The 144,179-nt window shown below is 38.8% G+C and overlaps 2 protein-coding genes across 2 annotated transcripts; both read left to right on the plus strand.

Annotated features, from left to right (window-relative positions):
• Window positions 1-26,880: 26,880 nt before the first annotated feature.
• On the plus strand, window positions 26,881-83,500 carry PAH (phenylalanine hydroxylase). The gene is made up of 13 exons (XM_058191427.1): window positions 26,881-27,045; window positions 29,813-29,920; window positions 46,028-46,211; window positions 53,146-53,234; window positions 61,547-61,614; window positions 68,231-68,427; window positions 68,620-68,755; window positions 69,425-69,494; window positions 75,567-75,623; window positions 76,142-76,237; window positions 77,826-77,959; window positions 79,329-79,444; window positions 80,902-83,500. The coding sequence occupies exons 1-13, from the start codon at window positions 27,025-27,027 to the stop codon at window positions 80,943-80,945; spliced, it is 1,320 nt and encodes a 439-aa protein (XP_058047410.1). The 5' UTR covers window positions 26,881-27,024; the 3' UTR covers window positions 80,946-83,500.
• Window positions 83,501-85,906: 2,406 nt separating this feature from the next.
• LOC131202575 (tyrosine 3-monooxygenase-like) lies at window positions 85,907-119,735 on the plus strand. The gene is made up of 12 exons (XM_058191680.1): window positions 85,907-86,038; window positions 88,123-88,297; window positions 88,860-88,948; window positions 90,205-90,272; window positions 93,705-93,755; window positions 101,931-102,076; window positions 104,148-104,283; window positions 107,460-107,529; window positions 111,637-111,693; window positions 112,652-112,747; window positions 117,380-117,513; window positions 119,383-119,735. Exons 1-12 carry the CDS (start codon window positions 85,907-85,909, stop codon window positions 119,540-119,542), a joined length of 1,314 nt encoding a protein of 437 aa, XP_058047663.1. The 3' UTR covers window positions 119,543-119,735.
• The last annotated feature ends 24,444 nt before the right edge of the window (window positions 119,736-144,179 follow it).

Here is a 144,179-nt window from a genome sequence, read left to right on the forward strand (position 1 = left end):
GGTGAAATGGATATCAATATAATTCCACTGAAATAAATAAAATGGGAAGAAACATTTTGGTGAATTTCTTCTCAAATAAGGAAAAAATCTCTGCTTCTTGGGAGCACAGTCACTATACATACTAGAAGTAATATAGTGTTTTTCTTTTCTTCCCCAAAGAGGCTTTTTTCCCTAAGATTTAAGCCATATCTGTCTCTTGGATAGGTAATAAATCCAAAACCCATTTCACCTTGACCTTTGCAGGGAACTTTGTAGCTCCACAAATTTCAGCACACCAATACCTGTTCAAGACTCAGGAGAGATTTATAAAATGGCTCACTGAGGACAGATATCCAGCCACCATTGTAAATAGGCCGAAAGAATTATTGTATGGATTTAGCTTCATATTTATGAGTGATAGAGGGAAATTACATTTCTCAAATAGCTTGACATGAAATACCTTCTAAAGAAAATCTCCCATTCAGTGCTTCAGGGAGAGCAGTCTTGGGTTCATGAGCACCAGTTAGGCCTCCCTTGGCACATTCTTGGCTCCAGTCTTCTAACGTTGTGTTTTTATAAAAACCACTCATTAAATAAATGACATGAATTTTACATACACGTGAGATGGTATCATACAGCTTCATATTTGTTTTCAAGTTATCTCTCGGCATACTTAGAAAACAAAAAATAGTGCCTGGCAACTGCCCTATACTTTTTTTTAAAAGTAGTTTCTCCTGCATAGAAAAGATGGTATAATTGACCTGGATGGGTGGAAAGTATTTCAAGGAATTGAGGTAAAGGGAGCGATCTCACCCATAAAGCTTTTTGTTCATGGAAGCTTTGTGGGGAGTGGGAATCAGGCTTGCCAAAGAGCAAGTGAACTGCTGGCCCAAATGGACATTATAACAAGATGGTTGCATTTGTCTGATTATATGCCTGAGATCAGTGGTGGATTTCAAATTTTTTTACTACCGGTTCTGTGGGTGTAGCTTGGCATGGCATTGCTTGGTGGACGTGGCTTAGTGGGCGTGGCAGGGGAAGGAAAATCTCCATTCCCTCCCCAATCTAGGGGAAGGTTACTGAAAAAAATCCCCATTTCCTCCCAATCAGCTGGGACTTGGGAGGCAGAGAATAGATGGGAGCGGGGTCAGTCAGAATTTTTACTACTGGTTCTCCAAAGTACTCAAAATTTCCACTACCGGTTCTCCAGAACTGGTCAGAACCTGCTGAAACCCACCTCTGCCTGAGATGCTGATGATTTAACTATCCTTGTCATTATCGTTGCTGTCGTTGTCTTTATCATCCTACTTATGCCAGATATGAAATATGAGATAGACATAAAGTGCAAGACTGTTAGGTAATGGTGACTGAAAATGATATGATCTAAATTCCAACATACAAGAAAAACGTAAACTTGGGGAAAGAATGGGATGTTAAGCTACTTAATGAATGGGATGTTAAGCTACTTAAGCTACTGAAGTTCGCAGATGACACAACAGTGATTGGTCTCATTCGAGACAATGACGAATCCGCATATAGACGAGAGGTCGAACGACTAGCCTTGTGGTGCAACCAAAACAATCTGGAACTGAACACACTCAAAACCGTAGAAATGGTGGTAGATTTTAGGAAAAACCCTTCCATACTTCCACCTCTCACAATACTTGACAACACAGTATCAACAGTAGAAACCTTCAAATTTCTGGGTTCTATCATATCGCAAGATCTCAAATGGACAGCTAACATCAAAAACATCATTAAAAAAGGACAACAAAGAATGTTCTTTCTGCGCCAACTCAGTAAGCTCAAACTGCCCAAGGAGCTGCTGATCCAGTTCTACAGAGGAATTATTGAGTCTGTCATTTGCACCTCTATAACTGTCTGGTTCGGTTCTGCAACCCAACAAGAAAAACACAGACTTCAGAGGATAATTAGAACTGCAGAAAAAATAATTGCTACCAACTTGCCTTCCATTGAGGACCTGTATACTGCACGAATCAAGAAGAGAGCCGTGAAAATATTTGCAGATCCCTCGCATCCTGGACATAAACTGTTTCAACTCCTACCCTCAAAACGACGCTATAGAGCACTGCACACCAGAACAACTAGACACAAGAACAGTTTTTTCCCGAAGGCCATCACTCTGCTAAACAAATAATTCCCTCAACACTGTCAGACTATTTACTGAATCTGCACTACTATTAATCGTTTCATAGTTCCCATCACCAATCTCTTTCCACTTATGACTGTATGACTATAACTTGTTGCTGGCAATCCTTATGATTTATATTGATATATTGATCATCAATTGTGTTGTAAATGTTGTACCTTGATGAACGTATCTTTTCTTTTATGTACACTGAGAGCATATGCACCAAGACAAATTCCTTGTGTGTCCAATCACACTTGGCCAATAAAATTCTATTCTATTCTATTCTATTCTATTCTATTCTATGTGAAAAGGCCATGTATAATTTTCAAGAGAGTTGAATAAGACTTGATCTCATAAGAAGAACAGGCCAACAAATGCAGTAGAATGGCATTAATTAAGTTCTGAAATGGTACAGTGGCTCAGACTGAAAATAGGAGATCATAAAGATGTAATATTGTAGTACAGGGTGTACTACAAGGCCCATGGGCCAGATTTGGCCTGCAATGTAGTTGAATCTGGCCCGTGGGGCCATCCTGGAAAATGTAAGCGGCCGGCCCATGTTGTTTCAGCCCAGTCTATCCAATGCAAAGAGGAAACAACGGGCCAGCCTGGCTTCAGCCTGATCTACCCAATGTGAAGAGGAAACATTGGGCCAGCATGGCTTCAGCCCAGTTTACCCAGTGCGAAGAGGAAACATGCCCACAGTTTGGGGAGTAGTGTCAAGCTGGCCACGCCCACCCAGTTGGTCACACCCGCCCCTGATGTCAACTATAGCCCTGATGCAGCCCTCAGTGAAATTGAGTTTGACACCCCTGCTCTACCATATGAAAAAAACTACCTGCTAGTGAAAATATGTATATGTTTATATAATATATCCCACCTCTTTGCCAAAAAAGGTACTTAAGGCAGCGAATAAATAGATTAAAACAGGATTAAGTTGCATTAAAGCATACCTTTTAAAAAAAGTCAACAAAAATAACCATCTACTTTGTCAGCTGAAAATCCCAGAGTCCTGACAAAATACAGGTAGTCCTCGACTTACGACCATAAGTGAGTCTAAAATTTATGTTGCTAAGTTTGATAGTTGTTAAGTGAATGTTGGCCCCATTTTACAAACTTTCTTGCCACAGTTGGTAAATGAATCACTGCAGCTGTTAATTTAGTAACACAGTTATTAAGTGAATCTGGTTTGACTTTGCTTGTCAGAAGATTACAAAAGGTGATCACATGATCTCTGGACACTATCATAAATATGAACCAGTTGCCAAGCATCCGAATTTTGATGACACAACTATGGGAATGCTGCAACAGTTGTAAGTATGAAAAATGGTCTTAAGTCACTTTTTCCAATGACATTATAACTTAGATTGGTCACTAAATCAACTGCTGTAAATCAAGGACTACCTGTAAAACATTTTCAACTATTGGCAGAACAACAAAGAAGGAATTATTAGCTGACTGTCCTTTGGTATGTATTTCCAAAACTAGATCATTTTTCTGCTCCTTCGTAAACATTTGTGTAGGACCAAGGGAAAAATTCTTCCAAAACTACTTAATGTCAGAAAAACTGATCCTAAGTCATGATGAGTAGCTCACAAACAACATTTTGAATTGTACTTGGAAGCTGGAAATTAGCCAGCTTCCAAGTATAATTTTTACAAGAAAACCACAGTACAAATGCAAAAGATCTTGGAATTATGGTAGATCAGAACCAGAATGGTCCTTACTCAACAACTGCTTATCTAGGTGACTAAAAGATCTTGCAGCTATATTTATATAACATACTAAGATAGGTTAGCTTAATCTTGGTTTATTTGTGACTTAGCACTTAGTTGTCTGAGCCAGCACATTTGATTAATTTGGGACTCACTGGCCTGTGTAGATGCAGAAAATGGCTTAATTCAGTAGCCAAGCTAAGCATGTTATATGAACCCAATCTTCAGGTTCTTAAAGGGATATCGCATAGAAGGAAGAGAAGGAGGTGACAGTAGCTATAGTCCTCTTTCTATTATCTCAGAGTTGAGAAAGAATAATGGGTATATTGGAATAAACCGTACATTCAAAATATATTCTGGCTGAGGTTAATAAGTATTTTCTAAGGATAAAAACATTTGGGCAATTGAATGAGTTGTCTAGAGTGACTATGGATTCCCTTTTGCTGAATGTGGTCAAATAAAGATTGATGAGACATTTGTCCAGGGTGTTTTTAACCTGAATTCCAGCACTGAACCTGAACCGGTCTCCTCCCACTCAAGCCTTCCCATTCTAGGCTTCAAGGAGCAGCTAACTGCAGAGGTGTTCAAGTACGAAGATATTACAACTATATGTAAATTAAAAATAAAATAAAATAGATCATTAAAAAAGAAAGAATGCATTTTGTGCTTAAACTGTAGGTTTCCATCATGTTTTTCATCTATACTTGTGTATCAGCTTCCCCTAATCTCTTAAATGCGTTCATCATGAGTCATAGAAATCTACATGCATCAGTACTAAAAGAAAAGCTAATTTTAATTTACATAGCCAAAGTGATTATACTTTAGGACATCAGACTAATTTTTGCAGAGCATTTGATACACTCTGAAGTCTTCAAAATATGCCCCATTTATGATTCATCACAAAATCATTTCAATCACTTTAGGCTTCTGGTGGAGCCACTTCCCGTATGAAGTGAATTGAGTGGCAACTTGGCAAATGACTGACAATCTGTGAAGTCCAATAAAGGGTTTATGTCGCCCTTCTGGGCCCTATGGGTGAATGGTTAATTATGTACACATAGGGGGAACCTATATATTTACTAGGTTCCTCTGTCCAATATTGAACATTATTTTGCGGGAACAGCTTCTATTGTATTGTGATGATGCCTTAATTCAGAGGTCTTCAGACTTGGCAGCTTTAAGACTTGTGGACTTCAACTCCCAGAATTCTCCAGCCAGCATAGCATAGCTGGCTGGAGAATTCTGGGTGTTGAAGTCCACAAGTCTTAAAGCTGCCAAGTTTGAAGACCTCTGCCTTAATTGGGAGGGGGGGGGGAAATTGAATGGTGTCACCACTTTGCACACTACAGTGGTCTATCTTAGCCCATAATGTAATTTCTCCATGATGCAGAATAAATTCTCTTGGCTTCCTCCATTGCTACATCCTGATAGCCGTGGGACAGTTAAGTACCATTACCAGAGGTGGGTTTCAGCAAGTTCTGACCAGTTCTCGAGAACCGGTAGTAGAAATTTTGAGTAGTTCGGAGAATCAGTAGTAAAAATTCTGACTGGCCCCACCCCATCTATTCTCTGCCTCCCAATTCCCAGCTGATCAGGAGGAAATGGGGATTTTTGCAGTAACTTCCCCTGGAGTGGGGAGGGAATGGAGATTTTACAGTATCTTTCTCTTGCCATGCCCACCAAGCCATGCCACACCCACCAAGCCACACCTACAGAACCGGTAGTAAAAAAAATTGAAACCCACCGCTGACCATTACATATATTCATAAAGAAGCTACCTTAGGGATCAAATTTTGGGCTCTGCATGAGATATCAACACATGAAGATGCAAAAAAACCCAAACCACCACCTATTTATTTAAATATTTATTCATAGATTTGAAGCATGTTAAATCCACATTTTGGCCAGAAATGGACTGGTTTCTGTTTTTAAACTTATTATCAAATAGGGCAAACAGCTTGGCAGAGACTAGGAAAAAAGGCAAATCTGATGACCAACTGGGGTGAAAACAGCTTAGGGTTAAATGGCCAAGGTTGAATGGTTACCAGTGGTATGACAAGGGGGTCTGGGGAGATAAATCCTTCTTTATTTCTACTCTGATGCAGTAGATATGATTAGGCAGCTGGGAAAAATCCAATCCTTCTGGATGATCCCACTTTTGTGGTCTTATTTTGATTTTGCTGTTGTTTAAGCCACTCAGAATTGTTGGAATTTGGTAGCCAAATTTTTGAAATATAAATACATAATAAAATGGTGTGTCATTGTATGGAATGGGCCACTGTGCTTGTACTGTTACATTTTTAATTTTAAATACTCAATTATCATATGTATAGAAATGTGTCTAACAACCATTCAACAAAACAAATCAAAATAGCCATGCAACTCTACACATTGAATTTACTTTCACTGAATTCAGTGAGCCTAGTTAGCAAGTGGGTTTATTAGCCAAGCACCGTAATGGTGACAAGTGATTGAAAAACTTGAACCCCTGTTGAAAAACTTCTCTGGTCTTGTAGTGTTGATCAAGTGGAGGTCATTATTAAGTCCTCCAATGTCCCATTTATAATGATATCAGGGCCAAATTATTGTTGATAGGTGAATTCAAGGGCTCAGCTTTTAAAACAACGGAACGGTCCTCTTGCAGATATGTTTCTAGATGTTACATTTGCTCTGTTATTTAAACTTTGAATGAAATATTTAAGCTTTTTAAAATAGCATAGTTATTTTATGTTATGCTATATTGTTACGGATGCGGTAGCTCAGTGGCTAAGACGCTGAGCTTGTCGATCAAAAGGTCGGCAGTTCAGCGGTTCGAATCCTGAGTGCTGCGGAATAGGGTGAGGTCCCGTTACTTATTCCAGCTTCTGCCAACCTGTTGTGCCTCGCTCGTCCCCCTTTCCGCAGCCGGGCCCCTCTTGTCTCCTGCCGGACGCTGATTTGAGAAGAATGTCCTGGCATGCCTCCAGTCCCCAGTCCTGGTACCATGCCCAGACAGACCGAGCAAGACGAATGGCCTGACATGCCTCCAGCCCCCAGTCCTGGCACCATGCCCGGACAAACAGAGCATCTGGGCCCCTCCCCCACAGCACGTAAGCCTGGGGAGTGTGAAGCCAGTCACAAGCTGGAATTACCGGCAGCTGGAGGCTGGAGGGACCCACGCTTCCGGAGAGTGAAGAGGCGACGTCAGCAAAAGGAAGGGAGGGGCAGGCCTGGATAAGTGCTGAGTCATGGAGCCACACCCCATGGCCTATATAAAGGATCTGCTTTCTAGCATTCTTTGAGTCAGGCAAAGTCTAAATTGGATTGCTGAAGTCACATCCTGGTCTCCTGCCTGCCCTGAGAACTCTGACAGAACTTTGGCAAAGCTGCAGAGGCTTTGCAGCCACGCTTGATACAGACTTCCCCGACCCGGCCGTCAGAGGAGGAGTGGGACATGACACAACCTAGCAGTTCGAAAGCACGTAAAAAATGCAAATAGAAAAATAGGGACCACCTTTGGTGGGAAGGTAACAGTGTTCTGTGCGCCTTTGGCATTTAGTCATGCCGGCCACATGACCACAGAGACATCTTTGGACAATGCTGGCTCTTCGGCTTTGAAACGGAGATGAGCACCGTCCCCTAGAGTCAGGAATGACTAGCACATATGTGTGAGGGGAACCTTTACATTACCTTATATTGTTAGAACCTGTGATTGTAACAATAAATTTACCTGGAATGGGACAGCTCAGTTCAGCCAGATCGGCACAGCCAGTTCATCGCTGCCAGCTTGCCACCACCCGGTTGCCTGCTTGACTCTCTCCTTGGCCACCCATAGTGAGTTGTCCCTGTGAAAATTGATGTGTGGAGTTGTCTTCCAGCAACTTGGTAGTGATGAGTTGGCAGAGGTAACTTGCAGAGGCAAGCTGGCCGCACCGAGTTGTCCTAGACCCAATTTACTTACTTACTTATGTTACTTGCACTTTCTTGGATCATGAGGCACTGCACTCAGTCATCAGCCCCAGTCATCTTGTATTTGGACTACTGCAATGTGCTATACATGGAGTTTCCCTTGAAGAGAATTCAGAAGCTACAGCTGATTCAGAACGCAACTGCACTGACAGTCCTAGGGCCCCCCTAGGGATCATCACGTAACACTGCTGTTGCATGACCTGCAATGTTTGGTGGTTTGCTTCTAGGATCAACTCAAGGTATTGGTTAACTCCTATAAAGCATGGCATGAAACCAGGCTATTTGAGGAATCATTTCACCCCAGTGGGATTGGCCCACCCCACTTCCTTCAGCACAAGAAGGATGCTGCAAATCCCATCAAGGAACTTCAGTTGGTAGGGAACAGGAGAAGAGCCTTTTTTGCTATGGCTCCCACCCTCTGAAACATCATGCTGCTTGAGGTAAGATCTGCCCTCACCCTTTTGGCCTTCTGAAGGGGCCTTAAAACTTGGCTCTGCCAATTGGCTTGGGGCCCCAATGAGGGTGCTACGTGCTGAAGGTGGCTAGTGGATTAGGAAGATCTCACCTCTATTCCATTTGTGGTTTCTAGTTTATCCAAACTTGTGTTAATTATTAATATTTTAACTTTTTAATGTTTTTACATTCTTGTTTTTATAACAGTGTAAGCTGCCTAGAAGTGGCTCAGGGGCTAGGACGTTGAGCTTGTCGATCGGAAGGTCGGCAGCTCGGCAGTTCAAATCCCTAGTGCTGCCATGTAATGGGGTGAGCTCCTGTTATTTGTCCCAGCTTCTGCCAACCTAGCAGTTTTGAAAGCACATAAAAATGCAAGTAGAAAAAATAGGGACCACCTTTGGTGGGAAGGTAACAGTATTTCGTGCGCCTTTGGCGTTGAGTCATGCCGGCCACATGACTACGGAGACGTCTTCGGAAAGCGCTGGCTCTTCGGCTTTGAAATGGAGATGAGCACCGCCCCCTAGAGTTGGCGAGGGGAACCTTTACTTTTACCTTTAAGCTGCCTAGAATTGCTTGACAGTGGGATGGGTAGCATATAACTTTAATAAATAAGGAAATAAATGCTCAACTTCACAAATGCCATAAAAAAAACTCAGAAAGAAAGAAAAGAAAGAGAGAGAGAGAGAAAAAAGAAAAAGAAAGAAAGAAAGAAAAAAAGAGAAAAAAAAGAGGGGGGAATGGTTACCTATCTATTTATAACCTAATTTAACCAAGACAAGTTACCAATTCTACCAAAAGAAATTTCTTAAGTAGTCAGAATCCCTTTAAAAACCTCCTAAATAAGCAAGTTTTCTGGCTTCCTATTCCTATTCCTGGCTCAGAGAAATGTAACTGCTTAATTTTCTAAAAGAGTTCTATAAAGAGAAATGTGATCTCTCTCTACGGACCATCCAGGACCCTTCCTAATTCAGCACCTGCAGTTCAGAATCCTTAATTTCTCCAGACAATATTCTTTATCCTGATCACCTTAAATTAAGAAATCCCCATATTATTGCAGTGTGTAGTTCTTGAGGGGGGAGGGGAGATGTCGCAGCCCTTGCCTTATTTTCTTTAAACGCCTGCTCTCTATTCTCTCCCCGTTTTTCTGCTTTTTTACTTTGCTTTAAAGCTCCCCCCCCCACCTTCATCCCTGTGCGCGTTAGTTAGGATGAGAAACGCCTGCCTTTGGAAAGCCGTTAATCTAAATACAGGTCTTCAAAAGAATCCATACATTCGGAACTTTTATGAGAGGAGAAAAGAACCCTATGATTCTTATGCCCGTATTTTGTTACAGTGGCTTGGAACTCAGGCACATCTCCTCCCCGCTTTCTTTTCCACGTCTAAGATATATATAAAAAAACACAACACGAAGCAAAAGGTCTTTCATCTGTTGTTTTTTTTTTAATTAAAAAAGCCCAGCTTATTCACCCCATAGAAGACATAACTCGCCTGGTTGGGAGGATGGGGAAGAACAAGCGAGGGGGGGGGGGAAAGGAGACCTTTACAATACGCAGGGCATTCGCTCTCTCGCTCTCTCTGCTGGCCTGGCATTCAAGGATCGGCCTATTTTGGGGGGCTCAGCAAGAGAGTTTAGAAAAGAAGCGTGGGGTCTATTGAGAGCGCTCTGCCCCCCTTCACAACTGTGGGGCTTTATGAAACTTATCTTCCATGCCTTGTCAGGGTATTTTCTGGAGCCCAATTAGTGCTTTTGTTGCAAAAGTTCTTTTGAAAAAAAAAAAGAGAGTGAGTGAGTTTGAGCAGGCCAAAGAGGAGGAGGAGGAGGAGGAGGTGGACAAAAAAAGTAGCCGGGGGTGGGGAGGATAGCGCGGGGCGGGGTGGGGGGATGTTTGAGATCTCTCGCGTCTCCCTCTTATTTTGACGATTTCAGTCATTACGCCGTGTAATAGTTAATATGACAACTGGACGCTGAAGTTTGTATAGAAACAGCTCAGCAACAGGAGAGAGAGAGAGAGAGAGAGAGAGAGAGAGAGATCGTGCAGTGGGTGGCAACTGGCGCGGGAGCGGAGCGTCCGGCGTTGCGCGCGCAACTGCCAGATCCAGACCGGCTGAATACCCGGGGTAAAGGAGAGAGGCGATCAAGGAAAGAATAGGCACAATTCGGGGGAAAATAAAAATAAAGTGGGCTGCCAAGGGGAGGCGAGGGAGAGAAAAGTTAACTCGTTTTTGAATGTTTTCCAACGAAAGGCCCGCGCCCTAAAAATCCTTGTGGCTGGAGTTAAATGGAACGGATTTTATACGGATTTGTGACAGGTCTTTTTTCTTTTTCTTTTGCCCCACATCCTAGGTTTTGCTTGGGCTTTTTCTTCTTCTTTTGTTATTCTCGCTTTCAAAAGCGGCGTCCGGTTGATTTTTTTTCTTTTTCTTTTCGGCAAGAAGCGGCTAAAGTGTGTCTTTTGTTGTCTTCGCGCGTAATTAAACCAACCAACAAAACTACAAGTGTTGTAAACGGGAAATTTCCACCCGCGCTGAGTTTATTTCAGAAAGATTCCTCCACCGGTTTCCCTCTGCAGCTTGCGATGGAGAAAAGAAAGACATGAAGCCAACAGGGGCAAGTGGGATTTCGGGGGAGAAAGAAGAGATCCCGACCCTTCCATTGGGTCGGGATCTCTCTTTCTCTTCCCCCCCCCCTTTCCTCTCCCCGTTTCTCGCTGTTTAAATTTGCTCTTTCACAATGAGGCGACCGTGGCATTGACCTCAGCACAACGCTACTGGACGGTTTCTGCCTTGTTTTTCAAACCTGCATTGTTTCTGCCCCTTCTTTGGGAAACTTTTTCATTAGGATTCCGTTAAAAAAAAAATCTATGGGGGTGGGGGGAGGGGAGGAGGAGGACGGAAGGATGCATCTTTTGCTCTGCCCCATTAGGACGCATTAAATAATGAGGGGTTTTTAAGCATCTTCGCTCCAGTTCATGCTAATGAGTGGTGGGAGGGGGAGATTCCCATTTGAGAGAAGCGAAATCTGGAGAAAGAGGGAGCCTTTTTTTAAAGTCTCCTTTCCCAAAAAGGAAAATAATGGGGTCGTGGAACCGTCGTGTGTAGCGCACAACCATAAGAAAACACACACACACACCCCCCCATTCTATGTATCGGCTAAGAGAGCGCCTTTGGCTGCTTTTATGCGCAAAGAAACTAGATTTTACTCTCCCGCAGGCGCAGCTGGGCTCTGCAAGCGAAGCCATTTCTCGCCCCCCAACCGCCCCACACACGCTTTGCCTGGCGCCCCTGGAAAGACACCCCGCTCCTCCTTTCCTCCCCTAGATCCGCCTTCCCGCGCAAAGAGTCGCGGGAGATAGTTAGAGGAAGGCGGCTGAGGCAGGTCGTGTGTCGGCATTGTAGCGCCACGTGTCCCGCGTCCATCAGCGGCCAAGGCGGGATAGAGCTGAGCTTGGTTCCTTCGGCCTGAAAAGATCAAGGCGGGGTCATATGGCCTATCTGGGCTTCGGGCTTTTTCGGTTTTACGGTACACGTTTCGATCCTCTTGAAGCTGAAACACCGTCACTATAAGTCTCTGGCAGCCTAGACCTCTTAGGTCAGGGGTCTCCAACCTTGGTCCCTTTAAGACTTGTGGACTTCAACTCCCAGAGTTCCTCAGCCAGCAAAGCTTGTGGACTTCAACTCCCAGAGTTCCTCAGCCAGCAAAGCTGGCTGAGGGACTCTGGGAGTTGAAGTCCACAAGTCTTAAAGGGACCAAGGTTGGAGACCCCTGTCTTAGCTCGGATAACATCCTAAGCAAGATGCAACTCTCTTGCACGATAAGGACGCATGGAGGAATTCTCTGGCAGAGATGGAGCAAGTCAGGTTCATACTGGGATCCCCCAGAAGAACTGAAGGTTTTCAGGGGAAGAAAGAAAGTTGGTGGAGCAGCCTTTGCCAACCTGGGTCTCTTCAGTTGCGGCATTAAGGCTCCAAATCCCTATCAGCCTAGTCAAGAATTTGTGGGGTTTCAGCACAGTTTTGGAGCGTTGCAAGTTAAAGGGGGATGCTATTGTTAAAGGATATGCGCCATATTGGTCATCAATTTAGATCAGGGTCTCCAACCGTGGCAACTTTAAGCCTGGCGGACTTCAACTCCCAGAATTCCCCCGCCAGCTTTGCAAAGACTTAGATGACTTTTCAGGGGTGAAATCCAGCAGGTTCTGACAGGTTCTGGAGAACCGGTAATGGAAATTTTGAGTAGTTCGGAGAACTGGCAAATACCACCTCTGGCTGGCCCCAGAGTGGGGTGGGAATGGAGATTTTGCATTATCCTTCCCCTGCCACGCCCACTAAGCCACACCACGCCCACCAAGCCACGCCCACAGAACCTGTAGTAAAAAAATTGGATTTCACCACTGTGACTTTTCATAATATTAGACAAATGTATGGCGAAGCTGGGACCAGAGATGATCACCACAAAGGTGATTTTCTCTGAAGAATTACTGTGCAAAACATCTAAGTTGTTTTGTAAAGTGACTTACACACACGCACACCCTATTTCTAAAATGCTTCACTAGGCTGCCTCCTGGGGTTGACCTTTCCAGAAGCTTCCTGCACTATGTCCAGTCAACTTCTGGAAATGCTGGTAGTTTTTTCTGCCTTCACACAATTGTTGGATGAAACGTCAAGATCATGCAAGGAGTTGAGGCCGATCAACTGTAACACGATGAAGTAAATTGGTTGCCAAAGTGCAAAGCGCATCATTAAGATTTATTTATTTATTTATTTTGTCACACAGTATATATAAGCATAAGCATGAAATAACTATACAATATATAAGCATATATATAAGTATGAGTATGTAATAACTATATTAATTGGATATAACGAAAAGAAACAATAGGACAGGAACGGTAGGCATGCTTGTGCTCTTATGCACGCCCCTTACAGACCTCTTAGGAATGGGGTGAGGTCAATAGTAGACAGTTTTTGGTTGAAGCTTTTGGGATTTTGGGAAGAGACCACACAGTCAGGTGGTGCATTCCAAGCATTAACAACTCTGTTACTGAAGTCATATTTTCTGCAATCAAGATTGGAGCGGTTAACATTAAGCTTAAATCTATTGTGTGCTCGTGTGTTGTTGCAATTGAAGCTGAAGTAGTCTTTGACAGGAAGGACATTGTAATATATGATTCTATGAGTTAAACTCAGGTCAGGTCGAAGACGGCGTAGTTCTAAATTTTCTAATCCCAGGATTTCAAGTCTGGTGGCATAAGATATTTTGCTGTATTAGGAGAAGTGGAGAACTCTTCTTGTAAAATATTTCTGGACATGTTCAATTGTACTGATGTCAGAAATGTGGTATGGGTTCCAAACAGTCGAGCTGTATTCAAGAATTGGTCTAGCAAATGTTTCATATGCTCTGGTTAGTAATGTAGTGTTTTTGGAGAAGAAGCTACGCAAGATTAGGTTTACAACTCTTAAGGCCTTTTTTGCGATGTAGTTACAGTGGGCTTTGGCACTTAGATCATTTGATATGAAAACTCCAAGGTCTTTGACTGGGTGGGGGTCATCTGTGAGGTAATGTCCATCAAGCTTGTACTTAGTGTTTAGGTTCTTTTTTCCAATATGTAAGACTGAGCATTTGCTGGTTGAGATTTGGAGCTGCCAATTTTTAGACCATTCAGATACAAAGTCAAGGTCTTTTTGAAGGGTAGTTGTATTGTTGGTGGTGTTAAATAGTTTGACATCGTCAGCAAAGAGAACACAATTACTTGTAATATGGTCACAGAGATAATTAATGTATAATATGAAGATAACTCACAACTTCTCACGCTTAACAACAGTATCAATTAGCTTCTTTCCAGATGTTGGAAAGAGTTGTCTTTGGTCCTCAGGAAATGCTTTATGTGCCTTCTGTACTCATCTAGTTGGCCATAATGAAAAGAATAATCTTAAGGTAGATAGAGCTTCGGAATGATTCAGTGCGGTTGGAAATTGCTTTGCAAGAGATCTCATGAAAATCAGTGTCTGTATATATCTGTTTCTGTATATATCCACGACAGACTATTTAAGATTAATGGTCTTCTATCATATTTAGCCACACATTCTTGGATGACCAGCTGTATGTATTTCCCTTACAATAATTCATGGTTAAAGAGGGAATTTTAACTAAGGAAGTTTATCAAAGTTCCAAATTACTTCTGCTCAACTTCTACTAAATTCCTATTATAGTTTTATTATAAGACTGGTGACTTATCTGGGGTATTTTTTATTTATGGTTTCTAAAATTCACAATGGTGATGTGAGGGATGCCACCTTTCTAAAGTTCTGGTTCATTCATTGAAAGCAAAGGATTTAAATGAGAAGGTAATATATGATCCTAAAAATATTGTAGAAATCTCATCATCTTGATTTTTGGCCATGCTAATTGGGGCACATGGGACTTAGGGATGTGTGGCTGAAGCTAATTATTTCATATGTCTTGCATAATAAGGGTTCTTCTGATTTTTTAATGTATTTTTATGTATCAAATACATAGATATTTGATACATAAATACTGTGGAAGTAAGCTAGTCATGTGGGTTATATGCTACGATTAAGATCAATTGCTAGAGGGGGGGTAGTGGCTCTCATTTCTGCTGGTGGGCTTTCTGTTGGGGTGTGATTGTGATATACCTTTGGTTTTGTCTAGGATGGTCCTTTTGTATTTTTCAGAGGAATGATGGAGTAACTGGTCATATTAGAAAATAGTTATTGTAGCCTTGGATCATTTTCTCAATAAAGTATGTTTTGTGTCATGTTTTTAATTAGGTTCTCTTTATATAGTTCTAGGGCTTTTGTTATAGATCATATTTAAGCAGAAATATTGAAAATTCAAAATGTTTCATAAACTTTTAAGTACCACTAAGCCTATTTGTGACTGTGTCGACTTAACTCTTGCCAAGTAGGACAACAATAGGAGTAAAAAAATACTTGCATTCCTGTAACAAATTGCCAAACAGTAGCAAATCAATGACTACAATATGTGCAGACTTGAAAATTCTATTTAATAGGCAAAGTGAGACAAGAAGTAGTTTCTGTCTGGAGAGCTCAGAGCATAAATTTTCTAACTTTGTGATGTTTCAGGATCTGTCAGAATTAGGACAATGAACTATTGCTTAAGCATCTTGTGTGAAAGCAGCCTACAAAAACCCACAGAAGCCTCCCTAGTAGCCAAAAGCTGGTACTGTAATAAATTTGTGGAGACTGATGCTGACACAGTTGATCAGTTTCTGCTCCTGTTTGTCTGCCTGCCTGTCTGTCTATTTATCTCCCTCAATGCCTTTGTAGATCAAGCACTGCTGGTACTAGGATCACAGTCTTAACATAACACAATCTTCCCAATCTTGTGCCCTCAAAGCCTATTGGACTAGATAATTATCATCCCCAGATATGAATAGTAGTTGAACTTTGTTTTGTTGAAATTCAGCTCATCTGGAAGACACCAAATTGAAGAAAACTTTTTTAGGGGAGGGATTTTCTGGTCACTAATTGCAATCTGTTGAAGGTAATCTCTTGGGGGGACAACAAGTAACCATGGAGTGAGCTGGGAGTAGGAAGTGTGGAGCAGGAGCAACAGCCCAAAACAGATGCCATTCTGTCCAGCACAGGCACTATACTCTTACAATATATTTAAACTGATTAATTTTAGAAGATATCCTTCTTTTATGGCAAAGACATTAGTATCTTGAAGATTAATTGCAACTCTGCCAGTCTTATTTACTTTCTCTCATTTTAAGAAAGTTTTTTTTTTCTTTTTAGTGATGCTTCTCAATCTTGTGAGCTGTTTTAGTAATTGTCAGGAAATGTTGAATAGTGCTGCACGTGGTGCACCAGGAAATTACAGCCACTCTGAAAGGACCATACAATTTGGCTGGGCTCTACCACTTCTGGCTGATCATTGACTCCATTTGGACAGGAAAAAAACTATAAACAAACCCCCTTTTGAAGTATAACATGCTGGCTTGTTTGTTCTGAAACTTGTCCACTAGTTTGCTCTATGATGCTGATCGTTCGTCTGTTAATTTGTGACTCAGAAGTTAACCTATAGCTCAGTCCTTACAAGTATGATATGCAGGAAGGGTTGATCAGACTTTTGAAAGAAATGGGAGAAAGAGCTGTGCTTTGATTTGGGACTAGGAGAGTTCTCTCAATAAGGCAGGCTAGGCTACAGTGGGGGAACTGTGGTTCAAACTGTTTTGGAATTCACTGTAGTATATTAGTACATTGTATGACCCATGTGGAGATACGCCAGTCAGGTGTTAGTGGAGGCTGAATTACCAGGCCAGGGGATGCCTAGATAACTTTGAAGGCCTGGAGCATTTACAAGACCATGAGCAAGTGCAGAACTGAAAGCAGAGGAAGCATCACCCAATGTTGGGGAATTCTAAAATGAGAGAAAGGGAAGTTGAGTTACTGGTTTTTGCCAGCCCTGGTGTGAATAGAATTGGAGGAGTGATTCTCTTGAAAGATAAAAAGAGCAAGTGAATAATAAGTGGGTGGTTGTAAGAGTGGGGGATAGTTGATCTAAGTATCTTGTTACCAAATGACCAACTGTTCCAGGAACTTAGATAAGTTGGGTGAATGAGAAGCTGGACAATTGGAAGGAGTTAGGAGATTGTACCTTGAGATAGATTGGTTTGTTATGGGAATAAAGTAGTAGGCAATCATTGGCAAATAGAGCAGAAAAATGAAGGAGGATGGTCAGATTGCAGTGGCAATGAGTGGAGGTATATATTTTGGGGGAAGAGTGACCTGTAATTTGTTGCTAGTTCCCATTTGATGCTTGTTTTGAGGCTGGGTGACTGAACTGTTGGACTCAAAATTGTTTCAGATAAACAACTGGTCCTTATGTAACAAGACCATGACCTACATTTGTGACCAAGATTGGTATGTATTACCAACTTGCTTCAGCAAACTTAGTTGGACAAGGGTGGTTTTGCTACCTCAGGTTTCAAATCCTGCACCAATCTTAATGCCAAGACAGTGTGGATGAAGGGACAGTGATCCTCAAAGAAACTAGTCTTGTTCAGAGCTGTGACTCATTTTATTTATTTGCAATATGTATAAGGTTGTCCATCTTATGCAAATTAACCATGGATGGCATACCATGATAAAAACCAATTTTAGAGGTTTTCTGGATCTCAGGAGGAGGCGTGCGCAGTGGTTGTCTTATGAGTGGCTTTATGTAACGTTGGGACAAGCTAGGGATTCTGCTAGGCATTGTTCATCTTACTGTTCGGTACATTCCTTGGCTTTCTGAAACTCATCACCGTTCTCATGTTTGCTTCTAATCTTTGGGAATTTCTTCTGTCCTTTTGTGGGGTTCTGGGAGACTACAAAAATTCATGACCCCACTCTCAGGCAACCTCTCCTTATCTACAGATTACAATAGGTTCCTTGGCCTCTTCTCCTCGTGTATCACTCTCCTCATTGCATTCTATCTGCATTGTAGCTCTCCATGTATAGTTGAAGATTGCTTGCTTGCTTGGTAATGTGCCAGCCACATGTATGTCTGTATATAGAAGTCTTGTATATAAACCACTGTTTGTAATGACAAAACCTCTGTATCCTGTATTTTGCTCCTGGGTTGTCTCAAAACAATAGTCACGCTGTAAATACTCTGACACACTGAAGGAGATAAAATGAATAAAAATAAGAGGAAACAATATGTGGCAAAACACTGAAAATGAACTCATCTGAACACAGATTTGAGCCTACATAAAAGTGATAACAGAAGCAAAGTGCTCTTACCTCTCTACCCTTATTGTATGTTACTGAGTATACTCCAGCAGCAGCTCTCTTTAAGGTGAGGTCCCAAAAGTGCTGTTCAAAAGTCAATTGGACTTTCTTGGTTTTTTTCTTTGAAAACTTTTCGCTTCTCATCTATTCTCCAGTTCTTGTATGAGAAGTGAAGCGTTTTCAAGGGGGGGAAAATCCAGCTGCCTTTTGAACAGCACTTTTGGGACAACCATGACTTGGATGACTTGAGAATCTCCATAGATGTGACTTGTTCAGTTTTATGAGAATTTTAGGGTTGTCCCAGGTTCCTGTGAGAAGAAGACATGGTAAAAGCTCTAATCCAGTGACTGGAAGCTATAAAGATTTGGATAAAAAGAAACAGGTTTAAATCTGGTCCCAGCAAAGGTAGGTTATTTTTTGTCCAGAAACTATGTAGCTCCAACTGCTCCAGGGGTTAATCTGGATGGAATGGCATTCTTCCTGAAGTAGCAGATCTATGGTTTGAAAGTTCTCCTAGACTCACCTTCATCTATTGTTTGACAGATATAGAGGTTGTGACTAGAGAAGCAGATGACCAGCTTTGGCTGAGTCCTAGCGTGGCATTTCTGGGGAAGTATTTTGTGATCTTCATTTCCTAGTTAAATTACTACAATGTCTCTACATAGGGTGCCTCAAAAGTTTATTTGAATTTGCATTAGCACAAGATCCTACAGCTGCATGCTAGCAGATAAGAGTTGCTATTTACATATAACACCTGTGCTGTGGGTGCTGCATTGGCTGCCAGTAGGTTTTCTGGTATAGACCTACAAAGTTCTATTTATCTTGGAATTTGACTACTTATATATCATATATAAGGGACGCGGTGGCTCAGAGGCTAGGACGCTGAGCTTGTCGATCAAAAGGTTGGCAGCTCAGCGGTTCGAATCCCTAGTGCTGCCGTGTAATGGGGTGAGCTCCCGTTACTTGTCCCAGCTTCTGCCAACCTAGCAGTTTGAAAGCACCTAAAAAATTCAAGTAGAAAAATAGGGACCACCTTTGGAGGGAAGGTAACAGTTTTCCGTGCGTCTTTGGCGTTTAGTCATCCTGGCCACATGACCACGGAGACGTCTTCGGACAGCGCTGACTCCTCAGCTTTGAAACAGAGATGAGCACCACCCCCTAGAGTCGGGACCGACTAGCACATATGTGCGAGGGGAACCTTTACCTTTATGTCAGCCTTATAAGGTAATCCAGACAGCACATTAAAACCATGAATATTAACACTACCTCTATTGTAAAGTTACAGTAACAGAATCTTGCAAGTCTGAAAATGATTTTATTTTTGCTTTCCAGAAACTATGCAGGGTCCCTTCTGAGACATTTTCTGCAATCCCATTCCAGCTTTGGACTCAGAACTCTCTTATCAGATCATTGATTAGACTGTGGATCTTCCTCCTGTCTCCCAAGATTATTCTCTCATTTCATTACATCACAGGAGCCTGTTCCTTTAGGTGGAAACTACCTAGCTGGTGTGTTTGTCTTAGATGGGCAGAACTGCAGCTTCCTCCCTCATGGGAAAGGAGTGAATGCTTTTATATGGTAGCACCCAGCAGGGGTGGGTTTCACTTACATTTGCCACTGATTTGCCCCATGCTCTTTCTGCATATTCACCTGGCGTCGAAAACGTGGCTAAATGGCACGACTTGGAGCTTGGATGGGCCCGGGCCCACCCGTGATCACCGCTACCAATTCGCCTGAACTGGCCTGAATTCGCCTGAATGGGCCATGGTAGCTCAGGCTGGTAAGAAGCCTGTTATTAGAACACAGCAGCCTGCAATTACTGCAGGTTCAAGCCCGGCCCAAGGTTGACTCAGCCTTCCATCCTTTATAAGGTAGGTAAAATGTGGACCCAGATTGTTGGGGGGGCAATAAGTTGACTTTGTAAATATACAAATAGAATGAGACTATTGCCTTATACACTGTAAGCCGCCCTGAGTCTTCGGAGAAGGGCGGGATATAAATGTAAATAAATAAATAAAAAAAACTGGCTGAATACCACCTCTGGCACCCACCCCTTTGAACAATCTCCTGTTAGAGATATAGATGGTTCCTTTGTGTCTGAGATTCAGGAAAACTTTAAAGAAGTTGTGCATAAAGGCTTACATATTGGAAAAAAGAACCTAAACACTAAGTTCAAGCTTGATGGACATTACCTTACTGATGAACCCCACCCTGTTAAAGATCTTGGAGTTTTCATATCAAATGATCTAAGTGCCAAAGCCCACTGTAACTAAATCGCAAAAAAGGCCTTAAAAGTTGTAAACCTAATCTTGCGTAGCTTCTTCTCCAAAAACACTACATTACTAACCAGAGCATATGAAACATTTGCTAGACCAATTCTTGAATACAGCTTGACTGTATTCCCATACCACATTTCTGAGATCAATACAATTGAACGTGTCCAGAAATATTTTACAAGAAGAGTTCTCCACTCCTCTGAATACAACAAAATACCTTATGCCACCAGACTTGAAATCCTGGGTTTAGAAAATTTAGAACTACGCTGCCTTTGACATTACCTGAGTTTAACTCATAGAATAATCTATTACAATGTCCTTCCTGTCAAAGACTACTTCAGCTTCAATTGCAACAACACACGAGCACACAATAGATTTAAGCTTAATGTTAACCGCTCCAATCTTGATTGCAGAAAATATGACTTCAGTAACAGAGTTGTTAATGCTTGGAATACACTACCTGACTCCGTTGTCTCTTCCCAAAATCCCCAAAGCTTTAACCAAAGACTATCTACTATTGACCTCACCCCATTCCTAAGAGGTCTGTAAGGGGCGTGCATAAGAGCACAAACGTGCCTACCGTTCTTGTCGTATTGTTTTCCTTCGTTATATCCAATTAATATAGTTATTACATACTCATATATATGCTTATGTGTTTTATAGGTGTTTCATGCTTATGCTTGTATATACTGTGTGATAAAAATAAATAAATAAATAAAATTAAATAAATTAAGGCATCATTTCTCTTTTGTTTTTCATGTTTTTTGAGCCACCCATCTCATGTGGAGGTTGGCATGTGGTCACTGGATACCTTTTTAGTTTAATTTCAATGTTATCATTGAAATGGGATTTGATTAATTTTAGGTATATTATATTGTATTTTTGTTTTGTATCTTAATTGTGCAGTACCATAAGACTGAAGAATCAAGTGGTATACAATATGGTGCACAGCTTATTTAATATCTTAGTCTACCATATTAAGCCATAATACTTGTTTAGGTGCTTGGGTATTTCATAAACAAGCACTATATTTGTTAATCTGGTATGTGAACCATGGGTGAAATGCTGCCGGTTCAGACTGGATCGCCCAATCCAGTAGCAATGGCGGCAGGTGGTTCAGAGAACCGGTAGCAAAAATCCCTGCCCCCCTCCCGCCCCAGCTGAGCCGCATGATCATCAGAAGATTTTTTGATACTTTTAAAAGCATTTTTTCTTCAGCTGAAAAATGCTTTTAAAAGTTAAAAAAAAAGCCTCTGATGATCGTGCGGCTCAGGTGGGATCGTCAGAACTCTTTAAAAGTATTTTTTCTACAACCTCTTCGGCCGAAGAGGTTGTAAAAAAAAAAGCTTTTAAAAGGCTCCTCTGGCGATCCCAGCTGAGTTGCTTGATTGCCAGAACCTTTTAAAAGCATTTTTTTACAACTTCTTCGGCCAAGGAGGTTGTAAAAAATGCTTTTAAAATGTTTTGGCCATCAGGCAACTCAGCTGGGATCGTCAGAACCCTTTAAAAGCTTTTTTTCCTCTGGCGATCCCAGCTCAGTTTCCTGATCATCACAGGCTTTTAAAAGCATTTTTTTACAACCTCTTCAGCCAAAGAGGTTGTGGAAAAAATGCTTTTAAAAGTAAAAAAAAAAAGTTAGCCATGCCCACCCAGTCACATTAGTAACGATAGTAACGAATTTTACATTTCACCCCGATGTGAACCCACTTTCAGTATTGATAGTAGTTTGTTAAAGTTTGTGAACTCCTTTGACTGTTTAATATTTGTGCATCAGTATGAACTAAAATGCGATCTGTTCTCCACACAAGACCTAAACTTAGATAAATAGAATCCAGTTAAATAAATGTACTAAAAACTTTATACCTGTTCTTTTGTTTATTGAGAATTATCCAAAGCTGCATATTTGTGTCTGTCAAATGTACGTGAACCTTTGTATTCAGTACAGTGATTGCTGTGCCCTCTTCATATTTTTCACACAACAGGTCTGAAGAACAGTCCTTGCACCTTCAAGGTGCTTTGGCAAATATGGCTGAAACTCTAGAAAGGGACCACTGCTAGCCAGTGTAGATAAAACTGAGCACCACGGACAAATTATTCAGTATTAACTAACCTCTTGTGTTTATAACTTGGACCAAAAGCCCTGCTAAGTGTTGCTTGTTTGCGTACTGATCAAAAAGCCTGAAAAATAGTGGCACTTGTATGTTGCTGTGAGTCAATCCATATTGACTCAATTAACTAGAGTGAAGAGAGAGGCAGGTGCTTATCCAGGTGCAGAGGGATTGCAGTTCCTTGTATTAATGCCCTGCCTGATGCTGTTTATTTGCATCGGTTCCCGCTCTATGATGTATTTTAAAGCAAAGAAAATGCCAGAGTGGGATTCCCGTAAACTCATGTAGACAGAGTGCCATCTGCTGACAAACAATCATTTCAAGGAAAAAGATCAAATGTATGAATTATTGCAATCTGCAATCAAACTGTGCCCCCACTTGCAAAAGGCAGTCACCTAGATGCATAACTTGAAGACTTTGTCTGATGTTATTTCTCTTTTCAATTTGGACAGCTCAAATACTTTTTCAAACGGGATGCCTTCAAAAAGATTGTTTTATGTTACTTACTTATTTAATTAATTAATAGATTTTCCATTGCTACCTTTACATGAAATAGTTAAAAATAAAATACTATAGAAATACTATAGAAAGCATATAAAAGAATTATCCATGAAATGAGTACCAGCACCATCAAAACAGAGAAGTTCAACTACTCTAATCCTAGGCCTGTGAGAAGAACCAGGTTTTAGGGGGCCATTTAAATAGGGTCAAAGTGGGGGCTATGCAAATCTTGGAGGCCTTTTTACAGAGGTAGAGTTGCAAAAGAGATTTCCTTGGCCCCATCAGCTGACATTGTCTATTTGATGGTATCCAAAGCTTGCTGACTGCATCATCATTCAGGAAGGACAGAAGCTATGGAAGACAGATAGCCATTCAAATAACCAGGCTATGCCATGAAGGGCTTTATAGCCAGTAACCATCACCTTGAATTGCACTGGGAAACCTATTGGTAACCAGTACAGTTCACAAACTAGAGGTGATGTGCACGTGCCATAGCACGCTCATAACGGTTGGTGTCACTGAGTTGTGGAAGAGTCATAGCTTCTGAGTGATTTTCAAGGGGAGCTCCATATAAAGCACATTGCAATAATTCAAATACATGATGAACAACTGTTCTAAGCCACCTGTTCCTCTGTGAGAGACATGGGTGGCTTTCAAATTTGATAAATACACAATAAATCACAGATGAATTTGTGTGAAGGCCTTCCTGGTCAGAGTTGCCACCCATTTCCTGAACAGGAACTATAAATCTATAAACACCCCAAATTGTACTAACAGAACATACTGTCACTCTAGCATCATAGGATATAGCAATCCAGTATCTACATGCAGAGTGAAACCATCAGTAAATACAATTTGGAATTGCTGTCTCTTTTCACAGTTCGTTTTAAGGCTTGGGGGCTTCTCCTTACTTACTTACCACATGTAATTGGAAATATGCCCCAGCAAATACTTTTTTTGTGCCATGTCCCCATTAATTGATTCTGTCTCTCCTAATAAGACATTTTGTCATGTTTGGTGGATGTGTAAAAAAAACCCAGAAAATGCTGGCTTCAGTACATGCACTAATTCAGAAGATTTTCAAGACTAATGTACAATTGAAACCAGAGACCTATATTTTGGGATTAATGGATAAGCAGCTAGAAAAAAAAGTAATGGAACTTTGTTTTTATATATAATAACTGCAACAAGATTATTATATGCTTGAAAGAGGAAAGGTTTGGGACTAGTTACAATGGAATAATAGTTGGTGGGAATGATGGAAGAAGCTAAATTGACTTCTTCGATTACAGAGAAGACAATATCTACAATATATTTTTGCTGACTGTAAACTTCTTACGGACTTTTTGCATGAAATGGAAAAAATGAACTTTCGATTTATGGTTTTGATAATTAGAAAATGTTAGATAATAGAAAAAAAGACAGCCTTTTTGTAACCATAGAGTAAAAGATAAATTTGTAATCACTTGTATTTGTTACACAGGAAATTGAACTTGCTTTCTATTTTTTTTTATACCTTCCCTTTGTTTCTCTTGGCCTTTTTTATTATGTATCAGTTTTTGTTAGTTTTTAATTTTCTTTTAAAAACTTTTAATAAAAATTATAGAAAAAATATTGGCTTTATCTCTTCTCATTCCCTGAATATAATATCCACACGTTACCTTTTGTACTAAAATCATCCTGTTTTTAAGCTTCATAGAGAAGCTGGCATTAAAAATAATTAAAATTGCGAGCCACACATATCCAAATGAATGGAGAATTAAATAAAAGGTAGATTTTTTTAATAAAAAAAGACTGAGATCATGCTTGATCCCAGTCAAAAATACTCACTGGGAAACCTAGGTGGCTGCCAGTGTCCCCAGGTATGTAGGAAGAATTCCACAAATGCCAGGCCCATTATAAGTTTCACTGAACTCATTTGGGTTTCTTGCAGAACTGCATGATTCAGACAGCAATTTGTACAAACAGATGGAAAACATGGGGGAGAATAGAAAATACCTTCATTTCACTGTCAGTTGGCTACAGTTTTATAAATCAGAGATCATATTTTAACAATAAAAGAGTTGAAAGGGACCTTGGAGGTCATCTAGTCCAACCCCCTGCTCACACAGGAGACCTGTATTAGGGATTCGAACCACCGAACTGCCGACCTTTCTGATTGACAAGCTCAGTGTCTTAGCCACTGACTTCCAACAGGAGCACGGGGCAACAATGAAGATGAGATTATTTCCTTCCTTCCTTCCTTCCTTCCTCCCTCCCTCCCTTGGCAACTGGCTCACATTTATGGCCATTTGCAACATCCCATACAGTGGTTTTTTTTTTTTTTGGCAATTTCCATTGGTTTGATTATGTTTGATTACCTAAGAATAAGTGACAGGAATTTTGTGAAATTTAGAAATCTGATGGTCTTCTGTGCAGACAGATAGGACAGGATGAGGACGAATATAATTTATGTTCTTGCTTATTTTGTGGTTTTATTCACAGGAAATTTGCCCCCATTTAAAATTGAATGCATTCCTCAGGATTGGGCAATAAAAGATTCTCTCCCTCTAATATAAACTTAATGAAATAAATATGAATAAACTATTATTTGGAACTCCTGTTTGGTTGGATCATCCATTTAGGATAGAATAACAGAGTTAGAAGGGACCTTAGAGGTCTTGTAGTCCAACCCCCCCAACAACTTCCAGTGTTGGAGCATTTACAACTTCTGGAGGCAAGTTGTTCCACTGATTAATTGTTCTAACTGTCAGGAACTTCTCTTTAATTCTAAGTTGCTTCTCCTTGATTAGTTTCCACCTATTGCTTCTTGCCTGCCCTCAGGTGTTTTGGAAAATAGCTTGACTCCCTCCTCTTTGTAGCTCCCCTGAGATATTGGAACACTCCTATCATGTCAACTCTGGTCCTTCTTTTATCAAACTAGACATACCCAGTTTCAGCAAGTATTCTTTATATGTTTTAGTCTCCAGTCCCCTAATCATCTTTGTTGCTCTTCTCTGCACTCTTTCTAGAGTCTCCATATCTTTTTTACATTGTGGCAACCAAAACTGTATGCAGTATTCCAAGTGTGGCCTTACCAAGCCATTTTAAAGTGGTAATAACACTTCACATGATCTTGATTCTATCCCTCTGTTTATGCAGCCTAGAACTCTGTTAGCTTTTTTGGCAGCTGGAGCACACAGCTGGCTCATATTTAAATGATTGCCCACTAGGACTCCAAGATCCCTTTCACAGTTACTACTACGGAGCAGCTCTCAATTGAGATTGGCAGGGGAGGTTTTCTGAGAGAGGTATTGATAACTCTTAGACTTATATACCACTTCATGGTGCTTTACAGCCCTCTGCAAGCAGTTTACAAAGTCAGCATCTTGCCCCCAACAATCTGGGTCCTCATTTTACCCACCTTGGAAGGATGGAAGGCCGAGTCAACCTTGAGACGGTCAGGATTGAATTCCTGACTGTGGGCAGAGTTTGCCTGCAATATTGTATTCGAAGCTCTGCATACCACAAGTAATAGGAGGAAATTCCAGGACAGGGATTTCATATGGCCTTCAAGTCCAGCTGGCCCCAGTTGGGATGTAGCCACTCATGGGAACCTAGCAACTGTCTGTAGAAGGACTATAGAGATCTCTCTTAGTTAACCTACTATGGTTAGAACCAGAACTAGGATCTAAAGTGTATCTTCAGAAATCTCTCTGGTAATGCTACAAGCAAGCAGCATTGTTATGGTTGGTTCATATGGGTAGGGAAGGAATATATCCAGAACTGAAATTACAGAATTGCACAATGCAAACCATAAGAAGACAAGAAATAATTCATGTGGTCATCCAAACAGAAAGCACATGTAGAAGGATAAAGGAGCCCAATTTTGACTTTCGTAACATATGGCCAAACCATGGTGCCTTTTGAGTTGAAGTGGGTGGAGCAGAGGGGTGTGTGAAGAAAACCCCACCTTTGTCCAAACTCTGCCAAAGAATTGAGATCAAAAGAGGGGCCGAGCCTTCAGTTGTAAACTCAGCTTTAAATATGTGTGTTCATAGTTTGCAGAAGATCCTGCAAACATTGTAAAATCGTTCTAGGAAAAATACTGTTCATTAGTGCTTGTGGAAAAAAACAAATAAAAAGTCAGCAACATGAATGGAGATCTTTTCCAAGTAAGTCCACTATATTAAGAGGTTTTATGAAGGTATTTAAATGTTATAAATAAACACTAACATGTATTTTTAAATAATTCATAATGTTGCAGTTACTAGTTATGCAACTGACACTAACTTTCAATTTTATGCCTCCAACAGCAAGGTAATTATAGGCAGATACAAGTCATTATCTTTCTATTCTTGCATAATAACTGGCTCCTAAATGCATAAATGCTGAATCTGACAATCTTATGTCTACTTTTATTATTTTATTTTATTTTTTATTTTATTTTATATATTTCTATTGTTATGGAACAGGGAAAGGGGGAATAAACTTGCAGGCATAGCATTTTTTCCGCATAGATTTTCCTATGAATAATTTGTATTACGATAAATGTATGGTTACTTGAGCTACTGTGGAGAAAGTTATGTATTTATGAGAATGTTTCCAGAAACAAATAAATAAGATGTTGGTTTTGCACACAGTTATATAAGTGTATGTTAAGTCTGACCTACATAGTTTCTATCTATAAATTGAGATTTAAAATACATGTTCATGTTAAGTAACTGCAGTTAAACACCATTCTAATATCTCATGCAGCTTTCTTAGAATCTGGAGATAAATCCTGGTGAATGATATTTTTGATAACTTATGTGATAGATAGAAATATGCTGATCACAGACACCAAAAGTTATCTACAATTAGAAACCTCAGATCCTTGAATTTGTGAACAAAGGAATTTGGGAAAGGAAAATAAGTCATCCAATTTTTTATGACAATGTTTCATTTCTTTCCCCAGTATAAGCAAGTATCCTCAAATGTATTTGCTTATCACCAATGGTTGATCATATCTGAAATCTGGTGAATGCCTGCCTCAGTGTAATAGGAAAGTTAGACCAGTGATTATAACAAGTTGTTTTTAACTCTTAATGAACACATAGATTTTTTTCCATGACAAATTATCTTTAACTTGGACTTTCAGGTTTTCCAAAGGTTCACTGATCATTATGGTAACTGAGCCCATGCAGCTTGTTACTGGATATCTTCTTTTCTTTCTTTCTGTCTTCCCTAGCATTTCAACATTTCCCAAAAATTTAGGTCTTCACATACTGATTATCTGTGTCTCAAGTGAGAACTCTGGATTGAATTGTTTGATGATCATTTGTTTTCTTGGCTGTCCACAATATTCTCAAGAGTCTTCTCCAACAGCAAGTTCGAAGGCTTCAATAGTCTTCCCACTGTCCTCCTTCAAATTCAACTTTTGTTTTCATAATGTATCACAGGGAATATTGTACTTCGCATAAGTCTGGTCTTTGGAGTTATAAGCTAGATAGACCAATATTTATTTAACAGTTGGATGCATTTGAAAGCAGAGAATCCACTGAAGGTGCTTCAGCCTTTTCCTATGTATGTAGACTATGGAAACAAATGGCAGATTTGTCTTTCAATTGCATAAAGCTGTCCCTATTTCAGAGGATTCCTTCAGCTCGGATCATCTCTGAACTGAAATGTTTAATATTAATGGACTTTTAGCTGTTGCTGTTTCTTATTCTTCAAACAGTTTAGGAGTTCCATGGCTTTTTCGGATGGGTCTCTAGCAAATTGCTATGGCTTCTTTTTAAAAAGCTGCTTTTCCATATTAAGCAAAGTGTATTTTTTCCCTCCTTTTGTAACAAACATTTACTGGAAACAGACATTTCTGTTTACCAAGAGCCACTGACTGGTTCTAGCTGAACCTTTGTCTGACATTTAATAAATACTTCTCACGAGCTTCACAGGCTTGTTCTGGGCCAGTGGATTAATGTCACAAATGATATGCACTGGAACAAGTATAGGCTATTTAACAAGAAGTTCTCTTGTCTCAGACTCAACACGTAGAGCTTAAGACACTGAAGAAATAGCAGCAAGAAAGACTGGCAATGCTAATAAAACTGAGAAGAAGGTAGACATCAGATTTGTTTTTTATGAAAGCTTCTAATCATTGCTGTAAAAACTTAATTAGCCAAATTTAAGAACAGAGGAACATTTTGCAAATACAGAAATTCAATCCATTGCTTCACAACACTCTTCTTCCATTTCAACCAACATATAGTCTGGGCCAATATATAGACAGAAACATATGAAGAACGGTTGCAGGTACTGGGTATAGCTAGTCTAGAGAAAAGAAGGACTAGGGAGGAGGACGTGACATCAGTGTTCCAATATTTGGGGGGCTGTCATAAAGAAGAGGGGATCAACTTATTTTCCAGAGCATCTGAAGGCAAGACAAGAAACAATGGATGGAAACCAATCAAAGAGAAAAAACCTGGAATTAAGAAGAAATTTCCTAACAGTGAGGACAATTTACCAGTGGAACAGCTTGCCTTCAGAAGTTGTGGGTGCTTCATCACTCGAGTTTTTAAAGAAAAGACTGGACAACCATCTGTTTGAAATGGTATAGGGTCTCCTGCTTGAGTAGGGGGTTGGACTAGAAGACCTCCAGTTCCTTCCAGCTCTATTCTGATTGACTACGCAATTCACATTTTATGAAGCTCGCTGCTGTAGAGGCTACCCCCCTCATCCTAAAGGAAACAAGCCAATGGCAAGAACTGTCATTTTAAACAAGTTTAACCTTTACAACCTTTTCCCCACTGTCTGTTTATATGTGAACTAAGGTGGATGTGAGTTGTAAAACAACTTGGAAAAATAGGGTGTAAAACAGCTAGCCAGATTCAATTTTAGAAGTTAGAGTTGATAGTTTCCAGACACCAAAGCCTTGTAAATAATTTCATATTTATTATATAGGAATCCAGGTACATTGAGGAGAACACTTCCCAGAAAGACGCAATCTCTCTGATTTTTTCCCTTAAAGAAGAAGTTGGAGCCTTGGCTAAAGTCCTTCGCATATTTGAGGTACGTATTTTACAACAGCAGTTGTAGGAAGCAAAATCCCACCAAGGCTGCAAAATGACAATCCAAACATCATAGATGCAGTTCCCAGATATTATCGCCTTTGTGGTTAAGCTCAGATGACATCCCAAAGTTGTCACCTCCCAAACCTGCCTGTGTTAAGAAGTCTGGCTGTTACTCTTTTGTTCTTTTGCTCCTACAGTATTCTATGATATTGGCCATTTGGCAAGAGAAAATGGTGAGAAATTGCAGAAAGCATCAACTCAAAATAAACTGGATTAATAAACTGGATTAATGGTTTACCAAAATCTGTTATCCAATTTCCCTCAGCCATTCTTCACCTGCAAAAAATACTTGTATCTTTTTTGTCTATCACACTAATTTCTTTAGGGCAGCATAATTCAGTTATGACTCTGCACTTGTTGGCTGAAAAGCTGACAGTTTAGGTTCAAGATCCGAGTGCAACGCAATGGGGTGAGGTCCCGTCCTCACCCCAGCTCCTGCCAACCTAGCAATTTGAAAGCATGCAAATGAGAGTATATAAATAGTTACCACTTTGAAGGGAAGGTAACAGTGCTCAGTGATGACATGACCAAATATTTTTGGACAGTACTGGCTCAATGGCCTTGAAACAGAAATGAGCACAGCTGCCTATTTGGCCATGACTCCTTTACCTCTCTTTCTCTCTTTTTACTAATTTCTTTAGATTATTTTTACAGTGTTTCTTCTAAACATATCTCACTGTTATAAGATGGAAGTGCTGTTAGTTCTTCTTCAGTAATTATCACTCTATGGCTTCACTGCCTGTTTTGCTAATTTGAAAATGGCATCTCCTGCATTTTCTTTTGTTCTCTAATATAACCTAAGGAGAGATAACATCGCTGGAACACTGGGCTGGGGGAATGAGCTCAAAGCTACAGGAGAATCAGTTATGTATTTCTGTTTATCACCACAATATTTGACATAGTGATATATTTACAAGATGGATTCATTAAAATTTCATCCTGGAGAAAAATCTATATGGATAAGAGTTGACATTGACTTGATGACACATCATCATCATCATCATCATCACCATCACCATCACCATCAATCTTCATCTTCACCATCTAGTTGATCTGATCTTACATGGTGCAAACAAGCATCCTGATGATGTTTTTATTTATTTATTTATTTTATTTATTTGATTTATTTGATTTTTATACCGCCCTTCTCCCCAAGGACTCAGGGCGGTGTACAGGCAAGATAAAACATACAATGTACAAGTTAAAATGCATTTAAAAAACTTATTTTAAAATTAGCCTGAAAAAATTAAAATATGCCGTGAACTAAAAACCCCATTTAAAATTAATCAAATTTACAAAATTTAAGATTAAAATTCAATTCAAGCCAGCCCCGCGCGAATAAAAAGGTGTGTCTTCAGTTCGCGACGAAATGTCCGAAGGTCAGGTATTTGGCGTAAGCTTGGGGGAAGTTCGTTCCAGAGTGTGGGAGCCCCCACAGAGAAGGCCCTTCCCCTGGGGGCCGCCAGCCGACATTGTTTGGCGGACGGCACCCTGAGAAGTCCCTCTCTGTGAGAGCGTACGGGACGGTGGGAGGCATGTGGTAACAGCAGGCGGTCCCGTAAGTACCCAGGCCCTAAGCCATGGAGCGCTTTAAAGGTTGTAACCAACACCTTAAAGTGCACTCGAAAGGCCACAGGTAGCCAGTGCAGTCTGCGCAAGAGCGGTATTACATGGGAGCTACGCGTAGCTCCTTCTATCACCCGCGCAGCTGCATTCTGGACTAACTGAAGCCTCTGAGTGCACTTCAAGGGGAGCCCCATGTAGAGAGCATTACAATATTACAATTTTGTTTAAACATATTTTAACATTCCTTCCTATTGTACTTAATAGAACTAGAAAGTCTCATTAAACAACTCATACATGAAAGACAAACAAGACATTTCAAGAGCAACTTACACTAACATTCTCTTTACTATAGAATATGAATTATATGAATATGAATTATACTTAATTCATATAATTCAACTTGAAATGGTTTGTTTAAAGAATTTCAGACTTAATATATAATTAATATAATTGCATTGATCATATTTGGACCCCTCTTAAATCTCTCTCTTGATATGGTCATAAGAAACTACCTTAAAGTGATTTTTAGAAGTTTTCTTCCCCTACAAAAGAAGCACTTTTCCCCTCTTTTCCACCAAGTGTTTCATAATTTAAAATTTCTCTTGGTGTTAATTTTTACCTCATTTATTCTAAGAAATGATAAAATCTGTCACAACTGCTTGTTTCTAGTTGCATATCTTTCCATCATTCTGAAAACTGCCTGGTTATCCACATTTAATTTTAAAAAAATGGAAACAATCCTACAACCCTAACAAAAGGAATTTCCATGTGATATCCTCCTTTGGGATTTAAGTTTGAGAAGCCAGAAATAGCTGTACAATGAAATGAATGTACAATGAAAGATGGAATATTCATGTACACTTTTTAAGCTCTTTGTAAGTATTCCCGACTTCAGTCTTGAAAATTTCATTAAATGTTCTGGGTGGGGAGAACCAAATGCAGCTGTTTCTAATCAAACTGAATGAGGATGGTGGTGATGGGAACAGAAAAAGAAATTATGACAGCAACACTAGTTGTTTTCATTGTCAGATATATTCCCACATGTTCTGAATTATGCAGAAACATTCTATAAAGAGCACAGCTGCTCTTTCTCTACCAACCCCCTACCCACCTACCCCAGGTGGTATTCAGCAGGTTCTGACCAGTTCTGGAGAACCGTTAGTGGAAATTTTGAGTAGTTTGGAGAACCGGTCCTCTGACTGGCCCCACCCCCATCTATTCTCTGCCTCCCGAGTCCAAGCTGATCGGAAGGAAATGGGGATTTTGTAGTACCCTTCCTCTGGAGTGGGGAGGAAATGGAGATTTTACAGTATCCTTCCCCTGCACGCCGACCAAGCCACACCCACAGAATTGGTAGTAAAAAAATTGAATCCCACCACTGCCTCCTACCCCATGTAAGGGCCATAAAGATAATGATAGTCTGATAATACCTCTTCTTGCTTTCTAGTAGCTAGCTTCCCTTTTGAAATTTTTGTGGTTTTGTGGTTTATGGTTTTATTTATTTATTTCTCTAAAGAAGATATAGTATGGGCTTTAAATGCACCTTATGTCTAGGAAAAAGTTATATAGAAACACAAATTGTGTAATGAACAGAGTCCCATCAATTTTTTATTTAGGAAAATAACAATTGAGCTGCAAATGGAGAGAAAATACAGGGTGGTGAAAAACAGATACATTTTTTTCTTCCTCCTGAAGCTTCTGTTTCATAACTGAAGGGGGGGAAAAATCAGTGATTACCCAGGATGAGACGTGTAAAACTTCTCTTTCTGTGTTCAATGACTTCTGAATGGATTTTCAATCAATGCATCTAACTCAAACTTCGCTCAAAAAGATGTACAGAAAGTTTGAGTTAGATGCATTGATTGAAAATCCCTCAGCCTCCCTCATACATACACATATGTGGGGTGGAAACAAGGCATTTTACATAACAAAATGGCTCTGTTCAAGCCTTGAGATGTCATTTGGATCATGGGCAGGCAAATGTTTGTAGCTGAAGGCTGCATTAAAAAGAAGAAAGCCAAAAACCTGCTTCTGAATTACACAGAGGGCACTGAGGTGATACGATGATTGTCACCAGAGAGTTTCTGTCAAAATTTTCATCCTTTTGATGAAGCCCATCTCTTGAGGGTTGCTTTAAAATCAAAAAGATGTATTAATCCTAGCAGTGTCAGCTAACTATATTGCTTAGTATTTTAGCAAATAAATAAAAAGAAAGCAAAATCATGTTGTACAATGTGAATTTCTGTGATCAGATCTAGAGAGATACCTCAGGGTCCAAACAAACAAAAACCTGCATGTAGATCAGGTTCCTTACTGATTACTGATTTAAAAAATTCACTTACTGATAGCAACAAAAACATTACACATATTCTGTAGCAACTCAAAGACTAATATACTTTGTCGATGTGCTACTTGGCTTATGGAATAGTATCCAGAGAAGCATTATATGTTCTTGGTTTTTGCTTTGTGTTTTTTTCTCCTCATGATGTTAATCAGATGGATTCTCTTGACATTAACTTGAAAAGAGGTTGAAATTCTGTTCTTCAATCTAATGGAGAGCTTGGCTGCACTTCTTAGTCGTGTCTAAGAGTGGAGAAACAATATTCCTTTAACCTCTTTCTCCTGAGGTGGTTCAGCCTCCATAGACACATTGGCCTTCCCCTGCAGAGTTCTTGCGAAGCTGTGATGAGTGTGCAGCTCTTGTTCTTCATTCATCTCATAGAATCAGCTTGACACATGAAAATTCAGAGTTAAGAGTACCTCATAGATGACAAGCTAGTCTTGTCTGAAGATGTCTAGTGGTGGAGACAGGCATTGTCTGGGCTCAGCAGCAAAGCAGCTTGTTAGCATCTATATGTGAGGTCTTCAAGGAATTCTAGGGTTATAGGCTAAACTGGGATTTTAAAAAAATAAAATAAAAAACCTTCCTGGAAGAAGGAAATGGCAAATTATTTCCCAATTGTTGCCAAGGTAACTAAACGTATGTCTCCATAAAATCAGCAGGAATCTAGCTCAACTTAAAGGAGACTTTAGTATTTTAGAAAAGAATGTTTGATTCTTCTTCTTCCAGAAAATTGTTTCATTTTTAAATATCTCTTTACATCAGGCACAAAATCAGCAATGTTCTTCCTTTAACATGTAGATCATTACAGTTAATCCTAACCTTTGGCTCAGCAAATATTTGTCCTCTTCTAGCTGACAGCCTGAATTTTGTAGGATACAATTCCTTTTCAGTACAGTATTATATTACAATATAGTACTATATTGTATTATATTGTTCTCCATTCTGTAATAGCTTCCTGCTTGTCATATTGAATGCCCATTTAATTAATTTGGGCCAAATGAGAGATTGTCAAGAAATTATTATGGACATTGGGGGGAAAAATACAGTCCTATGTCTGAGTGGTATATTGTGGAACTGCATGTAAAACAGCCTTGACTTAATACTAGAAAGTTGAAAAATCAAATCTGGGCTAAATAGACCCAAATATGTGCATTTATGTAACTTTCTTTGCACTAATTATAAAGAGTTCATCATTTGTTTTTTGTTTTGTTTTGTTTTGTTTTGTTTGCATTTATATCCCGCCCTTCTCCGAAGACTCAGGGCGGCTTACACTATGTTAGCAATAGTCTTCATCCTATTTGTATATTTATATACAAAGTCAACTTATTGCCCCCAACAATCTGGGTCCTCATTTTACCTACCTTATAAAGGATGGAAGGCTGAGTCAACCTTGGGCCTGGTGGGACTAGAACCTGCAGTAATTGCAGGCAGCTGTGTTAATAACAGACTGTCTTGGAGACGACTTCCGGTATCCGGTGGCAACGGACATCTGGAGGTGCCTCTCCTGCCTCCAGTGTCCGAATCCGGCCGCCTCCGAGGCCCTTAGGGGCCAGGTGTTCCGAAAAGGACACCTGCCGCACGGACGGCTCGCCAGGGGTCTCCCAGCCCATATACAGGACTGGGGGACCGATGCTGGCGCGTCCTAGGCTCGGAGGGGTTCGAGGCCTCAGGCGCGGCCATTATTTTGGTCGTCGCCTGGGCGCTGTGCCCGGTGACACCGGGCTTTGGATTTATAATTGCAGCAGCCTGGTGGCGAACAGGAACGGAGAAGAATTGAGGAAGGGAGAAGGAAGGAGATATCGGCAAATGTGGTGGAGTGCTCCGGAGTGCGGGGGTTTCTCTCCTGCGACTGGAAGGAGCTCGAATCACTTTGGAGAGAGGAGAACTTAAAATAACAAGATTACCGGTTTTGTGGAGCTCTGGAGAGAAGAGGTGATGGAGAAATTTAGGAGGGAGGTTTGAGGCCCCCTCCTCTGAGGAACAATGGTGGCGTCCAGCTTCCGCCTTCACTATGAGAATCTTGATGACATCACTTCCCTTGACTTCCTGGTTGACTAACTGTACTCTGGACTCGTTGCTCCTGTGAGTGCCCCTGGTGGATCCGGAGGAAATTACAAGGATACTGTGCTTGCCTGAGGATTTTAAAAATTTTTAAATGGCAAAGGTCAGAGACCAACTGCTGGAGAAATGGAGAATTTTGGAAAAGTTATCTAATATGGACAAGAAACTGGATGAAATAAGAGCAGAAAATTGTGACTATCCAAAAGGATTTAAAGGACACTCAACAAGTCTCAGCAGAAAACAAGCAGAAAGTGGAAGGTCTGGAGGGAGAGATGCGGGCAGTGCAGAAAAGAGAGGAGGCGACAGGCAATGCTGTGCTTGGACTACAGATGGATAAAATGTCTTATTTCCTTAGGTTTCAAAATCTGGAAGAAGTGGACCAAGAAGACTTGAGAGATGTTGTGACTAACTGTTGGGAGAATTTCTTGGGAGAGGTGTTGACTTTATGAATTGGGATGTGGATCGAGCTTATAGAGTTAATTCAAAATATGCACGCACGCATGCAGTTCCTAGAGAGGTTCATGTCAAATTTGTGAGAAGAGGCGAGATGAAATTCTTAGAAAACATAGGAGTGGGGCACTGACTTATAGGGGCAGGAGATAGCCATTCTGAGGCAGATTCCCAGACAGGTACGTGAAATGAGAAAGAAATATTACTTTTGTCAAGCAAATTGTACCAGAAGGGAGTAGGCTTCAGATGGCTGATGCCAGAGGGATTGATGATTTTCCGGGAGGGCATTACGAAAAAATTAGTACAATTGCGCAGGCTGCGGCCTACGTGGAGGAACACAAAGCCCTCCTGGAATTAGATGACCCAGGAATTGAAGAAGGGAGGTTATAGACCATGGGAGGCGGCTGCCGCTGTTGCGGCCCTGGAGTTGGGTCAGGCTGAACCCAGAGTTCTGAGATCCAAAACTAGGAAGTGACAGTTAATCCTAACCTTTGGCTCAGCAAATATTTGTCCTCTTCTAGCTGACAGCCTGAATTTTGTAGGATACAATTCCTTTTCAGTACAGTATTATATTACAATATAGTACTATATTGTATTATATTGTTCTCCATTCTGTAATAGCTTCCTGCTTGTCATATTGAATGCCCATTTAATTAATTTGGGCCAAATGAGAGATTGTCAAGAAATTATTATGGACATTGGGGGGAAAAATACAGTCCTATGTCTGAGTGGTATATTGTGGAACTGCATGTAAAACAGCCTTGACTTAATACTAGAAAGTTGAAAAATCAAATCTGGGCTAAATAGACCCAAATATGTGCATTTATGTAACTTTCTTTGCACTAATTATAAAGAGTTCATCATTTGTTTTTTGTTTTGTTTTGTTTTGTTTTGTTTGCATTTATATCCCGCCCTTCTCCGAAGACTCAGGGCGGCTTACACTATGTTAGCAATAGTCTTCATCCTATTTGTATATTTATATACAAAGTCAACTTATTGCCCCCAACAATCTGGGTCCTCATTTTACCTACCTTATAAAGGATGGAAGGCTGAGTCAACCTTGGGCCTGGTGGGACTAGAACCTGCAGTAATTGCAGGCAGCTGTGTTAATAACAGACTGTCTTGGAGACGACTTCCGGTATCCGGTGGCAACGGACATCTGGAGGTGCCTCTCCTGCCTCCAGTGTCCGAATCCGGCCGCCTCCGAGGCCCTTAGGGGCCAGGTGTTCCGAAAAGGACACCTGCCGCACGGACGGCTCGCCAGGGGTCTCCCAGCCGACATACAGGACTGGGGGGACCGATGCTGGCGCGTCCTAGGCTCGGAGGGGTTCGGAGGCCTCAGGCCGCGGCCATTATTTTGGTCGTCGCCTGGGCCGCTGTGCCCGTGACACCGGGCTTTGGATTTATAATTGCAGCAGCCTGGTGGCGAACAGGAACGGAGAAGAATTGAGGAAGGGAGAAGGAAGGAGATATCGGCAAATGTGGTGGAGTGCTCCGGAGTGCGGGGGTTTCTCTCCTGCGACTGGAAGGAGCTCGAATCACTTTGGAGAGAGGAGAACTTAAAATAACAAGATTACGGTTTTGTGGAGCTCTGGAGAAGAGGTGATGGAGAAATTTAGGAGGGAGGGTTTGAGGCCCCCTCCTCTGAGGAACAATGGTGGCGTCCAGCTTCCGCCTTCACTATGAGAATCTTGATGACATCACTTCCCTTGACTTCCTGGTTGACTAACTGTACTCTGGACTCGTTGCTCCTGTGAGTGCCCCTGGTGGATCCGGAGGAAATTACAAGGATACTGTGCTTGCCTGAGGATTTTAAAAATTTTTAAATGGCAAAGGTCAGAGACCAACTGCTGGAGAAATGGAGAATTTTGGAAAAGTTATCTAATATGGACAAGAAACTGGATGAAATAAGAGCAGAAATTGTGACTATCCAAAAGGATTTAAAGGACACTCAACAAGTCTCAGCAGAAAACAAGCAGAAAGTGGAAGGTCTGGAGGGAGAGATGCGGGCAGTGCAGAAAAGAGAGGAGACGACAGGCAATGCTGTGCTTGGACTACAGATGGATAAAATGTCTTATTTCCTTAGGTTTCAAAATCTGGAAGAAGTGGACCAAGAAGACTTGAGAGATGGTGTGACTAACTGTTGGGAGAATTTCTTGGGAGAGGTGTTGACTTTATGAATTGGGATGTGGATCGAGCTTATAGAGTTAATTCAAAATATGCACGCACGCATGCAGTTCCTAGAGAGGTTCATGTCAAATTTGTGAGAAGAGGCGAGATGAAATTCTTAGAAAACATAGGAGTGGGGCACTGACTTATAGGGGCAGGAGATAGCCATTCTGAGGCAGATTCCCAGACAGGTACGTGAAATGAGAAAGAAATATTACTTTTTGTCAAGCAAATTGTACCAGAAGGGAGTAGGCTTCAGATGGCTGATGCCAGAGGGATTGATGATTTTCCGGGAGGGCATTACGAAAAAAATTAGTACAATTGCGGAGGCTGCGGCCTACGTGGAGGAACACAAAGCCCTCCTGGAATTAGATGACCCAGGAGTTGAAGAAGGGGAGGTTATAGACCATGGGGAGGCGGCTGCCGCTGTTGCGGCCCTGGAGTTGGGTCAGGCTGAACCCAGAGTTCTGAGATCCAAAACTAGGAAGTGACAATGATATTTGGTATTGTGTTGGTTTTCCTTATTCTCCTTTGTATGATATTCTGATTATTCTTGACCCTTCTTTATTGCGTATGTAAGATTGATAAACTTAGCTACTTCGTATCACCTGCTTGCCATATGGCTGTTGTATGTGTTTAAAATTTTGAGTAAAATTCTTATCTTGTATAAGAAAAATGAAAATTTACCATACCTGATATGTATTTGTATAAACCTTTTTTGACCAATAAAAACTTTTTGGATAAAAAAAAAAAAAAAAAAAAAAATAACAGACTGTCTTACCAGTCTGAGCCACAGAGGCCACAGACTTTTGAATGTTATATATTTCAGCAATATGTTATATATTTCAACTGGTATCCTTTCAATGTTTTGCTCTTTCATTGTTTGTGCTGGCTAGAGATTATGGGAAATTGTAATCCAGCATGTTTAAAGGCACCAGTTTGGGCTAACTGACCAAGAGCATTCTATAGGCTTGAAAGTATGGCCTTTGATTTTTAAAGTAAAGTTTTACAGATTAAACAGAATTTATTTATCCCTCATGTGACTCAACCCTATTTCATTTCACAGCAGTCAATAAAGCAAGCCCACTTGTTTTAGCTTCCAGCCACAGGTGCTTGTAGCAAAATAATAATTTCCCCAAGTCCTTGGGAAGGGACTTGATAGGTGGATAAAACTCAGTAGGGGGATAAAACTTCTAAATCCAAACATCTGGCTGATTGTATAACCAATCATAAAAATAAGGAAGGCTAATACAAGTTCAAGAACTGACAGCTACGAATTTCACACAGTTGTGTATATTATAATACATTTATATTATAGATGACATGGCTCCCAGAAATTCTGTATAATTTACCAAAAAGTCATAGACAACGCACAGCCTTCTTTGTTTATGTAAGCATGTATATTTATGTATGTATGTATATGTATGTGTGTGTGTGTGTGTGTGTGTATTCATAGCCTACTTGCCTCTTTTCCAGTCATTTCCAACTCAGTGTGTGTGTGTGTGTGTTTGTGTGTGTGTACTTATCTCCGTTTGTTAGCCAAGGCAGCCAGCATTGTCCAAAGACACTTCTGTGGTCATGTGGCCAGCATGATTATACACTGAGGTGGATGGAATGCTATTATCTTCCCACCGAAGTGGAACCTATGTATCTACTACATTTGCATGCTTTCAAACTGCTAGGAGGGCAGGAGCTGAGGCAAGTAATGGGAACTCACCTCATAGCACCAGCCCTCAGATCTCGAACCCAGGCTGTCAGCTTTTCAGTTAACAAGCTCAACATCTTTAATCACTGAGGTATTGCGCCCCCATCATGTCAACAAAATAAGGGTCAAATATATATACTGTGTTTATTGGAAGGAAGCCATTACTTGGCATAGATTTAATTTTAAAAACAATAGTTATCATGGAACAAGGAGCAGAACATTTAACTGGGAGGATATTTTTCCACCTTCTGGAAGTTTCTGGATTGAAAATTTCCACTGGTGCCATTTAGTTTTTCTCTCAGGATTGTAGAGAAGGCAGAGAGGGGATTTTTTAAAGAGATAGCAGAATTATTTATGTACTTGGGTCACACATTTTCACAATACCATGTGTAACAATATTTATTGAAAGTTTTTTTACCCTGCTTTTATTGTTAAAAAGATTGAAATGACATTAAAAATTTCAGTTTTAACAAACAACAGCATTCCCACAAAACCGTAGCTTTAGAAATAATTAAGCCGGTGACCGTTAAAAATTAGTTGCCTAAATCAGGCCTTTGAAAACCAAAATCTTTCCAAAAAGAAAAGATTTTTTTAAAGTAACTTTTGAAAATCTGTTACAGAAGGGTGGAAAGAAAGACTTTCACAAATGCAGGCCCTTTAAAATAAGATGCGTTTAGTGAAATTGTTACAATTGCCCCTCAGTTAATTTTAAATGTTCTCTTCATCCTGCCATTCAAAACCTCAGGTAAAAGTGATAGCTTAGACCTAGCGGTGGGTTTCATATTTTGTTACCATCGGTTCGCCCCACGCACGCACCTTTCACACATGTGCCTGGCCTTCCACGCATCCTCTTTCTTCACATGCGCACCTTCCATGCATGCGCCCGGCCTAAAAAATGTTCTTAAATAGGACAGCATAGACCATTGGCAGGGAGAAAGAAGAGATAAAAAAAAGAAAAGAAAAGAAAGAAAAGAAAAAAAAGTGAAAAAAAGGTTAGTTCCTCCTCCATTTTGGACCCAGCCACACCCATCATGGCTTTGGCCTCCACCTACCAGTAGCAAGCAGCCTTTCTTAGATTATCTGCATCCTCAACTGAAAAAAGGGGTCCTTATTCTTGATGTGGGATAAATGTTTTTAATTTAAGGCAGAGGTATCAAACTCATATCAACATGGCGTCATCACGTGACATATTGTGACTTTTTCCCCTTTCGCTAAACTGGGTGTGGGTGTGGTCAGCGCCTGACACATTTGGTTGCGGGCCACGAGTTTGACACCCCTGACTTAAGGCTTTGCCCAACGTAGCTGCTTTTCCTCTGACGTGTTTCCAAAAATGCAAAAAGAGTCACTGATTTCTGAAGGGAGTCTCTGGGGGAGGTCTTGTTTTGCACCTCTAGTATAAAAACATGCAGAAAGTTAAAAAAGTAAAGGTTCCCCTTGCAAATATGTGCTAGTCGTTTCCAACTCTAAGGGGTGGTGCTCATCTCCGTTTCAAAACTGAAGAGCCACCGCTGTCCAAAGACATCTCCGTGGTCAAGTGGCCGGCATGACTAAATGCCAAAGGCACACAGAATGCTGTTACCTTCCCACCAAAGGTGGTTCCTATTTTTCTACTTTCATTTTTTACGTGCTTTTGAACTGCTAGGTTGGCAAAAGCTTGGACAAGTAACAGGAGCTCACCCTGTTACGCGGCACTACGGATTCGAACCACTGAACTGCCAACCTTTTGATCGACAAGCTCAGCGTCTTAGCCACTGAGCCACTGACATTTAAGAAAGATGGCTGCCCTTTCTCCCCTTCATTACATAAGTATAAAAGCAGTAAACTACCTGTCAGCATTTCGGATGAACCCAACAATGTTTGCTTTAGTTGAAATACTCATGTTTGCAGCATAATTTAGCAACAGAGAAAGTGATGATCATGTGCTGAGCCTTTTCAGAGGGGAGTGGTGTTTGTACATGAATTTCAGAGCAACTCCAAGATCAAATGTGTTTGTTTGGACTGGTTAAAAATTAACCACCTGTTCCTTTGCTGTGGGAAATGCAAAACTATATGTACCTTCAAAGATAATGCAGAATTTTCTACAAGAGGAAAAAAAAGGAATGGTTAGGATGTTTATTAAGAAAGGTATTATGTATCTGCTGGATTCATGTATTCTAAAATCAGAGTCAAATTTTACAATTCAATTTAAATAGTATATCTGCATTTTTTAAAAAAACCAAATCTGATACTTTTTTCTACATGGGCACCAAACATTATGAAATCAGCAGAGACAATTTGATAAGAATTTGATTTAATTTTTTTCCCCAGAACTTGGTATTTATTGAATTCACAGAGGTAGGGGCTGAGAAGCATAGTGGAAGAAAAGATTATATGTCAGCACACAAAAGTAAATATATTTGTTTATCTTGCTGATCATCAATATTTTATCAGAAATACCATTGATATTGCAAATAAATCAGATACACCCCAAAGTTACCACTTGATTTCTTGACAAGAGAATAAAAAATTGCAAAAAATATATAGAAGTGAGAAATGCTGAGAGCTTGAAACCAGCTCTTCTCAAACTCTTCTCATGGCCTTTAACGTAAATGTACATCATAAACTGATAAAAAAAATAAAAAGTATAATAGACTTTACTGGAAGTGATAAAAAAATCCATCTCCCTCCAAACCAAGACAGATGAATGGGATTTTTGGATTGTGCATGAAGCTCCTTGATTTTCTTTCTTTATGGGGAAAGTGAATAAGTGGGAAAATCTAGCATGGAATTGAGGCTTAAATTTCAAATCAAGTACCTTGCAGGATCCTTGGTGCTATCTGAGTTTGTTTTCTTGCAGACATTTCATTGCCAATCTAGGTAACATCATCAGTCGTAGTAGGGAGTGTGGTTTGCTCTCATTTTATATAGTAGTGGCTTACCCTGTCAATGTTGATAGGCGTGGTCTTGGTAGTTCCTATTAGCTAGATTGTCTGAATGTTTTGAATGCCTGAGTGTTACAGTTAGCTTGTCTACTCAAACAAGCTAACACGAGAGCAAACCACATTTCCTACTATCACTGATGATGTTACCTAGTTTGGTAATGAAACATCTGCAAGACAACAACCAAGCTCAGAGAGCACTAAGGACCCCACAGTTCAATTCTGAGCTACAAAGATTATCTTCTATCAAGATAACTATCCTCTAGTTACTGTTCAAAATGAGAAATGCACATGTGGCCATCCTAACTTTGTTGCCACATAAAAGCAGAAAAAAACTGAAGACAGAAAGCTGCCTCTTATCTGTTTAGATCATTGATCCACAGTGCTCTGTGATGCAGATAGTTGACTGGTTGATGCTTGCAACAGTTTTTCCCAGCTGGCTACTTTAAAAATGAAAGGATCTGGCTATCTATTTATATTTCCCACAATTTCTTTGAGTATCATAAATTTGATAGACTTTTCCCATCTGATCCACCACATCATAACACAACAGTAGTGGGTTCCACTTACCTTCGCTTCCGGTTCAGAACTGTGAGCGCGCATGTGCGTGCACTCACTTTGCTCGTGTGCACTTCTGCACATGTACAGCGTATCCGTAATGATGTCCGGGTGGGTGGGCGGAGCCTCCCGCCACTGCCACTATCAGTTTGCCCGAACCGGGGTGAACCAGTAGAAACTCACCACTGGAACACAATAAAAAAACTACAGATCCAGTTGGTAAGAATTGTGTTGTGTTGTGTTGTTCCTGCAACTTGTCTTCAGATTATATGACTAGGAAAGTATAGATTTCAAGATGCAGGCATCCTGTTTCCCTAGTATATCTTTAATAACAATCAAGCATGCACCTGTATAGAGGGGTTAATAATTTGCCACCTTCCATGACCCCTTGATCATTGGCTTCTACCAGTTATTTTTTTAAAAAATGGTGGAGACAGCAACTTTTCTCTAGCACAAATTTTTTTACAACTGATTCCATGGTCAATGGAGGAATACTAGCAGAAATGAAGATAAAATTTTCACATTCCCATCTAGCATTCTCTATTCAGGTCATTAATTTCATGAAATATTATTACTTCTTGAAGGAAAGATTCTTGCTATCTCGCTATAAATCCCAAATCTTAATGCCGAAGATGGAATTATTGGAATTATAATTAAATGTAGTATTCTTGCTTAGAGCAAATTGTAGCATTCTTGCTTAGAGCAGACTGTGAGTTTTAGGGCCTGGTCTTGATCATAATAAATCTTACATAGAGTAATTTAAACTTCACCCTTCCCTGGCTCTGGAGCCCTCTAATGATTTGTGAGCACCTAATTAAATAGCAAATACAAAGCATTGTCTGTGACCAGTACAGATCTTTGGAGAGCTAAAACAACTTGACCTCAGGGCTCAGCTTGGTTAATAGAGGTCTTTGCATGGAGGCCATCTCTGTTAGGAGGATCTCTTTCCTGTGCCAGGGGATTTGAATGCACTTCTGACCTTTTCAACTTCTTGTGTTGGTATCTGGCCAAACAGTTTAGCCCATCTTTGGTGCCCATTGCTTAGAACTTCAGAAAGGACACATCCAATAGTGTACATTGTTTCTGAGCAGATGGTCCTTTTGAATTTCTCTCTCTGCCTCTCTCTGCTCTTGAATATATTTAATATTCAGCTCTGGGGGGTGGGGGTGGGGGAATCACCACCAGCCTATATTTATTGGTGTTGTTATGTATTCATGATATTTTAAACCACACATCACTGATTGCTTGATTCATTTTTGTAGCTGTCTTTCAAGTAGACATTTTTCATGACCATGACTATAAAAAGAAATGTAATTTTAGCATAGAGTAAGTATATATTCCTTCTGGGTCTTTATTCCTGGTTCTACCTTCTTTGAGCTGCCCCACCTTCTTCAGACCTGCCCCACCTGATCTTTAATATTGTTAAATTCTTTTAATTAAAAATATACCAACGAGAAACTGCAATGACATATTCCTGCCATTAAGCATCATATATGTGACAAGACTGCAACTCAAAACAACTATTGAAATGGAGCTACTTGCCATCTTTCATACTGCCCAAGAAGATTCGAAGTATTCATAGTTTGCTGGATAGTAACTTATACTATGTCACATATCTGTGTCACATTTGGGCCTTCTACTGTATTACCTAGGGGACGCGATGGTTCAGTGGCTATGACGCTGAGCTTGTTGATCAGAAGGCCAGCAGTTCAGCGGTTTGAATCCCTAGCGCCGCATGATGGGAGTGAGCTCCCGTTACTTGTCCCAGCTTCTGCCGACCTAGCAGTTCGAAAGCACATAAAAAATGCAAGTAGAAAAATAGGAACCACTTTGGTGAGAAGATAAAAGCGTTCCGTGCATCTTCAATGTTTTGTCATGCCAGCCACATGACCACAGAGACATCTTTCTCTGAGCTGAATGGTACCAAATAGCCATTGAGGTTAATGACCACTGGTCTAATAGTAGGCATAAAGAAAGGTAGGACATTCATTATATTCACATCTTGCTGAGGTATCAACTTAATGTTTATTATAATAGCATTTGCAGGCCTATACAGTTATAGTTGTATAACTCAGTTATCAATTTCTTTTGTGTGGGGCTCAACATTTTAAATAAACATTCTTATTTTAAAAAATAGCTAGAACATTTTATAAACAAATAAAGGTTTTTTTTTACACCCTAATATTTTTTTACGCACCATATTTTGCACAGATCACTTTCTAGGGCACCTGCAAAAAAAACCAACCAGGTATTATTTATTTCATTGTATTTTAGGAAAAGGGGATAAACTTGACTCACATAGAATCCAGACCTTCCCGGCTGAATAAAGATGAATATGAATTTTTCATTAATTTGGAGAGCAAGAATATTTCTGCCCTTCCAGATATCATCAAGACCTTGAGAGATGACATCAGAGCAAATGTTCATGAACTTTCCCGTGAAAAGAGGAAAGATGCAGGTAAGAGAAAAGGTTTCACAATAACCAATTCTTGTAAAAAGAAGTTTTCTCTGGTTTTACCAAGGGGTGTTCAAGAATTTTAGTTGGCTTGCATTTGTAAGGTCTGCCAGCCAGCCAGCCAAAAAACTGATTCAAGTTTTTCAGACAAAGAAATGATGGAGGATATATTTTCACTTTTAATCCTTTGTGATGTTCCTTTGTGATATTCTGAAATGTGCATATTGCAAATAAATATGTTAAAATGCATATTCGGATGAGTTATTTTGGAAAAAAAAACATTTTAGTTATTAAAATATATTAATGATTACACTCTGTCCTTGTGAGTGATACAGAAACTAGATCAAACAGATTCATGAATGATTGCAAATAAGACAGATATAGACACAAACTAGATCAATTGGTCCTGAGTTCTAGTTCCAATTACACTTATTTTTTTATTGGCCTATTGATTATCATTTTATCCTAGTTATTTTATCTAGACAACTTATTACGCCACATTCATAAGAAGAAAACATAAAAATTCAAAGTTGTGTATAACTTCCTAATTCTACTAGGCCTTAGTCAAAGAATTAGAATAAGACTACATTCATTATTCATAATTATTAATCTATGACTTACCTGTATTCACTAGATAGAATCTAGAAGAAAATATAGTCAGGGGAACTTACATGTTTAGTGAGCATTTGTTTTGTGTACATTCATCCAAATCTTCTGATCATGGTTTCTTTAGATGGCAGGTGTGATCCTAATAGGATTTCAGGAAAGGTTGGTTTAAAATGCTTTAGGTCTGCTGTGTCTTTTTCCTTCCTGGGAGCAACATGAAAGGGGAATAATATCTTCCTGAAATGAATCCTTATAATCTGCTTATCCTCTCTTTTGTGTCCTACCCATGACATTGTAAAGGGAAAAAAAGGAAAGGAACATGACAGGCAAAATGTTATGGCTTGTCAGGGAGCCACAATAAGTTAAAATTGAAAGTTTAATTACTTTTGGAGGCCAAAGTAAAAGTTCCCTCTTTATCATAATTCTGGCATAAAGAATAAGGAAGGAAAGAAAAAAGGGAGACGATTCTACTAGGAGGCAATTATGCAACTCATCTTAGTAAGATCCATTGAAATAAATTAGTTGTATTTTCAGATAAGTCTGTTAAGATGAAACAACATTGTGGGCAGATCAATATCATGATTTAAAACAACAGCAGCAGCAACAAAAAATACCCAGGATATGCTACCCACATCCCAGAGGTTATACATGGTCCACTTTTCTGCAGCCTTGAATTTACAGTGTCACAATCTACCCAACAGATCAGGATGGTCTATAAAACCAACATATAAAACTACTGAGTTTTGTTTGTTTGTTGATTTTATAGGTTATCCCAATCTGTTGGGTGGCCAGATACACAGTTGTACTTTTTTGAAATCCCTCCCTCCCCCACATATTGAATAACATATGCATTTGATGGAACAGTCTTATGAACTTATGAACACTGAAAATGCAAAAAGAGGCAAAAACTATTACTGCTCTAGCAATACCACTGGATCATTCTTAGGTCCCTTGTAGCCTATGGAGGTTAGGATTAGTATTTAAGAAATACTAACAAATGCGTGTGTACATAGACACATCCTCACCGGATTACACAGAAGTGTACAACACTGATTTAATATATGGTAATGTTACAGTCAAAGCTGAGGTTCACACAAATAATATATTTTAAAAGGTGCAGTGGGTCTGACAATCCAGAAGGAATATTCTTTTCTGTTTCTAATCCTTGTATACTACTAACAAAAAACTTCCAATCCACAGAGTAAGACCATTCAAATGATTTGCTAATAGCCAGCTTGATCAATATTTTTCAAGATGACCAATATGTTTCCAGATCTAAAGATGTGTTGTTGTATCTTTAGATGTCTGTAAACACACTCTACTAGGTTTGTCCATGTGTGTGTCTCTCTCTCTCTCTCTGTGTGGACTACAGTCATAAATGTATAATCAGAGACTAAATTAAATGAATAAGCATATATTTGTGAAACTGGAATGATTTTCATTAAAAATGAAAAGCCTGCAATAAACACAAACACATACCAGTAAATAGAACTGGATAATGGTCCAAGGTTTGAACTATTTTAGCCCAATTGGCTTCTGATAGTAAGACAGCAACTGCACAAGAGCTGGGCAGATGGTGAAATGTATTCAATCTTGGTGGCAAATTGATAGTGATGGAGAGGGTATCTTGCCCACTAAGAACATGATCATTAATCTAAGGAATATCATAGAGCGGTTAACATTTGTTTGTGGTACACTTTCCTCAATCACACAGCAAGGAAGATTTTCCCACCCACCTCGCTTTTAAGAGAACTGTCTGTTTATAAACCAGAAGTCTATCTCTATTATGATCAGAATTCTTACACCCACATTTAACATTTGAGTATTCACACTTTGGCTGAGTTTGTGTCACACTCTAAGTGAGATTGAGACAGACCTGAGTAGGTGTGCTATAAGAATCTAGCCATTAACAGCTCAAAGGAGACTTTATTTTACTATAGTACAAAACAAAGCAGCAGCCTCAAGTATGAATTGCCCCATCTAATCGTTTTCTGATGTTAAAAATGCTTCAGGGCTTCGCAAAACCTCAGAGACATTTTTAGAAAACTAAAATGATAAGAGACTAAAAAAAGTCAGAAGAAAGCTATGCATCAAACCGATTCTTCCACGTCAAAGGGATATTTATTTACTTCCATTTAGTATAGTTGCCCACTCTAGAAGGCTTGGAGTTAAGTTATCTTCTGATGAAAAGGACTTTTGTGGTTTTCCAGGTTAACCACATTCTGTTGTAATGATGCCCATAACAATTTCTCAAAACCCTAAATTTGCCAACTGGCCCCAAAACTTTCAGAACATCTATAGTAAATTATGGTTGATCACGGAGTTCTGGTATAGCTGCATAGTTGACAATCAAGCTGCTCTTAAGGGTTCAAATGAATTGTCATAAAGACACAATGTAGTGCTTTCAATATGCTTAGATCCCTTGGAGTCCTGGACGAAATAATTAAATATGATTCCGTTTCAGTGAGAAAACAGAAATAATTTATTGCAGTTTAGAGACAAGCTGGAAGCTGAGGGTCTGTAGAAGCCTTGTTAGCTCGGGCCCTGGGGCTCACCAGAACAGTTGGCCATGTTTAAAGAAGGCTCCAACCTGAACTGAAAATGGCAATAAATATTGAACTCCTGTCACTGACCCCACTCCCAAAATGGACAAAGTTCTGGAGAATCTCTGAATCTCTTTGGTTTCCTTGCTCTCATATAAATAGCTGATTAGCATCCCATTAAGCATCTGACCTCTAGCAAATTGGTCACCACTTGGGTGTCCACAGCAGGACCATAAAATGCTGCTATTCCTCCTGCAGACAAATCAATATTTATTACTAAACAACTTGCATGGGCCCTACAGAGGTCCATGGAGGGTCAGTGTTGCAACTGCCTGTGCTGGGCATTTATTAACAGCCTCAAGAAAGAAACAGCATGTTCTAAAATGTTCTATTTTTAAAGAAGTCCTTCACATTTTTATAGGGAATAAAATAATATAAATTACACTGAGGTTAGCTCTCTCTCTCTCTCTCTCTCTCTCTCTCTCTCTCTCTGTGTGTGTGTGTGTGTGTGTGTGTGTGTGTGTGTGTGTATCTTTCTTAACTTTGAGTCAACCTTGACTACTGTCAAGTAGATAGACTGCCCCTGCAGGATTTTTGGTAACATTTCAGAAGTGACTTGGTGCTACTTTCTTCTAAGGATTGAGAGAAAATGACCAGCTCATAGTCACCCAGATTGCTTCATGCCTAAGGCAGGACTAGAACTCCCTCTCTCCTAGTTTCTAGCCTGTTGCCTTAACCACTACATCAAACTGGTTCTCATCTTCCACATATTTTGCACTGTAAACCCAACCATTCCAAACCAGCCAATGTTCTTGTAATTGTACAATGACAGTGAAAGAGCTACAGTTTAACATATCTGGGGAGAACCAGGTTGAGAAAAGGTGATGGACAGAACCACATTTACGCACATCCTAATTTTCTGTAATACACTCTCAGGATAGAATCAGAATAATAAAGCTAAGTATGAAAATAACAAAAAAACTACAATGGAGGTAATGACAATATTCTAATGAAAGGTTAACAATGTATTATAAACCACCAAACATTTAGGGGGGAAGGTTGTACTTCCTATCTAATGCATAGGAATTTATAGAAAGGATAAAAAAGGATATTCATTAGCTATATGCAACCTGATTTTTGATTGGGCAAGCTCATGAAGGATTAGACCAGAGGCAGGGAACTATACCTCTTTTATGACTTGTGGACTTCAACTCCCAGAATTCCTGAGCCAGACATGCTCAGATTAAACCATAATTATCATCCTTGATGGCTATAAACCAGTCCCTTGAAATTAGAGTTATTGGGAAATAAACAACAAAGCACAATATTGTGCTTGCTGTTACGGGCTTTTCATAGGCACTTTTTTAGAATAGAATAGAATAGAATTTTTATTGGCCAAGTGTGATTGGACACACAAGGAATTTGTGTGACTATTACGCTGCTTTGGAGAGTCTTTTGGTCTGACTAACCAGACTGCTTTTAAATTGAGACAACCCCGTTAGTGATATCTGCAAGTATAACAAAATTTGAATTTTCTTTATTCTCAATAGGATCTCTGAATTTTATTTAACTTTAACTTTAATATCTTATGCAAAACGAAGAAATTTAAAATGTTCTAAAAATGCCCTTTTGGGGGAATCTGGCCTCTTCTTATAACTGTGCCTCTTCCTAGGATACCTAAATTGGAGCAGGACTTTTTCCCTCGAAGTCCCAATCAGGGTCCTGAGTCAACAAGTTGGTTACTTATATGAATGCGGTGCTATTAAACATGCCATTATTAATTACAACATGCTAAGCAATGTGAGTAGGATTGCATGAATGCAATAGATAAAAGAGAATCTTTAAGATGAAAAAAGGTGTTTTTTAAAAAAAGATCTGTGTGTAAATTTTTAGAATTTGAGTCAAGAAATTAATTCTCAAGACCCTGAATGGCTCAAGTTACATAACTGTGGGGCTTAGAAGCATCCAGTCTCGTAAGAGAAACCTCAGTATTTGAGAGTGTTACTGTGGGTGAGGATCATAACAGATATGGATCTAACTGGGTGTCTTGCTTCAATTATTTTGTTAAAAACCTTCAGGGCACAATTGTTTCTCCAAAGAGTTTGGAGGTCTTTAAAATAGAGGTTTTCATACACAAATAGGCTCAAACCTATAATATTTGCTATTGCTGCCATCTAGTGGCTCAAAAAACAACAACCCAGTAGTGTTTATTTAAATTGTGACTAATTTTCAGAAGGATGTCCTGAGTTCTGCAAATAAAAAAGAAATAAAATTGACCTATGTGAAAAATGAACACAGCTCAGAGACAAAAATAGAGATGGTTTATGTTCCTTACTAAGATCCTGGTTCAGTAATCACACCAAAAATTCAAAGCATAACACGAAATGGATATTATATATACAATATAGACCATTACTTTAATATTCTATAATAGGGGTCAGGGATCCTCAACCCCCAGGCTGAGGCCCAGCAGGAGTCCTCAATCCCCAGGCTGCAGCTCACTACCTGGCCCTGGCCTGTTTGGAACCAGGCTGTGCAGATGGCGGGCGAGCACAGGCACATGTGTGAAAACTCCTCTTGAGCGAGCACAAAATGGCTGATGCTCGAGTGCAAAGCTCCCCTTGCATGAGTGGCGATGACTTGTGCTCAGGCACAAATCTTCCCTCACATAAGTGGCAGTGGATTGCTCTGATGTGCGACGCTCCCTTTGTGCGAACTGTGGCAACCTGCACTTGCTTGCGAAGCTCCCCTTACACAAGCGGCAGCAGTGTGAAACTTCCCTCACTCAAGCGATGGCAGCTAACACTCACACACAAAGCTCCCTTTGTGAGAGTGACAGATACATGTGCCCATTGCTCACACAAACAGAGTTTCTCACAGGGACCCCACCTACCACTCACAAGGAACTATCCTCTCTCTCCTCCCTGCTGGGCTGCCAAGCCACAGATGTCCATGGAAAAAACTCTCCACAAAACCGGTCCGTGGTGCCCAAAAGGTTGGGGGCCTCTGGCTTAGAAAATGGCCTTCAGTATATTCATGTATTTTTAGTTAATTGAGGAAGCCACTGAGATCTTTCTTAGCCACCGGGACAAAATTTACTGAACAAGTCTAGAAATTCCATTCTTTAACCCAACATTATACAGTGGTTCCTTGCTACTCAACTGCTTTGAAACTCATCGAATTTAGTACTAAATGCATGTTGAAGTGAAGATTTTTATTTATTTATTTATTAGAATTTGTCAAACAAAAACAAACAAGAATAAAAGAATAAAAATACAGTGACAGGGACGATAGGCACGTTAGTGCACTTATGCACGCCCCCTCTACTTACCACTTAAGTATGAGGTAAGGTCCACAGAAGTCAATTTGTGACTGAAACTGTGAAAATTTGTAGCTCAAACAACTGAATCAGGTAGAGCATTCCAGACTTTGACATTTCTATTACAGAAATCATATTTTTTACAGTCAAGTTTTGTTCCGTTAGTCATTGCTTGTTTGGTACTCAGCTAGAACTTGTCATCTTCGGCTGCCTTGTAACTCATTACATTATACCTTATGGGAAAAATTTGTTTAGTATTCACCATTTTTGGTATTCATCACTCCTCTCAGAACCAATTAACAATGAGTACAGAAGGACCACTATATATTAAATTATCTATTATTTATATTTCAGTGTAAATTTCAAGCAAATACTGAATAAAGTAACAGGAATATAACTTCATATTCCATATGTTCTTATGAAGTAGCAAAGAACTAATCACAACTCATGCTTCTTTTCTTCTTTCTAGTTCCATGGTTCCCAAGATCGATTCAAGAACTGGACAGATTTGCAAATCAGATCCTCAGCTATGGAGCAGAACTGGATGCTGACCATCCTGTAAGAAAGGATAAAAATTTGTTAAAGGCAAAACAATAACCACAGCAACTCTTTACCCATTCATTTTTAAAGGGGAAAAAAAAATCTGTTTCTAAACTCATATGTAATTTTACATTTTAAAATGGAAGCATTACTCAGTTTTTACCATACTAGAATTGAGAATTTTGGGAACTGAGCCCAAAACAACATTTTGAGGATGGTTGCCATTAGACTCCTAGAGAGGCTCTGGAGGCTGGGGACAGCAAAAAATGTCACTTCCTGTCCAACCGGAAGTTGGGAAACGGGCTGTTTCTGGCCTCCGGAGGGCCTCTGGGTGTGGGGAGGCCATTTTCACCCTCCCCAGACTCATAGAGAGGCTCTGGAGCCAGGTGAGAAAGAAAAATGGGCCTTCCCCCCCCCTAGGCCCTCCAGAGGCAGGAAACAGCCTGTTTCCCTACTTCTGATGGGCCCTAAAGGCCCAAAAGGAGCTGAGCTCGTGTGCCCACTGATATGGCTACATGTGCCACCTGTGGCACGCGTGCCATAGGTTCGCCATCACGGCCATAGACAGACCAAAGCCTGAATTAGGAATTTCATTTGTGGTTATTGGTATGAAGTGTCTTCCTTGTGAAGTTAGGGGCATATTTAAAAGAAATAGTCAGAATCATATAAATAGGGAATTTCTTATAATCTGAATGGTGCAGATGAAAACGTGCATACATAACTAAACAAAAAAAATATGTTTCCAAGAATGTATCTCTTACTAATTTACTATTCTGTAGATCTGACATCAACCCCTAACCTAGTGAGGTATAATACCTATAACTTTCAGAATTACTGATTGCGCAGTGTCACAATTTAAAGAACTCTAGGTAAAAATATCCACATTGGAGGGGGCGGGGATTCTATTGTAGCTCAACAGTGCCATCTAGGGTTTGTGAGATTGAGAAACATCACAAAAACTTTACTCTGGATTTTTTTTTTAAATGTGAATTCAGAGTAATTAAGAGTGATGGATCTAGTTTTTGTGTATCCGATTAGTTACACTGCTGATATCAGAATTCATGCTATCACTTCATTGGGGAAAAGAATGAGGGGCATTTTTTAATTGACTCCAGGCTCCTATAATTAAGCAACGATAATTAAGCTCTGAATGCGGGAAATATCTTAATGGGAGATCAAATAAGCTCCCGTATTGCAAAGAATCTTGCATATTGTCGTCTTCTGAAATACTCAGTAGACAACAAGCAACACATAGAGTTGTTATATCTCTGTGAACGATGTGATATCTTCTTTATTCTGCCTTCTTTTCTTCTCCATTTTAACTCTTCCTCTAAATAATTCCTTTTGTAAAATTCTAAATATTTGGTTCCAGTGTTTTTCAGAGTATTGATAAATTATGTATTTGGGGATTTCTAGTAAAAATCCAAAATAATGACTGGGGAGGGGGTGGGATGGGGGGAGGGAAGAGATATGTGGAAAATTTTAAAGCAACAATCAGCTTGTGGTGACTGTAATATTTTTTAGGTGCTAGGTGGGGATTTTTCTCACTAGTAGAAAAAGACAGAGAGACAAAAGGAAGATGTTCACAACACTAATGTTGCAAATAATATTTTGGATGAATGACCACATAATTGCTTAACACTGATCAAGGAAAACAACATTCTATATCCTTCTGATGTCAGAAGATGTAGTGTAGCCAGTAATTATCACTATTAATTTAACTAAAGCTGGGTACTTGTAAATAAATTATACAGAACGCAGCAAAAAGTACTGCTATTACACTAATTGAGGGAGAGTGATTAGCCTTTCACTATCTCACTAGTTTAATCTAAAATGAATAATGCACCCCATATAATTATTTGGCACACACAATATTTGGTCGAATCCTGGAACAAAATAAGGTGAATGGGAGGTCATTGTACTGAAGAACAAGTGAATAATATTATAGATACAGAAGCACAGTAACCAAAGGCAAGATGAAACTAACAAAAAATAATGCATCCGAATGAAGGACTCATCTCAAATCCAACTCCTAGAAACAGTTAATTGGTGGCCCTAGGGTTTGTTGTTGTTTGGAATAGAGAAACAAAGGTACATCTAGATATTTCCAATAATAAGTCAAACTGGAAGTATTATTTGAAATTTCCTCAGTATATTTACAGTCCGCTTAGATCTTAGCTTCATCTTAGGCAATCTGCCCTATGTAAGATTAATGAAGCTATCAGATCCTAGTATACAATATGCTATCGTCCAACTGTTTAACAGTACAGAGATGTACTGTAAGTACTGTACTAAGATGTCATAGAATCATAGGACTAGAAGTGACCTTGGAGGTTTTCTAACCCAATTCCCTGCCCATTCCAGACAAATCTCTTCTTGAAAAACAAAGAAGAACCCATAATTCTGGTAGGCAAGCTGTTCCATTAGTTAATAGTTCTCACTATCAGGAATTTCTCATTAGTTCCAGATTGGACGTCTCCAGTGGTAGGATCCTACCGGTTTAACAGCTGGTTTAGTGATCGTGCGCTTTGTGCGCATGCGTAAGTGAACAAAAAATCACTTTCTGCATTAGTGCTAGGGAATTAAAACAGCTGAGGCACAGCAATCTGCTCTGCCCTGCTAATCAGCTGCGAAGATATAGGTAAGTAAAGCGCAAGGGTGGGTGAGTGGGGCCAGCTGATCTTCGGAGCGAACCAGTTCGCTCCCAGCTGATCATCGAAGCTACCGGTTCACCTGAAATAGTCAGAACCGGTGGAATCTGGATGTCTCTTTAATGAGCTTCTACCTGTTGCTTCTTGACATACCCTCAGGTGCTTTGGACAGTAAGTCATCTCATCTCTGTGATAGCCCCTCAAGTACTGGAAGCCAGCTATCATGTATATCCCTAAGACTTCTCTTTCTTCGAATAGAGATATATAGTTCCCTTAACTGTTCATCCTACAGTTCAAACTCCAGACCTCTTATCATCTTTGCTGCTCTTCTCTGTACCCTTTTGGTGTCTCAGTATCTTTTTTGTATCATAGAACTAGATGAAATATTCCAAGCATTGGCCTCATTAGTGCAGTATAGAGTGGCACTATTACTTCTTGTGATCCTGAGGCTATTCTTCTATTGATGAAGACATTTCTAACACAGCTGCACTGGTTTCCATTTTGTATCTAGAACCAATGCTTTGTTTTGGACATTGAAAATTGTATATCTTCTTGAGCATATCGAGGCATGGTCAGCGTTGTGGCAGAACAGTCAGTCACCCCAATAGATCAGGGGTGACCGCCAAGATTCCCCCTGGAATGGGGGTCCATCGCGGACCATAGCTGCCCTGAAGGGGCAGCGAAGAATGGGGGAGCTGCTGGGGCTGGCAGGGAGGCAGCAAACTCCCTGCAGCCCCGTTCTTTTTCCTCGACCCATCGGGGAGGAATGGCAGCCAACATCAGCTGCCCCAAAGCCGGAGATGACCACAAGGATCGGGCAGGAGAGGAAGCACAATTTTTTGAAAGTGATACCAAAGCTGGGTGAGTGATCATCAGCTCACGGGAGGTATGAAAAACAATTTTGCCAAAAGCAGGTTAAGAAAAAACATGAATAGCGGCTAATTGAAACAGGAAAGAAAATGGAAGGAACCAATTAAAGGAAACTAGATTCACCTAAAACCTGGAATGAGAGTCTGGAACCTACCTCAAGGGTTTTAATTAATTTTGGAGATTTTTTCAAACTAAATATTTTATTTGCAACTGATTTTGGACAACTTTAAAAGTTTTTATTGGCTAATTAACTTTGGACAGTTTTAAAAGATGTGGGGGAAAGGGAAAGGAAGGAAAAAAAACTTTTGGACTTGATTATGATTTTAAAGCTTTAAAAATGGACTTAGATTGATTTCATCTTATCCTCCCAACTTTGCACAAGTTTGACTATAAAGGATTACAATGTAACTAATTATGGGACTTATAACAACTTGAAACAAAGGAAACTTGGCTTCAAAATGGCTACTATACTATATTGCCTAATTATATTATAAAAGGGACAAAGGATTGTGGCTTTAAATTGGAAAGAAAAAGAAAAAACAGATTGAAGCAGGATTTTAAAAATGGACTTTAATGGATTGTGTTTTTATGCTTTGATTTTTTATAAAATTTTGAACATAAAGGATTATAAGAAATTGAATTAAACTGAAACAAAGGAGTTTGCTACTTTATCATTTTGCTACAGTATAAAGGTTGACACCTAAAGGCAGAAGAAAGAAAGCAGAAACAAATGATTTGACCTTAAAAGGGATTTTGTTAATTGTGGATGGCAACTGCAGTGTAAAGACTGACATCTAAAGGCAGAAGAAATGCAGAAGCAAGAAATTGAAATGATCTGAAATAAAAGACTTCATGATAACTGTGGACTGTAATTGCTATAAAGGCTGATACTTAAAGAATTAGAGCATCCCCAAGGAAAGACTTTTTCATTCTAAATTTAAATAGAATAATAAGGAGAAACTTGTTTTTGATGTCTTGAAACTTCAAAAATATTTATTACTTATGTTTTGTAATTATATTAAATAATGATTTTAGAGGCAGAGGAAGATAGCAGGAACTGAATGGTCTTGACCTTAGGACCACTCCCATATAGATTGATAGCTTGATGTGATTGCAAAACTGCCCTAAGAAAGGATGTTAAAAAGCTGTCTTTAGATTCATAGGTTCTAAAAGATTTATGTAAAATACAAATGAGAACTATAGAATTTTTAAGGATATTTTGGGGAATGATGGATATGGGAAATTGTTTTTGATGATTTGAAATTTTGAAAGAAACACTGTTATTTTTTATTTGTAATTTTATTAGATGGCGATTTCTAGAGACAGAGGAAGATAGCAGGATGTGAATAATTCTTATTTCAGGATTATTCCCATGTAGATGGATAGGTTGATGTGATTGCACGACTGCCTTAGAAAGGACATTAAAAGGCTGTCTTCAGATTTATGTCAGAGGTTTAAGAGATAATTTTAATATTGCAAAACATGAATGATTATAGAATTTTTAAGGATACTTTGGGGAATGAGGGAAAGACTATAGAAAATGATTTTTGATTAAAAGAAATAATGTTACTTATGATGTTATAAAATAGTGATTTCTAGAGGCAGAGGATTTATTTTTTATTTATTTTATTTTATTAGATTTTTATACCGCCCTTCTCCCGAAGGACTCAGGGTGGTGTACAGCCAAATGTACAGCCAGTGTACAGCCAAATATTAAAAAGCCCACAATATACACAATTAAAAACAAAACTAAAACAAGCATATTACAAATGGCCGAGAATTTAAAACAATTTAAAAATTTAAAATTATAAATAGCCCCAATTAAAATTAATAAGACATTTAAGACTTTCAAGCCAGTCCCGCTTGAATAAATAGGTGCGTTTTCAGCTCATGGCGAAAAGTCCGAAGATCAGGCACTTGACGTAAACCAGGGGGAAGTTCATTCCAAAGCATGGGAGCTCCAACAGAGAAGGCCCTACCCCTGGGGGCCGCCAGCCGACATTGTTTGGCGGATGGCACCCTGAGAAGACCCTCTCTGTGTGAGCGTACGGGTCGGTGGGAGACATCAGGTAACAGCAGGCAGTCCCGTAAGTACCCGGGCCCTAAGCCATGGAGCGCTTTAAAGGTGGTAACCAAAATCCTAAAGTGCACCCGGAAGACCACAGGAAGCCAGTGCAGACTGCGCAGGATTGGTGTTACATGGGAGCAACGAGTTGCTCCCACTATTACCTGCGCAGCTGCATTCTGGAGCCTCCGGGTGCACTTCAAGGGCAGCCCCATGTATATATGCATTGCAATAATCCAAACGGGAAGTGACAAGAGCATGAGTGACCGTGCATAAGGCATCCCGGTCAAGGAAGGGGCGCAACTGTCGAACCAAGCGTACTTGGTGAAAGGCCCTCCTGGAGACGGCCGCCAAATGATCTTCAAGCGACAGCCGTCCATCCAAGAGGACACCCAAGTTGCGCACCCTTTCCATTGGGGCCAATAACTTGCCCCTAAGAGTCAGCTGCAGCTGGCTGTACCAGGGTGCCGGCATCCACAGCCACTCCGTCTTGGAGGGATTAAGCTTGAGTCTGTTTCTCCCCATCCAGACCCTTACGGCTTCCAGACAGCTTCGTTGGGGTGGTCCGGGGTGGAAAAGTACAGCTGCGTATCATCAGCGTACAGATGATAACTCACCCTGAAACCACTATGGATGATAGCAGGAACTGAATACTCTCTATTGGATTATTCCCATGTAGATGGATAGGTTGATGTGATGGCATGACCGCTCCAAGAAAGGATAATAATGACTTCCTTTAGATCTATACTAAATGTTTCAAAGAGAAAATGGAATTTATGAAAAATATAGATGATGACTATATGAAAATTTTCAGAGATATTTTGGGACTAGATATTTTCCAGAATAAAGGGATGGAATAGACTTTAAAAGTAAAGGGCTAACTTAAATATTTGAAACGGGGAAAATATTGGATGAATAATATAACGAGAGGATGAAATTTGAAATATGTTTGAATATGTACCCGACCGATATCTTTTTCAACAAAGATTTGTATGTTTTACTTTGTGTTTAAAAAAAAAAACTTGTTTAAAAAAAAGAAAAGAAAATTGTATCTCTTCTTGACTTTGAATAACAGGAAGTTCCCTTACATATTTTTCAAAGTCTTATCTGCCAGTGATATCTCCCTTTTTAATTTCCTTTTTTTAATAAAAGAAAGGCATGGGGTCTGCTAAGAAAAGCAGGAGTCTAAAATAGGCAGGTTGATTGAAAGTTATCACTAAGCAATATTTCTCTCTTTTGATACAATTTATCATCATCATTATTATTGTATTTAATTATGATGTGGTCTCATTTTATATGAATTGTTTTTGTTTTTATTTTTACATAATTAAACAGCAGGCATTTTCCTTCCAGCCATTTGTCTATAGTATGTATATTATTGCTTGACTTATAAAATCCAGGCTTAGAATACTAGTATAATGAAGTTGTGTACGTCCATAAGTGCCAAAATAATTTGGGATCTGTTCTGGTGCGTACCCTGCAGAACATCTTCCCTCCTGATGTAGGGTGGCCCTGATCCTACCCTTGTGGCCTTTTGGAAAACATTAAAAATCCAGCTCATCTCTCAGGCCTTAGCACCTAGTTTTTTTTTGTTTTGTTTTTTTAATTTGCATTTATATCCCGCCCTTCTCCGAAGACTCAGGGCGGCTTACACTATGTCAAGCAATAGTCTTCATCCATTTGTATATTATATACAAAGTCAACTTATTGCCCCCAACAATCTGGGTCCTCATTTTACCTACCTTATAAAGGATGGAAGGCTGAGTCAACCTTGGGCCTAGTGGGGCTTGAACCTGCAGTAATTGCAAGCAGCTGCTGTTAATAACAGACTGTCTTAGCAGTCTGAGCCACTCAATGGAGCCAGATTTCTGCTTTTCTCTGTTAAAAAGTTAACAGACTTTTTAGCGAGAATTTTTACTGCTTTTTTCCCCCCTAATATTTTTATATCAGTGTTTCTGTTTGTTTACGCTTGTTAGACATCTGGAGTTATTTCATTAAGATGGGGAGCCATTTAAGTTTGCAGAGCAGATAAATAAAATCTGCTGTGTGGTGACAAATATTGAAAAATATATTTATTATTTATTTAGTTCAATTTATAGGGCCACTGAAATTGCAGATAGCAATAGCACTTAAGACTTACATAGCGCTTCACAGTTCACAGTTTACAGCCCTCTTTGAGCGGTTTACAGAGTCAGCATTGGACCCAACAATCTGGGTCTCATCTGAGTTGCAAACATAGGATTAAAATCAATATGAATCAGTGAATCAGTGCTATTCACAAAGGATAATCCAATGAGGGACAGGATGGAGCTGTAGCGGTGTTTTAAAAACAATATAAAATAACTATGTTTTCCCAGGGCTGTACCAGAGGTGGGTTTCAGCAGGTTCTGACTAGTTCTGAAGAACCAGTAGCGGAAGTTTTGAATAGTTCTGAGAACTGGTAGTAAAAATTCTGACTGCCCTGCCTCCATCGATTCTCTGCCTCTAAAGTCCCAGTTTGCAGTAACCTTCCCCTGGATTGGAGAGGGAACGGAGATTTTGCAGTATCATTCCTCTGGAGTGGGGTAGGAATGGAAATTTTACAATATCCTTCCTCTGCCACGCCCACCAAGCCACGCCCACCAAGCCATGCCATGCCCACCAAGCCACACCCACAGAACCGGTAGTAAAAAAATGTGAAACCCACCACTGGGCTGTACTATTGCATATTTTTTATTAAACTTGCTTTTGTTATCTGTTTCTAGGGTTTCAAAGATCCAGTTTACCGGGCCAGAAGAAAGGAATTTGCAGATATAGCATACAACTACAGGCAGTAAGTATGCAGATTAGAAAGAAGAAACTACCTCCTAAAATAACTTCTTTGGCACAAAATAGGTGTTCTACATCAGGGCTCTACAAACTTGTGGACTTCAACTCCCAGAGTTCCTCAGCCAGCTTTGCTGAAGAACTCTGGGAGTGGAAGTCTACAAGTCTTAAAGTTGCCAAGTTTGGAGATCCTGGTCTACAGAGTGAAGATGATGGCCCACAACAGCATTCAAACATTCACCATCAATCATCTGTCCAGAACCCTTCACTGCCTTAGCAAGGGCCTCTGCCTCTTCAACCACCAGCCAGCTGAATGTTTATTTAGTAATGAGTGAAGAAGTTTGAGGAACACTGCAGAAGGTACAGGAGAAATGTGCATCTTGAATTATCCAGAAGTGATCAGGAGCATATTAGACACATTATAAATCAAGGTTAGCTTTTCCCCAATTTATTCTTTGCAACAGTACTGCTTTGATGAAGATGTTGGGGAACTGGCCACATGGCTGAGATGGATGTGGTCATTTGGTTAGTGAGTGGGATGGTGCAAATTATGACCTTGAAGAAAGAAGAAGGAAAAATGAGACAAATTTATTCTGGGTAGAGCAGGTTGGATTGGATGCAGCATGAAATAATAGAATAAGAATGAATGCCAGACTACAAGCAGGCAGGCCAGGGGTGGGCTGCTGGGGGTTCACAGGGGTTCGGGAGAACCTCTAGCTAAGAGGAACTGCTGTGCAGTTCGGAGAACCCCCAAATCCCACTCCTGGCTGGCCTCACCCTGACCCTCCCAAGAGTCCCCACATGGTCCATTTTGGATGCAGGGCGCCCATGGATACTCAGGGAGGGTGAAAAACAGGCCTACCAAAAGTTCGGGAAGGCCAGAAACAGGCCCATTTCTGGCCTTCAGAGGGCCTCCGGAGCCTGGGGGGGCTGTTTTTGCCTTCCCAGAGGCTTGAAGAAAGCCTCAGGAGCCCAGGGAGGGCAACAACACTCCCCCTGCCATGGTGCAGGAGGCTGACTAGGCCATGCCCGCCATGGCCACACCCACCCAGCAACCAGGCAGAGAACCCCTTGCTAAAAATTTTGAAGCCCACCCCTGGGGCAGGCTATCTATAGATGTTTAGAGCATAATAGAGTAGTGTCTCCTATAGCTGGAGAATCCATGGTGCTTTATTCCTCAATATTTGGCCAAAGATCTCCAATGTGGATCACCTCATTCTCTCTGAAGTACTTCATGGGGTTGTTGAACTATCTTGATCATCAAAACATTTCTTTTGTTGTTCAGCTGAATTTAAATTCACAAAATCATACAAGGATGTATGGATCCTTTTACATTTCGATAATTGTGCTTTAGAATATTAAATTAAAATCCAGTCTATCAAAAAAGAAGCATCATGGCGGATTAAAAAAAAAGCTTATTTTTATCGGTAGCATTATCTGTAGCAGATCTGGAAGCCTTTGAACAGAGAGGAAATCTAAGCATTTTGAAATCAAAGGAACGGAAGGAGGAAAAGTGTGAATAAATAGTTTGTTATCAAATTAAATAAGAAAAGGCAAACCAGACCAAATGAAGGTAGAAAGTCTCATGGGAATTCTAGAGTCATTCATATAGGGCCCACCTGAATTCACTGAGAGTCCAAATAAAACAAACCAGTAGACCAAATTTTCCTCCAGTCAAATTTTCCATAAAATGTTTATTTTCTCTTGCTTGCTTTCTTCCTCCTCTGTTCTTAGATCCTCCTTTGACTGCATTTATCCCCCAATTACAGCCTTCTGGTAATAAATGGCATTCAGATGAGGATCATGCTCCAGCCCCCACAAAGCTTTGTTATCTAATTGTGCTGCAGCATCAGAGGCGACTACAAAGCACCAGGCACCAAATGAAACAGCATCTCATATGCTTCACATTAAACAGGGGAGAGGAAAGAAATGTGTATAATTTGCATTATAGCAAGGACTATGAGCAAGATTAAAATAATGCATTGCGTATGTTCTTGATCTAATTGTGTCTATCGTCACTGTTCCAGCTGCATGATAAAAGTGTTCAATGAGCTGGTTAGTCTTCACACTATTTTCTGGACTGTGGGACTGAAGAGATAGTGTAGTAGTGATTTTATGCCTGGTCCATTTTGATAATTAAATCCTATTATCAACTAATAGGAAGTACAGACTCTCCTCCCCTCTCCCTCTCTCTCCCTCCCTCCGTCTCTTGCCAAACTATGGATGATTCATTTATTTATTATCTATATCAAGTATGACTCTACTTGAAATTCATAATACAACCAATCTTTAATAGCTAATAAAGAAAAGGGGAATGGGATGGCCAAGGATTGGCCTTCCTTCCTTCCTTCCTTCCTTCCTTCCTTCCTTCCTTCCTTCCTTCCTTCCTTCCTTCCTTCCTTCCTTCCTTCCTTCCTTCCTTCCTTCCTTCCTTTATTGGAATGTCATCTCCCAGACCCTTGTTTGACAGAGTCCTTGTTAAACAATTACTATTTGGGGCATTTGTGTTTTCTGCTTAAAAACTGGCGACATGATAGAAAGGATGTCAAGGGCCCACCCAAAATATAAAAGAAAAAGAAAGGGTTTGGAATCCAAATTCAACCTCAATGATAGAACAGGGAAAACTTTTTAACAAAACAGGCTTGATTTTTATAGCATTCACTGTTATAGATAGAAGCTGATCTCAGCAGCTCCAAGAAACAGGGTTATGGAGAAGAGGCTAAAATAGATTTGGCAAATATGTAATTGGAGCCTAGCTATTGTCTTTGCATCTTGTGGGAACCAAACCTGCATGCTGAGCTGGGAAAGGATCCTTTCTCTGAATGGACAGCATAGTATGTTATGGGAGAACAAACACTACACTTTGCTAATTCAGATTTGGGGGTGTAGTAATTTGGAATTTTAGAGCCAGCGGTTGACCCTTCTGGATTGGGGGTGGCTTTGCTTTGTCAACCTATATGAATCTAGCCATTGTGATTTATGGTGTAATAATGTATGGCTAAAGCCATGCTTTAAAAATCCTTGAGTTGCATGGATTCATGACAAAGCGTTGTAGTGATGAGAATTTTAATAGGTTCAAATGAAGTCACAAAACCAGTGGATGAATTTTTTTCCCCACTTCCTGAAGTTGCTATGAAGATGAAAAATGTCCTTCAAAAAAAAAAAAGAATAAGATAAACAGGAAATCAAGAAAGGTGTAGCATTTACTGCATGCATGTTTGTGTATGTATAGAAAACAATAAACATGCAAACAATAGGAGCTGTGGAGATGAAATTGTAGTCCTTTCAAGGACAATCTGTGAAGCAGGAGGGGCAATTTAGGATGTTGTGTGGCTCATTTTTAAGACCCTCGGTCATTTATCTTTTTGTCCCCCCCTCTTTATGTATGCCCACACTTCCCCCCCCCATCTCTTCAGTTCTTCCTTCTCACCTGCCACCCTGAGCCTTGGTCTATTGATCTCAGCAGCTTTCAAATTGGTGTCTGACAGAGCCTTAAACTTCTTTTCTTAGGCCCACGAAGGTGGCCTAAGGATTAATGAGAAATGTCAATGCTATAGAAACCACAGCAGTTTCATCACACACCCCATCTCATTCAAAATCATGTTTAAGGCTCCGGAGATCAAGGAGGACTGGTGCAGAGACACAGAAAATTGCACAATTATTATTTGGGGGAGGGGGCTGCCCCTAGGATCAGGCTGATCAAGTGACAGGACAAGGAGTGGTGTGGGTATCACTCATCTTCTGACAAAGAGCTGCCACTTCAGACATAGGAGATCCCTCCTATTATCCCCACGGTGCCACAAAACCTATTCAATTGCTGCGGGGGTGGGGGGGAAAGCTTTGATTTGGGGCAGGATGAGAGAAAGGCTTAGATCAGTCGCCTGCCCATGTTTAAAATTATTTTCTGAGCAGCAGACCGCCTCCCTGCCACCCGCCGCCCCCAGTTTTAATGTCAAGGCAACAAGTCGAGCAAGTCAAAAGATTCCTTTTGGGTTTAAGACAGATCCAGGCTGACTGTTGGGGACTTATATTTAGGGAAGAGACAGATCTGCCAGTCCTGCTGAGCCATTACCAGGGTCGACTTTTAGCACCCCAGTTTTAAAGCCAGGAGAGATTGGAGGCATTGTTTAGTTAAGCCATCCACTCTGTACACAGGCCTGGTTTTCAGTGTCAATCACATGTACATCAGATTATTTCGTTTTCAGATCATTAAAGCTGCAAAGCAAGAACAGCATGGGAGAAATTAGGCCAAAATGTTCCTGCATAGTAGGGAAGTAAGGAAGTTGGGGACGGTGCTGATGTTTCTTAAGAATTAATCCCCAACAGGTGTGTTTGTTTTCCTAAATCCAGGTAATTCGATCGTAAATAATAGATTGGATAAGGGACAAAGTAACTATCAGGCCTTCTGGGATTCCAGCAGTGTTCTTTACTGTCTCCTTTTCTGCGTCTTCTCAAATATTAAAATCGCTCATGTTAGCCCAGATGGTCTCATGCGGGAACATTTTGAGAATTAGGGCCCAACTAATTGTGTGGAGCAATTGCTTGTTTGCTGCAGCTTTTAAAAAGTCCATCACAAGGTGGGGCAAAAGAGATGACTGTATACGTTCATCTCTTCTGCAAAGAGCAAAGAGAAATTGTTGCAAAGAACACGTTCTTTTTTTTTTTATATACTAAAAGTAGGCTTGAATTTTCCATTGTGCTTTGTGCGCTTATTTACCTGATCTACCTGCTGACTGGGAATTCTGGAAGTTCTCAGAACTGCATCAGATTGGGGAAGATTGCAGGAAAAAACACTGACATGGTTAAATAATTCAACTTAATGCTGTGCTGAAAAATTCTATTACATTTTTTTCCCCTTGTCGTTCATTCATTCTGAAAAAAGAGAATTTGTTTTCAAAATTTATTTCAATGGAGGAGAGATTTTTTTTCCATAGTATTTTGATGAATGGAGCATGATGTTCTTGATTTGCTACATTATAAGATGGCCAAAGAACACCCTGTCTTATTAAAACATATAATTATAACAAATTTAATAATTATTATTAAAACTAAATTATTAAATTATTAAAACAAAACCAAAACAACTAGACACAAGGACCGTTTTTCCCTGAATGCCATCACTTGGCTTAACAACTAATTCCCACAACACTCTCAAATAATTTACTAAGAATGTATTACTATTATTCTTCTCTTTACTAGTATCTATCTCTTCCCACTTATTATTATAACCATGTTGTTTGTATCTTTCAATTATATTGTTCTTATTTGTTTCCTAGTACGATTTGATAGCTCATTAGTAACCTTGACTATCACTAAGTTTTGTATCTTTTTACTCTTGATGAATGTATTTTATTGTCCTTATGTACACTGAGAGCATATACACCTAAGACAAATTCCTCGTGTGTCCAATCACACTTGGCCAATAAAGAATTCTATTCTATTCTATTCTATTCTATTCTATTCTATTCTATTCTATTCTATTCTATTCTATTCTATTCTATTCTATTCTATTCTACAACTGTCTGTTTGGAGAGTTGTATCTGTCCTGACTTTCTGCACTTCTCTTCAAACTTGATGGAAGATCCTATCAGCCTGTTTTATTTTGGCAAGTTTGGGAAGGTGCATTTGCAAAAGGCAACTGGGCTTTGTTTTTCCTTGAAGAGGTTTTGCTTCTCATCCAAGAAGCTTCTTCAATTCTGGCTGGAAAATGGTAGAAAATGGAAGGATTTGGGCAACTACGGAAGGCTCAGAGAAATGGAAAGATGATTTAGCAGAAAATAGAAATCCCAGCAGTAACATCCCCTGCTGCTTCTCAGTAGAAGAAAACCCAAAAATATCTGATAATAAGCCTAAACAAACAACCTTTTCATCACAGAAAAATGTTTTCAGAAATTGCAAGTTCAGCATAATATCAATTTGAGCCAATATAAAACAACTTCATATGGATACAGCAGACCGGAATAAAATGACCAGGACTCTGATTATTCCACAACAAGTTTAATATGTGAAAAACATGATAGCAATAGCAATAGCACTTAGACTTAGACACCGCTTTACAGTGCTTTTACAGCCCTCTCTAAGCAGTTTACAGAGTCAGCATATTTGCCCCCAACAATTTGGGTCCTCATTTTACCCACCTCGGAAGGATGGAAAGCCGAGTCAACCTTGAGCCTGGTGAGATCTGAACTGCCAAATTGCAGGCAGCTGGCAGTCAGCAGAAATAGCCTGCAGTACTGCACTCTAACCACTGCTCCACTGTGGCTCCTGATAAACTCATAGCAGTAATCAAACTGTATCAGAGTGGCTGTTTGAACCAGAATATAGTGTTTATCAGTAAGGAAAATTTTAGAATACATTAAACTTTGGGGTGTCTTATTTCTGTTTGACCTATAAGCAATTGTAAGTTTGGCGGTGGGGTGTGTGTTAAATATTGGCATAAAGCTGCTTAAATGTACAATGGAAGAATCAAAGGACACACGTATGAACACACTAGGAAAAAGTTCATCATAATGATTACTTTCCCTGCCTAACCTGTAAAGATCTGCCACAGTACATCAGATAGAATGAATTGAATCGAAGTTGATAAGATGGGAATGAAGGTATTTTTTTTACTTCCCTTTCAGTGGGCAACCTATACCCAGGGTGACTTACACTGAAGAAGAGAAGAAGACGTGGGGGATAGTCTTTAGGGAGCTGAAGACTCTCTACCCTACACATGCTTGCTATGAACACAATCATGTGTTTCCACTCCTGGAAAAATACTGCGGCTACCAAGAGGATAATATTCCCCAGCTTGAAGATGTCTCAAATTTTTTGAGAAGTAAGTAAATAGTTGTTGAAAATCCGATATAAATGTGGTTTGTGTATCAGAAACAATCAGACTGCAATTCTGTCCATATGTTTCTAGACGTAAGTAACTCAATGATTTCTGAATAAGAATGCTAAATTAAACTTTAGAATATAGCTAAATCTGAAGTCGCTTGGTAATCTAGAACTTTTCTGTTCTTTCAAGGCTGCACTGGATTTCGCTTACGACCTGTGGCTGGTCTTCTTTCATCTCGAGATTTTTTGGGTGGCTTGGCTTTTAGAGTATTTCACTCTACGCAGTACATTCGCCATTCATCAAAACCGATGTATACACCTGAACCGTACGTATTTCATCTTGTAAAGTATTATGTATTATGCTTGGAAACCTGAAATATTATGTATGATTGAAGGGGAACAGGACCAAGACAGTAAAGACATGTGCATCAATGGCGGGTTGCTCCCGGTTCGCACCGGTTTGGGAGAACTGGAGGTAGCAGCAACGGAAGGTTCCGCCCACCCTGGAAGTCATCAAATATGCTCTGCGCATGCACAGAAGCTTCTGCACATATGCAGAAGTGGTCCACGCATGAGCAAACTGGTAGCAAAGGTAAGTAAAACCCACCATTGATGCGCATATAACTTAAGAGCCAATTTTTGGAAAATATGCATGATTGATATTATTTAGAGATTATGCGTCTATAAATTGGCACAACAAAGAAAGAAGGGAAGGAAGCCATAATAGGGAAGTATTAATTCTATCTGGTTACACACATATATGTTTAGCAAGGTAAATCAGATAATCTGGTATATTCCAGATATCTTTGGCCAAAATTCTTGGTATCTCTTGCTTTTGGCTGGCTAAGCTTGAAAGAAATCCAAAACATCTGTAGCAAATCACATGGCTTCTCCTAGCAGTACTTTATTGAAATAGCAGGATTTTTCTAATGTGTTTTCCCTCTCACAAGCACATCTTGTCTTAATGTTTCATACTGATTTATATTTTCTTTTAGTGATGTTTGCCATGAACTCCTAGGACACGTCCCTCTGTTTGCTGACCCTAGTTTTGCTCAGTTTTCTCAAGTAAGTAAAAGTTACATTTTAATGTTAACAGTTGACTAGCAGGAGGTCCACATAGGCAGGAGATAATCCATTATCTGTCCAAGGGATCCAGAAAACTTTGAAAAATCTGACTTTGGTCTCAGGCATAAGGTTGATGTTTATTACTTGTATTTTGTTTTGCTTTGCTTTGCTTTGCTTTGCTCTGCTCTGCTCTGCTCTGCTCTGTTGATACTTTTGTTTGTTAGATCATTTTAATGTGGACTACCTTTTTGATTTAATGTTTTCTTTTTTTTTTTATTACTTTTTTTACAACAAACAAACAAACAAAAAATACATTATTACACCCTTGTGCTATACATAAAAGGAAGATTTGGGTCTTCGGATATATCCTCATGATTGCCAAAATCCACGTTCTCGAGGTACAGGTACTGAAGCGTCCAATGTTCCAAGCGCAAAGTCCACAAATGGTTTCCAAGTCTTCCAGAAAATATCTTCTTTATACACACCACTTCTAATTTTAATATCACATGTCATTTTATCATTTAAAGCTAATTTCCACATTTCAGAATTCCACTCTTCTATTCTAAAAATCACATCTAGTTTCCAATATCTAGCTATTATAATTCTACCTATTATAATCATAATTCTAATCAATTCTTTTTCATATTTTGTTAATTCTATTTCCTTAATTACCAACAATAATATAGTTTCCACTCTCAATGTTATTACTTTCCCCATCATTTCAAATATCATTTTCTCCGATTGTTGCCAAAACTTTTAACCTTATCACAATTATACCACATATGTTCATAAGTCCCCAATTCCATCTCACATCTCCAACATTTTTACTAATTTTTTATCCATTTGTGACAATCTTACTGAGTCAAATACCATTTCCAAACAACTTTATAATTGTGCTCTTTAATCCTTATAGATAAAGTTCTCATAATTCTACTCTTCCAATTCACATTCCAATCTGACTCTGGTATTTCAATATTAAGATCTTTTTCCCAATTTGTCCTCATCACTCTTTGTAATTTTTCATCAGAATTTATAATCTTATAAACCCTACTAACGAGTCCCTTTAGCCCAATTTCATCTTTCATAATCCGAGATACTAAATATTCAAATTCAGTTTCACATCTATTTATCGAATAATTTTCCCTTAGTTTTTTGTCCATTTTCTATCTGTATTTTTCAAACCAACTTAACCCTAATTTTTCAATAATTTCTTTATTCCTCCTTTCATTTCCATAACTTTTATCCAATCTCTAATAATTTCTATATTTTCCTCTTTAATCACTTCATTACGTTTTATATTATTTTTAATCGCCAAATTCAGTTGTCTCCCCAAAAGATTATATCCGAATTAAAATTTTAACAAATTTGTTCCACATTTTTACTTAATCCCTTTAACCAATAACTTCTACTTACACATTTTAAATTTGCTTTATCTAAAACCACCTTGATCCAAATTTCTATATCCCTTAACTCTAAGTCTCTCCAATAGTTATCTTCACCTTTAAGTATTTTTACCACTATCCGGATACCATACGCACAGTAATAATTAAATAATTTGGGGATTCCTAATCCACCTTCCTTTTGATTTTGATACCACATTTTCTTCACTAATCTAGGTCTTTTGCCACCGTTGCAAAATTTATCCAGTTTTTTCTGATATCCTTCAATATCTTTCTCTGTCAAATTTAGTGGTAGCATCTCGAATAAAAAGTTGAACTTGGGCAGCAACATCATCTTACACATTGCAATTCTACCAAACCAAGACAACTTTAAAATTTTATATTTATCTATCTTCTTCTCAATTTCGTTAATCACCACATCATAATTAAGTTTTTTCAATTCTTTAACCTTAAGTGAAAGCACTATACCCAAATATTGATTTAATGTTTTCTGTTATTTTTCTGTTTCCTCCTCCCCCCCCAGTTTTTTATACTATGCATAGTCCATCAGAGTTGGGTAGTCAATAAATTTAAATAATTACATTAAATAAAATTATTGAAACACTAGCAATACCAATACTGTGTCAGAAAGTACAGTTTTATCAATAAAGCTATCTCCTTATGCATGTAGTCCTCAACTTACAACCACAACTGGGATCATAATTTCTGTGCTAAGCAAATTGGTTGTTAGGTGAATTGCACCCATTTTTTGGAACTTTTCTTGCTGGGTTTGTTTAGTGAATCATGTAGTTGTTAAGTATATTACATGATTGTTAAACAAATCTGGCTTCTCCCATTGATTTTGCTTGTTGGAAGCCAATTGTTAAGGTTACAAATGGTGATCCCAGGTTGCTGTAACCGTCGTAGATACATGCTGGTTGTCAAGTGCCCAGATTTTGACTATGTTTTTTTATTTTTTTTATTTACATTTATATCCCGCCCTTTTCCGAAGACTCAGGGCGGCTTACAGTGTATAAGGCAATAGTCTCATTCTATTTGTATATTTACAAAGTCAACTTATTGCCCCCCCAACAATCTGGGTCCTCATTTTACCTATCTTATAAAGGATGGAAGGCTGAGTCAACCTTGGGCCGGGCTTGAACCTGCAGTAATTGCAGGCTATTGTGTTCTAATAACAGGCTCTTTACAGCCTGAGCTATCCACGGCCCTATCACGGCTATGTGATCACAGCAGTGCTACAGTGGTGGACCAATCATAAAACTGGTCAGTTTTTTCAGTTCTGTTATTCTTGGAAATGATCACTAGTTCTAACACAAGGATTACCTGTATCGTTTCCATGGAAATAAGTCCTACAGGTAGCCCTCGACTCACAACCACAGTTGAGTCCAAAATTTCTGTTGCTAACCCAAACATTTAGTAAGTGCATTTTGTTCCATTTTACGACCTTCCTTGCCACAATTGTTAAGTGAATCACTGCAGTGGCCAAGTTAGCAACACGCTTGAGAAGTGAATTTGGCTTCCCAATTGACTTTGCCTGTCAGAAGGTCACAAGCGGTGTTCACATATGACCATGCAGGACAATGCAACCATCATAAATGTGAGTCAGTTGCCAAGCATCTGAATTTTGATCAAGAGACTGTGGGGATGCTACAATGCTCGTAAGTGTGACAAATGGTCATAAGTCACTTTTTTTCAATGCTGTTGTAACTTTGGTTATTAAATGAACTTTGGTTATTAAATGAACTATTGTAAGTGGAGAACATATTGTATCCATTGTTACAGATTGATTCCATTTCTACTTCCTATCCACCCAATTACAAAATTAATCCATTTTTAGGGCTTGTTCCATACACAGTTTGCCCAACAGTCTAGGTCTACATAACTCTACCATGCTGTCCATGAAGGGAAGGAAATTGCCAAGGCGACAGATGACTGGATTTTGGCAACTAGACAGGAACATTTTTTTTAGAATAGAATAGGAATGGGAATGAGAATAGGAATGGAATGGAACGGAATGGAACGGAACGGAACGGAACGGAACAGAACAGAACAGAACAGAACAGAACAGAACAGAACAGAATAGAATAGATTAGAATAATTCTTTATTGACGAAGTGTGATTGGACACACAAGGAATTTGTCTTGGTGCATATGCTCTCAGTGTACATAAAAGATATAAGTGATAAATAATAGAATAGAATAGAATAGAATAGAATAGAATAGAATAGAATAGAATAGAATAGAATAGAATAGAATAGAATAGAATAGAATTTTTTATTGGCCAAGGGTGATTGGACACACAAGAAATTTGTCTTGGTGCATATGCTCTCAGTGTACATAAAAGAAAAGATACCTTCATCAAGGTACAACACTTAGAACACTTAATGATAGTCATAGGGTACAAATTTTAACACTTAATGATACAACACTTAATGATAGTCATAGGCTACAACTTACAACCACAACTGGGATCATAATTTCTGTGCTAAGCAAATTGGTTGTTAGGTGAATTGCACCCATTTTTTGGAACTTTTCTTGCTGGGTTTGTTTAGTGAATCATGTAGTTGTTAAGTATATTACATGATTGTTAAACAAATCTGGCTTCTCCCATTGATTTTGCTTGTTGGAAGCCAATTGTTAAGGTTACAAATGGTGATCCCAGGTTGCTGTAACCGTCGTAGATACATGCTGGTTGTCAAGTGCCCAGATTTTGACTATGTTTTTTTATTTTTTTTATTTACATTTATATCCCGCCCTTTTCCGAAGACTCAGGGCGGCTTACAGTGTATAAGGCAATAGTCTCATTCTATTTGTATATTTACAAAGTCAACTTATTGCCCCCCCAACAATCTGGGTCCTCATTTTACCTATCTTATAAAGGATGGAAGGCTGAGTCAACCTTGGGCCGGGCTTGAACCTGCAGTAATTGCAGGCTATTGTGTTCTAATAACAGGCTCTTTACAGCCTGAGCTATCCACGGCCCTATCACGGCTATGTGATCACAGCAGTGCTACAGTGGTGGACCAATCATAAAACTGGTCAGTTTTTTCAGTTCTGTTATTCTTGGAAATGATCACTAGTTCTAACACAAGGATTACCTGTATCGTTTCCATGGAAATAAGTCCTACAGGTAGCCCTCGACTCACAACCACAGTTGAGTCCAAAATTTCTGTTGCTAACCCAAACATTTAGTAAGTGCATTTTGTTCCATTTCGACCTTCCTTGCCACAATTGTTAAGTGAATCACTGCAGTGGCCAAGTTAGCAACACGCTTGAGAAGTGAATTTGGCTTCCCAATTGACTTTGCCTGTCAGAAGGTCACAAGCGGTGTTCACATATGACCATGCAGGACAATGCAACCATCATAAATGTGAGTCAGTTGCCAAGCATCTGAATTTTGATCAAGAGACTGTGGGGATGCTACAATGCTCGTAAGTGTGACAAATGGTCATAAGTCACTTTTTTTCAATGCTGTTGTAACTTTGGTTATTAAATGAACTTTGGTTATTAAATGAACTATTGTAAGTGGAGAACATATTGTATCCATTGTTACAGATTGATTCCATTTCTACTTCCTATCCACCCAATTACAAAATTAATCCATTTTTAGGGCTTGTTCCATACACAGTTTGCCCAACAGTCTAGGTCTACATAACTCTACCATGCTGTCCATGAAGGGAAGGAAATTGCCAAGGCGACAGATGACTGGATTTTGGCAACTAGACAGGAACATTTTTTTTAGAATAGAATAGGAATGGGAATGAGAATAGGAATGGAATGGAACGGAATGGAACGGAACGGAACGGAACGGAACGGAACAGAACAGAACAGAACAGAACAGAACAGAACAGAATAGAATAGATTAGAATAATTCTTTATTGACGAAGTGTGATTGGACACACAAGGAATTTGTCTTGGTGCATATGCTCTCAGTGTACATAAAAGATATAAGTGATAAATAATAGAATAGAATAGAATAGAATAGAATAGAATAGAATAGAATAGAATAGAATAGAATAGAATAGAATAGAATAGAATAGAATTTTTTATTGGCCAAGGGTGATTGGACACACAAGAAATTTGTCTTGGTGCATATGCTCTCAGTGTACATAAAAGAAAAGATACCTTCATCAAGGTACAACACTTACAACACTTAATGATAGTCATAGGGTACAAATTTAACACTTAATGATACAACACTTAATGATAGTCATAGGCTACAAATAAACAATCAGGAAACAATCATGATCATAGTCATCATAAATATATTCACCATGAATCATAAGATACAACACTTAGTGATAATCATAGGATACTAAATAAGCAATCAAAATCATAGGAATCATAGTAATAACCCTTACCAAATAGTTTGACAGTGTTGTGGGAATTAGTTGTTTAGCAGAGTGATGGCATGTGGGAAAAACCTGTCCTTGTGTCTAGTTGTTCTACTTTTATTTTTCCTCTACACGTTACATACATAACAATACCTGTAATTCCCTCTGTTGGAAAGAAATACAATTTACAAGCAGAAAAAAATGTTTTCTTGATAATTTCTCTCCCTATTATTTCATTTTCAGATTTTAAAAAAGTTGTGTGTGTGAGTGTGTGTGTGTGTGCAGGGATTGTGTAAATGACAGTAAAAATAAGAAACTGAAAATGTTTTGCTTTTACAGGAGATTGGGTTGGCTTCCCTAGGAGCTCCAGATGATTATATTGAGAAACTTGCAACGGTCAGTGTTGAATTCTGATAATAGTTTCAATCACATCCTGCAATTAATATGGAGTGAAAATTCTTGGCTGGTTGATTTCAGAATTATCTGGAAACTCTTCCTTGAAAAATAATTCATTTTTACACAATATGTACATTATATTAATGTAGCTAATCATAAAAAACTCATTAACTATTGTAGTAAAAACTCATCAACTATTGTAGTACTTCTATAAGCTTGAAATGTTTACCAAAAGATTATAACCATTAATATGTTGGCATTTTATATACAGTGAAACAAATCATAGCATTTTTGAAAGTTAGTTATATGCAAAGAGTCAGGCTCCTACCCAAATAAACAATTAACCATTATTAATTGACAAAATCATCAAGGAAGTATCCATTCATGAACCACATAGAACAAAAGTTTCATTAATATAAATCATTTTATTCCTTTAATTTATTTCATAGCCCTGTTCCAGCATCATCAGAAACTCTGTAGATAACAGTAACAATAAACTCTGCACTATTTTATTTCAGGTTTACTGGTTCACTGTGGAATTTGGCCTCTGTAAAGAAGGCAATGCAGTTAAGGCTTATGGTGCTGGACTGTTGTCATCTTATGGGGAACTGCAAGTATGAATTCATGATTTCTGCAAATGAAGTTGTGGAATCTTTCTGCAAAATAAAATTTGGCATGGTGATGTTTATGTAGCTTTGTATCAAATGTAACCCACTTTAAATTTGGTAGCTTTTTTCCTGTTTCCTATTGTCTTCTTCTTGGTCCTTGAAAGGTTTATTCTCCCAATTTTTCAAATATAAGCAATTCTGTTTCCTGGGGGCGGGGGGAAGTCACTGTGACATCATGTACTGCTCTCTCGTCTTCCTTTCCCTAATGCCTTCTGGAGAAAGAAAGATACCATTCTGTGGGGCCTTCTCCAACCCTTTCAAAATTAAAAGGAAGAAGAGACAGGTATGAGTAACAACTGCAAGTTGGGTGGCTATATACACTGATTCAATCAATCAATCAATAAACTATGGCTCTTCAGAAATAATACCAAAGTGCTACTTATGGACTATTGGGTTCATGTGAAGGAGAAAACATTTGGATCTCAGACTATATGGTGTGCCTAAAATAAATTTGACAAAAGAATCAAGATGAGTTCAAAGTTCATTACCATCTTTTTTATATAGGTTCTCAGTCTATGCCACCACTGTGAGTACAAATGAGATTGTCATATATTCTCATAGATCTGTTAGAAAAAGGAATAGAATTAGGACACGCTTGTTGTGAAACTATGTTGTTATTAGGTCCATCTCAGTCCTATCAGTTGGAAAGAACTGGCCAGAAGTGATTGGAGTAAAGCTACCAAACTGGTGCTTTCAGATGTATTGGAATACAGTCTCCATTATTACCAGCCAGTTTATGCAATATCTTGCTAACTCTAACCTTAATAGGAGTTTTACTGCAGTTCAGGGGTAAAATCTACTTACTTTCCTTACCGCTCAGGAATGCATGTGCCGCACGCACATACCTTCTGGGCATGTGCAAAACCTTCTGCACATGCACAGAAGGTCAAAAAACACATTACTTCCTGGTTTTAACACCTGGGCGGGTGGGCAGAGCTTCGCTCCGCCATTGCTACCAGATTGCTGAACTACCGGCCATGATCGCTACCGGATTGTGCGATCCAGTCCGATCCAGTAGCATTTCACCCCTACTCCAATCCCATCTGGACGTTGTCAGGTTATAGACTGCTGATGTGAGAAGGTGGACCTCTTTCTTTTGCACATAAAGGCATCGATAAATCCAGAATATAACCCTTATTAATTAAAATATCAAACAATACTTAAGAAAAAAATGAAGTATGTTCATCATTTTAAATGGAATAGCCCTGTTTGGGGTTGCATGCCATAATTCTCTTCTGTAAAGACATTCCAAGATGGGTATGTGTTTCCTTCCCCCCAGTGTTTTTATGAATTCTGAGGTTATGACGATGCAAGCTCTCAGATATTTTTTTTATTTGTTTTTCCTTGATATTGTGGCTCTCTAATTTAGTTTATATTTCTACACTCCTAAGACATTTCTCTGTATACTTGACTATAATACAATGACATTCCCTACTCTTGTTCAATACTGGAAAGAATTATTAGACCTTACTAAGCTTAAACTGTGAGAGCAACAATAATTTCTATTTAAAACCCTTCTGTTCTTTTCCTTTAGTACTCTCTGTCAGATAAACCTGTCACTGAACCTCTCATCTTGGAAAAGACTGCAGTTCAAAAATATCCAGTTACTGAATTCCAGCCTATTTACTATGTAGCTGAAAGTTTTGAAGACGCAAAACAAAAGTTAAGGTAGGATCTGCTTAGATTACTATCAAAACCATACAGTAGTGACCAAAATTGTGGGAACTTTTTGGGAAAAGTGCATGTTTCGGGTTTGATGGCTAATAACACCACTTTTTTTTGGAGTTTCAAGATAATTGTCAGGCCTGGAAACCATACTAGGCCATAGGTTTCCAGATGCTGCCACATTTCTCCCCTGAGGGGAAGAAGAGGGGGGTGATAGGTATGGTAACATTCTTCAAGCGGTCAAGGTCGGATTGTGTTCGCATCTGCAGAAGGAGTGGCAAGAAGAGGTTTCGAATAAAGTGGAAGAACGTTGGACCATGTGACCGGCAAAGGGGTTGGGGGGGTGAGACTCTTGGAGTTTGTATAACTGAGAAAAGAATCCGGAAGTTTCAGTTTTGGAATTTCACTCATCGTGTGCCAGTTTCCTTATGCTAGTAAAGAACTTTGAAAGACAATGGCTTCAGTTTTTTTTATGCAGAAGAGGTTTTTCTGGAACCTTGACAATAATCATATTTCACTGCTGGAATGGCCTGGGAATAGCCCAGATCTTAACCCAATTGAAAATCTAAGGCGCCAACTAAAGTCAGAAGCAACCCAATAATAAAACCCAGTTAATAGAAGCAATCATTCAATCTTGGTTTCACATTATAACAGCTGCAGAACTGAAAGACTTGGTTTACTCCATGGGAAGACATTGTAAGGCTGTAATTCATGCTAAAGTAATAAACTAAGAATTAACTGACATGATAATTTTTGTATATCTCATTTTTTCTACATGTTTCACTTTTCTGTAACTGCTATTCTAATAGCAAATCCTTCATAAAAATTATTGCATTACATTCTTGATTAAATTATCTTTCCATTAATATATAATTTTATGGTACTACTCCAAAAAAAAAGTGATGTTATTAGCTAGTTTTAGAAAATACACTTTTCCCAAAAGGTTTCCACAATTTTGGCCACTACTGTAGGTTTACTGCCAGCTACCTTAGAAATCTTTAATTTGAAAGAGGAATTTCAAAGTTATTAATATAAGCTCACCTGTGAGATAAATGATAACCCAGAGAAGTTGGACCAAGGGATACAGAGAAGTTGGACCAAGGGAGAAGACTGAGAAATTGAGATTGCAGGAAATACATGAAAGAGCAAAAACAAACAAAACAGTCCCTATTTTGCCCCCATATCAAAGGAAAGACATAGATTACACTCCATCTCTAAAACATGCATAATAGTTTTTATTTATTGCATCTCAGCTTTAGTGTTCATCTTTCCATTTCAAACAAATCATACAGTTCCTAGCTGTAAAAAAATGACGTTTCACCAAAAAAACTGAACATATGGCTGCCTTTAAATGTTTGCTCTGCATTTACAGAAAATATGCCTCAACGATTTCACGTCCGTTTTCAGTCCGTTATAATCCATATACTGAAAGAATTGAAGTTTTGGACAATATCAAGCAATTAAAGAATTTAGCAGATGCTATTGGCAGTAAGTACTTAATTTCAGAATCTTGGATGGGTTTGCTCAGATGTCAACCAAGAATCTTTTATATGTCTGTTTTGCCTTTTCAATTTATTCAGCTAATAGTTCCTTGTGTACAAAGAAATGGATGTTTGAGTTTTGATGCATTTTGAAACTTCAAGCACCATATGAGATAGATGGAATCATGTATCATGACTTTTAGGTTGATAACAAATTGAAAAACATATTTTTTATTCCAATTTTTGTGGTTAGATTGCAATGACAGATATATTTATTTTCTCCTGGAATTCAGAGGAGTTTCATAACAAATGTATTTTTGTAGACCATATGCATTTTTTGCTGTTTATCAGCCTCAACAACATCTTTTTAATAGTTTCCTATTAAAGATCTGAAGATCTGAAAAAGTGTTTACTTGTTTGTGCACAAAAAGATTTTTGTGAGAGTGGAAGCTTCTATGTTATATGGAATCTATAGAATATAAATTTACAGTTGTAGCGCAGTTGATTTTCTTCTTCATAAGTCATTCAATACATTTCCTCCAAACACATATATAGGTAGTCCTAGACTTATAATTACAATTCAGCCCAGAATTTATGTTGCTAAGTGAGAAATTTGCTAAGTGGATTTGCCCCGCTTCACGACTTTTTTTGCCACATTTGTTAAGTGAATCACTGCAGTTGTTAAATTAGTAATATGGTTGTTAAGTGAATCTGGCTTTCTCATTGACTTTACTTGTCAGAAGGTCCCCAAAGGGGATCTTAGGACCAGGGGTGAAATCCAGCAGGTTCTGGAGAACTGGTAGTGGAAATTTTGAGCAGTTCGGAGAACCGGTAGCGGAAATTTTGAGCAGTTCAGAGAACCAGCAACTACCTCCTCTGGCTGGCCCCAGAGTGGGGTGGGAATGGAGATTTTGCAATATCCTTCCCCCAGGAGTGGGGAGGGAATGGGGATTTTGCAATATCCTTTCCCTGGAGTGGGATGGAAATGGAGATTCTGCAGTATCCTTCCCCTGCCACACCCACCAAGCCACAGCCACCACAGAACCGGTAGTAAAAAAAATTGGATTTCATCACTGCTTGGGACACTGCAACCGTCATAAATATGAACCATTTCCCAAGCATCTGAATTTTGAGCCCGTGACCACAAGGATGCTGCAACTGTCGTTAATTTGAAAAATGGTCATAAGTCACTTTTTTCAACGCTGTTGTAACTTCAAACGGTCAGTAAATGAACTGTTGTAAGTCGGGGACTACCTGTATTGTCAGCCTTGCATTCTCCCCATAAGATTGTACTATGTTTTCTTTTGTTTGCCCAGTAATCTCTGCATCATGATCTCTACTGACAAGATAAATTGTGGATAGCTTTATATGCACTGACTTCTACTCCATGAAGAAAAAGTTAACATGCAGATGTAACACATACAGAGCAAAGTAAAACTTTTGTTTTTCTTGATTTCTTTGCAGATGAAATGGAACTTCTTCGCAATGCTCTGCAGAAGATAAAATGAGATGCTTTTTTTTCTTTTAATCAAATCAGTTTGCCCATAATTAACATATATTGCAGAAAAGTAACAAAATCTAATATATAATATGTTTATATGTATAACTATACATAAATCCCTCTCCAGATTTTGATATGATCATATAAATCTCTACAAAATTAATATAAATAACTCATTAGCTAGGAACTAGGCCTTTCAAACATGATTTCTATAGGATAGTGTTTATATTGTTACACTAAGTCCTGGTATAAATCAATGCAGCATATATAATTAAAAAAGGAAAATAGTAGGAAAATAGTAGAAAAGATAAGCAAATTCAATGTATATAAGAGCTATGCATTTTTGAAGTGCATTTAATCAAGGGCTTTTATTCTTTCCAATCCAATATAACATTGTGAAGGTGATCAAGACTATTGGCAGGGCAACTCTCTGAAAATGTTATGGAAGGGGACGAAAGTTGGTGTAGGAGAAGAAATGGCAAAAAAAAAAAAGAGTGAAATTGAATATGGTTGCATAAGGTCATGGTTGCAGAAAACATCCCTGCACACATTTTTTTTTTAAAAATTCCAATGCATCTCTGGAAAGAATTCAGGAAGCTACATTGTATCCATATCTTTTGAAGTCTTAATTAATTTTACTTGTACTTTCTTATAGTGCTAATTATCTATGAATCAGGTGTGAAGATTATGTTGATGTTAGGTATGATGTACAATTGTATAATAATGTCCAACATGTTAAAGATAAATATTTTAAATTGATCAACTGGGATTGATGTAAAGTTCCATAGGTAACCTCTTGGGAAGGAGGTAATGGGGACATCCAAAAACCCAGAATGCTGTGCAAATATATTTTTTTCCTTCCATACTCATGTCCTACCTGTAACTCTGTACCAGTATATGCATTCTACTGATGTATTTTTGCTGTATTTCACTGGCAGAATATTTCTGTGCCGCATATGTCTGCAAATTCATGGTTTGCAGGGGAAAATCCAATTTTACTGTTATCTTTAAATGTATATAGGTTATTTACATTGATCATCTGAAGAAGAATGTACATTGATACCCTTATTCAAATGATTCAGATACTGGCTAATGTAAAGCTTAACATTTTAAACAATTATACTTACATTTAAGTTCTTCATTGCTAGCTAACTTGTAGAAAAAAATAACCCAAATGTCGATCATATTTTTCTTAAACCAATATTTAAAATGTATAATTATTTCAATTAAATACAATACCTTTGCTCTTCTTGTGCATGGAACCTAATGGTTTTCATAATAGTTATTCTCTAAAACTAATATATTCATTACAATTGTCTTATATTTTAAATTCATCATCAGTGAAATTTTGATAGTTCATGTTAAAGTAGGAATAGATGTAATTGAGTTAATAAAAAGGTTTGTCAAAATATATGTATAAGTGGTTTTATGATGGAATATAATCTGGTAGTCCACAGGTGAAGGAGAGGCTATGTCAGTGATGGCGAACTTTTTCAGCACCTAGTGCCAAAAAGAGAGTGTGGAAGCGTGGCACCAAGTACCAAACAGGGAGCACTTTGCATGCGCTTGCTCACTTTGTGTGCACGCTTGTCAAGGCAGCTACCAGCCCGCACTTGTCAAGGCAGCTACCAGCATGCACATGCACACTGGCCAGCAAGTCTTCTGGTTACTGCCGCACATGCACACGCACCAATCAGCTGGCCAGTGCGCATACCCACACCAGAAAACGAAAGACCTGGTCTTTCTGGTTTCCGGCACTGCCACACGCACAAAGGCCAGCTGATCAGCGCATGCACATGCGCGCCAGAAACCCGGAAGAGGAACAGGTGATGCCGGGAGTGCCAAGAAACATGGCTCCGCGTGCCACTTCAGGCACGTGTGCCATAGGTTCACCATCATAGGGCTAGTTTGAAGTTATGGAAAATAGGATTTTGTATTTGCATTATATATCTGATATGAAAAATGGAATTATGAAGATAAGCTGAATAAATATATGAGAAGCCACATGATTCTCATTTCATATGATTCAACTAATGATCTAATTAATATTTTAAATCAATGCAGTCTGCAGCCTTTACTTTATTATGGGATTAGGTTTAATTGGATGGTTAAGGTTTCATTGCCTAGTTGCAATATGAAAAGCAATTGCTAGGCTCTTAATAAGTACTCTTTCAGCTCATAAAACATTGCTTAACATGGCTGAATTATGTCCATGTTTTCCAAGATTGTGGCAAAAAAGAGCAAATTAATTAAGATTGGATGTTCTCCTTAATTATAACTATCACTAAAGCTTAGAGGTATCTGGAAAATAATCACCTGGGATTAGGGCTGTTATAATGCTCACCAACATAGGCATGAATACAAGAATAAATTTCAAAATATAATTACTTAATACTTTAATCTCATTAGACCTATTGAGAAAATGACTAATTCACATTTTATGAGACAGATTTATATTCCTTGTACGTATTGAAGCAATTTTTGTTCAGTATAAAACCAACCAATTTCTTTCAAAAGGGGACATTTATACCTTTATTTATTTTATCAATATTTTAAAATCTGTATCCCATCTCTCTCATAGAGAAATTCTTGGAATTCTCCTTCTACTTTCTGAGATTTTCTTGAACATGCTTTTCTCAATAAAATTGCAATTAATTGAACTAATGTTTAAAGCTTCAACTAGTATTATAAATATTCATAAAATCATAAATGTGCTTATATATTATTTGATTGACATTTTTATTATGGTTGTATTCCACTACTAAAATTATAGTATCACCTATCAGTTACACTCTTGAAATTGCTGATAAAATTTTTATATTGTTATTACTATGTTACTTAAACCAATTAGATCTCTTTAGCTCTCCTGGATTTCCAAGTAAATAACAATTATCAACAAAATATTTATTTTCCCTCTAAAATACTTTTAGAAATAACATTTCTATTTCCCATAAAATAGTTAATATATGTCAACTTTTTAAAATTATGGCACATTAATATATGCATACTATATATTACAGCTTAAATTACATTGCATTCAAATCAAGGATTTAATAACAAAATAATAATAATTAGCAGCCCTCCTCAGAACCAGATTTGTGTACTATCTTGAAGAAATTCTGCTACACAATGATATACAGAGACACACAAACACATTTATCGCCTCTTAAATGAAAACTAACTGGAGAAGCAAATCATGATTACCAAAGAAAACTATACCAATTTAAGCCACCGGTGTAGATTCAGCTGTCAATGAGCATTTTTTCAGCACCGAGGACAGCGCCGCGGTCCCGCTACGAATTTTGTGATTGCCCATATCGGGCGAAGGATGAAATGGTGCCCAACCGCTTTGAATTGGTATTGAAGTGTTTCAGTCTTGGGCAACGGGATCTTAAGGGGGCTCTTCGGTAACTTAAACACGTGTTTGGGATCCGGGTTGTAGGTGAAATAAAATTTACTGTAGGTTCATAAGCTTTGCAAAAATCGTGCAGGTGGTGTTTGCATTGAAGAGTGTATTCCTTGAAAGGTTTCAAGTAAGATTCTCTTCGTGCAATGTGACAAATCTGCATTGATTATCTCCGTGATATTTTTGTATTTATTTGCCAAGACAATATCAAGGAATTGGGCATATCTCACCCAGATTATCCCTCTCCGTGTAAAAGAACAGACGAAGGGTGTTTTAAAAAAACAAAACAAAACACGGCAGGGGCTGAGAGTAGTTTAAAGAAGTAAATGAAATGACATAAGAAAATAGGTATTGTTGAGGAAGGGGTGGGGGGATCACATTTATTAAGGAGTCTATTAAGTCAATTTATTTTAAGATGCCCTTAATAATAATACAACTTGTAGATGTCTTTGACAGAAAGTCAAAAAGCAGAAATCACGTCTGATTTCATTTCATTTGCTGGATACTAAAATCGAATTATTTTACGCTGCAAATCTTCCTCGGAGCCTTTTGAGCCAGGTTGCTTCCCCGATGCCACCATTTGCCTTGTGGTAAATCCCACTGAATTCCGTGGAATTCTTACCAAGTTAACTGAAGAACCACACTTAAACATCACGTTTATCCATAAACCCCCGACAAAGGAGCACAACTGCTGCGTTTCTATTATCGGCTTTGTCAAATAAATTATATGATGCTCTAAATCACAGAATCTCAAATAATAATAATATCTAGATTTCCCTACAACGTCGGAATTACAAACGATTTAATTCCAGGCAAACCCAGAATGCGGTGCGAATGCGACTGAATGGGCTTCTTTACCCACTACAGCAGGTCAATTTAGTTGACAGTCAACAGCATCTTTCTTGTACCGGAGCAGGAGGAGAAAAAAGGAGTGATATTCACACAATCATAATAAACCTATTTAAATGTTTTAAGCCTAAGCATTCTGAGGACAGCTATCAAATTTTCTTCCTAGCCTATTTTGGGGGGAGGAAGGGGAGTCGTTTTTTGACGTCTTTGAACACATATGGTTCTCAAAGGAGCTAGCAGTCAGTTAAAAAAAATAGGCAAAATTGATACATAGCCGGGGTGGGGGGAGAGAAACCCAGCATTACACCACAATGCAAGACCCGCAAAAGTTTGAGGGGGAGGGTTATTTCCCTCGGAAACAGAATCCGTTGGGGGTCGATCGCGTGCCAAAGACTCCCCCAACCTGGTACCTTCCGGATGTGCTGGATTCCTCCCCCCATCCTCCCCAGACGGCCTCAACGTTGACGCAATTGGAAGGCATTAAATTGAAGGAAGGGGGAAGCATTACGGGAACTCACCTCCTCCCCCATACTGGAGAATCCCGTCCCAGTTCTCCCCGGCCCGCAGCAAGTACGCAACTCCATCGCCGCGCTCTTAGAAGACGCGTTTGGGCAGCTGAGTAGATAGATCCTCTGTCGAGGAAACCGCCGTCTCCTTTGCGAGAGACCTTGCCGGCCAGGAGCGCTTTCGGATCGCTCGCAAAGTCGAGAGAGATGGAGCCATCAGAGACGCAGCGCTCTCGGGATCTGGCTGGGAAAAGAGAAGAGCGGAGCGCTCCGCTGATCTTCACCTTTGCCCTGAGCAACAAGAAGAAAACCATCTCCAAGACACTTCGAGTTTTCGAGGTACATCTGTTGCAAGTTCTGTCTTCTACCCACAGGCTCGCACCTTGTTTCTCCTGAAAAGCCCTTCAAGCTTGGGGGTTCGGTGCTTCCCAGTTTGAAAGGAAAAAGAAAAGAGGAAACTTCTCCAGTCTAAGAGCCTGATGAATGGAAGCGATAGTTGGAAGAAATAGGCTGACACTGAAAGCAGCTCCTTGCATACTTTATCTCAATTTCATAGTTCAAGATAGGCTGGATTTCCTGCTGTGTGAAATTATTATACCAATAGATACCCAGCCTGTTTAGAAGGCAAAGGATAAGGAGAAACTGTGTTAATATATTTCACACATATATTTGGATTATTATTATTATTATGCAACTGTGCTTTTTTGATATTTCATGCACATTCATTCAGTACTATTCATGCTACTAATTTCATCAAATTTCCATCATGGGATTCTTCCAAAGAGTTCAAGGTAGCATAGATACCATTTCTTCCTTCCACATTGTGTTAGCCTACTGACAATTCTGTGGGATGACTTTGGAGCTGTATGGGAATTTAAATCTTAGTGCTAGTTGTTTTAATTGTAACATCATGTAACATTCCTGATTGCTTATTTGTAGCCTATGACTATCATTAAGTGTTGTATCATTAAGTGTTAAATTTGTACCCTATGACTATCATTAAGTGTTGTAAGTATTGTACCTTGATGAAGGTATCTTTTCTTTTATGTACACTGACAGCATATCCACCAAGACAAATTCCTTATGTGTCCAATCATACTTGACCAATAAAAATTCTATCCTATCCTATCCTATCCTATCCTATCCTATCCTATCCTATCCTATCCTATCCTGTCCTGTCCTGTCCTGTCCTGTCCTGTCCTGTCCTGTCCTATTCTATTCTATTCTATTCTATTCTATTCTATTCTATTCTATTCTATTCTATTCTATTCTATTCTATTCTATTCTATCATACCTCCTACTGTATTTCTGCTGGCTCATGATTGTTTTTGTACTCTTTCTTGTTGAGATATCTGCCAGATTTAAACCCATCTTTATCTTTTAACCTACAGTAGTGGCCAAAATTGTGGAAACCTTTTGGGAAAAATTAATGTTTGAGGTTTGATGGCTAATAACACCACTTTTTTTTTTGGAAGTTTCAACCTAATCATATTCCACTGCTGGAATGGCCTGGGAATAGCCCAGACCTTAACTCAATTGAAAATTTATGGAGCCGACTAAAGAAACTTGTTAGTCAGAAGTGACCCAGCAATAAAACCCAGTTAATAGAAGCAATCATTCATTCTTGGTTTGCACATTATAACAGCTGCAGAACTGAAAGACTTGGTTCTCTCCATGGGAAGACATTGTAAGGCTGTAATTCATGCTAAAGGTTACCCAACTAAATATTAACTGACATGATAATTTTTATATATCTCATTTTTTCTATGGTAATAATTTTTATATTTCTTGTTTTTTTCTACGTGTTTCACTTTTCTTCTTTATACTATAACTGCTATTCTAATAGCAAATCCTTCCCAAAAGTTATTGCATTACATTCTTGATTAAATTATCTTTCCATTGATACATAATTTTATGGTACTACTCAAAAAAAATGGTGTTATTAGCTAATTTTAGAAAATACACTTTTCCCAAAAGGTTTCTACAATTTTGGCCACTTCTGTATATCAGCACTCTTCAACTTAAAGGAGTAGTAGAGAACAAAAATAATAATTCTATTTCTCAGGAGTAACTACTTTTTTTCTGAACTATTGTAATCTACAGGCAAAAGATATATCTGGCTTAAGGTTTGGTTCACACTTTGCACACTCTGAAGCATCTTTCAAAGATAGAATTCAAAGCATAATTCAGATCTATTGGAGAGTTTTGTGGTTGTATCTTCTCTGTGTGAAAATAAATAAATAAGAAATCTTATGAATTGTTTATTAGGGGAGTGATTTAATATTTTTGGGAAGAGTTTGATCGGTGCCTATGTTTTGAATATTAAAGAGAAATATTCTTAGAAGAAGAAGCAGGTTTGCACTTCTTTTTCTTTCACAAGCTAAAAGGGTAAAAATATGTCTTCCTGTGTTGGGCTTTTATAGATGTTTGAGGCCAAAATACATCATTTTGAAAGCAGAACAGCTAGAATGTCGAAGAACAGTGATGGCAACCTTGAATTTTTTGTAAGATGTGAAGTTCAGGACTGTGAGGTTAGCAGTCTTTTAAATTCCTTGAAGAGAGTGGCAGAGGATGTGGAAGCTACCAGAGAAGAAAAAGGTATGTCACAAAAGGCTTTTACCTTCTTTCTTCCTAATATACCTCTTCAGTGTACATCAGGAATTCCCAGCTATAATTAAATCAACATGCTGAGATTTTAAAGGCCATTAGCCAAAATTTTAAATATAATATGTGATTCAAGAGCCATGTTTTGTCTGTTCAATAATTTCTCTGTATAGGTTTAGATTCTATTTATTACTGTAGCAAAATGCCATGTTGATAAGCAGAGGTCTTTCAACTGATTACATAGGAACATTGCCATTATATCTATCAACTCCTAAACAGCTGGTAAAGTCAAAGATTATTTTCATAATGATCTCATCTCAACTTCTTTGTCTGACTGTATATCTTGAGACTATCTACATAAATGTTGAAACTACAACTACCAGAATTTCGAAACTGTTTGGATTTGGGGCTTTGTAGGGTCAACATCTCTGAAGGTACCACGTTGAAGAAAATGTTTCTATATGTTACCGTTGAACAAGTAAATTACTATTGTTACTCTCACAGAACCTGTAGGTATCACATTCTTACAATGTGCAATTGATACTATTGTCAACAGTTCGATGGTTCCCAAAGAAAATAAGAGATCTCGACCACTGCAATCACCTGATCACCAAGTTTGACCCTGATTTGAATTTTGACCACCCGGTAAGTTAAGTTTGTACCTTTCCAAATTATTTAGGCTTGGAGTTACCAACATCCCTATCAAATCTTGTTCCAGTAATAAATCAGAGGCTTCTGGGTACAATATTTAACCATCCAGTTGAAGATAGTTGCTCTTTTTATTTTTCCTGGCATAATTACTCTTCTTGCAACCACTGTTCAGAATATAGATTGAACTCTGGTTGTCCATGCTGATGTTGTTCTGTAAAAACTAAACTATTTTTTTTAATGAATGGGAATTATTGTGATGGGATTATGTGGAAGAGCGATGAAACTGAAACAACATGTGCTTGTTGAAATCCAAATAGATCTACGCATACAGTATTCTAGTGAAGGCAAAATGAGAACTGGACAAGACTCTTTTAGTCCCAATTATTGACAAATTGGCTATTGAACCAAATGAACAAAAAATGAAAACATTTTATAGAATTCTAGATGGGCCGTATAAAGTAGATCGAAATTAAGGTAGGGTTTTCCTCCCTTAAACAAGTGTCAATTGTCACTTGGCTCTTTGAGAAGTCTTTGATGCTTTCTGATCTTGGTTGCTTTCTTGCAGATATTTTTTTTTTAAATTTACATTTATATCCCGCCCTTCTCCGAAGACTTAGGGCGGCTTACAGTGTATAAGGCAATAGTCTCATTCTATTTGTATATTTACAAAGTCAACTTATTGCCCCCCCAACAATCTGGGTCCTCATTTTACCTACCTTATAACGGATGGAAGGCTGAGTCAACCTCGGGCCGGGCTTGAACCTGCAGTAATTGCAGGCTGCTGTGTTCTAATAACAGGCTTCTAACAGCCTGAGCTATTACGGCCCTTAATTTCATTATCCAAATTAGGTAACATAATCAGTGCAAGTCACTAGTGCCTAGTGACTGATGATGTTATGTAGTTTGGGGAATGAAAAATCTGCAAGGAAACAACCAAGCTCAGAGAGCACCAAGGACCCCTCATTTCAACCTTCAGCTACAAATATTCTCCTTTTATGTGAGTTTGGTTTCATACGCTGCCTCCACATCAAAATTGAAAGGCAGGGCAAACCCATCCACACAAAACAGGTCAGTAAGTCGCTTATCATTTCTCATCTTTTTAAGGGCACCATAAAAACTCTCTTGTCCCACTGTTCAACTAAGTTTTAGATTTTTAAAAATTCTCTTCTCATTGTCACAATTAAATCCAAGCGTGAAGCTTTGGAATGGAATTGTTTGGACTTTGGAAAGCAGTATTTTTCTTCTTCTAGGGTTATGCTGATCCAGAATATAGGAAAAGAAGGGCTTTTATTGCTGACCTGGCATTTAACCATAGACAGTAAGTGCATCAAATTAATAACTGAACAAAAGGGTAAGCTTTATGTAATCTAAGTACCTTCATCAACAGAGGCATAGAATCAAGATCACATGAAGTATTAATACCACTTTATAATGGTAAGGCCACACTTGGAATACTGCATCCAGTTTTGGTCGTCATGATGTAAAAAAGATGTGGAGACTCTAGAAAGAGTGCAGAGAAGAGCAACAAAGGTGATTAGGGGACTGGAGGCTAAAACATATGAAGAACGGTTGCAGGAACTGGGTATATCTAGTTTAATGAAAAGAAGGACTAGGGGAGACATGATAGCAGTTTTCCAATATCTCAGGGGTTGCCACAAAGAAGAGGGAGTCAAGCTATTCTCCAAAGCACTTGAGGATAGGACAAGAAGCAATGGGTGGAAAACTAATCAAAGAGAGAAGCATCGTAAAACTAAGGAGAAATTTCCTGACAGAACAATTAATCAGTGGAACAACTTGCCTGCAGAAGCATATATATATATATATATATATAGGTCTTTGGTTGTTCGGGTTTTCTCCCGTGAAAAATTGGAAATGTCTTGGTGACGTTTCGACGAAGTCTCATTCGTCATCTTCAGGCTTCAGCTTCGTGCTTCTGGGAGCAATGTGTGATCGCAGCTGTTTCTTCCTTTTAACTGCTTGTGGGGGTTTGAACTGATTGGGTGGGAGCTTGGCTGTGCTCTGATTGGATGGGGTTTTTTTCTGTGCTCTGATTGGCTGGGGGTGTGTCCTGTGTTGGTGGGGGCTTGGTTGTGCTCAGTCTAGTCTGTGCTGCAGGGGGATTTGAGCTGGCGAGCTGCATAGCTGTTGTTTGGCTTTGTGGTCGTGCTACATCTTCATAGTGGGTGTCAGTCTGCTGCATGAATGGATTGGAGGGGTTTGAAATGGCTAATGTTGCAGCTGCGGTCTGGCTTCTGGTCCTTGGTCGTGCTTCATGATCAGTGTGGGTTTGGGTCTGCTTTCTGGGTGGATGTGCAGTGGTTACATCCTGTGTGGACCTTGTGAGTGTGGGTCTGGTGTCGTTCCTCGTGTTAGGGACTCGTTTGTCAATAAGGGCGGGTTTCCAAATGGCTGGTAGGCGGGAGGTGTCATCTCGTTTGTTCATGCTGTGTGGGCGTTTTTCTATCTCAATGGCTTCTCTGATTATTCTGTTGTTAAAGTGTTCAGTTTTGGCGATAGTTCTGGTCTTTTTAAAGTCAATATCATGTCCTGTGACTTTAAAGTGTTGGACCAGGGAAGAAGTTGGTTCCTCTTTTTTGAATGAGTTCTTGTGTTCTTCAATGCGTGCACTTATTCTTCTGTTGGTTTGTCCAATGTATGTGGTGGGGCAGGCGGTGCATGGGATTTCATATACTCCTTGATTTTCTAACTCAATTTTGTCTTTGGGGTTTCTTAGGATGGTGGATATTTTTCTGTTTGTGCAGAATGCTGTCTTGATGTTGTGTTTGTGGAGGATCTTGCTGATTCTGTCTGTGGTGCCTTTTATATATGGGAGGAGGGCTGTGCCGTTTTCTTGTTCTCTGTCTTGGATTTTAGTGGGGGGTTCTTTTTGGATTAGTTTGGTAATCTTATTTGTTTGGAATCCATTGGATGTTAGTACGTTAGTGAGAGTGTCTAGTTCGGGTTTTAGGTGTTGTTCATCAGCTAAGCATTTTGTTCTGGAGATGAGTGTCTTGGCTACGGAGTTGATCTGTGCTGGGTGGTGGTGTGAGAGTGCGTGCAGATAGCGGTTTGTGTGTGTTTTCTTCTGGTAGATGGTGTGTCCTAGGGAGCCATTGGGTTTTCTGTAGACTAAGACATCCAGGAAGGGAAGTTGGTTATTAACTTCTGTTTCCATGGTGAACTGTATTTTGGGGTGTAGGCTATTGAGGTGTGTGAGGAAGTTGTCAAGTTTTTCTTTCCCGTGTGGCCAGATTATGAAGGTGTCGTCTACATATCTGAGCCAGAGTTTGGGTTTGTGATCAGATTTTTCTAGAGCTTGGGTTTCAAAGTGTTCCATGTAGAGATTGGCAATGACAGGTGAGAGGGGTGATCCCATGGGTGCTCCTTCTACTTGTTTGTATTTTTGTCCATTATAGATGAAGTATGTGTTGGATAGGCAGTGGTTGGTCAGATCTAGGATGTGCTTGGGGGGGTTATATTTGTTTTGGATAGCTGTCAAGGCTTATATATATATAAGCCTTGACAGCTATCTGCTATATGCTTTTATATTGTACAATTATTTCATGCTTATCTTATATATACTGTATGACAAAATAAATAAATAAATAAATAAATAAAAATAAAAGTTGTGAATGATCCAACACTGGAAGTTTTTAAGAAGATGTTGGATAACCATTTGTCTGAAATGGTGTAGGGTTTCCTGCCTAGGCAGGGGGTTGGACTAGAAGACCTCCAAGGTCCCTTCCAACTCTGTTATTCTATTTCTATTTCTAAATGTTTAAGGTACTCAAAATAGGATATGGCTCCACACGGTTTCGAAGTGCAGCCCTGATATGTCATCCAAAGCAGAGATCTCCCACCTTGGTCCCTTTAAGACTTGTGGACTTCAACTCCCAAAGTCCCTCAGCCAGCAAAGCTGACTGAGGAACTCTGGGAGTTGAAGTCCACAAGTCTTAAAGGGACCAAGGTTGGAGACCCCTGATCCAAAGCCTGATGTGGCTCTTAAGCCAACAGTTGTGCAGTTCTGCCTTATAATTTGAGCACTGGGTTGCTTCATTAAAGATCTTTCTTTCTACTTGTTCAGCCTCCCTTGACAAAATACTTTAAGAAAAACCCACAAGAATAGTATTTGTGAGAGGTTGTGGGGAGACCAAGAGATAAATGCAAGAAAACACATTCATTAAAAAAATGTGTGTATGTGTGAAGCAGTGGGGGAATCAGATGACAGCTTATCTTACAAATGTCAACTCAGTCCAGGGGAATAAAAATATAGGAAAAAGCATTTGAACATATTCAGAGACTCTGCCTTAATTAACTCCTATAAATGAGGCGAGGAAAATCCTACTGTAGGTTCCAGGTTCCTGTATTTACCACAGTTTAGCATGAAAGATAGCCCACTGAAATCTGCTTCCTTAATTTTGCCTGGCTGTCTGAAGCTTGATGTTATGGATCACGTAAATGAAATATGAAAAGCTCAAAAATGTAATCTGTTTAGCAATAGCAATACCCCTTAGACTTATATACTGCTTTACAGCCCTCCCTAAGTGGTTTACAGAGGCAGCCTATGGCCCCCAATAATTTGAGTCCTCATTTTACCCACCTCGGAAGAATGAAAGGCCGAGTCAACCTTGAGCCTGGTAGGATTTGAACTGCCAAATTGCAAGCAGCTGGCAGTCGGCAGAAGTAGCCTGAAGTACTGCACTCCAACCACTGCCCCATGGGACTCTTTTGATTCTCTTTGCCTTTCCAGGGGTGACCCTTTGCCAAGAGTTGAGTATACGGCTGAAGAGACTGCTACTTGGTGAGTGCATGACTTGAACCTACAGGGATTGCTGCACATGGGAATTGATAGTGCCACTGTCTTCCCCATCTTGCAATTTTCATGTTCATGTACAGTACAGGTAGTCCTCAACTTATAATTGATTGTTTAGCAACCGTTTAAAGCTACAATGGGCATGAAAGAAAGGTGACTTTCAACTGATCCTTGCACTTATGACCATCAGAGCATCCCCACAGTCAGATGATCAAAATCTGAGTGCTTGGCAACCAGCATGTATTTATGATGGATTTGCTTAACAACTGTGACAAAAAGTTAAAAAATCAGATGTGACTCATTTAACAACCGCCTTGCTTAACAGTGGATATTCCGATCCCAGTTCTGGTTGCAAATAGAGGATTACCTGTAATAATACTTTCATCTCATTTAGCTCTGCTTGTATTGCAGTTTTGATAAATAGTGACTTATGGAACTTTTGTGTACAACAGTATCTTAAAAATAAAAAAAAATACATGTCTTTACCTATCTATCCTTAAAAAAGAACAGTCATATTACTTAAGGAAATGAGTTGTCTATATTTATTTTATTTTAAATGTTCAGTTGTTCACATGGCCATATTCTCTAGACTGTTACCTTTCCAATGTGCTAGAATACAACTTGAAATACCCTCACTTACTGGGGATGGTAAAAGTCACAGTACATTGAATCGAGGCAGCAGCAAAGTAGGAAAGGCTATGGTCTAAAAGTGCCAGTATAATATTCCATTTCAAACTAGTGATATGCAATTGGTGATAGTGGTGAATATATGTAACTCGGGTTGTAGGATGAGGTTGGAGGTTCATTTTCCGAGCTTGTGAATTGGTTTCCAAATGTTTTGTTACCAGGTTAGGTAACATCTTCAGCAGAGTTTAGGGGATGTCAGTATCGGTGTTCTTCTGCTTGGAAATAAAAAACCCCAAACCCTCAGAATTGAAATCAACCACACAGCCAACCAGAGATACCTCAATCAACCCACACAATGCTCCCAACCAGCACTTTACTTCCCAATGACCCTCACCTGATGTGACTTCTCCATCATAAGACCCATCACAAGACTCTCATGGATGATGCACACCTGACCCATCACAAAACCTACCGCAAGACCCTCACTTGACACACCCACACCTGATCCATCACAAGACCCATCACAAGACCCTCCGACTTCAGTGCGTGTCTGCAAAAGCAGGAAAAGAAGAAGGTGTCCATCTCTGCTAATTGTCTTATCTTTATGGATCTCTTTAAGCAGACGGAATGAGTGCAAGCGGACGATTATTGGATTGCAAGTATTTTTGATTTCCTGACTTCTACTTTCTAAAAGAGAATTTTTTTTTTCCTTTGTTCTAATTGACTCTAAGATGGCGCCTGAACGGGAGTGAAAATGACGAATGGAATTTTAAACAGTCTGTGCAACTAAGAAGATAAGAAATGTTATGTGTGGATTTTAATGAAGTGAACTGAGCTCTCCTATACTTAAAGGGGAGAAGAGAAGTTTCTAGACTTATATTTTGTGAATTTTAAAACTGAAATGGCTACTAAACCACCTAAGACTGGGGGCAGAAGGGTTCTGAACCAGCTTTAGAAGATCTGATTAAAGAGCAAGGAAAGTGTCTGAAGAAAGGTTTAAGGAGATTATGGATAATAATGAGAAAATAAGAGAAGAAATAAAGAGAATAATAAAAAAATAAGAGAAGATATCTTAATGGCTTTTCAAGGTTTGGCAAAAAGACTGGAGGTGGTGGAGGAGGAGGTGCAAGAAATTGTTCAGTCAAATCAACAAATAGAAAATAGAATGGGGGGAATGCAAATCAAATTGGATAAAAATGAAGATCAAGTGGTGGTGATGCAGTATAGAATGATGGAAGGAGCTCTGAGAATTAGAGGTTTGAATGAAGACAAAGGGGAAGATTTAAAAATTTTATCAGAAGCTCTGGCTGAATTTATTGAACTTGATCCACAAGAGGTTGCTTATCAAATTGACAAAATTTATAGAGTTAATTCTTGGATTGCTAGGCAAAAGAAACTTCCTAGAGACATTGTGGTTTATTTTTTGAAAAGAACAGTGAGGAATCAAATTTTGCAAGTTGCTTTTCAGAAAAACTTGAAAATAGGGGAACAGGAGTTGAAGGTTTTGAAGAGATCCTCCCAAGATGTTAAGGGATAGAAAAGACTTTACATTTTTACACAAGAACTTAAGAAATACCAGATTCAATTTAGATGGGAGGTTCCAGTTGGCTTGACAGTGTATTATCAGGAAGAAGATATCGTATTGACACAGTGCTTAAGGCCAAAGATTTTCTTTCTACAGTGCTGAAATTTGAAATAGAAATAATAGAAAAAGAATTCAAGAGACTCAAATGGGTGTGGAAGCTGAGATGATTCCAGTGATGTTACCATCAGAGGAACAACCACAAGAACAAAGACTGACGAGGGGAGCCCTTAAGCGTAAAGAAAAGGAGCAACAAACTCAAAGTAAAGTTCAGGACTCTGCTACAGAAGCGGTGGAGGAGCACGGCCGAAGATACGGGAGGCCGATCTTCAGTTGATTGCCCAAAGGCTTCAGCAGCCCAGTAATGGCAAATAAAATCTTGACTTGGAATGTCAATGGTTTGAACTCAGCTCAGAAGAGAAGAAAAATATTTCATTATTTGAAACAATTTAAAATGATGTTATTTGCTTACAAGAAAGCATATTAAATTATCAGATCAAAAGTACCTAATAAACTCAAAGTTAGGTAAACATTTTGTTGCTTCAGCTTTGGAGAAAAACATGGCATAGTGGTTTATTTGAGAAAAGATATACCAGCCAAGTTAATAGAGGCAGATATTCATGGAAGATATATTGCTATTGAACTTACAATAGAAACAAAAGGACTCTCTTGCTTGGTATATATGCACCCAATCAGCAACAAGAAAAATTTTATAGAATGTTATATGATAAGTTGATCTATGGGATTATAAATCGTGTATTATATTGGGAGATTGGAATGGAGTAATAGATACACGAAAGGACAAGAGAACTTCTTCCAAGAAGATACCTGCACATGCAAAGCTGCCTAAATCCTTTTTTGATATGATAGAAGATTTTGAGTTAAGAGATGTATGGAGACTGCGGAATTTGGAGGAAAGAGACTATACTTTTTCTGATAGGCATCAATCCTTCTCACGTATTGATTTTATTTTAATTTCTAATGATTTGCTTTTTAGGGTGAAGAAAACTAAGATATTTCCAAGATGTTTGTCTGATCATAGTCCTGTTTGGATGGAATTGCAATATGGAAAAGAGGGTAGAAGAACTTGGAGATTAAATGAAAATTTGTTTAGATATCAGGATAATGTAAATCAATGTAAAAAGCAGATGAAAGAATTTTTTGATTATAATTTGAATAATGAAACATCGATAGAAATGGTTTGGGACTGCAGTAAAGCTTTTATGAGAGGTGTATTAATATATCTTAATAATAGACAGAGAAATAAGCAACAAAGACAGCGTAGGTATTTAGAAGAGGAAATTTATAAGAAACAACAATTATTAATACATAATCCACATGATCAAAAACTTAAAGATGCAATAAAGTTACTACAGAATCAATTTAATATGATAATGGCTGATCAGGTGGCAACAAATATACAATATGCCAAACATAATACTTTTGTAATGCAAATAGACCTGGTAGGTGGTTATCATACACTTTTAGGAAAAGACAAATACAACGTACTATAGAAAAAATAGAATACAAAGGTAAAGAGAGATACCAACAGGATAAAATTAATAAAGCTTTTTTAGAATATTATACAAATTTATATCTTAAAGATAATATATTGAATAGGGATATTGATAATTATTTGAAGGAATATAAGGTTAAAAATTTAACTTTAGAACAAACGGATGAATTGAATCGCCTATAACCTCGGAAGAAATTATTTTGGTAATTAAACAATTAAAAATGGGAAAACTCCTGGTACGGATGGGCTTACAGTTAGTTATTATAGGAATTTACAGGATGAGATGTTAGGTCCACTTAAGGAATTATTTAATCAGATACAACTAGGAGGGGGAATTTCCCCCTCATGGAGAACCTCTTTTATTTCATTGATACCAAAGAGGAACAGGATTGTTCTAAACCTGGGAATTATAGGCCAATCTCACTTTTAAATAATGATTATAAGATTTTGTTAAAATAATAGCTAATAGATTAATGTTGATTCTGCAGCGAAGAATTCATAATGATCAATCTGGATTTATAAAAGGGAGACAGATGAGGAATAATGTTAGGCAGATTGTTAATTTACTGGAGTACTTAGAAAAGAAAAATTTTATTCCAGCAGCATTTATTTTCTCGATGCAGAGAAAGCTTTTGATCGATTGCATTGGGATTTTTTACTTAAATTAATAGAAAAGATGCAATTTGGAGATGGTTTTTTAAGAATAATTAGGGCAATTTATTGAGAGCAAACAGCACAGATTATAATCAATGGTAGCTTAACAGAACCTTTTAAGATTGCGAAAGGAACAAGACAGGGATGTCCTTTATCACCATTATTGTTTATTTTAACTCTAGAACCATTATTGGATAAAATACGAGAAGTAAAGGAGATAGAGGAATTAGAGTTAGACAGTATGAATATAAGTTAAGAGCTTTTGCAGATGATTTGGTGATTACTTTAACAAACCCTATAAATTCTAGTAAATCTTTGTTGGAAATAATTGATCAATATGGGAATGTCTCAGGGTTTAAGGTAAATCAGAAAAGACAAAAGTGATAATAAAAATATGGCCAGACAACAGAAAGAAAAACTAGAGGAAGTAACAGGATTTGAAATTGTAAAGAAGGTTAAGTATTTAGGGTTTATATTACGTCATCAAATGTGAAATTGTATAAGAATAACTATGAGGTTTTATGGCAAAAGTTCAGAAGGAGTTGATTGTTTGGAAAAATTGCAATTATCTTTGCTGGGAGAATTGCTGCTATTAAAATGAATGTTTTACCTAGATTTTTATTCCTCTTTCAGATGATACCAATAATTAAGAAAGATAAGAATCTTGAGGAATGGCAGAAGGAATTAACAAATTTATATGGGAAGGTAAAAAGCTAGGGTTAAAATGAAAATAATTCAAGATTCTCGGAAAGGGAGGTTTAAAATGCCTAATTTTAAATTATATTATGAAGCAGCTGCTCTCTCTGCAATAAGTGATTGGTTTAATTTAACAGAGGACAGAATTTTGAATATAGAAGGTTATGATTTGTTATATGGATGGCATGCATATTTAATTTATGACAAAAAAGTGGATAAGGCCTTTAAAAATCATGTGCTAAGAAATGCCCTTCTGTGTTTGGAAAAATACTCTTATAAACTAAATTATAAGGTTCCTATATGGGCAAGTCCTAGACATACAGTAGAAAATATAAACATAGAACAGAATCAGGAAATGATTACATATAAAGATCTTTTGTATACTGAAAGAGGTAATTTGCAGTTAAAATCTCTGCAAGTATTAAGAGAGGAAGGGAAAAATTATACTTGGTTTCAATATGAGCAATTACATGCTAGATGGAAGAGAGATCAAAAAATTGGTATAGAGCAGAACGAGGGAAATTTGGTAAAGCAAATTAGAAATCAGTCTCAGGAGCATATAAAGAGATTGTATAATGTGTTACTTGAAATAGATTCTGAAAGGGACTTGGTAAAGGACTGTATGATAAAGTGGGCACAAAATTTTCAGGAGCCAATATTATTGGAAACGTGGGAAAAATTTGGGTTAGAAATGTTAAATTCACGAGGCACAGAATCTGAGGAAAATTTTTATAAAATGTTTTATAGATGGCATCTAGATCCTAAAAATTATCGTGTATGTATCCAGAAATGCAAGCAAAATGTTGGAGATGTAATTGTGATGACGCTACATATTTTCACATTTGGTGGACTTGTAAGGACATAAAGGCCTTTTGGATAAAAATTTGGTGGATTTTACAAAATGTTTTGAAAAGAAGATAAAGTTCCTGCATAATTTTTCTTGTTGGGAATTATTACGGATTGTACAGTAATTGAGACTAAATTGATTTTAAATCTAATAACTGCAGCAAGATTACTAATAGGACAATATTGGAAGAAAAAAGAAGTACCAACAATACAAGAATGGATATTGAAAGTTGCCAATTTGGCTGAGATGGCGAAGATATCAGCCTCTTTGAAAGACAATACGCAAGAAAGATACTTAAAGGAATGGAAAAATGGATTGACTATATTCAACGTAGATATCAGACTAAGAGTTATCAGACTGTTTTTGAATGATTATGATGTATTATTTTTGATTGCTTTTGGGGGAAGTTAGGAATTGATGATTGTAGGGGTATAATTAAGTTGGGACGAAAACTTTTTAGCATATGTTTGTTTTACTTTTAACTATACCTTGTGCTCGTTCCGGGAAGTCGGGGGGGGGAGGGGGGTTGCGAAGGGAGGGGGGAGGAGGGGGGGAAAAGGGGGGAAAAAATGTTTGTAAAACTTTTTGAATAAAAAAAAAACAAAAAAAAAACAAGACCCTGACCTGAGGTGACCCTTGCCTGATATGATCTTTCCATCACATGACCTACTGACCACACAAAGCCCTTCTAAGCAGACACTGACATCCCCTAAATTCTGCTGAAGATGTTAACTAGCCTGGTAAAGAAACGTTCGGAAACCAACCCACAAGCTCGTAGAACGAACCTGCACCCTCATATGCAACTGGTTCTATTCATTTGATTTAGACTAAATTCTTCACACTAATGGATAACTCCAGAACACCAACCAAAAATCATTTCATTTGCAGGTAATTAGAATAAAATATATTTGCTATTATTCCTTTCCATTTTTACATTTAATAATTTCCTATTCTATCATATGAAACATTACATCTCCGCCAACAATGAGGGGGAATGGCACTAGAATACAAATGGAGAGCAGACCCCACTCCTTACTAGCACTGATGATGTTACTCAGTGTGGGTAATGAAATGTCTTCAAGAAAAGAGGCAAGCTCAGAGAGCACCAAAGTCCCCTCATAAAACATTACAGTAAGAATCTTTGGAGCAGAAGCATCCATGAGGAAGGAAGGGTCAAAACAAGAAAATGGTGATCAGGGTAGTACATTTATAGTCTTGGTGGACACAAAATACAGACTTTATTTATACTATTGGGACCATCATCTTGCCTTTTCCAACAACTCCTATATGGATGTTGCTTGTTTGAAGTGCTGCCACAGGACTTTTGAACACCCTAGATACAATGGTGGACTGCTGCCAGTTCCAAACGGTTCAGGTGAATCGGTAGTTCTGACAATCAACTGGCCCCACCCAGCCGCCTCCAACCTATCCTGTCCTATATTTCCTTCTGTTGTGACCCAGACCCAAGTAGGTAGCAACAAACTCAGTCCGTGATAAAATAAACTTTATTCGAACAGCTGGGAATTACCTCATTCCTAGCGTCGTTCAACTCAAAGTAAAACAAAGGCCTCTCAAACACAAATTCTGCAGTTATCAGAAACCTGAGTCCAATTAGGCAAACTGCCAAAGGCCCTTCCTGATAAATGTCCAGAAGTTACCAAAACACAGAGCAGAGGACGCAGCTACAACGTTGTTTTCCGGCAAGCTGAAACACCGGTGCTGGTCTGTTATTAAGCCTTATGGGAGGGGCCAATCATCTCTTGGCCCTACTCCCGAGTTGTCCTCTCTGCTTGAGCTGCTCTTGCTCTTCTCATGCGCGCATTAGGAACAGGCTTCTCCAGTTCCTCTTCCTCACTATTATCAGTCTCTGGAGCCTCTGGAGTCCGCACCTCACTTCCCGATGGCCCTGGTCTCACCTCAGCCTCATCGCTGTCCGATTCCATTGCCAGCACCGTAGGCTGCTGATGGACCGACACCTTCTTTCTGGCTCAGCTGATTTGTGCAGCACAGCTAATTTCCACGCCTCCGCTGTTCTAAGAAGCTGAGCTTCAAATTGCTGTATTTTGAATGCTGCATGCAAGTGCATTAGGAGCGTGCTCATATGAAACTCGCATGCACGCACGAACAAAGCCCTCATGCCCTTTGTTAAACTGGTTGCAGCCTGCCACTGCTTAGATATACAATCTGATTTATATTTCTTTTATGTGAACTTTTTTGCTAGTTAACAATTGTTATTTTCAGGAAAGAAATTTACCAGAAGCTGAATGACCTTTACCCCACCCATGCCTGTAAGCAATACCTGGAAGCCTTTCATCAACTAGAAAAATACTGTGGCTACCAAGCGGACTGTATCCCACAACTCCAGGATGTCTCTGTTTTTCTAAAAGGTTAGAGCAATTGTAGGACTGCTGGTGTAGAAACAAACTTCAAGGAGCCTCCAGGCCAAGCAATGTGGCATGGCTCACTAGTACTTCTTTCTAGCCCAATAATTAGCTTTCTACTCTGAAGGTTTATGCAGCTGAAGAAGCTTGTGATTCTGGGAAGACGTCCAGTTTTTGAAATTTGCCAAAGGCCAATAAGCAGCAGAACTCCAGAACTACCTTTCTACCTGTTAATTTTTTTTTTAAAGTTATATTGGATACAATTTCAAGCATAATATTGACCACTGGCTTTCATTTTGTTTATGGATGTTAGAACAAGAAGAAATCGCTACACTATTTGAGGGATGTACATCAAACAATCATAAAAACGTAGGCAACATTTTAAGGCGTTTAGGAAAAGATTTATTCCATCTATTTTGTATCTGAGTGGGCACAGGTTAGAATGAATCCTGCAAGCTGCTGTCAGATGAGGCATTTCTACCATCTTTGAAGTTGTCAAAGGTGATGTAACCTATGCTCTTAAGCCTTAGAAGGAAAAAAGGCCCCATAAATACTCTCCATGCATGTTTCAACTGGGTGGTGCTTCTGTTGTTATTAGCTCCCATCCATGTGCTGCAAAAGGGGCTTGCTTTAAATGTTAGAGTTGAAATGCACCATTTGTCATTCTTCCTCCTTAAACTGATCCTCTTGGATTCAGCAGGGCTTTAATTGACCTCAAAAGAAACACAAAAAGCAGAAGATGATCGCAGCATTTATAGAGTCACAGGCTCCATCAGCGGCATAAACCTGATGAAATCAATTATACCGAGAAGCTTCTTGTTTCATGGCAACAGCCCAAGGACACAGTTGATGATATGTGTTGGCTTTGAGCTTATAGCCTAATGCACGGGTGTCAAACTCGATCACGTAATGTGACGTATCGTGATGTATTATGGTGTTTTTTTGCCTTTGTGGGGTCGAGGTGAGCATGGCCTAAGGGTGACGCATCTAGCCTGTGGACCGCCAGTTTGACAGCCCTGGCCTAATGGTTTCCCCTCTCTCTTTTAGCTTATAGTTTAATGGTTCCCATTTAGAGAGCATTATGTTTAATGGCTGAGAACTGGCAATAAGGAGATTCACTTTGAATGTTTGGATCAGTGATTCTTTCTTAGGCTAATCTACCTCCCAGGGAGTTGTCTTGAGTTCCTGATCTTTGATGAGATAATGCAGAGGACAAAGCAGGGGTGAAATCCAGCAGGTTCTGACAGATTCTGGAGAACCGGTAGCAGAAATTTTGAGCTGTTCAGAGAACTGGTAGCGGAAATTTTGAGTAGTTTGGAGAACTGGCAAATATCATCTCTGGCTGGCCCCAGAGTGGGATGGGAATGGAGATATTTCAATATCCTTCCCCCAGGAGTGGGAAGGAAATGGGGATTTGGCAGTATCCTTCCCCTGCCACGCCCACCAAGCAACGCCCACAGAACTGGTAGTAAAAAAAATTGGATTTCACCACTGGGACAAAGATACCACTCCATTCAAGGAACCCAGAAAGATCTGTGAGAAGTTTTATCTAAGAGACCACAAATGGTTCCTCAAAAGATAAGAGCCGGGGAAAGGATCAGTGTCCTCAAAGATAGTTTCCAGCTGTGAGCCAGGGCTTCTGGCTCCAAGACTGTGGGAACAACTCATGCTTAATCCTTGGCATTTCTGAGCAGGAATCACCTTTCTTTTAATAGTAGAGTTCATTTTCAGATCTTCCTCCCCTCACCACTTCCATTGGGGATATCACTGTGAACTTGTTTATTTTTCTTACAATTTTGCGTGTTGCTCTGTGAAGGGCCAATACTCTGAGAAGGTTCCAAAATCATTTATCCAAGGTTCCATGATTAGATGGGAAATTACAACCCTCCAGAAGAATAGAGAACAAAAGGGAAGAAGTCATTCCTATGAAATGCATGTGTGAAAGAGAGACATTTTCATGACAGGACAATGCGCGTGAAAATGAAATAGTAACATAACAGCAGAGCTTGGTAAATTGCACCATTCTGAAGATATAATTTCGCCACGAGTTGAACTGCAGTGTAAATTTCTCTCATAGAACGAACGGGCTTTAGCTTGAGACCAGCTGCAGGGCTACTATCTCCTCGGGATTTCCTTGCTGCCCTGGCATTTCGTGTCTTTCAGAGTACTCAGTACATAAGGCACTGGTCGTCCCCCACGCATTCCCCAGAACCGTAAGTAAAAGTGAGCTGATAAATGTCATGATTTTTCTCAGTGTGTCCCTGAAGGCTGCATTTTAGACTGCTAAACCTGCTTCTCGTGCCATGCCCTGGAATTGCCACCACAGTCTCAAAAGGTTGGGTGATCAGTCTGAAGAAGACAAAACCAGCATTGCAGTGTTTCCAGAATTGGGGCACAAGGGATGTAATTCTTAAAAAGCAGTTTGGAGACAGAGGGCAGCGGGGAGGTTGGGAGCATTTAAGATTCTTGTTCACTTGGCACTCACACAGTTTTCACTGTCAGCCTCAATCATTTATGATGTGTTCACACCCAACACTCTTTTCTGGCCACACACTCATTTCTTTTATCCACCAGTTTTGTTTTCAGCCATATTTTATTACATTCTGCTTCTTTTCAACTTTTGACATCAGAATCCAATACTAGCATATGCATTGCCAAATTCTATCCTTTAAAAAAAAAGTTTGTATAAGCTTCTCTGAAATTTAAACTACACATGGGGCTGTTCATGTGTAGTCCCACCCATTCATACTTTCTACTTCTCTTTTTCTCTTTTTTCTTCCAGCTGTATTCTCTAATAGGAGACCAATATAGGAAGGGACAGGTATTCTTCCTTCTTTGCTTTGTAGTTTGTTTTCTAGTTTTTCAAAGTGGAAAAGAAATCAGTATTTTTTTTAAAGCCTCAGATGGTAGTCTGGGCAGCTGCCAAAGAGAAGATGGAAAAGAATAATTTGTAGTGTAAGCCTAGCCTTAAAAAAAATCCCTCTTCCTAAATGTAATTTTACAAAGGCATGGACTTGTACCCAGGTCATAAAAAGAACCTTCTCATTCTGAATTTCTCGTGAAATGTATTTTTACATCTTCTATGTAGTAATGAACGGTATTGGCATTTTGGTTTGGGAGGGTCCTGAGCAATCACTGAATCTCCAAGGTCTTGTTTAGAACAGAGCAGAACAGAATAACAGAGTTGGAAGGGACCTTGGAGGTCTTCTAGTCCAACCCCCTGCTCAGGCAGCAAACTCTATACCATTTCAGGCAAATGGTTGTCTTATCTCTTCTTTAAAATTTCCAGTGTTGGAGCATTCACAACTTCTGGAAGCAAGTTGTTCTGCTGATTAATAGTTCTAAATCTCAGGGAATAATTTTTATTGGCTGCTACCCCATTGCTATACCTTTCTTTTTAACATTTTAATAGATTTTATTGAGTTTCATAATAAGCTAAACATACAAAAAGAAACAAAAGCTAGAGGAGAGAGAGAAAGAGAGAGAGAGGAGTGCAAAGGAAGAAAAAAATCAGTGGTGGCTTCCAGCTTTTTTCAGTGCAATAAAATACAAAAAAATAATAATAATTACAACCTCAACCTTTTGCTTTACATCTCACAACATTTCAAGCCATGTCTATAATAACTAATTCATTCTAATATCAACATCTAAAATCAAAGTTCTGTGTTTTTTTTCCCCTACAGTTTCAAGCAAAAATCCAGAAGTAGTTTCCAAGTAGAAACAAAACTAGATAAAATGTAAAAGGTAAAAGTTTTCCCTGTCCAGTCATGTCCAACTCTAGGGGGCACTGCTCATCTTTGTTTTGGTTCTGTCCTCCAGTGAGGAAAACAGCCAGAGATGGACAAAGCGACTGGTTTGCAGCATGCATGACTGTGTTGCGGGATGTTAGTATAACCACAAATGTCTGAATATCAACGTAACCACAAGCATCTGAGCCTGACTGCCTTTCTGCAGATAAGGAAGGCGTTTTCCGTTTCATTTCAGCATATAGGGAATTACAGTGTTCATGTCAGCTAGTGTCTCATCAGATGCGCATGCTGATTACAAATTTCCCTTTATACTTGCATCAGGAAATTAATGTCAGTATTGAACCCATCTCAGCCTCCCCAAACTTTACCGTGCTAGAAGGAGGTCCCCATTATTTTCACCTTACATAGCCAAGTGTCTGAAGACGCTTCCATTTTCATGCAGCCAGCATGACTATACTCCTAGGAGCATGGAACGATTAAAACAATCGGTTTGGCCACCTCTGCAAATCCTATCACCTTTTACCATCCACTCTTATATTGTGGAGATTGGTGTGCTTTTCCTTGTTTGTGCTTCTGTCCCCTTTTTAAAAAAGAAACTGTGCAACCATGGTTCCATGATCACCCATCTCCTACCCTTAGTGCCTCCTCTTCCTCAATGCTGCCTGCCAGTGAATTATGCCAACCAGCCAGTTGAGACTGTAGCTGTGTAATAGGTATGTATGTATGAAGCCAGGGGTGAAATTCAGCTGGTTCTATCCGGCTTAGGCGAACCGGTAGCGGTGGCTGCAGGAGGCTCTGCCCACCTGGGCGGATGTCATGATGTCGCTTTTTGGTGACGATTTTAAGCCTCTGCACATGCGTAGAAGGCTTTGTGCATGCGCGCACGTCACATGCAAATTTGCAAACCAATAAGGAAGGTAAGTGAATTTCACCCCGATATGAAGCATATTATATATGCAAGCACTGGGGTGAGCTGAATTGATCAGTTGCTTCTCTGGGGATATGCAACCAGCGAAGGCATTATAGTGACAAACGACCCCATCCAGAACTCTCACTAGCTGTTAAACCCCAAAACACTGGCTGATTCGTTCATCTACAGTAAGTCTTATGTTAGAGAATAAGATATATTTAAAAATATCTCATAATGGAGCTGCACGTCCATCAGCCCGGCCACTTTATCCATTTCAGCATGGCTGGCTGTAGGATCATTTTGAGACCTTTCCAAATTAAAAGCTTTCATACTTGCATTTGGACACCCGTCCTTGAACATTTCTGATCACTTCCTCAACTGATAGATGCCACGTGTAGGCTGCAGTAGTTTTGGGCCTTCTTAGGAACTGATCTACGGATGCTCCATTTGGTTTGAATTTGGATTTTGTCTACTCAATGTACTCCTTCGGTAAACATGTGAAACAGGTGGGAAATTGACTCCTTTGTAGCTTTTGAAATCCACATGCCACCTGGAGAATCGGCTATGTCAAGATTTTTCAATATAGCAGAAGAGACGGCTGAAACAGCAGCGAGTGGGTACATATATAGATCATAGGATTTCTGTGGTTTGATGTGGCAATGAAGAGTTTTCACTAAAACTAAAGCCAGGGATACCATTATGGCAATTTTTAACCTGTTTATTTTGGCAGGGATTGTTGCCACGAACTGCTGGGCCATGTTCCCATGTTAGCTGATAAGGACTTTGCTCAGTTTTCACAGGTAATTTCGTTCTTCTTATTCTGATGGAAGGAATGCCCCTGGCATGGTGATGGTTCACATATTGATTGTGTTCATGGAATATACTTGTGTAATTAAATCATTAACCCATGTTTTGAGTTCGTATAATTCTCTGAACCATTAACTAACACAGCACAACACAGCAAACAAATGAAAACAAACAACAATCACGATCAAAGTTAAAAGAATTAACTTTAGCGTGCCATGGGAATATCAGAGTGGGATATATGTATACTTGGAAGCTGTCTTTCTTTTCTTGGAAGCTGTCTTCCTTTTTTCCCCTTTGGGATGATTTGTCTAAGCTTGGATCTAGCACTCCATTTACATCTTCTACAAAAATTATTTCTTCCCCTGGAATTCTTATTAACATCTGCAAAAATCTTTCTTTTGTTCAACTCTGCCAGAGAGTATAGTTACTATTGAGTTAGACAAAGAAGCTTCACCTAGTATTAGACAGTGTCGTATTTGACTCCGTATTTGGCAATTTAGGCTAGATAGGAGACAACCAAAATTTTTTGTCGAATGCTACCAACTCAAAGCAGAATTAATTCTTAAGGCAATGTTTTGCAAAGCACAGCAGGAACTTGGAAATTTATCAGAGAAGGTAAATTTTGCTAGGCAGCTATGTGGATTCTGAACATTCCTCATGAAACCAGAAGGGGCCAGTGTAGTTCTTAAGTGTAAACAAAAGGCTACGTTTATCTCTAGATTGATTGTACATTTGTATTTATTTTTAATATATATTTCTAGAGGAATTTATAAAGCATAAAAGCAAAATATAATCAAGATTTTAAAGTAGGATGATGTAGAAAATTAAAAATACATAGTAAAGTATCAATTAAAAGTGTTTCTATCCAGAAATGGGAAATAATGATGATAATAATGGCAACATCAATGAGGAGGAGAAGAAGGAAGAGAAGGAAGACAGATCTCAGCTGAAATTTTTTTACCCTATCCCATATTTTTTTAAAAATTCCATAGCTGCTCTATGTCAAGGTTCCAAGTAACACCCCCAACCAAGTAAGAGACTCTATTCCAAGGCCTGGGACAATACCCACATTTTTGGAGACCACCAGAATATCATTATGGTGGAATGTCTATGGAGATTCTCAGTCATCCAGGTCATGGTTGTCCCAAAGGTGCTTTTTCAAGAGGCAATTGGACTTTCTGGTTTTTCTTTGAAGACATTTCACTTCTCGTCCAGGAAGTTTCTCCAGCTCTTTAGAGAAGCTAAAGAAAGTTTCTTGGATGAAAAGCGAAATGTCTTCAAAGAAAAACCAGAATGTCCTGGATGACTGAGAAGATATTCCGCCGTAGACATTCCACCGTAATGATATTCTGGTAGTCTTCTGGCTATGAAAAAGCATTTTTGGGACATTATGGTGGAAGTCACATGGATTTCTGAGAATTCTGAGGGGGAAGTCAATTCAGAGGACAGGTGCCATGGCAGAGAAGGCCACTTCCTAGATATTGATAGTTGGCATAGCTTACTTGAAGGATCTGAAGTGTCCCAACTCTGCTTGATATTAATGGATGAACACGGGATATAGGTAATCCCTCAAATAACCTGACTCCATGGACTTTATAGATGACAACCAGCACTTGAATCATACGTACAAGCTCACTGGTAACCAGTGCAGCTTGCAGAGCAGTGGAATTACATGCTGTTTGTGGCATTGCATTTGGGACCAGCTGATTGTTCCATAACTTTCTGGAAACAACAGTAGCAGCAGCAGCAACAACTGATAATGGCAAATTGTTTCCTGTTATACCTTCTTTCAAATGTTGCACAGGCCATTGTCTTTTTCAGTAAGCAGCTGTTGCCTGGGTTGGGCTGAACAATGCTGGGTTAAATTGCTTTAGGATAAACAATTTGATTTACAACTCTGCACTGATGTTGCCAGATGCTCAAATCACATGGGGTGGATTATCTCATATTAGAAAGTATATGCTCCACTTCCATACATTCTTCTTCTTGGCTAAACAAGAATCCAAAGATGAAGTACTGGCTCTATATTGCATTATTAACAATCGTGAAATAATAAATTGACCTAAGGGAAGTTACAAGCAGAACAAACCATACAGATGTTTATCCTAAAAATGACAATCTTGCTTAGAGTGTAAATATTTCTGGAAAAAGACTCTGTATTCCCATAAGCAAATTCATGGAGAATGTGTCCAGCAATTGCTATTAAACCTCAATATTTTAGGGAACTATACAGTATCTCTGATCAGTTAGGGCTGGGAAGTGGCTCAGGCTGCTAATGCAGCCTGTTATTAACACACAGCTGCCTGTAATTACAACTACTGCAGGCTCGAGTCCCACCAGGCCCAAGGTTGACTCAGCCTTCCATCCTTTATAAGGTAGGTAAAATGAGGACCCAGATTGTTGGGGGGGGCAATAAGTTGACTTTGTAAAAAAAATATATACAAATAGAATGAGACTATTGCCTTACACAATGTAAGCCGCCCTGAGTCTTCGGAGAAGGGCGGGATATAAAATAAAAAATAAAAAAAAGAAGGACAAGATTGTGAGAGATTTTTTTGGCTTCCTGCAGTTAACTTCGGTGACCACTGTCAGAAAAAATGTGCTGGATTAAATGGACATTTAATTCTGAACTAACCGTTTACTTGGGGTTAGTTCACATGACAATCGTCTACATCAGGGGTCTCCAACCTTGGCAACTTTAAGCCTGGAGGACTTCAGCTCCCAGAATTCCCCAGCCAGTTGGCTGGGGAATTCTGGGAGTTGAAGTCCTCTAGGCTTAAAGTTGCCAAGGTTGGAGACTCCTGGTCTACATAGTCTGATACATTCCTAATTTATTTCCCCTTATTAAGTTAAAGGCAGAGGGACCTTTTTTTAGCATGTTGCTTAATTCTTTCTCTTTGACTAGTGTGTTGTGCTGCTAGATCCTAAAGGGGAGGAGTAGGGACGCAGAATGATAAAGCAATGTTTTAATATTTTAATTATAACACTTAAAATCATTTCTACAATTAAATTAATAATTAATTTTAATAATTACTAATTACATATTTCTTGATTCATTTATTTAATTGTTATTTAATGATTAAATAATGTTGATTAATGTATTAATTATTGTAAAATAAAAAATAATTGAAATATTAAATCATGAAGTATTAAATAACATGAATACTTCATGGTTTCATATATTTCAATTATTTTTTTATTTGTTTTATTATTTGTAAGCCAACCAGAGTTACTTTGCAGGGGAGGTGGCATAAAAATTTAAATAAATATATACATATACACAGTGGTGGGTTTCAAAAATTTTTACTACCAGTTCTGTGGGTGTGGCTTGGTGGGCATGCCACGACTTGGTGGGTGTGGCTTGGAGGGTATGGCATGAGAAGGATACTGTAAAATCTGTGGGTGTGGCTTGGTAGGCATGCCATGGCTTGGTGGGCGTGGCTTGGTGGGTGTGGCATGAGAAGGATACTGTAAAATCTCCATTTCCTCCTGATCAGCTGGGACTCGGGAGGCAGAGAATAGATGGGGGTGGGCCCAGTCAGAATTTTTACTACCAGTTCTCCGAGCTACTCAGAATTTCTGGTACCGGTTTTCCAGAACTGGTCAGAACCTGCTGAAACCCACCTCTGCATATACATATACATATACATATACATATACATATACATATACATATACATATACATATACCTATACATACTTTTCTTTTATGTACACTGAGAGCATATGCACCAAGACAAATTCATTGTGTGTCCAATCACACTTGGCCAATAAAAAATTCTATTCTAAAAAAAATTCTATTCTATTCTATACATATACATATACATATACATATACATATACATATACATATACATATACATATACATATACATACACATATACATATACATGTGGCAGCATTGCAGTGTAAGCCCTGTTCCTTGTGTATGTGCAATGGGAGGTTGTCCACACAGTACACAAAGGGGAAGAAGTTGTGACATACTGAAGATACCATTGAAAAATAATATAACTCTGCAATTTCTTTTGTGAAAGGCTTTTATGGAATGGAATGGAAAAATGGCTTGCAATTTTAATAAAAATCAATATGCTTGGTTTAGGATATTGGGCTGGCTTCTCTTGGAGCATCTGATGAGGATATTGAAAAGTTATCAACAGTGAGTAGAAATCACATTGTCAAGCAGTGGGTAAATCAGGAGATTTGGGCACTTCAAATGAGTTATTGCAAGCTTAAGCTGTGTACATCAATCTGGCCAACTAGTGGTCAAGGAAAATTTGTGGGAGATATGAAAGACATTCAAGGTGGGTTGGATCTCTTGTGGGTGTGCAGGGACTTGTGACTTATAACACATTTGGTCCCTCTCTTAGGCTCAGCCTGGTCTCCTACATACATTTTCACAACCAAATATAATGCCAAAGAGCCACATGTATACAATATCACACATGAATGGAACATATCATATAAATATTCTATGCTTTCCAAACAGCCAGGACATAATGCTTATTTTCTGCAAGAAAATCATATTATGCTGTTCTTACATACATGGAGAGAGAGGTGGGGAGGCAGAGTGGTGGGGAGGGAGAGAGAGAGAGAGATTCTATCATCATGTCTACTTCTTACAGTATAGGATCCTTCCCCATATCCAACCATCCAGGATCTAAGCACCAATAGCATAGCTTTTTCCAACCTACTGTCCTTCAGCATATTGGCCATCAAAATAGGAACTGTTTTCTAATACACCTGGAAGGCGCAAAGTTGGAAAAAATTGGTTAGATAGGTGTAATTCCCATTGGGACATATTTGTATTTCCCCTTCTTTACAGAACTGAACTTTGGTGGCCCTGATTCAGCTCATGGCTATTGTGCTGTTGTTGTTTTCCCAGAATGCATCAGATATGGTATCAAGTAGAGATATAGTGAGAAAACACTATTTTCAACATTATACTCTCACATCCCAACAAAGAAGTATCAAGTGTCAAGGGAGATGAACAAACAAGTCCATGAATCCAAGGATGAGTGGTAGTAAATGCTGGATTAAGAATTGGGAAGGGTTTTGTTTTTTTTAACTCCAGATGAGTTCTCATAATCTATTTTTTTTCCTTCTCTTCTTCTTAGTTCTATTGGTTTACAGTTGAGTTTGGCCTCTGCAAACAAAATGAATCTATCAAAGCCTATGGAGCAGGCCTCCTCTCTTCCTATGGAGAACTGATAGTAAGTTTTTAAAAATATTTTTGTCTGATATATGTCTTCCCTAGAAACATCAACAGCTTACGAGTCTGCAATATTGAGCAGCAGATGGGCATTACCAGCAGGGAACATTGGAAGGTAACTCGGGGGTAAATGTTTATAGATTTACCGTACCTTTTGGAGTATAAGACACTCCCCCCCTAAAAAAGCATGAAAATTTGGGTGCATCTTATACACCGAATGTAGCCCTACCCACCCAGCAGCCACCAACCTTTGGCTGTTTTTGGCCTCCTCATGTTGGTGTTTTCGGGTGGTTCCAGCTGGCGGGGATCAGCGGTGGGGGCAATCTCCATCGCCTGGAACCACCCGAAAATGTGATGCGCAGAGGCCAAAAATGGGGCATGCGGAGGCCGAAAATGCAATGCGCAGAGGCCGAAAACATGATGCACGGCAGCGGCCAGGGTCTGTGGCAATCCCTGCAGCCTGGAACAGCTGATTGGGGGAATTCCAGGAGGCCAATCCACCCGCCAATCAGCTGCTTGTGCTGAATCAGGCTGCGATAATGTGCTGAAGCTGACCAGGCTGTTTGCTGTTTGCTGCAAGGATGCTAGCCAGATGAATACCGATGGATGCTGGTAAGCAGAGGAAGAATTTTTTTTTCTGATTTTCCTCCCCAAAAACTAATGGGCATCTTAAACTCCAGAGCGACTTATACTCCAAAAAATATGAAATTTTAAAATGAAAGAAAACTCTTCACAGGTCTTAATGATGAATAAGATACTTCTCATCAACCAACTGTAATGAAAACTCAGATTGGTCATTGTTTCAAATATAGGTAACCCTTGACTTAGACTCATTTGTTTAGTTGACCATTCAAAGTTACAAGAGCAAAAAGCATGACTTATGACTAGTATTCATACTTATGACTATTGTAGCATCCCTGTGGTCACATGATCAAAATTCAGATGTTTGGGAACTGGCCTGTATTTATGATGGCTGCAGTGTCATGGGGTGGTGGTGTCATGTGGTCATGTGATCCCCTTTGGCAACCTTGTGATAAGCAAAGTCAACGGAGAAGCCAGATTCATTTAACAACCGTGTTATTAGCCTAACTAATGCAGTGATTCGCTTAACAGCCATGGCAAGAAAGGTTATCAAATGTGGCAAAATTCACTTAACAAGTGTCTTGCTTAACAATGGAAAATTTGAAGCTCAATTGTAGTCACAAGCCAAAGACTACCTGTATTTAAAATGTGTGTCTTGGATTCAAACCTGGTCATAAGTAGAACAGATCCATTAAAATAAATGGAGCCAGAAGTGTCCAGTGTTTTTATGACAATCTTTTTGCCAGAGTTTATTCATGAACTGGAATAGGGCCTAGCCACAGGTCGGCCAATGAGGGCTGTTTGGTAACTGAAACATAGTATTTGTTGTATGGGACCATAAGAGACAGTTTGGAGCCTGGGTGTGGCTTAACTGTTCTGTATAAAAGCTTGACGGCACTAGCTTCTCTCTCCTCCATTTTGAATTCTCCATTTTGTGTTTCCATTTTGTGCTGTGTTTGTACTTGCCATTTCTCTTCTCTACAACATGGAAAAACCTACCAGAATATTGTATGTTCTGTGTGTTGGTACTGTATATAAAGACTTTTTGAATCCTGCTTAATAGTCTGCCTGTGTGTGCTGCAACAAACCCTGACACTTTTTAATGTACAATATGCATAAAAATATGCAACATCTGGAGAAAGGAGTGGGACCTCAATTGTCATCTTGATTTCTTTGATGTTCCTCCATCCCACCCCATGGAGGCCCTTGAATTAAGTTAGTTCTGATTTAACTGTTATTAGGGGACTTAGCAAACAGGCATACTGAGCTTATATTTTCCCCAAATTAGCAAAATTTACAGTAATTCAATTGAATAGGTGAGATTTACAGTAAGTCATGCCTATTTTAAATCCTATTGTTTTTATTGGACCAGTTTTTAAATTCAATGTATTTTTATAGAGACATAAAGTGCCTAAAATGCATATACTGCTGGCTGCTGCTGGATGCTTTGCCAGCATCCACCATCTACAGTAACTATGCTGGCTGAGAATGATGGAAGATGTCAGTCTAAGGTTAAAATTTAGGGGTTGTGGTTTCATCCCAAAACTCCCCAAATTTTAACCTTAGACTGGCTACTGTTGACCTCACCCCATTCCTAAGATGTCTGTAAGGGGCGTGCATAAGCTCACCATCTGTCCTAATATTCCCTTTAATTGTATTCATTTTATGTATTCAATTCATGCTTATATATATTATCTAATATGTAATAAATAAATAAATAAATAAATAAATAAATAAATAAATAAATAAATAAATAAATAAATAAATAAATAAATAAATAAATAAATAAATAAGATGTACTCCAGTGTATCTTTAAGACACCACTTTGGGTTCACTTGACTGCCCTAGCTGAAGTTATCCAAAATGATTCCAGTTGTAACATTGCCATTAAATATACTATCTGTTTATAAAGCAATGGCTAGCCAGTGTTTTTAAAAGAAGGCCAATTTCAGAGTTCATTTTCAAGTACCATTTGGCCTAGAAACTCAGTTTTGCCCTTCAAATGGGAGGTGACATTTAAACATACTCTATCTGAACGCATCACTTACCATGCCAGTGAATGCGATGTCTTTTGAACTTTAGAAAAATTGACCAACACACACAGTTTTGCGCTTTTTTTTTTTTTTTTTTTTTTGCTGTATGTTCAGCTGTTCTGCATTATATACAATGAATTTTATGTTAACACCCAGGCTGGAGTTGAGCCCATGTACAGTAAAATGTAATGGCCCATAGTTGACAGCTGGCAGGCGTTTTTCCTCGGCATGCTTCGTTTGCTGAAAAACAAACCTCCCTTCATTTTGAAAGGTTATGTGGGGTCATCAAGCACTTTTTAAGCATATCTTCCCACTGCACGAATGAAAGATTCAGAAAGAAAAGCTGGGTCTGAGATTATAAAAACTTTTCAGCATGTATTCGTAAGCCTTGAGCATTATATAGCTGTATATTATTACAAGTGGATCTGGTTTAAATTTAAGGAATATTCACAGGGAGAATCGACTCAACATTTGCTCAATTGCAAATGAAATAAGTGAGCTTAAGTCCCGCTAAAATTCAACATTTGGAAGAGAATTAAGGCTGCCTTTTCTCCTAAATTTCCTATTCTGATTTTGGGGGTCAGAGGGATTATAAAGTATACTTATTTGACCAAGACCAAATAATATATACCAGTTTGTGATAGCTATAAATGGGTTTTCTTTTCTTTTTTCTTTTTTACTAAAACTGAACAATGAAACTTTAAAGATCTGATTATAAGTGAGGAGAGATGTATTTTGTTTTATTTCTTAAAGAAAGTGATCAGATTATATAGTGGATTTATTTGATTAAAGTTAATGTGTTAGTGTGTATGTGTGTTTTACTAATTCTAATAGCTTTTACTAATTTTTTGTTGATTAGTATCAAATGATGAATTTTTACAATTTGATTTGGGGATGAGGTATTGGAGGAAGAGTTTTTAAAAAAAATATTAGAGAAGGTGTTATGTTTTAACACTTAGAGAAGTGACTGTGGAGAAGGGAAGTAATCTTTTAGCAATTTTTCTTGTTTTTCCCCCCCTTTTTAAATGTCTTTGCACTTCTCTTTTTCTTTATTTTGCTTTTTATATTTTTTCTTAGTTCATATTAGTCTTTTATCTTTGTACTTATAAACTTTCATAAAGTTATTATTAAAAGAATAATACAGTAACAACATTGTTCCAGGTACCAAATAGCCTGGCCAATATATTTCACTGGAAACATGTCCTTTGAAAATACCTGGGCATGAGCATAGCACCTCTCTACTATCAACTAAAGCAGCCACATCATTTCTGCATGCAAGACTAAAAAATGTATTTGTTTTATGAGTTGATTAGTTGAATAGCTGGTTGGGAATAGATATTGTTTGTTTCTTTATCATGATGGTTAGTGTAACAGAGGCAGTTTGGTCTAGTTCTTAAAGCATCAGTTAGAATCCCAGAGACTGTGAATTCTAGTCTCCCTTTAAGCATGCAGGCAGCTGGGTGACCTTGGGCCAGACACTCGCTCCAGTTCTTGGAAAGCAGCAATAGCAAACCAATGAAATCTTGCCAAGAAAACTGCAGGGATTCATCCAGGCCGTCACCAGGAGTCAAAACTGACTAGAATGGACCCCCCCACCCAAAGAAACAAACACAAATGTAATAGGATTTCCAATTCACAGTTTAAATAGTTCCATGTAGAGTTTAAAAATTAAAACCGAACACAGTTTTGATGAGAAATAGGTTTTGCTTAACCTTACTCCATCCCACCTGTCTTTAAAAATGTACAAGAATTAGAAATGTGCAAATCAAATAAGTCTGAACTCTGAAAAAGCTGAATTAAATGGTTTGCACAGAAAACTGTTTCTATGATGTGGGAAGGCAAAATTTAAAACATCTTTTCTTGAAGCTCCATGGATTTAATAGAAAGTTCACTCTACCATCCTATCCATCCATCCATCCATTCATTTCAGCTCCTTGGTTGCTCCCAATTATCTATTGTGTTGTCAGCTGAGTTGACTTCAATCTACAATCACTTCTTCTGTTGTTCTTCACTAAAAGTATGCTTTATCAGAAAAGCCAGAATATAAACCCTTTGATCCAGATGTGATGGTGGTCCAACCTTATCATGACCAGACCTTCCAGCCCATTTACTTTGTAGCAGATTGTTTTGAAGATGCAAAGTCTCAACTACAGTAAGTATAAAGATGGTAAGCTTATATCACCAGATTCAGTTGATCTGGATTTATATCAGGAGTGCAAAACCTGCAATCTCTAGATGTCCATGATCGAATGTGTTCTGTAGAGTTCTTGTGAAGCTAATGCTGGGTTATGGTTTTCAATCTGGGGGAAAGAAAACTATTAGATATATGGGAATAATCATTAACCATATTTGGCAATTTAATGAAATGCTGAGCTTGTCAATTGAAAGGTCGGCAGTTCAGTGGCTCAAATCCCTAGTGCCATATAACAGGGTGAGCTCTCGTTACTTTTCCCAGCTTCTGCCAACCTAGCAGTTTGAAAGCACGTAAAAAATGCAAGTAGAAAAATAGGGACCACCTTTGGTGGGAAGGTAACAGTGTTCCATGCGCCTTTGGCATTTAGTCATGCCATGGAGACATCTTTGAACAGCGCTGGCTCTTCAGCTTTGAAACGGAGATGAACACCGCCCCCTAGAATCGGGAACGACTAGCACATATGTGCGAGGGGAACCTTTACCTTTATATATATATATATAGGTCTTTGGTTATTCGGGTTTTCTTCCGCGTAAAATTGGAAGTGTCTTGGCGACGTTTCGATGAAGTCTCATTCGTCATCTTCAGGCTTCAGCTTTGTGCTTCTCCCAGAAGCACGAAGCTGAAGCCTGAAGATGACGAATGAGACTTCGTCGAAACGTCACCAAGACACTTCCAATTTTACACGGGAGAAAACCCGAATAACCAAAGACCTACATACAAACACCCACGAAAACCTCAGAAAACATACATACATATATGGCATGAACTCGATGTGACTTTCAAAGTTTAAAAAGGCAGTTGGCATTAGTACCTTTAGAGTGTGTAAACATACTAAGGATGCAATTATAAATTATTTGCTCATAATTTATAATTGCATCCTTAGACCAGGGGTGTGCTTCAAAATTTTTAGCAAGGGGTTCTTTGCCTGGTTTCTGGGTGGGCGTGGCCATGGTGGACAGGGCCTAGTTGGCCTCCTGAACCATGGTGGGGGGTGCATTTTTGCCCTCCCCGGGCTCCAGAGGCTTTCCTCGAGCCGCCAGGAGGGCAAGAACGGCCTCCTCAGGCTCCCCAGGCCCTCTGAAAGGCCCATTTCCAGCCTTTCCAAACTTCCAGTAGGCCTGTTTTTCACCCTCCCCAAGCTTCTGCGCGTGCCCTGCACGTATCTGCATCCCAAATGGGTCACGTGGGGACTCCCGAGAGGGGAAGGGCAGGGTGGGTGAGGCCAACCAGGAGTGGGTTTTGGGGATTCTCTGAACTGAACAGAATCTTAGCTAGAGGTTCTCTCAAACCCCTGCAAACCTCCAGCAGCCCATCCCTGGGTGAGACCCATTGAGAGAATGATTCCCATGGTGGACATAGCCAGTTACAAAGCACTTATGACAATTGCTCTAGCCACTCTCTCCCTTAGAAAATTCTGTGCTATCTATGTTTACATGTCCCTATTCTGGGCAATTAGACATACTGGGGTGCAGCTATTCATTTATTTTATTTTCCAAGAAAGGGGTCCCTGATGTCTTCTTGGGAATAAGGGTTATACTAAGGCCTTCCCATTTTTTAAAAAATTTGAAGATTGTTATTAAAATCCCTAATGATATAACCGTACATGGATCAAAGGCAGGGGAAGAAATATGAGGTTCCACTCATATTTTGGATAGCACACCCTTCTTCAAACAAACCAAACTCACAAGGAGTAGATTTATGGTAATTATTAAAGCCAATATTGCTTTAGTGTTAGAGGTAATGGTACATTAAATTGTCATGCAATGGGGAAAGACTGTTGTTTTTTTCCCCAGACCAGAGATATATCCTTTGTTCCTTGCTCTATAGGAAATATGCTCTTACGATCAAGAAGACTTTCCCTCTTCGGTACAATCCCATTACCTGCAGCATGGAAGTTCTCGATTCACCACAGAAAGTATCGGAAATTGCCACTCACTTGAAAGAAGAACTGACCACTCTCTGCCATGTTTTGGAAAAGCTTTTGTAAACTAATGGTCCTAATTTATAGTAGGTGGAAGACAATCATTAGACTAGTGAGGATTTTTCCTTTTTAAGTAAGTCGTCTGCAATACTGGAGAAAAAAAAAATGAGTAGGCAATCAGTCCATTTAAATGTAGAAAAATCAATGAAAGGTTTTGCCAGAACAAGAAGACTTGTGAATTGCAAATCAGACATTTGTGTCTGTGTGGGGGGGATGTTTGCATTCTTGCATTTTTGTTGGAAAACAAGTATCATTCTTGCATTACATTTTCTTGGAAAACAAGTTTACTCCTTGTAAACAAGTCATTTATTTTTCTTTATTGTCTTTGTCTTTATTTTTTGATCTACCTGGCTAGATCAAAGGTCCTCAATTACTGATTGTTAAATGTCTGTGCAATGTCCACAAGTCAATTTCTTGACATTCTTTAGGAATTTATTTATTTATTATTTATTTATTTTTGTCAAGCATGTATTAGATAACAGATATAAGTATAAACATGATTATGAATACATGAAATGGCTACAAATAAAAGGGAACATTAGGACAGGGATGGTAGGCATGGTAGTGCGTAGCGTGCTTATGCATGCCCCTTAGACCTCTTACAAATGGGGTGAGGTCAACAGTAGATAGTCTAAGGATACAGTTTTGAGGGTTTAGGGAAGGAACCACAGTCAGGTAGTGCATTGACCACTCTGTTGCTGAAGTCATATTTTCTGCAATCGAGTTTGGAGTGGTTAACCATAAGTTTGTATCTATTGTGTGCTTGTGTATTGTTGTGGTTGAAGCTGAAGTATTCATTGACAGGTAGGACATTGTAGCTGATAATGTTATGTACTACACGTAGGTCGGACCGAAGACAGTGAAGTTCTAAGTTATCTAAGGCCAAAGTTTCAAGTCTGGTGGCATAATGTATTCTGTTGCTTACAGGAGTGGAGGACTCTTCTTGTACTATCTTGGGACTAGTTCGATTGTATTAATGTCCGATATGCAGTGTGGGTTCCGGAAGCTGTATTCAAGAGTTGGTCTAGCAAAAGTTTTGTATGCCCTAGTCTGCAATACTGGAGTAAAAAAAAATGAGTAGGCAATCAGTCCATTTAAATGTAGAAAAATCAATGAAAGGTTTTGCCAGAACAAGAAGACTTGTGAATTGCAAATCAGACATTTGTGTCTGTGTGGGGGGGATGTTTGCATTCTTGCATTTTTGTTGGAAAACAAGTATCATTCTTGCATTACATTTTCTTGGAAAACAAGTTTACTCCTTGTAAACAAGTCATTTATTTTTCTTTATTGTCTTTGTCTTTATTTTTTGATCTACCTGGCTAGATCAAAGGTCCTCAATTACTGATTGTTAAATGTCTGTGCAATGTCCACAAGTCAATTTCTTGACATTCTTTAGGAATTTATTTATTTATTATTTATTTATTTTTGTCAAGCATGTATTAGATAACAGATATAAGTATAAACATGATTATGAATACATGAAATGGCTACAAATAAAAGGGAACATTAGGACAGGGATGGTAGGCATGGTAGTGCGTAGCGTGCTTATGCATGCCCCTTAGACCTCTTACAAATGGGGTGAGGTCGACAGTAGATAGTCTAAGGTTAAAGTTTTGGGGGTTTAGGGAAGGAACCACAGTCAGGTAGTGCATTCCAGGCATTGACCACTCTGTTGCTGAAGTCATATTTTCTGCAATCGAGTTTGGAGTGGTTAACCATAAGTTTGTATCTATTGTGTGCTTGTGTATTGTTGTGGTTGAAGCTGAAGTATTCATTGACAAGTAGGACATTGTAGCTGATAATTTTATGTACTACACATAGGTCGGACCAAAGATGGTGAAGTTCTAAGTTGTCTAAGGCCAAAGTTTCAAGTCTGGTGGCATAATGTATTCTGTTGCTTACAGGAGTGGAGGACTCTTCTTGTACTATCTTGGGACTAGTTCGATTGTATTAATGTCCGATATGCAGTGTGGGTTCCAGAAGCTGTATTCAAGAGTTGGTCTAGCAAAAGTTTTGTATGCCCTAGTCTGCAGTACAATATTAACAGAGAAGAAGCTACACAAATTTAGGTTAACAACTCTTAATGCCTTTTTGGCAATGCTGTTACAATGAGCTCTGGATCATTTGAGATGAGAACTTCAAGGTCCTTGACAGAGTGAGGGTCGTCTACGAGGTTGTATCTGCCCAGCTTGAATTTTGTGTTTTGATTTTTTGCCAATATGTAAGACAGAGCATTTGTTGGTTGAGATTTGGAGTGGCCAATTGTTTGACCATTCTGACACATAGTCAAGGTCTTTTTGTAGGTTAGCAACACTGTTGGTGGTGTTGAATAGTTTTACATCATCAGCAAAGAGGATGCAATTGCTTATAATAGGATCGCAAAGGTCATTTATGTAAAGTATAAAGAATGTGGGTCCTAAAATGCTACCTTCGGGGTTAACAGTTGCAGGGTTTAATAGAGCATTCCCTATTTTGACTATTTGTTGCCTGTTTGATAGGAACACAGCTATCCACTTATGCAGGGATCTGGAAATGCCATAAGATTTTAGTTTTAGAAGTAGTTTGTTGTGTACCACTGAATCAAAGGTTTTACAGAAGTCTATTGCTTTACCCTGGTTGAATTGTGAAGTCCATATGTTTTTGCAGTGTAAGAGTTGCAGATTGCAGGACCATTTTTTTCTGAAGCCAAACTGCTTGTTAGAGAGTAGGCTGTTAGTCTCTAAGTAGAGGGTAATGGATTAATTTATGATTGATTCCATGACTTTGCAGGTGACACAACATAATGAGATTGGTCCGTAATTTTCAGCTAGACTGGAGTCACCCTTTCTGAAGATAGGGATGACCATGGCTAGTGATTATAAATTAGGCAAGGAGCTGGTTCTGAAAGATATTTCATAGATTATGCTAAGGGGTTCTGCTATGGTAATTGAGGACTTTTTTAAGAAGTAGGCACATAATCCATCAAGGCCAATAGATAGAGATGGTTTTAGATTGTGTAGTGCCTTTTCAATGGCATCTTCTGTAAAATCAACATGTAGTAGATCGTTGTAGTTAGTTGTAACTAGTTGCAATTGTAGTCAATTGGGGTTGAGAAGAAGACTCAATTTATATCCTGTTTTTTTATCAGTGTTATTATTAATATCATCATCCTTTGCATCCTGCCTATTAGTAGGGATCTCTGGAGAGGTTTTAGGTGACAATGTTTTAAAATAGACGAGTCCTGACAAAACAAGAATAATATATCATTGTAAACATGAATATTTTATATAAAATGCCCCAGTAAAATGGGAAAGCACAAACCATGAAAAGTTTAAATAATCATGTTTAGTAAAATTTGCACCTGCTCCCACGTTCTTGGTGGGAGTGGAGAAGAGTTCCACATGCAACGAACATGAAGAAAGTCCCCATGAGCCTCTCTGGGAAGGTGTTCCATAGTTAGATGCTGCCACGAAAAAAGCTTTCTGAACTTGACAGTTCATGAAACTCTGTCCTTCATGAATTTATCTGATGCATCTGTACCAGGTTCAGTTATTATACTCCATTAATTCAAAGTGGATAATTAAAGTAGTTCTGATTATCTTTTATCTTTTCTAGAATAGTGTCTTCTATCTGCAAACCAAACTCATTGTATCTACCTAGTTATCCATTCTTTTGTTGAGATTAGTTGTCTAGTCAGTTGATCTCTAAACCAGGATGTTTTGTCTTCCAGTTTGTCTAGTAACACTGCATGGTTATTTATTTATTTTATTGTAAGTAAATGTCTGATAGTAAAGAAATACATCACCCAGAACTGCATTATTATTAAAGTTCAAGTTGCATTATTTTTAAGATCACAGCATAATTTCAACCCTTTTAACTGCATATTTTCCCACTGATCCATCTGTATATTACAACTAAAATTCTTGGCCCATTTCATCATACATTTTTTAAGCTGTTCTTCCTCTGTTTAAAATATCAACAAAAGTTTAAATAGTTTAGCAATTAGATGTTCATTATAGGTGCGTATTGTACTTCAAACTATGACTTATTTTGTTCCATAAGGTTTTTTTAAATCTATTTTGACTCATTCTGTTAATTGTAAATAGGAAGACCATTTGACAACTTTATCCTTCTGCTTTTAAATCTCTTGATTTAATATTATATTCCCCTTGAGGATTTTCCAATAATTCCTGTTGTTTGCCTGTTGCTTCTCTTCTAAGAAATGTTTGTTATGCTGAGATCCACAGAAGTGTTTTTGGGCTCTACCTGGGTTTATATCTATTCCATATTCTCAATAGGGCACATCTAATAAAATGATTTTTAAAATCAACTTTAAAGTTTATATTATAAGTAATTTTTTTTTTAAAAAATGTATTAACTGGATCACATATGTAATTGTTTTCGTATGCCATTTTTTTCTGCTCCTGATTTTTTTTTTTAAGAAAAACATTTGGTAGAATAATGACGTCAAAGTGCAGAAATTCTAGTGTGCATAGGAAACTTTTTTACTCAGAATATATGGATTGAAACCCAAACCAAAGCAAAAGGCTGAACTGGCACTATATTCAAAGTTGAAAACTTAACAAGACTATACACTATTTTGGCTTAAGATGGGTGAACTCAGCCAGTGTGGTTTGTGAAGCATGCTTTACTACAAGTATATTATGTGAGTTATAAGTGTATTATTGGAGTACAATCCATACCTTAATGTGTTGTGAGACCACAAGTAGTGGTATTGCTCTGATCACAATATCCTGAATGGCACCTATAGTGATGGCTGCATCTGCAAACAACCTTAACTAAGGCAAGTGGTTGCAACTGTGTAATATTTTAGTACTGCAATAATAATTTATCTTTGTCCACTAGATGACAGCATTACATCAATATTTTCCACCACCTCCATTTCACCTTGGCATTCTTTTCTTTAAAAGAAAACACTTTTCTTTAGTGTTAATTCCCAATAACAAACTATAAAACTTTTGCACAATTTCTATAGGAAACAACAGAAAGAAAGGAAACAGACAAAAAGCCACTTTAATGATTGTGAGGTCAGCCCCATTATGACCTTGGTTTCTTTAGTTTTCGTATTCCTTGCATATTGAAAAGGAGCTTATAGTCTACTGTAGTACAAAGCCAAAAGAAATTAGTTTTGTTTCATTTGCAAATGATTGATTGATGAGATGGAGGAACAAAGCCTGTAGAACTTCATTCTCATATATTTGAAACTTCAGCAGTCATGAGATACATGATTCTCACCACAGGAAGATGTTTGAGCTCCTTGATCAATTTGGTGGGCTCCATTCTGCAGTTTTTCCAACTCTATTTTAAACCCTTAAAGCACAAGAATCAGAACTGTATGCAATATCTCAGATCCTGATATTGTATAAACAAATACATTTTTATTTCCAGCTCTCTTCCTAAAGATTTACAGCATAGAATTTGCCATTTTTTTTTTACAGTGGCTCTGCACTGAACTGACATCTTTATTGTCTGATTCATTATGTCCCCAAGGATTTTTTAAAAAAATTTATTAGTTTCAGCGAGCTCACTGTGTATTTGAAGTTAAGAGTTTTTGACTTAATGTACATTAGTTGAACTGAATTTACTATTTGAGTGACACTTAACAGACAGTCCATATTTGGTACGGTTTTTACTACCCTGAATATCACTTTTTTTACTAGTCTGAATAGTATCCCGTGTAAACTTGACCAGTTCTTGCTTCCCTTTAAGTCAAGTTCGATAGTATCACCCTAATACATATCTTTGCTTTCTGATTTTTTTTAATTAAAAAAGCAAGTTTTAAGAACCATAAAAGTTTGCTAATTATTGCAACCCAATATTCAACTGTGGAGTATGTTTGTACACCAATGTGCTTAGCAGAGGAAGTGAAATTAAATTGAATTATTCAACTTAACATTTGACATACTGTAACAGTTAAGACTTCTGATTAGAAGCTGGGAGACCATAAGTTCTAGCCCTGCTTAGGCACAAAGCCAGCTGGGTGACCTTGGGCTGGTCAATCCATCTGAACCCCAAGAAACAGGTAATGACAAACCACTTGCAAAAAAACCTTGGCAAGAAAACTTCAGGGATTTGTCCAGCCAATTGCCAGGAGCCAAAGCTGACTCCAAGACACTAAAAATCAATTATATGTTGTTGGTTCAACAATTACTGTTGTGGAACTTCCTCATATGGGAGATTTCCATACTAATAAAATAAATTAAAATGACAACAGTAACAGGGTAAATGTCAAAACATGTTAAATATATTACTTAGTGTTTTGTCGGTTCCACAGCAGACACACATTCATATCACCAAAAAAGGAAATGGATACATTTGGGGCATTTATTGATTGATTGGTTGGTTGGTTGGTTGGTTTGCTTGCTTTATGGTAGGATAAGAAAGAAAAGAAGCAAAGTAGAGGGAAAGGAACTCATGCAACTGAATACAGTTTAAAAGCAGCATAAAATGGATGGTTTACCCTGCTGACAATAAGTTCTGATGACACAGCTGAAAATTCTGGGAAAGGGATCCCAAAATCTGGCATTCTTTTGGTAAATGTGCTTGACAGTCTCATAAATCACCACGTCACCCATGTTTTCCTCATAGGCATTTCTATGATATTTTAATTATCTTAATGCTCTTTGAAGAAACTATATATTGAAGTAATCTGAATATGGCTTTCTTGCCAACTTTATATCTTCCTGATACGTTGGAGTATAAGTTTTGAATTCTCAGACAATTGAATGTTGCTCAAGGCACAAGACTGGAACAGACAGCTGTACACAATGAGCTCCATTAAATATAATTATAGGTAGTTCTGAGCAGATGTGGACAGTATTGTAGAATGAACTACAAATCCAAAATTACGTGGGCATCTTTTTACACTTGTGAGTAATTTGCACTGTAAAAGAACTATTTTTTTGAATGCAACTACTTGCAACATAAATGGACAGATTTTTTTTTCAAAATTAGTCCTTAGTGACAGAAAATTTTACAGACTTGATATTGGCTGATGTTTGCATTTTGTTTTATAAAAAGCAAAAAATCTCAAAAGGAGGGGGAAAGGTTCGAAAGAGCATGGATGTTGTGTCCCCCTCCCCCTCCGACGGCCGGGTCTGGGAAGTCTGTATCAAGCGTGGCCATGAAGCCTCTGCAGCTTTGCCAGATTCCTTTCAGATTTCTCAGGGCAGGCAGGAATCCAAGGTGTGACTTCAGCAAACCAGATGAGACTGCTTGACTCAAGGAATGCCAAAAAGCAGATCCTTTATATAGGCCATGGGGTGTGGCTCCATGACTCAGCACTTATCCAGGCCTGCCCCTCCCTTCCTTTTGCTGACGTCGCCTCTCAATTCTCCGGAAGCGGGGATCCGTCCACTGTGAACTCCCTTCCTCCTGATCTGCTGCCGGCAATTCTAGCACGTGGCTGGCTTTGTGCTCACACGCTGTAGGAGTGAGGTTTGTTTATGCATTCCTGACATTCTGTCCAGGCATGGTGCCAGGGCTGGGGGCAAGCCAGGTTGTTCCTCTTCATTATCAGACTCTGAATCAGATAGCAGGAGATGGGAGGGGCCCGGCTGAGGAGAGGAGGGCAGGCGAGGCACAACACTGGATTCTAAGGAGTTACCTTCAAGACATTTGTGGAGATCCCTAAGTAATAGAGTTAAGTTAGAACAGTGTGACTCTACATAGCAATCTGATACTCTATATCAGGGGTCCCTAACCTTTCGGACCTCAGGGACCACTACATTCATAATTTTAAATCCAACCACTAATATGTTCTGCCTAATGACCAGCTGGGTGGGCGTGGCTAGGTGGTCATGTGACTGGGTGGGTGTGGCCAACTCGATGGCCAACTTGATGTCACTCACATCGAGGGGTGCCTCACTGGCCTCTACTCACCCCTCTCCTGCCAGCCACTCCTCGCCTCCCCACCCGGGCTCCTTAGGGCCCCAACAGGAAGCAGTTGTTGGAGCTGAACAGTCACCAATGAGAAAGAATTGGCAAAACAGCTGGCTCAGTTCAAATTGGATCTGACCGAGAAGGCGGCTCAGCAGAAGCACCTAACTCAGGACTATGAACATAGACTTTCCAAGCAGAGGGAAGACCTGTGGGAGTGCAAGGCCAGGTACCGCCACCTGGAGGCTCAGCGGGCTGAGATGATCAGTCTGTTCCAGGCCATGATGCAATCCCACTGGAACAAGGCCCTCTGGCTCTTCGCCACCAGTGGCACTTCCCTCCAGCCTTCACCCAAAGCCCCACACCAGGAGGCTGAAGCACACCCCAAGTTGGAATTTCTGCCCCCCTCTGCCCCACACAAAAAGACCCCGAAGGGGGAAGACTCTCTGCAGCAAATGTTCATTGCTCCTGTCCAGCCCAGGGGCTGTAGTTTGAGGACCCCTGATTTAGTGAAATATTAAAAAATGCAAATAATTTTTCTGTGGACCACCAAAATTTTCTCATTTCTCCCACCAGTAGTCCATGGACTACCAGTTTGTGACCACTGCTCTACATGATAGATCTACATATGATTTACGACACTGCCAGACCAAGAAATACAATGACAAAATAAAACAGATGAAAGTATTCCACAAGCTGCACAAAACTCTTCTAACCATAATATGTGAAACACCATCCAGGCCAATCCAGGTTATCCTCTTTAGCTGTCCTGTCCAGTCTAATCCTGTATTTAGGCCAGTTTTTTTCAACATGACCACGGAACTCTGTTCAGACAACACTGGCTTCCTCTGCTAGGAAATGGAGATGAGTACCACCTCCTAAAGTCAGGCACAACTGGACAAGGGTAACCTTTATCTCTCCCCCCTCAACTTCGGCAACTTTATGACGTGCAGACTTTAATTCCCAGAATTCCCAGGCTAGCATGCTGCTTGGGTAATTCCACAACTCTTAAGAAGAAACACTGATTTAGGGCAAGTGGAGGCTGGACTTGAGGGACACAGTGGCTGAGTGGCTAAGACTCAAGCGGGACTGGCCTAAATCTTTTAAACTTTTAAAAATTCTAAATAATTTTAATTGGGGTATTATTTATGAATTTTATGGGTTTTAAATTTGATGGTTTTAAATTTTCGGCCATTTACGGAATATGTTATTTTAAGTCTCTGTTTTAATCTGTATATTGTATTGTTTTATAATCTGGCTGTACACTGCCCTGAGTCCTTCGGGAGAAGGGCGGTATAAAAATCTAAATAAATAAAAATCTAAATAAATAAATAAATAAATAAATAAATAAATAAATAAATAAATAAATAAATAAATAAATAAATAAATACTCTGAGCTTGTTGATGGAAAGGTCGGCAGTTCAGGTTCAAATCCCTAATGTCATGTAACAGGGTGAGCTCCCCTTACTTGTCCCAGCTTCTGCCAACCTAGCAATTCGAAAGCATGTAAAAAAATGCAAGTAGAAAAATACGGACCACCTTTGGTGGGAAGGTAACAGCGTTCTGTGCACCTTTGGCATTTAGTCATACTGGTCACATGACCACGGAGAGGTCTTTGGACAGCGCTGGCTCTTTGGCTTTGAAACAGAGATGAGCACCACCCCCTAGAGTCGGGAATGACTAGCACATATGTGCGAGAGGAATCTTTACCTTTACCTTTTAGAGACTGGGCTTAAAGATATTGTTGGGATGTATATTTGATCAAGTTTTCAAAATCGTCCCTGAACACAGCATCAGCAATGCTTAATTTTGCTGTCCAAATTTTAGTTCATAATCATCCTGAACACAGATTGACTTTGGAAAGAGGTTTTTGATTTGCCTGCCAAAAAAAGATTTAGGAGTCACTGACCCACAGAGCAAAAAAAAAAACAAAACCGAAAAACCCAACAACCCACAAACCACCCTCTGCTGCCTTTATTCCATTTACCTTTGGGTGGTTTTTGTCTAACTCAGGTCCAACTCTCAGAATTAAATGGGAATCCTTGTTACTTTGGCAAGGGATTTTCATCTTTAACAAGAACAAAGAAAAACGAACAGTTAAAGCCTTTGAAGATCTGCTGTAATTCCAGTCGAAGTATTTGAAAAGGGGATCTTTTTCTCCTCTGTTCTCTGATGGTAGAGAGAAGAACTAAGCTAGAGGGGGAAAAACTGCCTTGTGGGTGAAAACAGCCACGAGGAGAAGTTGTTAGGGTAGCCTTTCTTAAGAAGACCCATCTCTGTGCAGGCTAATGTAAGATGATGGAAGTCATAAAGCCTCACATCTACAGGAAATCAGGTTGGAGATGAAATTTAAAATACACAAACTTAAGAGGGAGTTTAATAAAAGTGAAGACTGCCATTCTGTTTGGCCACCATTTTAAATCATGATTTGCAGTGGTGGGTTTCATATTTTGTTGCTACTGGTTCGCTGTGTGCATACATCTTCCACACATGCACCCAGCCTTCTGCATATGTGCCCGGCCTTCCGTGCATGTGCTTTGCTCTCATGTGTGTCTTCCATGCATGCATCCAGCTTCAAAACCATGCCTAAATAGGATAGCATAGAGCCGGGATGGGGGGCGGAGGTGGGCCCACCCATGATTTCTGCTACCGATTTGCCCAAACCGGTACAAACTGGCTGAATACCACCTCTGATGGTTTGTTGACTGAATCACAACTGGTTGCATTCACACCAGTGGCGGGTTGTCCCCGGTTTGGTCCGGTTCTTGAAAACCGGTAGTATTACCAGTGGGAGGCCCCTCCCACCCACCCAGATGTCGTCATAGACTATCTGTGCATGTACTGAAGTGCAGCGTGCACACTTGCTTTGCTCGCATGTGCACAATCCTGTTAAAAACTGGTAGTAAAGGTAAGTAGAACCCACCCCTGATTCACACGATACTCTAACCCACTTGTATTTGTATGTAAGATCATAATTACAAAGAAAAGACTTCAGTACACTTTTAGCCAAAATAAGTTAATTCCAAGGCCACTTGCCCCTCACATTACTCCTTTTTCATTGGTTGGAAAAAGAATAACATCTCTTAGCTTCAATATATGACAATTTGATTCATTTGGTGATATCTAACCTTTCAGTGTACTGTGAAGAGGAGAACAGGAGAGCTTGTCGTAATGACCCTCCACATCTTGATTTCTTAGAAGCAGACAGCTTCAGCAATTAATGCATTTAGGCCTGGAATAAGGCCTACTATTACATCAGCAGGCAATAAAATGGAGTGTGTATATGTATGTATATAAGCAGGTGCTTGTTTGTGTGTGTGTGTGTGTGTGTGTGTGTGTGTGTGTGTCTATGTATAGATGGATACACAGATAGATAGGTAGGTAGGTAGGTTGGTAGGTAGGTAGGTAGATAGATGATAGATAGATAGATAGATAGATAGATAGATAGATAGATAGATAGATAGAAAGATAGATTTAGATTAGATTTAGATTTTATTAGATTTTTATACCGCCCTTCTCCCGAAGGACTCAGGGCGGTTCACAGCCAAAATAAAACAATAAAATGTGCACCATAAAACAATAATTTAAAAACTTATTAAATATAAAGCCAAATTAAAATCCATTTAAAGCCATAAAACCCCATAAAATTTACATCCAAATATTAAAAAACTACTAAAAATTTCTATGCCAGTCCTGCGCAAATAAATAGGTATGTCTTCAACTCATGGCGGAAGGTCCGAAGGTCAGGCAATTGACGGAGTCCTGGGGGACGTTCATTCCAGAGGGTGGGAGCCCCCACAAAGAAGGCCCTTCCCCTGGGGGCCGCCAGGCGACATTGCTTGGCGGACGGCACCCTGAGGAGTCCCTCTCTGTGAGAGCGCACGGGTCGGTGGGAGGCAATCAGTAGCAGTAGGCGGTCCCGTAAGTAACCCGGCCCTTAGCCTAAGATAGATAGATAGATGATAGATAGATAGATAGATAGATAGATAGATAGATAGATAGATAGATAGATAGATAGATAGATAGATACACATACATACTGTGTGTGTGTGTGTGTGTGTGTGTGTGTTCTATTCTAAAAATGCAAGTTCCAGGTACACACACACACACACACACACATCTATATATATACACACACGCATAAATTTTAATTTAGAAATTGCCCTGAAAGAGTGACTCTGGGCGGTGTCACCTCCACAACAGAGGTCCTTTTCGTGGAAATATCCTTTGCTTTATAAGGAAAAGTCTGGCAATGCATTGTGAATAAACAAAAAGCACTTTCTAAGCAAACCAATTTGTTTATATTTCAGATTTTGGCCTTGCTTATTAGCCAAAAAGTTAACCTCAAGCCAAATATTGTTACCAAACAGAAAGATAATGTCCTCATTTCCTCTTGGAACTCAGGAGGTAGATCATGTTTTCCTCTCTGAGTGCCAGGGTGACATTCAAGAGTAAATAACGTAACCCACAAGCATTATGGGAAATTGAAATTAAAATGCTGTTCATTTCTTTAGTAAGCTCTTGTCATCACCTCCAGTAATGTAAGAGGCTCGTTCAAATCAGCACCCAGTCCTCAGCAGTTCCTGAGAACTAAATTCTCATGGAAAGGTCTGGGTCAAGTATATTTTGAAGCAGGAACTCAATTAAGTCTTGGCCCTATGCTTTCTGAAGTCAGGCCCTGCTCTTGAATATTACCATCTATTAGTCCTTTCCTTAAGAGCTTCCATTCTCAGCTGTAAGGAAATAAAAATGAACCAAAACACTACTACTACAATTGAAGATTCATCATCATTATTTTTTGCCATTTGATTGCATTAATCAATTAATTAATCAGTTGAATAATTGAGTAAATCCAAGGGTGGGCTGCTGGGGGTTCACAGGGGCCTACCGGAAGTTTTCGCCCTCTTGGAGGTTCGAGGAAAGCCTCCAGAGCCCAGGGAGGGCAAAAACACCCACTCCCTGCGCCGTGGTGCAGGAGGCCGACTAGGCCACGCCCACCATGGCCATGCCCACCCAGCAACCGGGCAGAGAACCCCTTGCTAAAAATTTTGAAGCCCACCCCTGAGTAAATGTACATATATGTGCACGTCTGTTGCTAGAGACCTTGATTTTAGAAGAAAGCACGTACTTAAAAAAGAACTTGACAAACAAAAATGAATCAATGAACTAAATTTATACCCTAAGCCTTCTTATATTTACACTAATTTCAGTGAAATCTCCTGCTGTGTTGTTTGCCTGCTTGCTTGTTTGGGACATTCTATTCTCCTTTTCTGTATACACAGAGGTTTGTGTATCCAGAATGGATCATTAAAACCAGAAATTAAAATAAAATAAAAATTAAATGATTAAATTTCAAATAGAGAAATGTACAGAAAAGACCAAATTTCTGGACATTTTTTTTCTCAAGGTGGCATTTCAGTGTGATCCCCTTATTGACTTTAGAAAAAAAATAGTTATTTTGCAGCCTGATTGATTTAGATACCATGTAGGGAATAGATAGATAGATAGATAGATAGATAGATAGATAGATAGATAGATAGATAGATAGATAGATAGATAGATAGATAGATAGATAGATAGATGTATGTATATATATATATCTATATACATATATATCTATGTAGGTCTTTGGTTATTCGGGTTTTCTCCCACGTAAAATTGGAAGTGTCTTGGTGACGTTTCGACGAAGTCTCATTCGTCATCTTCAGGCATCAGCTTCGTGCTTCTGGGAGCAATGTGTGATTGCAGAAAACAAATATATATCTATGTATATAGATATATATAAAACAGGCATCCTGCCTCTTTCACAGGAAAAATAAATTAAACATAGTGTAACTAAGTAGAGGAATGTCACTTTACATTGTGATGAGCAATTGATCAGGGTTATATATTCAGAACTGTAAGAAATTTCTTCACTTTTTTGTTTCCATATGATGATCACTTGATATCTGTCCACTGTGACCATCATCAGCTGACCATAGAACAGCTTTATTTCTTCTGTTACACACCGATTCCGAGATTACTATTCCTACTGGTTTCATATACCTATCAGAAAGATTCAGGGATAAAAAATTATTTTTAATTGCATCATGTGGATATCATGAGGAAATGAAGTGGTGCAAGAGATGCCTAGAAGGCTACTTGAAGAAGACAAAGAGTAAGTCCAACTGAGCACTAATAAGAGCTTTCATTGAGGAGTAGCTTGTGGTAATAAAGGCAGCAAAACTTGCTTATTTCTTTGCCTTAAGGTGTCCACAGATAGTTTCCCAGTCACTTTGTCATGTTTTGACTCCTCCAAGGAATGATTATATGATATAAATGGAATAAGATGAAGATAATGTTAAGGTTTAAAATATAGGAGAGGATGTTAGAAAAATATGTGTAATAATTAAGAGAAATGGGGATGTCTGGATATTAGAGAAATTGAAAATAGATACAGCAAGAGATAGAGATAAGGAGAGAGGTGGAAGGGAGAAAGAGGGAGAGAGAGAAAAGAAAGGGAAGAGGACGGGAGGTAAGGTGAGGGAGAGAAGTGTAGGAGAGAAGGTTAGAGGGAGGAAGTAGGGTGGAGGAGGAGAAGGGAAAGGGAAATAGGGAAGGAATAGAAGAGGAGGGGAGAAGAAAGTAGGAATGAAGAAAGGAGGGAAGGAAAGGTGCGTAAGAAAAGGTTTCTGTGAAAGAAATGGAGAAATGACAACCCCGAAAATATTTAAAGAATAAAAATTGAAATAGTAAAAAAAAAGAAAAGGAATGAAAGGGAATGAATATGAATAAAAATGGAGAAATTAGAAAATGAAGGGGGAAAAAAGACGTAATTTGATAAAATAAGCAAAGAAATATTAGGAAAGGAATAAAAAGTTAGGGGGGGAAATATATATTTTGGCAAAAATTGTAATTAAGAAAAATATATTTGAATAGTTTGAACTGTATAAGATAAGGTCACTACATGGTTTATGAATTGTGTTTGTGTGGAGTGGGGGGGAAACAAAAAATCAATAAAAACTTGTACAAAAAAAAGGAATGAAGGAGTTGGGGGATCACTGGCAGGGTCATTGTGAGGATTGTGCTACACCTAGCATCTGGTGGACAAAGTGACTTGGATCCACTTGAAGTGGAGCTCCAGCTTGGCTGGTTCTTTGTAGATGACCGGGGTGGGTGGGGGACAGTCTTATCTAGTTATATGAATGTTTAATTCTTCATGAGGAAATGGGAGTGGGAGACACCCAGCCTTAGTTTTTGCTACTTGGGGGTGTTCCAGATTTTGGGTATAATCAACTATGGAAGTTATTTCTGCATCCTAGGGGAAAGCAGGCTTTCAATTTGAATAATAGTCATACCAGCTGGAAACTTCTCCAGAGTTTCAATGAAGCCTATAGCTTCCAGTTGTGAATTTTCTTATTAGGTCTTTCAAATCCCCCAGAAAAGAATAAGTTACCAAAATATAAATCCCACATAATAAAGATGAATATGAGAATGTGGCTTAGAACACGCACTGAAGATCTTGGCAAACAGTTATACTTTTATGAGAAGATTATCTCTACAGACATACATTCATGCAAGGAGGCCTTGGGTCAGATGGGACTGTTAGCAGTCTAATTGTCTAATTAAGCAGACGATGGAGAGGAAAAAAAAATAATATTCTGTGGAAGTGCTGAGAAATTGACACTCGATTTGTGTGCGAGTTCATCTGCTTGTAGGAGAGTTTGGAAATCTTCAGGTTCACTTCTCAGCAGCAACAGCAGCAGTTGTGAAATCTCAGGAGGCAAATGGGCCACCCAGAGTGCGTCAGTATCAGCTGGACAGCTGTGATGTGTATGCAAATGCCAAAGCATAAATGTCCTGGCGGGAGAAGCAGAAACAGTGGCCAGCACATACAGAAGAGTTCCTGGGTTTCTGTTACACTTAAAATTGAAGCCAGTTTTTGTAGTGATCCATCCCAGTGGCAGAAGTTGAAAGAGCTGCAACAAGTTTTGGTTAGGTAAATGTATCTTACAGAAAACAGAGACACCAAGAAGGCTGCTATGCCTGTACCTATGCCTGGGATCCCTAAGGTTACATCCTGCCTGGGATTTGTCTTAATGTTGATAGACAAAAGACAGGCAAGTAAAACCTTCTCCCACTGGACTAGGAACATCAAGAAATCATTCTGTGACTGTAGAATTACACAACATATACTCCTATAGATGCTAGGCTATTATTTTTGAGAGTGATTTGGGGACATCTGCAGATGAGACCATCCCATGCTCTTGGATGACTCTTGGAGAAAGAGTCATGTGGTGGAGGTTGGAGACTGCCTACTAAAAAGGAGGCAAGTATATGCAAACTAGACATATCATTTTAGGTAGTCATGGCACAGTACAACAGGCTACTTCTGCTGACTGCGGACTGCTAGCAGTTCAATCCTGACTGGCTCAAGGTTGACTCAGCCTTCCATTCTTCCGAGGTGGGTAAAATGAGGACCCAGATTGTTGCGGGCAATATGCTGTCTCTTTACACCACTTAGAGAGGGCTGTGAAGCGGTATATAAGTCTAAGTACTATTGCTAGTTAGTATTTAAGACATGACAAAAGATACTTCCAGAAATCATTAAACCCACTATTATTCTAATATGCCAAATGGGAATCGGCTGAGAAGAAGCATTGAATGGAATTTCAAAGACCAGTTCAGGGTTAGAAAATGTAGGAACCGAAGGCATAAATAGCATCCTTACTACTTTTCCCTGTCAAAGGTCAGGTTCTTAGTAGGTAGGGATACCAAAATATTAGTACTCATGATTTAGGCATTCACTGGTCACAATATAAAGATGCAAGATTTATTTCAAAAACCTCTCACAGATTTTCATTGGAGTATACGACTAAAACCAAACTAAGGAACATGTGTGAGGAAGAAGAAGAAGGCAAGATAGTAGATGTTGTGTGTCATTCATGAACAAGGAAATGCAACAGGACAATCACAGAGCCCTGCCCATTAGAATAATCATCAGATTATTCTGAATCAGGATCATCAGGAAATAACATTTAAAGATCACTGTGATCTCCCATCAACAATTTTTTTAAAAAAATGGGTTTATAGTTCTCTTTCCCTTTTGTCTTGTGAACATTGATCTTTGTTCCATTAAACATTAATGTTGGTATTAATATTTATATCTGTGGATACACAAAATTCATTCACTTCTTGAGACTATCATTTCTTCTTTCATTGCCTACATCCAAACTGTGTAATTTTTTTTTTTTGATGGGGGGGAATATCCAGGTTCTGCTATTTTCATCTCTAAAGTGATTACTGAGCTTTACCCTCCTGTTTGCATTGCTCTGCTTTTGTCAATTCAGAAGGAGCAACTAAACGTATTGTAGATGTCTTAGACATTTCTACTATTTTAGGTTTGAAAGAGAATCCTGCTGCTTTATAAAGTTCCTTTGTTCCTATATATTTTTCTTTGGTTATCTTGAAGTCAATCGAGCAACTGACAAAGTTGGTTTATTAATGTAAGGAAGGATGATCCAATGATGAAGAAAAATAACTTTAGCAGATGTCTTCCAAAGTATTTCCCTAGCCAGTTATTATTAGCCCTACTCCTGGCACAAAACCATATAAACAGAGACTGTTGTAAGGGTATTGAAATGTACTTTATTTGCCGACATTAAAACTCTGGTCAAAACCACACTGGCACTCTTAAATGCCGCCTTTGTTGTCAAAACTCCCTTGTGAATTCATGTCTACATCTTGTCTTTGTTGAAATTCATGTTGTCTGTGGCTGACTAGTACAGCTTAATTTCATTCTTATATTCTTGTTCTTTTTATAATTGCTGGTTTACTATAATTTTAAAATAAATCTCAAAAATTATTGAAAACTCTTCCTTCCTTCCTTCCTTCCTTCCTTCCTTCCTTCCTTCCTTCCTTCCTTCCTTCCTTCCTTCCTTCCTGTAACCTGCACAAATCAAAAAGAGGGCTGTGAAAATATTTACAGACCCCTCACATCCTGGACATAAATTGTTTCAACTCCTACCCTCAAAACGACACTACAGAGCACTGCACACCAGACCAACTAGACACAAGAACAGTTTCTTCCTGAATGCCATCACTCTGCTAAACAAATAATTCCCTCAACACTGTCAAACTATTTACTAAATCTGTACTACTATTAATCTTCTCATTGTTCTATCACCCATCTCCTTCCACTTATGACTGTATGACTATAACTTTGTTGCTTGTATCCTTATGATTTATATTGATATTGATTGTTTCCTGATTGCTTATTTATGTACACTGACAGCATACGCACCAAGACAAATTCCTTGTGTGTCCAATTACAGTTGGCCAATAAAAATTCTATTCTATTCTATTCTATTCTATTCTATTCTATTCTATTCTATTCTATTCTATTCTATTCTATTCTTTCCTTTCCTTTCCTTTCTTCCTTCCTTCCTTCCCACACACATCTCTACTATTTCAAAAAAGGTACACTTACACAGGTTTATGCATATTTAGTGCTTCATGTATTATCATTCAGGCTATATTGAATGAGGGGAAAAGGGAACCTGAAATAAAGGTGTAGGAGAGGCAATGGTTTCAGATGTGTTAATGATAAAATCCACCTGGATTGAACAATGGTAGAGCAACAATATAAAAAGAGTGTGCTGTTGGGAGAAAGATTAATCAAAATAACTCAGGAATGGAAATTTAAAATAATACTACAAATGCACAAAACCCAGCTAAGACTGGGTTCAGCCACACATTTTCCTTGTCCCACTCTTGAAGTTTTGAAAATCTACATTTTAAGGATGAAAGCTGTTCTTAGACTAGGTTTGCCTTACTCAAACTACATGAAACATAGCCCAGTTGAAGAGCATAGAAATTCAAGATCATTTAAACCCTGGTATCGCCGTCTAAAGATTTTAGAGGGTGAGGAACACCTTCTTGAGACATTGAGAGGAGCTGCAAGGTAGATTCAGCAAGATAAATAGTCTGAGCTGTCATAAGCAGTGAATCAATCTGATTCCTAGTCTGACCAAAAACCATTAACAATATGGGAGTAGTTTTTTTTTTATTCCCTACCATTCTACACACACTTTTCATTAATAAAGTGTCTATAAGCAAGGCATCTGAAAATATTAATTGCCCCTTCTGCATTTTGAAATAGTTGTAATTAATCCATTTGGTCACTGGAGCTTGCAGATTTCTTCCCTGAGCAGATGAGTAGATTGGACTATATAATCTCCAGGGATCATTGTAGTTCTCAAATGCCATTAATTGTGGAATATTTTAAACTTAAGATACTAGAATTTGAATCTGAAGTGTTTAACATATAGTGTTTTTTCAGTTTTGACTGATTGTTCCCATATGTATCCAAAGACTGTTTTTCACATATGATCTATTGATGGGGTTGAAGATTTAACAGTAGGATGGAAATTCTATAATCATTCTAGCTGGCCAGAATAGTCTTCTTTTGTCTGTAGAAAAACATGCAAACACAGGGACTCTCCAAATTCAATGTCAGCAAATCAAGCTCATAGCTTAGAAGCCTGAGCACTATCTTTCCTGCCTTTTGCCGCTGCTCTTTAACAAAGCATTCTTAATCTTATGTTGCTTGAATCCCCTGCATACTTCTTAGTCTACAGTAAGTAAGTGCCAAATTCCACCCATGTTTCAGCAACGTTGCCAATTCTTTAAAAAAACGATAACAAATCTCTTTTAGATAAATGATTCTTCCCAGCGTGATATGCTGTAATTTAAGACGTCATCATCAGCAAGCAATGGGCAGAAAGATTTCATCCACCAGGACCAAAGTATAAACCTAACCTTTTCTGTAACAAAATTTGGTTGATATCCACCTAAATAGCTAAGAAAATGAAGACATATTAAATGCCATACAAATTAGCCACATATGTATATTGCATATTACATTGCATATTAATTTCTTCTCAAAGTTATAATCAGTTGCAGTCTCCTGACTAAAATTCAGTGTAAAGACTAAGTGGTTACTTACTTTTGCTCCTTGGAACACTGCATTATTGTGACAATTGGATGACTTAAGCTAATTCTGAGGTTATTTAATGTGTTTGAACCAAGGTTGAGAGTTAATAGGTAAATATGAAGTTGCATTTATTTCTGAACGTTCTGTTGGAAAACTGGAGAAATTCATTCGGCCAATATCTGAAAAAAACAATTTCCAGGGTTTCTATAGAAGAACATGAATAAAGTTACTGTAATTACAGTGCAGCAGAGACAAATAAATGAGTGTGATACCTACAATGGCATATTGCACTCACCATCCAATTTGGCATTGTAATCTTATTTTTACAAATATAGGCTTTGGGAAAAAATGCTAACACAAACAAGTTTAAGTCATCTTGGACTAGGGCATTTTATGATGGCCAGGCTACATCTGTCCCGTTGGCAGGCCATATTCGGCCCACATAGATTGCTTTTATTTTGAAGGTAACTGCTATTTTTTTTGGTCATTTTACATATGTGCATGTGTACATGCCTACATACCTTCACAGCAATGGTGAGATGCACCTGGTTCTATCTGGCTCAGGCAAACTGGTAGTACTGGCAGAGGGAGGCTCCATCCACTCGACCGGACATCATCACCTCCCGTTTTTGATGCTCTACGCATGCGCAGAAGGTCCTGTGCATGCTCAGAGGTGTCACACACAAGCGAAGTGAGCACGCTTGCACTCCCGCTCCCATTTGCGAACCAGTAGTGAAGGTAAGTGGATTTCACCCCTGCTTCACATCCATATTGGTTCAGCCCTCCACAACAATCCCAGTTTCTCATGTGGCCTCTTAGGAAAATTATGCACCCCTGGCATAGAAGGACACATGCCATCATTTCTTCAATACCTGCAAATGGGTGCTACAACACCTTCCCTCAAGCAGCTCTCTAGATCAGGGGTCTCTAACCTTGGCCACTTTAAGCCAGGCGGACTTCAACTCTGGGAATTAAAGTCCGCCAGGCTTAAAGTGGCCAAGGTTGGAGACCCCTGCTCTAGATACCACATTATAAAGGCCTTCCACTCTTTGGGTTAAAATGCTAAGCATCTAATCTTAGTAAGGAAAACTTTTCCTTAAAACTTTGTGTATTGGTATCCAAGGAGGCAAGCCAAGAATTGTTTTCATTCTATAAGATCCCAATGAAACCAAAAATCACAGTGAAAATCCATATATGACTAGGCTTTTTAGATAATGGCTTCTTCCAGACAGATTGAAAACTGTCCAGAGAAGTTGGAGGGGCCAAACCAGCAGGAGCAAACAATAATTTAAGCCAAAAGTTAAACAAATAGACCAGCTCAAGCTTCAACTGTAAGCAACCCAGATTCCAAGTGCAGTGATGTGTGTTCAACATAACACTTCTTCAGATCTGCACTTTTCTGGATTTTTGTGACAAAATGTATGTACAAAAATGCACATAATAGGAAAAATTATACATCCCCAGGCACTTTAGTGCTATGCATTAAATGAACATGCTCCCAAATATGCACCCTTTCAAACTTTTAAATCTGACTTGGGAAAAGCAAAGAGTTCTCCAACAAATAAGGCTGGATGAAAGCAAAGCCAAATTAAGGAATGTATTGACTAAAGCAGCGTTTCTCAATATCAGCAGGTTTAAGATGTGTGGACTTCAACACTCATGCTGGCTGGGGAATTCTGGAAGTTTAATCTTAAAGTTGCTGATGCTAAAAAAACTGTGCATTGGTCTATAGCAGGGGTCTCCAACCTTAGCAACTGTAAACCTGGCGGACTTCAGCTCCCAGAATTCCCAAGTCAACTTTGCTGGCTGGGGAATTCTGGGAGTTGAAGTCTGTCAGGCTTACAGTTGCCAAGGTTGGAGACTCCTGGTCTATAGATCAGGAATTCTCGGTTGTAAGAAACACACCAAGGTTAGAAGAACATTTCCAAGCATACTTTGGATATGTTGATTTTCAGAGGCTTTTCTATCATATCGTTTGAAGGATTTCCTTTGCCAACATTCATAACTCATGTGCAGAATGATAAAGAGACTGTACACCAGGGGTTCTTGAACTGGGAGTAATTATTCCCAAAGTGGTAATTTGAGCTAATCTGGGGTTAATGAAGCAATTTGTAATTGCTTTTTTATGAAGTAAGAATTCAGTTTGGGACTTGTTTTGCCAACAAACAAGGAACTAGCTCAAGTAGATGCCTTCCTAATTCACTCACCCATAAGGAGGAAGTGCAGTATAATCATTACATTTATTTATTGATTAGCTTATAGACCATATCAATGAACAAGGTTCAAACACATATTAACCAATAAAAACCTATAAAAATAATTTAAAATAAAACTAGGGTAAAATACAATAGTTATAGAATAAAATAAAATAATTTAATACATAAATATGTAAAAAGAATAAAATGACATAACATTATATAATTTTATTATATTTAATTTAATATAATTATTTAATTTTATGTCATTTTATTCTATTTTACATATTCATGTATTAAATTATTGTATTTTACCCTACTCTTATTTTAAATTGTTTGTATAGGATTTTATTGGTAATACGTGTTTGAACCTTGTACATTGATACAGCCTATGCTAGGCTAATCAATAAATAAATGTAATGTAAATAATCAGATTTGCAATATTCTAATATTATAACCAATCTCAGTAAAAATAATTTTAGTCTTCCTGTGGAATTGATTCCCTGGTCTAGTCTATCTGATGAGGCTGGCACCCAATCACCTCACAGGACTTTTCTCAATTCAATTTTCCCAGTTCTGGGAAAATGTAGGAGATTTTACATACAAAGTGCTTGGTGACCTTTTCACAGCAGCCTGCTATAAGTTTTTTCAGACATTTTATAAAGCGCTGCTGAGTAACAATCCACAACCACAATAAATGATAGATTTTCCTCCTAACAACATGGACTGACAACACTTAATCCAAAAATCAAATCACAGACCTCAGATTAGTAATATTTATTAGAAGAAAGGTTAAAGTAGCAGCCACACAAGAATTCCAATGAGTACTTGAAGCACCTCTATATAGACAATTTATGACTTGAAGCACCTCTATATAGACAATTTATGACTGCAACTCCCTTATCTGTTTTCTTGGGCTCTTACAAGGAAAATGGCTGGAAGTTTGCCACTTTTGTGCAAATATTCCAGTAAATCAGTGGAGGCAGGGGAGAAAAAGGGGGCTTCTTCAGACATAGTCCTAACTGCCACACATCCTGATGAATGCTTTTGCAGAACCTTTTTTTCCACACATAAAGTGATTAAGCTCTACGCAGTCTTTGCACAACCAAGAAATTCAGAATTTCAGGTCTTTGTGGTCCTTTTGATTCTTCTGCCTCTCAGGTTATTCTAGTACTATATCTAAGTTGAATTTCAGGATTCTTTTCGCCTGCCGTACAGGACCATCCTTCTCAGTGTCCTTTAAGAAACTTTTGCAATCCAGCAATGGATTTCTGTACTAGCAGTATATTTATTGCCAGTGTAAAGTCACAGTGGTCAGCCAATGGAGAACAGACGGTTTTCATGAAAGAATACTAAATCTTTCTGCAAGAAGGAAATCTCCAGCAATGACACCAGCTCAGCTTCATAACTGGCGTTTTCCCTAATATTTCCATATTGGTAGAGAAAATAAGGAGTTTTACATGAACCGCTTTGACTGGGTCATGATTTGGTAACATGGATTGTCAAGTGGCCTTTTAGAAAAAGAGCACCTTAAACTAGCTTTGGCATCTATAATCCTTTTACATCTAAGCAATGAGTTTTCAGAGGTGGAACACATGTACATAATTTGTATTTGAATGCCAGTTTCAACACTCTGATAAATACCAATATTTTAAAAAAAGACTTTGAAAGAAGTAACTAAGTTTTACATATAATAAAGAGGAGAACTGGATGTTCTGAAACTGACCACATGGAGAAAATTTAAAAGTTCAAGTTTATTGGAAACTGTTGTAACTTTCTAGTAGCAATGCTGTGATTTTGTGTAATGGTAAATTTCCAAACATTTTTCAAGATCCATTTGGAAATGATTAAGCTCATGTTACATCCCTCTGTTCTATTATTTTAAAAAGTGCTTCACTGGGCTGGGATACTTTCAAGCATTTTAAAGTGCTCATTGGAGAAATGAAGTGACTGTTTTTGTTGGGCTCAAGTTGTCTTGTTTCATTCCATATATGAATTAGATACAGACCCAGTTTTCCCAAGAGATATGCATAGACATCCATTAGAATGATATCACAAGCAGCATCACCGTATCATTACACTTCACACAATGTGTGAAATGATGTCATGATTATTTGGGCATCATTTGCCTCATCTTCCCTACTTGAGATGCTCATATGGACATGCTTCCTCTACTGGGAGAGGGTCTCTGGATTCAACCCAATTACTTTAATTTCCCACTAAGGGACTGGTTAGAACAGAAATATTGCCAGTTGTTTGTGCTACTGAATTTTGAAAGAATTTAAGCAGAAAATGGAAATGTGGGAAGGGTATTTCTACCAGCCAAACAAATATTTCCGGGATTTATGGACCACCTTTCCACCAATGTGTGACATTAAATCTGGATAGGAAGAATATTGATATTTTTGAACATTGGTGTTGAAGAAAACTTCTGAGAATACCATAGACAGTCCAGAAACTAAACAAATGGATTATCAAACAAATCAACTCATCAAACATGTGAGTTTTTACTTTGGGCACAAATGATCAGATTCATATTATCATATTTTGTACATGTTATATGACGAGTTAACTCTCTGGAGAAGACTTTGATGTT

This window comes from Ahaetulla prasina, chromosome 7 (genome assembly GCF_028640845.1).
Source record: "Ahaetulla prasina isolate Xishuangbanna chromosome 7, ASM2864084v1, whole genome shotgun sequence".
Classification (NCBI taxonomy): domain Eukaryota; kingdom Metazoa; phylum Chordata; class Lepidosauria; order Squamata; family Colubridae; genus Ahaetulla; species Ahaetulla prasina.

Excerpts from the sequence above, each read along its gene's own strand:
- LOC131202575 (XM_058191680.1), top strand. The coding sequence starts at position 85,907 with ATGGAGCCATCAGAGACGCAGCGCTCTCGGGATCTGGCTGGGAAAAGA. Across the intron at positions 88,949-90,204 it reads ATTTGAATTTTGACCACCCG|GGTTATGCTGATCCAGAATA; the intron begins GTAAGTTAAGTT and ends TTCTTCTTCTAG. Across the intron at positions 102,077-104,147 it reads TGTCTCTGTTTTTCTAAAAG|AACGAACGGGCTTTAGCTTG; the intron begins GTTAGAGCAATT and ends TTTCTCTCATAG.
- PAH (XM_058191427.1), top strand. The coding sequence starts at position 27,025 with ATGAATGGAGATCTTTTCCAA. Across the intron at positions 68,428-68,619 it reads TGTCTCAAATTTTTTGAGAA|GCTGCACTGGATTTCGCTTA; the intron begins GTAAGTAAATAG and ends TGTTCTTTCAAG. Across the intron at positions 75,624-76,141 it reads ATATTGAGAAACTTGCAACG|GTTTACTGGTTCACTGTGGA; the intron begins GTCAGTGTTGAA and ends ATTTTATTTCAG.